Source organism: Ammospiza caudacuta, chromosome 3 (genome assembly GCF_027887145.1).
Source record: "Ammospiza caudacuta isolate bAmmCau1 chromosome 3, bAmmCau1.pri, whole genome shotgun sequence".
Taxonomy (NCBI): Eukaryota; Metazoa; Chordata; class Aves; order Passeriformes; family Passerellidae; genus Ammospiza; species Ammospiza caudacuta.
The window spans coordinates 9,887,530-10,010,416 of NC_080595.1; the positions used below are offsets into that span (position 1 = coordinate 9,887,530).

At 48.0% G+C, this 122,887-nt stretch overlaps 3 protein-coding genes across 3 annotated transcripts; 1 reads left to right on the forward strand and 2 right to left on the reverse strand.

The window, feature by feature from the left end:
* Positions 1-46,290: 46,290 nt before the first annotated feature.
* On the reverse strand, positions 46,291-48,556 carry LOC131555597 (cystatin-like). Its single transcript, XM_058801720.1, has 3 exons — positions 48,263-48,556; positions 47,666-47,779; positions 46,291-46,692 (listed from the first exon to the last, which is right to left on the reverse strand). Exons 1-3 carry the CDS (start codon positions 48,539-48,541, stop codon positions 46,615-46,617), a joined length of 471 nt encoding a protein of 156 aa, XP_058657703.1. The 5' UTR covers positions 48,542-48,556; the 3' UTR covers positions 46,291-46,614.
* A 23,453-nt stretch (positions 48,557-72,009) lies between these two features.
* DSTN (destrin, actin depolymerizing factor) lies at positions 72,010-83,417 on the forward strand. Its single transcript, XM_058800847.1, has 4 exons — positions 72,010-72,266; positions 80,409-80,716; positions 80,957-81,033; positions 82,063-83,417. Exons 1-4 carry the CDS (start codon positions 72,264-72,266, stop codon positions 82,170-82,172), a joined length of 498 nt encoding a protein of 165 aa, XP_058656830.1. The 5' UTR covers positions 72,010-72,263; the 3' UTR covers positions 82,173-83,417.
* A 3,716-nt stretch (positions 83,418-87,133) lies between these two features.
* Positions 87,134-109,558, reverse strand: RRBP1 (ribosome binding protein 1). The gene is made up of 23 exons (XM_058801044.1): positions 109,447-109,558; positions 103,471-104,172; positions 100,585-100,733; positions 100,270-100,392; positions 99,345-99,497; positions 98,755-98,873; positions 97,845-97,998; positions 96,116-96,254; positions 95,614-95,801; positions 95,425-95,462; positions 94,222-94,312; positions 93,537-93,629; positions 93,110-93,202; positions 92,927-93,007; positions 92,740-92,829; positions 92,219-92,311; positions 91,267-91,338; positions 91,027-91,122; positions 90,518-90,601; positions 89,070-89,153; positions 88,518-88,616; positions 87,933-88,076; positions 87,134-87,674 (listed from the first exon to the last, which is right to left on the reverse strand). The coding sequence occupies exons 2-23, from the start codon at positions 104,150-104,152 to the stop codon at positions 87,636-87,638; spliced, it is 2,904 nt and encodes a 967-aa protein (XP_058657027.1). The 5' UTR covers positions 104,153-104,172; positions 109,447-109,558; the 3' UTR covers positions 87,134-87,635.
* Positions 109,559-122,887: the final 13,329 nt, after the last annotated feature.

Genomic DNA, 122,887 nt, shown 5'->3' on the forward strand with positions numbered 1-122,887 from the left:
TCCTGATGCTGTCACAGCAAATGTGGTTGGATGGGACGGGATAGCAGAACTGATGTGGGATGGGATAACACAAATGGGATGGGATGGGATGGGATGGGATGGGATGGGATGGGATGGGATGGGATGGGATGGGATGGGATGGGATGGGATGGCAGAACTGGTGCAGGATGGGATGGCAGAACTGAGACACCCATCTCTCCATCCTGGGCACACTGCTGGTGCACCTCTGCTGCTGAGGGAATCTGAGTGTGAAATACCAGCCCAGCAGGTGGGAAGCTGCAGAGCTGGGCTGAGCTGCAAGCAAAGCACAGTGAGGGAGGGGAGCAGCAGCACTCCAGGTTCTCTCTGTGTCCCTGCTGTGCTTGTCAGTCCTGTCCTGGGTCCCCAGGGGTGCCTAGGGGTGCCCAAGAGCTCTGGTTCTGCAGGCTAAGCATGCTCCAGCCCACAGGCTGGGGAGGGGAATGTCTCAGCATCATTTCCTCTGAGAGATGCTGCAGATGATAGGACTGGGGGCAGACTGAATACAAAAAGCGTTGCAGCCTTGAGCAAAGCCACAGCCACAAGGGCCACACCCTTATGCCATTAGTCAGAGCAGATGCTTGTGATTTCAGTGACCTGAAACTGCTCATCTTGTTGCGCAGGGAGGGCTGCAGCAATGGGGCTGGCAAGTGTGGGACAAATAAACCAGGCTCTTCTCTCCTTCCTGAGCTGCCTGCCACACTCAGATTTCACTTAAGGCAAAGAGAACAGTGCAGCAATGGTGACAGCTGACACAATGGCCTTTGCAGCCAAAGCACTGCTGGGAACAGCTGCTGAAACAAATTCTGGGCAAAGATGGCTTAGTCAAGGGCTTGTAACTGTGATCTCCTTTACTGCTGGAAAGGATGAAAGTTTGACAAGAAAGTCTCACAGATATGTATGCTTGGCAGAGAGATTTTTTAATGTAGAGTCTGATGAAGGAATAGAGATGGAAGCAAGTTTTGATATAGAAAAAAAGAATTGCTGAGCCAGTCTTACTGGATAACTAAAGAAGCAAAGGGTGTGTTAGTTAGAAAAAGGTTTTATGACTTAGAGCAAAGGATAAACCCACCTCAAACAAGAAAATGTTTTTACCAAGCAGAAAGATAGCACAGGCAAACAAGTCAGCAAATGTTGCAAGTAGAAAAAAGGTCTCAGAATTTTCCACTGCAAGAAAACTGAAAAACAACTCCTAGCATAAACTGTAATGTACTAACTTTTAGTGATTAGAGAATGATAACATGAATATGGTAATTGTAGTAGTTATGATAGGCTATAAATAAAAGTTAAGGTACAGATTGGTTCTACTGTATTAAGACGCTCAGCAAAGGAAAATCTATAATGCATTGCAACCTAAACTCAGGGTCTCCAGGCCTGCCTGCAGCTGGAGCTGACAGCTGTAGGCACAGCTCTGTCACCCACCTCCCTGGGCTGCTGTAACCTCCTGGATGGAATAAACTGCATTTTGGAGAGCCCCTGGAGTCCCACATCCCTCATTTCAACTCTTACACTTTGCTTTTTTCCCCTGCCTTTTCCTGAGGTTTCACTCCACCTTTACAGCACCAAGCACCTCAGGGCAGCGATCCCAGGTTGCCACTGGAATGTCCACCCTCACATGCACTCCCACAAGAAGTTAACTCCTCTCCTCCCTGCTCCCCAGCACCCTGACTCATGGGACAAGCATCCCATAGGAGCAATGTTCTTGCCTTTCTCTGCTCCAGGACTGACACATCTGCTGGAGTAGGTGCAAACATCTGGAACAGATGCTGTGAAAATCCATGGAATGGATTTTCTCTCAGCCTCCACACTGAGAGAAAGAGCAGCTGGAGAAGCTTTGCTTTCTCTCCTTGAAGAGGAGGTGGAGAAAGGGGTGTGATCTACAGCTGGGGCAGCCAAGAAGGGTCCACTGTGGAAATTCTCCAACTCCTTCCCCAGGCCATCCATCTTGCCTTGCACAGGACACACCAGAATCTCCTGTTTAATGTAAGTCATGTCCATCTCACAGTCCCACCCTTCACAGTGAGTGTCACTCAGGGCAGAATTGGCAAGGCCTACTAAAGCCTTGTTGAAAAACAAAACATCTGCCACTGGTGTTTTGCTGGCTACAAAAATGTTTGATGAGTGATGGAATTTAAGGATGTGGAAGGCCTCAGACAGCACCAGGCTTTGCTTTCTGCCCTCGAGATGACTGAGAAATGTATTGTGAGCAATGTCTCTTTAGCAGCACACCAGGCTAAATGCCATGGTCAATGTACCAAAGCTGGGCAATAAAAGAAATGGGGATTTAATTTTTATACAGCTTGCCTTTAAAAGTCCCACTTTTGATTTGGAGCATTTCCTTATCTTCAAGAAGCAAAGAAGCAAGTGAACTGTGTGGAAACTTCCAACAGTTCTCAAAGGAAATGACAACACCTGCAGTGTGCCCCTGCCTTTGGAAAGTGTATAGGCAACTAAGAAAAATCATCTTGGATGAAAATTGAATTTTTTTTTTTTTTTTACCATCACCTCCCAGCCTCTCTGGCAGTGTTGCAAGCAGTAACTTACTGGAAGCTCTAAGTAAATTCATGAAACACTTGGCTGCAGCAGTCTGCATCTGAAGAACGCCTTTGCAATTCTCATTTAATCAGCTGGCAGCTGTAATGAGAGAGAGATGGGTCTGCAAAGGCACCTCTGTCTGAGGGGCTCTGACACACAGCTCCCGGCAGGCACAGCTCCCAGACAGGCTGCAGCAGGAGGTGTGGCTGGGAAGGGCTGGAAAGGCTTTGGCAGCACCTGGAGCACAAACCTCAGGCAGGAGAAGTGGCCAGGAGGTGTTCAAGAAGAGAAGGCAAGCTTGGAGCACCCCCTGAAATGCTCCACAGGTCTGTCACAATATTGTGGGAGTCTGAATCCATGACCATTGATCACGGTGCCCCGTTGCCTTCCTGTCTGTAACTTGGCTCCACTTTAAAATCCTCATGCAAACAGGCAAACCTTTCAAAGCTGCTGCTGCAATCATGTCAAACTACACAGTGTCTATCACCAGCTTAATTATTCTTAATTGCTTTACCTGCTACTGGCAGGATCTCATTAACATGGCTAAAAAAAGCAATCAGACCAAAAAGCTCCCTGTGTTTTACTGTGCATCTCAAGAACATAGCACAGAATGCATGAGGACAGGCTTTTGCCCAGTTTTCCCAAGGAAACACTTCTGCGTCTGTCAGCAGCTGCTGTTGTGCCATTTTCCCTCCTTTAACATTGTCCCACTGTTGTGTCCCAAGCTGGTGACACAGTTTGATATGAAAGATACAAAAATGCTGATTTCTGTCAAACACCATGAATATAGGTGGGTGGACAGAGAGGAGAAAATACAACAACATGGCAAACATTATTAGCCATGATTTCATATTTACTTGAAACCATTTAGTGAGAATATAAAAGTGTTTTGAGCATCAGACTGATCCTCTAAGGTCCTATTTTATGGCATCCAACACCACATTCCTCTGAGATGTTCCAATTCAGCTTAGAGTCTACTTGTTTGTCCATCTGGCTCCTTTGTTCTGCTTTACTCAGAGGCCCTGTGAAGGGGAAAACAGCATTTCTATGACAAGACCTATTTTCCATAAAGCCACAGTGGGCTGTTGTTAAACCTTATTTGCATTCTCTCGTTATTTATCCCTTCAATGCTGCATTCCCTTTCTTCTGCATTGCTTTATGCTGGGGGTTCAACATTACTTGGATCACCAACACCATCACTGGGAATTGCTCTGGGTACCCTGAGATGAGTGAAGCTCCTTTCCTGCCAGTTTTTCCATCCTGGGACTCCACAACCTGGCAAGACCAGACAGTGGCAGGAAAGACTCAGGAAAGGTTCACAAACATCCCTCTTCTATTCTGCAAGAAAGCAGATATTCCTTCCCACCTTACAGCCTTGGCAGCAAACAAAATGTGTGTTCTCCCTCTGGTTTCTCTCAGCAAGTGCTGATCCCTCTCTGTTGGAGATCCCACAGCCCTTCACCCACTCTGTTTTATTCCTCTCCTCAAATGACTGGCAGTGCTGCCCAGAGCAGGGCAGATGCAAAACTGCCCACTTGTAAAGAAAGGTGCGAAAAACACCAAAAATATTTGCCTTCCTTTACAAATCACAGGTGAAAATCTCTGTCCTCTTCCCAGAAATGGAGATGTTTCCTGTGGAGAGCAGCTGGATGGTCAGCAGGGGAAATCCTCACCGATTTGTACCTGTCCAGGTGCCAACATCAACTGCATCATGCACACAAATTTCTAGTTTGACATTTTCTACAAACTGCATCTACCTTTAGGAGCTACCTAATAAAAAACCTTTTTCCTCCTCAACCTGAGAGATCCAGCTGGAGCATCTGGGGAGCTCCAAAAAGGTTTTTAGAAACACCAGGGAAGAGGAGGCAAATCCTCAGTGGGTTAAGCATTATGTCCCCATTGGCATCAACAGGCTCTGGCCATCCACAGCAGCTGATGCCAGCTCTGGCACCAGAAATTCTCCAGCTTTACTTTTATGAGATCTTGAGATGTATTTATGGCTCACAGCAGAGCTCTGTGCCAATGTTGTCTTGCAAAAAAAAAAAAAAAAAAAAAAAAAGTCTGTTAGTTTAACATTATTAGTAAATATTTAGCTCTGCTGCAGCAGCACTTTGTGGTTATTTGATACCTCCAGGGACAACTTTCTTGGAATAATAGGTGAAGTGCTGGGATTTGAGAGAGCTGAGTGTAATTCTGTGCTGCTGCAGACTCAGATCTTTGGCAGATCAAAGAGCAGTGCTGTGCTGTGCTGGGGCATCTGGGTACCTCCCAAACCCTTGGGAGAGGGGGTGCAGAGTAAGGCAATTATGGCTGTACAGCTATTTTGTGGGAAAGCATAGAAAGCAGTTCAAATCTGAAGTGGGTGATAAAACCTAAGAGTTTCCAGGAAAGCCCAGTCAACCCCAAAATGCAAAAAAGGGCATTCAGTTGCCTTGTCTCAAATATGAACATAATATTTTTCCAATCAACAAAACCATTTATCCCAGCACTCAAGTGAGGCCTGAGTGGTTGTAAAGAAGGAGTCAAGATTTGGGTTCTAAGGAGAAACGTATTGGGGTCCTGCTCTGCAGCTTTTAAAGGTCTGTGAGCAAATAACCTGTAATTCCCACATGTGTGGAATTATCTGGCTTGTAAATGTATGTACCTTATAAAATGGTGGATTTGTTTGATCTCTTCTGCTATCAAAAATCCCCCAGGGAATATTTGTCCTGCCTTTGCATGGAGACAGTGGGAAGAACAAACTCCTAGTTCTAGAACATCACCATGGGCTGGGCTTCATGCAGACAAAAATGTCAGGTCTAGAAGCAAAACCTGGTGTCCTGATGCAGTATTTGAATCCACTTCCAGCCTTGCAGAGAGGTATCCAAGAAAATTCCTGTCTTCTCTAAGAACCATTTCATCAGAACTGGGAGGAGAGGGTGACATGGTTTGGGTGGCAAGTAACTCTAAACCAGGAATGTCACTTTTCAGCCTGACTTCCCCAGTACTCCCAGCTTTCATGTTTAGCCTGCAAAACAAAGCAAATAAAAATATCACAAAAAATCAAACAGCTACCTTAAGGTAATATGTGAGAGGAGAGGAAACTCTAGGTTAGTGATGAGTGGTCCATGAGAATAAAAACATTCTCACCCCTCCCTGCAGCGCCATGGTTCCTTCAGCTGTGCATGCAGAGCCTCTCTCCTTGGCAGGAAAAGGGATTAATTATTTAGTTAATTAGTTAACATGTGGCAATGTGAGGGTGGGGAAAGGCTGCAAGATAATTGTTACCATTATTATCAAAACCACACAGCAGCTTCTCATAAATGCCTTCTTTATTTCTCATGTGAATGATGTTGTCAGTACCAGAATAATTTTTCATCACAAAAATTTCTATTAAACAACTTTGCACTGGGCTCCAATTTGAAACCTATTCTATCTTGCAGACAATATGAAACAATGCCTAAATTATTTACCACAAAGATTTAAAGCACAAAAACCGTGACAAACCCATTTGAATTTAATGGATGGCTGCAGAACACACTGCATCCAATTTCATAAATACCTTTGTATCCTTTTTTTGCCCTTCCTATAAAATGCTTTTATGATGACAACTTTATTGGTGCTGAAATTGCTCCTTTCCTGATGTTCAGATCACAAGAACTTTGTTTGCCTTTTGTGCATTACCCATGATTAGTTTATCTCCTTACTGTAATGCTATCTATTATTTCCCTTTTTCTATATAGATTATTTTCTCACAGCCATGCCTCCCCTGTCTATTGGAGGGGCATGGCTGGGCTGGTTGTGCAGCAGCAATTTAAGACCAACACACCTTCCAGGACCTTTGTCTCCTATCAGTTGATATAAAAGGTCTGTTTGTGTTGGGGCAGCTCCATGGGTGCCATCAGTGAAGCTGCCTTTTTGTCCAATGTGTTTGTTTTTCCCTTGCTGACCTTTCCTTTGGAACTGTTGTATTGGAAATCGATGGCAAGTTTTATGTCCTGGATTTTTAGCTTTGCTGTCACAGCCCAAAATTGGCAAGAGAGAGAAAACAGACAAAAGCCTTAAGAGGCATTTGGCAGGCAAAAAAATTAATTATCCCACGTGCTGTTTTTTAAAAAATCTCATTCTGTGGCAGAAGCCTGGGCTCACATCACAGCTCTGGGAGTTCACTAAATTGCTCCTGCAAGCAGTGTGCATCCCTCTGCATTTAGGGTGACGTGGCTGAAACCACAGAACAGAAATCCAGCAGAGGTGATGCTCCAGACCTTTGTAAGGAAATGTGTGTGTGTGTGTTGCTAATCCAGCTCAAGCACTCCTAAGACATTGGACATGGCTCATGTTTGGCAAGTAGGGAGAAAATCACTTCCCGAGCCATTGTCTGTCAGGCTGCTGGGCTCACACAAACCCAGTTTCTGGAGCTACATCTGTGGGCAGTTCTGGCATCTCTTTCCTGTCTCCAATGTATCTCGATCACATCTTTAAGAGAGCCAAGGAATGCTTAAAAAGGGAATGTGACTTCATCTCATCTCAAATTTTGGGCATTTTTGTGCTCCAGTCATTTGCATCCCCTTTGGCAGTGAGAGATAAGTCTTTTCCAGCACCTCCTTTTTGAATGTACTAGTTGAAAGGCTGGAAGAGAATTATTCCTATTTAGGGCAATATAGGTGTGTTTAGTGCACATTTTCCAAAGAAATAGCACTGCAAATCAAAATTGGAAAAGACCTGGTTAAAGAATATTTAGAGAAGTTATGACATCCTGAGGAACGGCTGAAGTTTTTCCTCCTGCACTTTGCAGTCAGGTGAGAAGATCCCCACACCTTTAGAGGCTATCTCTGTAAATTCCCTGCACCTGAGGAATCCAGGAAGGCAAGCAGAGGAGTTCATCTTTCATGACAGAATGAAGAACCAAGGAAATTGCAGTAATCTAATACTCAGACAGGCAGAAGATAAAATTATTAAACAATATTTTAGTAGTCATCTAGGGAATAAACTGATAAAAACAGCCAGCATAGATTATTCAAGAACCTACTTTCTCAAACCATTTCTAATTTCATTCCTTGTCAGAGTGACCAGCCAAGTGGATAAAGAGGAGGCAGCAGATGAGATATCTCTTGAATTTATTAAGAGTATGACATTGTCTTGCATGACATTCTCTTAAGCAAAGAGAGAAATATGGCCCAGCAGGTGCACTCATAAAACTTGTGGATGGTTCTGTGCTGAGAACAGGACCAAGAGCTTTGGAGGGCAGGATTAGCAAAGGCTGGATTAGCTGGAAAATTAGCAGAAATCAGTGTAGATGGCTTCAGTAAAGAGAAGAGCAAAGCAATTCAGGCAGCTGTGAGTGATTTCTTCTGGGGTAACTCCCACCGCAACCTGAGAGTTTTTTGCTGTAGTTCTTTAGAAAAATGTTTGCCCTTCATCAAAATGAGTCGTGCACTTTCTTTCCATGAAGGGTCACTGGCAAAGCACAAAGCTATCAGACTTCATTTCTCAAAAAAAAAAAAGCTCAGAAAATTCTCTGTGCAGGTTTGCTCTTCAGTTATTGCCGGCCCAAAGTGACCCCTGACCCATTCTGAGTTTAGATGGTGTATTCAGACACCTAGGGCTGCTATTTTTCAGCTAGACAGACTTTGTGGAAAAGAGCATCACTGATAAAACCCACATTTCCTGTGGCAGAGGAAAAGACGTTCCCTTGGGATGAGTCTTTTGGAGTAATTAAATAATTAACCATGGCTTTCTTCAGTTCTGATTGAAAAGTAGAGGAAAGAGCATTGCTGTGGAGTTAAATGCTCTGGCTTTATATTGCAGTGCATATTACATTTACCCTTTTCATTTTTGGAGGATGCAGCTAAACTGTACTGCTGGGATTAAGGATGTTGAGAAAATAAACAGAGCAGACAATAACAAATTGCTTGGATGGAGTGGCATGTGCCAAAGCATATGCCAAAGACTTTTCATGCCAAGAACACCAAGCTGCTACCAAAGCTGTATAAACCCTTATTGAAACTTGCTACAAGAGTTTAGGATGTCTGAAAAAAACCCAAACCCAATCTGCTAGGTTTGGTTATCAGCAATATTAGGACCTGCTTGCCCTGTTTCAACAGCAGGAGTCACCACAGCACCAAGGGAGCCCAGGGGCAGGAGCAGGGGACAATAACCACAGACACATAATTTTCTTCAATTTATATGTATGTGACATAGCAAACACAGAAATACATCACTGATCTTTACAGAGATAGAAGTCAAAAGAATAGAATTGATCACGGAATTATATTTTTTTAAATAAATTTTTAGGTAGAAAACTCTTTTCTGCTGCATGTTGAGCACAGCAGGAAGAAGGGAAGAGAAGGAGTACTGGAAAAAGCCTACATGAAAATTCTTTGTTTGGTGTTCAGTACACATTCATTCATTGACATTAAAAATTAAAAAAAAAAAAAAAACACAAGTAAGAAAGCCTAATGAAATAAAAAACTATTTCCCACTGAAAAATACCAAGTAATTCTTCAAGGAAGTATCAATGCCTTAACTGAAGGGTTTTCCTGTGAGCTCTGCAGTGTTCATTTCTATGTTATCCAATGCGGGCACACATTTTTGGTCACTGCACTACCACCCGCTCTTAGCTTTTCTTTTGCAGGGAAGGTAAAAGCCCTGAAAATTCATAGTACAGCAGTAGAGACACCCCTTGCAATCCAAGGCAGAGATGTTCTGCACTGACCACTTACAAACAGTCTGAAAAGCATGAAAATCAAGCTGTGTTTCAAGAAAACATGTTTAGATATAAAACCTGGGAGCACATATATGCATTTCCAAGAAATGTATATCCTGGAGCTCAGGTTAAACACACACAGACTTTGCCTGTTATTTCTAGTATAAATTATAAACTTGCTTTTGTCTTTTTCCCTTGAGGGCCTTTGCAAAGTTAATTGTCCATGACTCCTTGCCAGTATTACCTCAGTAAATACAATATATGTGCATTGCCAAATGCCTTGCACTGTGCATGTCAATTGCAATAGATCAATGAATTATTTTCCTGTAATCTCCAATCTAAGATATGTTCTATGGAGTTTGCAGAGAGCATATCACTCTGGGGAAGTGCTGGTGTAGCACCACATCTATAAATGTATTAAAATATTCAGAAAGATATAAAAATACTTTTAGCTGGATAGACTTCTGTACTGGGTATCTCTGGCAAAGTTGGATGAATTCTTTCCTCAGGAATTCTGTCCCAGGCATGGCTAACTGTGCCTGGATGTGGGCTATACAAACGTAGGATGAAAAGCAGAACATCCTAAGCTAAGTGCAGTTGTTTCCTCTGGATCTTGAGATGCCCTGACCCTCCCAGGCAGGAATTCCACTGCACAGCCCAAGCCACACAGCCACTTGTTTCTGGACTTCCAGCTGGGTGCCCATTTCATCACACTCCACACCCTGTCAGGAATGCCCTGGCATCTCCATCCAGTTGCTTTCCCACAGCATGTTAGAGCAGGAACATCCTTCAAGCCTTTCATCTCAGTGCCTGCATCACCACAGGCTCGCTGCAGTGGGAGTCAGGGGACAACTTGATCCATTGCAAAATGATGGCTGAGTTAGATCATCATTTCCCCCTCTCACAGCTGCCTTCATTGCTCCTTCCCGTTTGTCACTTTTGCAATTTCTCTGTCAAAATTCTCCTCTACCCATTTTGAGGTCAAAAGTTTCCCAGTACTGTGGCAGTTTGGGTTTTTTTGGATCCAATTAGAGATGAACTGTTCATCAGAAGATGTCAGAATTATGCAGCACAATTAACCCTTATTGTTTCCAGTGGCAGGACAAGTGTAAGCAGCCCCAGCTGAAATCCCTTTGCTCTATAAATCCCAGCTATGCTCACATTTGCTGTTCCCAATATGTGCAGCCTGACAGATGCATTTTTCTTAGCCTGTGTGCAATCTCCATTTGCATGGTAATGAGGCTTTCCAAAGGCATTCAGCAGGTGAGAGGGAGATGAACTCCTTCCATCAGCACCCGTGTCTCCTGCCATCAGCTCTGGTTTCCAGGAACAGGAAACCCTCTAAGGGAGCCATCTCCTCATCAGCTCTGGTTTCCAGGAGCAGGAAAAGCTCCAAGGGAACCATCTCCTCATCAGCTGTGGTTTTCAGGAACAGGAAAATCTCCAAGGGAACCATGTCTGAGCTTAAAGTTAAGATTTGCCACCACCAGTGATGGGACAAGCTGCTGCCAAATCTGCTTGTGACATAACCAGCCATATTTTAAGATAATTTATATATACCCTTACCATAATATTGGATTAAAAGAGTGGACAGGAGATGAGGAATAATAATTTGACCAAGTTCTGGTGGGCTCTAACCCCAGTTTCCTATTGAGGGTTATTCCTAACACTGCACAGCACCGTTCATCTTCCTCTCCACCTTTTGACGACCAACACTGAAGCTGCTGTCCAATTTAAACCTCATCAGACTCCACTTGAGCTCTGGAAGAGAATTAAATTCCCTGGGTACTGCCCCATCTCCAGCTGTTTTCCCCTGGTGTATCCTTGCCATAGTTCACCCCATGCATTCGTGTGAGCCTCTCTTCTCCAGCCCTCCCTTGACTCCTAAATTTTCTCCATCACTGTATTTCAATGATCAATCCTAATCTGCTCATCCATGGTTTCCTTGTCCAAAAGCTGTGACAGACTCCCACTGTCCCCACTGGAATTTGTTGAAGCATCCCCTAAAGACCCTCCTGAGGTGAGCAGACCCTGTCCTAGGTGTGGCTGACAGTGACCTCCTCCCACAGCCACCACAATGATCTTCTCCAGCCCTTCTCCAATGACTCCAAACACCAGATTTGTTTTCCCAGCACAGGTGGTATTTATCCAGGCACCCACCATCTGTTTTCACAACTTTCCAGGCACAGGTGCTGCTCACTGGAAAAGCTCTTTCCTCCTGCTGGGATGGTGCAGAAAAGCAGGTCCCAGCTGTTTTCCTCCTGGTGGTGCCAGGTAGTTTGTCTGGATTCACTATTCCCATGCATTCCCACTATTCTCTTGCTTTATCTCATGAGTTATGTAAAGGTAATGTTGTACAGAAACCCCTTCCCCCAGACAGTGATTGAATTTTTCTCATGTCATTAAAGGATTTGTTCCTCTCTTGTTTTCTGTAACAGCGAGTGATTCCCATTAAATATTAAGTAATTGATTTGCCATATTAGTCTGGAGGCTTTTTCTTTTTTTTAAGTAATTGATTCATTTAGTTATTGTAATTACAGTAAATCAGCTCACTAAAAATAATGCCAAATAATTAATTTACTTAGTATTTAAATATTACAAATTGCCATAAATGACTGCTAATTGCTTGCACACAGGGTAAATTTTCTTATCAATTGCAGGAAATGGAATGATTAATTTCCAAATGTTATTTATGTGTGCTGTTTTTTGGTGCTCTGTCATTTCATCTAGTGAGAAATGCACGGGAAAATCCAGTTGCTGAGGCTGATCCCAGAGCACTGAGATCCCTGACTTTCCTCTTCTCTGCTAAATGAGGCAGTGTAAAGAGAGATAAAAAAACCCTAATGGCACTTATGTGGGAGTCTGATCACCTTGCTAACAGGTTTAATCCCTCATCTGAGGATTTTCTGTTGTCTAATCAGTCTTAAGTTCACATTTCTGTTGTTTCACCCACATGAAACATGAACATTCTGGCAATGCCTCCCTTGTGTGGCCACCTCTTTGAGGAGGGGGGGGAACCCTGTATGACTTTATAATCTTTGCAATCTCCCAGCTCCTGGTAAAATTGGTGGAAGCTATCAAAAACAGCAAAAAGGCGTGGAGGGAAGAGTAAGGGAGACAGATACTGATTAAAAGAAAAAATTCACAGTCCTCTTGTTTCTGTAGGAAACCATGTGAATAAATAGGTTTCTTGCCTTTCATCATCTGAGGTGCCAAAGTATCTCTGTGCTGCTGGGGATGGGGTTAAGTCAGACCCCCTCCAGTCTCTGCTGCAACAGAGCTTTTTTCCTCTGAAAACTCAGTGCTGAGGATGGTAAAAATTCAGCCTAATTAGATGCAAAAGGACAAAACAGTGGGCTGTCTTGGGAGTCCCACTTGTGTCTTCTCAGCCCTTTATGTGTTTGTTTTGAAGCATTAGTGAAATGTCCCTGTCTTCTTGTCACAGCTCCTGTGGGAGCAAAGCAAGTACAGAGAGGAAGGGGCTTGGGAGAGCCCCAGATCAGATTTTATGAGCCCAGCCCTATAAAGCACTCAGGATTTTGCTCAATTATAAAACATATGATCAAAGAATCATAGAATCCTGGAATTGTTTGGGTTGGAAAGGACTTTAAAGATCCGTGGGCAGGGATTGTGACCGTGTTCAGGGGGGTCCGAGGATGAGAGATGAGGATCTGACTCCATGTTTCAGAAGGCTTGATTTATTGTTTTATCTTATATATTATATTAAAATGATACTAAAAGAATACAAGAAAGAATTTCATCAGAAGGCTAGCTAAGAATAGAATAGCAAAGAATGATAACAAAGGTTTGTGGCTCAGCTCTCTGTCCGAGCCAGCTGGGCTGTGATTGTCCATTAATTACAAACATCCAACATGGGCCAATCACAGATGCACCTGTTGCATTCCACAGCAGCAGATAATCAATGTTTACATTTTGTTCCTGAGGCCTCCCAGCTTCTCAGGAGGAAAAAATCCCAAGGAAAGGATTTTCATGAAAAGATGTCTGCAACAAGGATGGTCAGGTCACTGAGAGCCCCATCCCTCCTGCCTTGAACTCTTCCTGAGCTGATTTGGACCATGCACACAGGGATTACAATCCAAGGCAGGACTCCACATCTGATAAAATCCCCCTGCTGTCCCTCTCACTGAGCTTTGGGTCACATTTGGAGCCTCCAAGAGATGCTTTTCATACAAACCTGGGCAGAAGATGTGCTCCAGGAAATCAGTAACTCATGGTGACAGAGGGGACATCATTCTGTCAAGGACTTGAAGTCCTCAGTGCCAGCTGCTTCACACCACAGGACCTAAATCTTATTTGTATCTCATTTTCTTCTTCTGTTAGGCTGGGTTTTTTCATTCAGTCAGTGGTTAAACTTGAAAAGAGAAGTTTAGAGACATCGGATAATTTCATCCTTGGAAATATTAAAAACCTGAACAGATTCAGCCATGAGCAACCTGCTCCTCCTGGCCTTGCCCTGAGCAGAGGGAGCAGACCAGAGTCCTCCAGAAGTCCTCTCCAGTCTGAATTATTCAGTTTTTCCCTTGCTTGTGTCACATATTAAATACATTCTGTCTGCAAAGGCCCACAGTCAGTGTCTTGGTGACGTCTCTCAAAACTTCCTATCACACACAAGGCAAACCTGCAGAATTTCTTCCTCTTCATCTCACCCTTGGTGTGCTTATGTGGGTATTGAAAATTGCTTCAGAATGTTTAACTAATCCTAATTGAACCATTCTCACTTTCTCACCAGTCTCACTCCATAAATTGGCCATCCCTCACGTTTTGCTTTCAGGCCCAGTCTCAGGTTTGAGAGGAGAGGGATTTCCAGAGCAGGAACAAATAACTAATAATGACATCATGTTTACTCTGGCATTGCTGGCACTTGAAATTCAGAAGCGTATTCAGACCCCTCCTTAGTCAAAATAGTCTTGATATTTCCAACAAATACCAAAATGTTTCCCCAAATTCAGTGGAAACACTGAAGAAATGGGAAAAATATTATTTCTTTTGCCCAATCATTTTTTTCACTTTTTTTTTTTTTTTAAAGGAATGGTGTTTGCAATGAATCTTTCATTTCCAAATACCAATAGGGAAATTCTCTTCTTATCTTGTTTGTTTTGCTTCTGATATGGCAGAAGCAAAAGGAGTTCCTCAAGTATGGCAGCATTGAGGAATTTACTTTTCAGCCTGGAGGAAAAAAGTTTCAGCTGCAAAGCTGTGGCAGAGCTTCAGTCCAAAAAGCCCCCAGTGGCTTCTGTTACCTTTGCTTTGTTCCTGCTTCCCCTGCATCCCTCTACTTCATTTATAATCCACAGGACACTCCTCCAAAAGCTTCCCAGACCATCTTCCATCTGTCTTCCCACCAGGTGATCATAAATCAGCTACTTCTTTATCTTCTCCTCAGCATTCCCTGCTCCAGTGGGTCTCTCCATCACCATGCTTGCCATATTTCTCTGCTCCTCCTTGGCTTGCCTTCAAGTAAATTTCCCTTCATCATAGCCCAATTTTCAGTCCTGTAGGAGACAAGGAAAAAAAAATGCTAAGTGAAAAGAATTCAATGGACTGTACAATCATAAGCATATTTGCCAGGCTAGACCAGGGATGAGTTGTTAATGAAAATGAAGGATAAAATTGTAACAAATGCAGGGGATGCTTTTTTTTTTTTTTTTTTTTTCCAGTTGAAAGTCTTTCTAGCTTGGAGGTAAGAACAACCATTTCATTATTTCTGAAAAGACCTGGCAGGAGTCCAGGCCCAGAATTTGATAGTGTTGAGAACTGAGGTAGGCATAAAAGAGTTATTTCTATCTCAATGAGGTTTGATGTTCCACTTAAAATCAGCAGATCCCCTGCTGGTGTTAATTGGTGTCAGAGAACTGTTTCTTCTGGAGCAGCTCAAAGAGACACCAGCAGAGAAGATGCCTTGCTCCATTTCTGTGTTTCCCTTCCTTCCCTTTGCCTCTCAAGGAAAAAAAAAGCCCATCTGAGGTATGAATTCAGATGAGAAGCCCCCATCCCTTCAGCTGATGAGCCCAGGGAGGGCTCAGCAACAGGAGTCTTAAATGCTGCAGTGAAATTCCCCCTCACTCAGAGATTTCTGGGGGCTGAAGTGTTTCTCACAAGGCAGACAAAAGTCGCGGGGTTTTTTGCAGGGTGGCTCATTACCGTGGCAACCAGCAGAGTGGCATCCCCTTGCCCACAGCACTGATTCCAGAGGGCAGGGAGGCATTTCTGCTGAGTGTGCACATCCCTTCCCACTCAGCTCTGGTGGCTCTGCAGACATCCTAAAAGAGGAGTTGAAAGGAAATTGAATTAATCAACGTGCCCCACAAAGCCAAACATCTGGATGCAGCAGCTGCACCTGGTGTAGGCAGAGGTGCTGAGCAGTACCTAGGGGGTGACAAGGGTCTAGAAAAGGGTTTTTCATCTCTGTATGGTGATGGCCTTTGACACAAGCTGGAGTTCAGTTATGCACAGTGTACAAAAGCAGGGGAAGTTTGCAGCAGCACCTTTTCAGCCTGGGGACGGGCAGAGAAAATGAGAGGCTGAGCTTGGAGAACGTTGTGTTTCCCAGGTTGCACAGGAGTTTAACTTTCCATTCAGGCCAAGATAAGCTTCCAAGAAAAATTACTTTCTTCCATATCTGTAAGAATGCAATTTGATGTGCTTTTAAGAGAGAAAAGGGTTTTCTTCCTCATTTCCAGTAATTGCCTAGCAGTTGCCAGGCAAAACAAACAGAAGGCAAAGTAGTTTCAATCTAGGCAATCACAGCCACAGCAGCATTTAGCTTTTGCAAAGTGTGCTGCAGTCTTAACCTGCTCATCTTCCTACAAGGGCAGCCACCAAGGAACCATTTGCTCACTCTTCATCCTGTTCTTAGAGGGCTGATGTTGGTCCATCAGCACTGGCAGCTTCTGAGCCCAGAGAAAGAGAAAGAGCCTGAATGAGAGACATGGGACTCCAGGGGCCCTCCAAAATGCAGTTTATTCCATCCAAGAGGTTACAGCAGCCCAGGGCAGTGGGTGACAGAGCCTGTGCCTACAGCTGTCAGCTCCAGCTGCAGGCAGGCCTGGAGACCCTGAGTTTAGGTTACAATGCATTATATACTTTCCTTTGCTGAGCATCTTAATACAGTAGAACCAATCTGTACCTTCACTTTTTTTCTATAGCCTATCATAACTACTATAATTACCATATTCATGTTATCATTCTCCAATCACTAAAAGTTAGTACATTACAGTTTAAGCTAGGAGTTGTTTTTCAGTTTTCTTGCAGTGGAAAATTCTGAGACCGTTTTTCTACTTGCAACATTTGCTGACTTGTTTGTCTGTGCTATCTTCCTGCTTGATAAAAACATCTTCTTGTTTGAGGTGGGTTTATCCTTTGCTCTAAGTAAAAAACCCTTCTAACTAACACACCCTTTGCCTTCTTACTTGTCCAGCAAGACTGGCTCAGCAATTGTCAATCTACACATATTATTCTTCTATATCAAAACTTGCTTCCATCTCTATTCCTTCTTCAGATTCTACATTCAAAAATCTTTCTGCCAAGCATACATATCTGTGAGGCTTTCTTGTCAAATTTTCATCCTCCCTAAACAAGAAACAGCCTGACACCTTCTCATTATCCTGTATGTGCAGACAGTCCCTTCCCACAAAACCTGCAAGGTGGGATTACATCCCACAGCTGTTCCTTGTGCCAATCTTGACTTTATTTGTTCCTTGCACCACTTTTCCCAGAGAGATCTCTCTGAGATCACTTATTCCCTGGATACCAAGGGAAGACAAGCTTACAGCAGGGATGGTGCAGTCAGGGAGAGTGGTGGGACAATCACAAGGCTGGCAAGTACAAGTGCTGAAACTCAGAAATTTTAGCTGATATAAAGGATTATTCAATCCAGTCAGACTTTTCTATCACAAGCTGTCAGCACCTTGTCACTCTCCAAGCTCTTGCCACAACCTACAAGAGGCTTTAGCCTTCAGAAAATAAAAGGCAAAAAGAGTTTGCACTGAACTATTAAGTCAGTTCCCAATTTCCAACCTGTTGGAACCCATAACATTCCTCTCTCTGCTCTGGAGGATTTGAGACCCTGGCAAGGGGCTCAGAAACCTTGGCACGCAGTCAAAGACATCTGCGCCTTCGATTTTTGCCCATGGAAAAAATCACCAACTTTGTGTGAAGAGTTACAAGCCACAAGAGTTTGAATAGATTGATAGTGAATTTATCACAGGGTGAAAATGTAGAATTTTGGGGTTTTTAGAATGGGGGTTCAAGAGGCGAGATGGAGGAATCTGACTTCTTCTTCTTCGTCTTCTTCTTCGTCTTCTTCTTCTTCTTTGTCTTCTTCTTCGTCTTCTTCTTTTTCTTCTTCTTCTTCTTCTTCTTCTTCTTCTTCTCCTTCTTCTTCTTCTTCTTCTTCTTCTTCGTCTTCTTCTTTTTCTTCTTCTTCTTCTTCTTCTTCTTCTTCTTCTTCTTCTTCTTCTTCTTCGCCTGAGGAATCTCTGCTTCTTCTTTGGAGGCAGGGTGGGAAAAAAGACTCTTTAATACTTTGGGAGTCATTCCAGAAACAACAAATCCAAAAAAATCCACTGCAGCCAGAGGACAAATTCTGCGCACTCACCCTGCCTCAACCAATCTTGCCAGAAATTGGTAAGGGGGGGACTTTGGCAAGCTTTGCACTGTCCCTTTCTGTCTCGTCCTGTGGCCCACACGTGCCTCCTCCCCTTGCTGCACGCTCTGATGGCTCCGTGCAGAACCCGTCTGCACTGCCTTGGCACTGCCAGGGCACTGGGAATGGCCTTGCAGTTAAAATCCAACAGGAACAGGTGGGAAAACACCACACAGTCCCTGGAAACTCTGCTTTTCCATTGCCAAATCGATTGCAACTGACTCCTCTCAGATGTCCCAGATGAGGACGCTGCTTTTGCTACAGAGAGAGAGCTGCATTCAGATTGGATGTGATGAGATGTGATTTTTGTTGTGCTGCACCACATTCCCATCTGGCATGTGTCAGCATGCCAGAATTGCTGGGACCATGCTAGTATCTATCCATCTGTCCATGTGGGTCATCACACTTGAAATACCACAGAGGAATAAAGCAAAAATCAAAATTCTTCTGCTCAGCACACTCTGGTGATTTCCTGAAAGAAAGGGAGGGGTGGAGAAATCTGTCTTCATGTGGTCACTCAACTTGTTAGTGTGGCTGTCTACAGTGTCACCATCTCCCTCCAGCTTTGGAGCCCATCAGCTCAAGGGCTGGGGACACAAAGGGTGAGCAGTTAAGTTGGCATCTCTCATTTTCCCTGCTCCTGGTGTGTCACAGACATCTTTTATTAAAAATCCTTTCCTTGGGATTTTTCCTCCTGAGAAGCTGAGAAGCCTCACAAACAAAATGTAAACATTGATTATCGGCTCTGTGGAATGCAACAGGTGCATCTGTGATTGGCCCATGTTGGATGTTTGTAATTAATGGCCAATCACAGCCCAGCTGGCTCAGACACAGAGCCGAGCCACAAACCTTTGTTATCATTCCTTCCTATTCTATTCTTAGCTGGCCTTCTGATGAAATCCTTTCTTCCATTCTTTTAGTATAGTTTTAATGTAATATATATGATAAAATAATAAATCAGCCTTCTGAAACATGGAGTCAGATCCTCGTCTCTTCCCTCAACCTGAGAACCCTGTGAACACCATCACACTGGTGTGTCAGATCAAGGCTGCTGCCAGCACAGTGCACACACCTCCAGCAGTGACAGATTTACAGCCCTGTCCCTCTGCACCATTCAGATCAAAGAGGGACCCTCAGCATCCAACACCCCAATGAAAACAGAGAGTTTGGGCTCAGGTCAGTTCAGAGGAGAAGTGAAACCTCTCTGCAGTCTACATCAATCCAGCCAGGGGCCAAGAGGGGCTGGGTGACAGCTGGGAATGTAAGGTGTAGAACCACAGGTGAATGGGCAAGAAAAGGCAGGGAGGAAAGAGGAATGCTTCAGCAGTGAAAAACAAATAGCAATATTTAATTTCAGCCCTGCTCTCTGTACCCAAAATACAGGCTGTCTCACAGAAAACAGTGTTTGATTAACAAACATAAGCTGCAGCCTGGTAAAGTTCTCTCCTGAGAGGCTCCACACCTGGCACTTGCTAAATGCACCAATATTTTGTGCCTCTCTGCCACTCATTGGCCAGAGTCTGGCTGGCACAAATCCCACTGATGGCAAATGAACATGCTATGGGCAGGACTGAGACACTTCCAGGTAATACAGTGGCTACTGTGGTGCTCTGGATCTCTGATAATCTGACTGGTCAGAACAAGACTGACCACTGACCATCGCTACCTTGTGGGCACAATTCAAGTTCTCAACACCAAGAATCACCAGGGGTTTAGGATTACTGTCAAAAAATGTTTAGAGTCACATCTCTATGTGCACCTTTCTTGGAGGTTCTTAAGGGGTTTTTACACAAAAGCACAAACACATCCTGGTTCCACCTACAACAACATCAGCCCAGTGCAGCTGGTGCCCAAACCCAGTCGCAGCCAGAGCTTCCTGAGCCAGAGAGAGATTCTGTCAACACCCATTTCTCTATTGCCTGTTCCAGTCTCTGCTGTCCCTCTTTGACTCAGTGGCTCAGACCTTTCTGCACTCCTGTCCTTCCATGACAGACCTGCAGGCACACACAGGTGAGAGAAGGAGCACGTTACAGGGACTGGCATTTGGAAAAGCCTTCCTTCCCTCCTTCCACTCTGCACTGGACATTGCCATGGGGCATGTTGAGAGTTCTACCAGGGTTCCTGTGGAAGGATTTCATTGTTAGAGGGTGTTTGGTCTCTAACTCATGGTACTCAGAGACGACAGTAAGCATAAATCACATCTGCATATGCCCAAAATCCCTCCTAAGCACCAATTCATTCTACAGCAGTGATCCCTTTTCTGTTCATGCCAGCTGATCTGTGCTGGGGACAGAGCTGGTAATCCTGCATTTTCAGCTTCAGAACCCAGAGGGCAAATAAGAGGAATGCCCATTTATCACCTTCTACAAGGCAATGAGCTTTGTGCCCATCTTACAAGTATGGGGAATTGTCTCCTGCTCTTGAACTCACAAGCTTGACAGTGGTACAGTAAAAGCAAGTAGATTTTAAAAATTCAGTGGTCCAGGCTCTTTCCAGAATCTGTCACTCACTCTTTCCCCAGAGAGACAAGAAGCTGAGATGAATGTCTCTGCTGGAGTTGTGCCACATGGATTAGTGAAGTGGGACTTTTCCCCGGTGTGCAGATTGACTTCAATTCACCCTGGTTCTGTTTCAATGAGCCTTGTCCAAATTCAGCCCCCTGGGAAGGAGGAAGGGTAATTAACTGATGCTTTTGGGAGCAGTCTTGTGATGAAGGTACAAAAAATGAGCCAAGGGCAAGGAGATGTGGTGCTTTCACATATGCATATTTGTGTGTGAGCGTTTTTGCAAGCAAACTTCAAACAGTGCCATCAGGGCTTTGCAGAGGAAGAAAGGCAACAGCAGTAAATCTAGGAAGCAGCTGTTTGACAATCTGCCTTCAGACAAAGTTTCTTCCAGACCTGAGTCCAGCCCTGAGCTTCCCCATACCCTTGCTCCTCATCTGTTCAGCTTTAAGTATGTCAAAAAGACAGTAGGAGCTAGAAAAAAATATGTTTTCATTCAGATCCTATAGCAATGAATTGGCTGTGATTTTTAAAGAGAAAAAAACACAAACCAGGATTCCTTAATTTGCTATCTGGCATCTCCTGCTTTTGCTCTCTGATCACTGCTCCCATGCTCTGTGGGACAGGATGGGAACCAGAGCTGCTCCCCCACCTCCACCTGCTTGAAACTTTCAAACCTGGTCTTCCTTTGAAATCAGAGCTTCCCATTGGAAAGACAGGTGTCTGCTAAGGAAGGCAGGAGCCTCCCCTGAAATGGAAAATGTAAAGCCCCTCCCTCCAAATTGTTATAAATTTGAAATTAAGGGGGGCTCTAAGGCAAAGATATGAGAGCAGGAATAACAGTTCTTTATTAATAACAGTTCTTAATAGGGAAGAGAATTAAAAAAAAATAAAATAAACAGTGGAGTAAATCAAAACAACACTGACAGAGTCAGAACACAACCTGACACCCTGTGGGTCAGGGTGTTGGTGGCAGTCCCATTGGAATTGTGGCTGCAGCCCTCCTGGAGTGTCAGGTGTGGTTCTGCTGGAGCAGGGATCCTATAAAAAGGTGTAGTCTTCCTCTGGAGATCCAGTGGAAAAGGCAGTTGTTCCTCTGGGAATCCAGTAGAAATGCTGTTCTGATGTCCCAAGAGCTCAGATTATATCCAGGGAGGAATGCTTGGCTCCTCCCCCTGGGCAGAGCATCTCCCAATGGGATGCTGTAGTTCTTATCAGTCATGCAGTGACATTCAATAGCCTCTTATCAGCCTCTTATTGGTTGTGGAAGAGATAAGGAAAGCTGCCCACTGAACAGAAGACAACTGCCATGCCTCTAACAGATGGTAAATAGAATACACATTGCCAGGCAATCCAGGACACCATATTTAGTTTTTTCTTTTTCTGGATGGATGTCACACTTGCAGGCAGACGCAGGTGCTTGCCTCTGCACAGCAGGTACCATGATATATCCCTTCAAGCCATGGGTGCAGACAGATTTGGGAAGGGAAGAAATGAGCCTGGTACACCCTGTGGGTCCAAGGGTGCAGCAAAACCCCTGAGGGGCTGCTGAAGCCCTGGCAGGCAGCACTTTCTCCCCCAGAATGACAATTTGTAGCCCTAAGTCTCCCAAGTTTGCTTTTTTGGGGTATTTTTTTTGTTTTGTTTTGTTGGTTTTTTTTCTGAAAACCACATTCTGTCTCCTCTCCCCGTGCTGGCTATTTTTCTTCATAAAAATCAGTGCTGAAAATAAAATAGGGGAATTATTTTAATGGCTTTTAAACACCTAAAAATCACGACACCCCAGAGGAACCCCTGGCAGACTTTAGCTCCCTACATCTGTTCTGACCTCCATTGAACACTTAATTCATGAGTTTCCATGGCATGGAGTGATCAGAAGCCAATGTAATTATTATTCATTGCATTTGCACTTTGTCTGAAGCAATTGCAGGTGAGATGAAAACGCTTATTCAAATGCAGGCTCTGAAACACTGTTCACAAATCCATCTGGGCACCAATTAAATCACAGCACAAATCCAAGATGTAGCAGCTTCATTTATCTGGAGACAACCAGAACAATGCCTGGGTGAAGAATTCTGAAAGCACACAGCTTCTGGTTGTAACTTGAGGCTTTCATTAGGGAAAGATTTCACTTGGCCCTTCTTTAGGGTTTTTTCATCTTTTGCTGGAAGTCCTTGAATCATTCTTTCTCCTGGCTGATACTGACAGCTCTTTTTAAAACATGATTGATGGCCCATTGTCAATTGCCATCATGCTCCTGTCAGAGAAGTGGGAGACATGAAATAATTCAGTTTTCAATAATTCAAGTGATGTTGCTAAATTTGGGAAACAGACACTGGGAGGAATGAGGGCATGACAGAACCTTTTTGGGGGAAAATAATGAAGGACTTGTCACTGAGTTTTAATTTGATCAAGAGTGTAGTGGCATCAATGGACCAATAGATTTGTATTCCAAACATTGCTCTACTTCCAGTTTGAGCAATAATCACCCAGACAAAATAATCACACAGAGAGCACATAACACATTATATGATATCTTTTCCTTGAGAGTTTTAGGTGTATTTAGTCTTTTAGTTCACTTCTGTTGTTCCTGAGTCCACCTCAGACTGTTGTGAATAGAGCAATCAGCCCATGAACACATGCACAAGGTTCAGCCCAGGACTGATTCTCTCCCTGCTCAGAGATGTGCTCCTGTACCCAGGGGGCAATGGAAACAGACTCCATGCTGCAATTCCCTTCCCTGCCCATCAATAACATTTCACTTTCCAGCTGGTACCTGCTGAGTCCTGCGCTGCAGGGCCAAGCCAGCATTTGAACAGACTGCTGATAGATGTTTTAAAACCAGTGAAGGTAGGGAGTAAACTTTAACAGATGGAAAAAGACCCCCAAAAAATCCATTAGCATGTCTTTCTCAGTTGAATTTAATAGTCTCTTAGCAGCTGACCTTGTCCCTGCTGGAGGTAATTACACAAAGTAATCAAGCCACCACATAACCTCCTTGTGCACCATTTATGTGCTCCCACTCACTGATGCCACTGCCTGGCTCTTCCCTGCTCATTCTTTCCAGCATTCTGCTCCAAGGGATGGCAGGACACCATACCTGCTGCAAGCTACAGCTGAGCACCAAAGACTGGAAAGGCAATCCATCCCTGCCTGAAAATCTCCCCTGACTGTGAACACCTAGTAAATCTCTTTCTGCATCTGAGAGATGAGTAATTTTCTGTCACTGGTGGATCACAGAATCACAGAATGGCCTGGATTGGAAGGGACCTCAGAGATCATCACCATGGGCAGGGTCACCTTGCACTAGATCAGGTTGCTCAGAGCTCCATCCATTTTGAACACTTCCAGGGATGGGACAGCCTTAAGTTCTCTGGGCCACCTGCTGCAGTGGCTCACCACTCTCACAGTAAAGAATTTGATTTCTTTTTTTGCTTTTCTTTATCCTAACACCTTGGAACTCCCCACTGTTCTGCCAAACTCTGCTGAAGTGAGGCTCACAGATACAGGTCTGAGGGCACAAACACATCACCCTGAGCTAGCTCTCATTCCAGAGGAAACCAACCTATTCTTCTCACTAAAACCCTAGGGCTGAGTTCTGGCCTTGGCAAACAGAGCCATGCCAGCCTGGTAAGAGTTTCCTTAGGATCACACACATCTAGCTGAGGTTCAGGTCTCCAAATGGACACCTTGGCAAGGAACAGGCCTTCTCCTGCTGTCCTAACTTAGGCAGGGCCGTCTTAGCAGGGAGCAATCCAAACAGCATCCATATAATTGGAAGAAAGGCTGATCTCATCTACCACGGGGAGGCAAAGCAGGCTCCTGACAGCTTCTCTGTTACAGGTCATGCCTATATATGGGATTGGAAAAAAGAAAAAATTAAAAAAAAAAAAAAGGAGAAAGATCAATATAATAAATTTACTCTTCATGGTTCTCTGCTCTCATTCCACTTTGGTGATGGGTGGAAGAATCAGCAGCAAAGTGACTGGAATTTCAAGTGGCAACATGAAAATTTAGCCAGCTGTCTCCTTGTCAGATCCCGCTTTTCTCCCACCATTATGCCTCCTTCTACCCCAGTTTTAGAAGTTCCTTTCCTACAAGGGAAGGGAACCATCCAGGGGCTTGAGAGACTCTGAAAGGTTCTCCAGTCACCCCTCCCTGTACAGGAACCCCCTTGCAAACCAGATTCCCTGTTCCCAAGCCACTCTCCTGGCAGCTCCAGGGAGTCTGGCTCCTGGAGAAGAGCCCCTCTATGTTTAATAGCCCACAATTAACTTTTCCTCTCCCAAATTGCCTGAGAATTTTTGAACCCAAGCACACACATGTTGGCCACCACACCAAACAGCAAGAGTTTAAAAATAAAGGTGATTTTTCAGAAAATTGTGACCGCCCTGTGGTGCCTGGGAGTGACTGGTTAGAACACCATTAGCCCTTCCATTCTCCATAAGAATGAGTAGAGCATGATGCTTGCAGAGCACAACAATCCTCAATCTGCCCCCAAAAAAACCCCAAAAAGCTGCCAATTAGAAGTTAGGAGCACACTGCTTTCAAAAAAGCCCAAATCTGTCAAAATCCTTTTTTTCATTCATTTTTTTTTTGAGTGAAATTCTGAATATCACTTTCATGACACAGAGAGTTCTGAATAAATTTCTTGTCTAAGCAAATTCTTGAATTCTACATAGATGTCAAAATAAAACAGCTCCATAACATGTGGAGGACTGAGCAGGATTAAAATACACCACCATGAAAATGAAGTTCCGTAGATGTCATAATAATGACCCAGAATATGATGTCATAATAATGAAAGCCCAAATCTATAAAAATCCTTTATTTAATTCAAATTTTTTGGAGGGAAATTCTGAATATCACTTTCATTACACAGAGAGTTCTGAATAAATTTCTTGTCTAAGCAAATTCTTGAATTCTCCATAGACATCAAAATAAAACAGCTCCATAACATGTGGAAGATTGAGCAGGATTAAAATACACCACCATGAAAATGAAGTTTCTCCTTCTCAGACCAAAACAAAGGACATTTAAGGCCAGAAAATGTGGCATGCACACACTGCACTGTTTTTAAAAAATGGCAAATCCAAAATAATTTGCCGCAATTTTTTCCCCCTTAAAAATACAAATCAAAGCCGCTGTATTCTCACAAAAGAATTTGCTTTCAAGAAAAACATGGCAAAATCTGCTGTCTGGAAAGTTTCCTATTTAGCTGCAGATGGAATGCACTGTGAGATGCTGCATTCTGGAAGTGCTGACAGAAAATAACCTGGTTTCTGCTCCCTCCCTCCCATACATCCAACCTGCTGAGCTGTGCTTGACCTCTTTCGGGAACCGTGGGATCACTGAGGAGAGAATTGCACAGGTCCCCATGATGATTCTTTTTATTGATTTTGCCAGCTAAGGAGCTCAGCTTTTCCTTCAGGAGCAGTAGAAGGGGTAGGTGATAACGCAGTCAACACCACTGAGCAGTTTTAGCAGGCACAACAACATCTAGGTTGCAGAGTCAGTGTTTTGCAGGAGAGGCTGATGGTGAATGTCCTGGTTTCTTTTTTCCTAGAATGTTCTCTGCTCAGAACTGAGGGGCAGAAGGGCTCCACTCTTCAGAGAACATGTAATTTTCCCTTGTGCTTTAACCCAAAATTTGTACTCCCTACCTCCCAGTTTAATTTTCCTCCAAGGTGCAAACAATACAGGTGTGCGCTGGACCTTAAGGGACAATTATTAGGGAGCATTAGGGATGCAATCTGAAATGCCACACTTGCAGTCTCTGCTGATAAACATTGCCCCTAACTCTTAGTGGTACAAAATATCACTAAAGCAGCAGGATTTGCTGTAAAAATTGCCTTTTTGTGGTCAGGCATCCAAATTTTGTCCTTCCTTGATGGATATTCACCAAATAGGTCTTTTATATTTTGACAGATGGAAAAATGGGAACATTCAGGACAGTTACCTCTGCATAGTGGAGCTATACAGATTTAATCAGCTCCCATCATGTGAGCAGCACAGCTTCTAGCAAGGACCCAAATGGTGCAGACTGCATCATTGTGCTTATTAAAGAGCCTGACTTGGCCTTCATTAGGACTAGTGGGGAGACTATCAATGACACCTAAATAATTTAGCAGTACAGGTCATTAAGGATAAGAAATTTCCTTCTGGCAAACCTGAAGCACTTCTGAAAAAACCCACTGAAGATTATTAAGTCCACTGCCCCAGACAGGGCAGTTCTGCTGAGTCCCATGAAGAAAATCTCTTTTAAAACTGTGCATTCCCAAAGGCTTCTCAGTCATGCTGTTGAATCACTTCTCCCTGACTGCCTGAATGAAGCATTCCTGTTTTTTTTTTTTTAACAAACCATCTGCTTTCCCAACTGTGCATTGCTCCATAAACACGGTGATGTGTACATAAATGCAGGCAATGGCCACAAATGCTGCAATTGGTCAGGAGATGTTTGCTGACTTCAGAACATGCAGCGAGGTTGGAGTGAGAGCCATCCCATAATCAGCCACTGGGAGTCAGGGGATGATGATGGAAACACATTTTTCTGACCATCCAGGGCACAGAGGGAACAACAAGGGCACTTAAGGAGAGATGCCAAATCTCCTCTTTCAGGGCTCCTAATTTAGAGGGAATGAGGCATCGTCCTTTTGCTGTCAGAGTGATGGGGTTTCAGGCAGAGTAGTTGGGAAAAGAAATTTCCTGGCTGTAGGGAGCTGAGTGTCTCATACAGCTGATTTTTCTGTGTTATTGGGAGCTGCTCTGACCCCTGTCCATACAGGGAGAGCTCCAGCAAGGATCAATCAGCTGCTTAGTTGAGCATAAAAGGGAATTAGTCACATTAGCGTGGCCTCGGGGATGCATAGGGAAATTACCCCAGAAAATAAATGTTGCAAAGGAAGCAATTCTGCCTGCTGCTAAAGTAACCCTGGCAGTAGAAAGGAGCCTTGCTTCACTCAGGGACACCTGAATTTCTTCCAGAGTGCCTTGCAGCAGTGGCAGTAGATGGAAGGAGCGATCTGTGCCGAGCAGAATTATTTCCTTCCTGCCCGCTTTGGCAAGGCATAAATCTCTTCCCTATTACCTGAGGTATGTCTCCTCATTGAATCAGGGAGCCTTTCAATCCAACAGCAACATTAATTTACCCTCCATTTCCATGTGCCCAGGAAGCAGCACAGCCAGGAGCTGCAGTGGCAGCCCCATGTCAAGGTGAGCTGTCCCTGCTGGCAGCTCCCACCTCTAGAGCCCTGGGCTGCCAAAGGAGATGCCTGTTCTCTGTACCACCTCCCTGGATTAAAGGAAGGGCTCCTTATCCATCAGGACACAGCACCAAATGGAATCCAGGCTGGAATTTCCACAAAGCACTGTGAGAAGAGGGAAAACTGTAATCACACCCTCCCCATCCCTCACTTCTCTCCCCTTCTCTCTCCTGTTGTCCAGCACTTCCCCCTTCCTCAAGAAATCTTGCATAGCATCTCCAGTGGAAATCATTCCCCTAAGGGAAGATGGGATACACTCCCTGAGGATGTCCAGTGTCTCTGGCAGCAGCAGTTTCTCTCCTCAGCCTGTCCTTGAGAGCCTGGAAGGGTTCTGTGACCATGTTCACAGGGGTTCTTGGATGAGGGAAGAGATGAGGATCTGACTCCATGTTTCAGAAGGCTGATTTATTATTTTATAATATATATTACATTAAAACTATACTAAAAGAATAGAAGAAAGGATTTCATCAGAAGGCTAGCTAAGAATAGAATAGCAAAGAATGATAACAAAAGCTTCTGTCTCGGACAGAGTCCGAGCCAGCTGACTGTGATTGGCCATTAACTAGAAACAGCTCTATGAGGCCAATCACAGATGCACCTGTTGCATTCCACAGCAGCAGATAATCAATGTTTACATTTTGTTCCTGAGGCCTCCAGCTTCTCAGGAGGAAAAACCCTTAGGAAAGGATTTTTCATAAAAGTTGTCTGCGACAAGGTCCCTTGGCTTAGGGACTCTTCATTGTCAGAGTGATTTCTCCCTTTCCATAGCCATGAGTCTGGGGAGGGATCCATGCTCCGGAGATTTGGCTCAGTCCAGCCCAAACAAAGAAACAAAAATATTCCCATGCTGGAGTACTGCTAGGGAACAACTCTGTTGGGATGAAGAAGTTCCCTGTGCAAATTTTGCTGGTGCTGCCCAGGGGAAAGGTAGCAGCAAGAGATCTTGTGAATTCGTGCCAGCCCTGCTCCCTGTGATTTACCTGCTGCGGGTACCCAGGGCCACCAGCATGGCACTGACCTACCTGGTGACAATAGGCACAGGCAGGGGGGAAAGGAGAGGAATGAAAAGCTGGGCTTAAATTGCCAGAGGGTCTTTCTTTGTCCTCCTCTGCAAGAGTGGGCACTGAAGGGTTTGCCAGGAGGAGTCCTGTCAGGTCTGTTCTTAGCAGGTGGGAGTGTGAGCAAGGGAAGGGATAATTTTCCTCTCAGCACCTGGACCTGCTGGTTTTCCAGTGAGTGTTAAATTATATTGCTGCCCAGGAAAGTTTTTTTAACTTACCTGAAAGATTTCAATGGAGTACAAGAGGAGCAAATCCTCCTCTCCCTTCAACCTTTTATATTCTTTAGCATTTCCAAGTTTCTGTGGACTTTTTCCTCATGCAAGTGTATTAGGTGCTTCAGTTACCCCCAGGGTGAAAGATGCTCCTCTTTTTATAAACCTTTTAGATTGTTGAAGCAATTTGTTCCAAAGGCTTAATGCAGTGAGTGAGGTTTTGTTTCTTGTCCTCTTCCCTGGTGGTGCTCTGATCATCCTTTTCATAAACTTATTTCTTGGTTCAAATGAAGTGAAATGACATGGGAAATAAGCTGAGATCTCTATATTGCTCCTAATTGATTTGATACAAATATTTGATAGTTCTGAAGCTCAGTCATTTGAGCAGATTGCAGAGTATTTCTCAATACTCACAGAAAAACTGATATTTTTTTCCTTCTGAGCTGCCCCTCTTGAGAGCCTTCACTCCTAAAGTTTCAGCAAATTGACACAAAACTTTCAGAGCATAACTTAGCAGAATGGGTTTTTTCATCTATTTTTTCATCTAGACTGTCTTTCAAGACTTGAAATTCTCATTAAATTATTTAGGGCTTTTGTCAGGGTCCACTTTTCTAAAGAAATATTATTTGTTTACTCTGTTTTGTTGAAAGGGTTTGTTGTTAGTTGATGAAGGGAGAACTGCATTAATTAGGACTTCAAAATAAATATTTTTTGCCAATGGTTCCCCAATAGAAATGATATGACAAGGGAGTCTGACTCATGAGGGAAATTAGATTCATTCTCTGAAGGATAGCTCCCATGTGACTCTCTGGCAGTTTCACCAAATAATTGCATTTCCATATACTCCTACAAAACATCAAATAAAGATTGTAATTTCACCAACATTCTCCATTTTTGGGCAATTTTCATCGCAGCAGTTTCCAATAGGAAAAAAACAAACAAACAGCACTTTCTGTGGGCAAGGCAAGCAAGACATTTTTGAGCAGCTTTGGAGTAACACAGCTGATGTGGGAGAAATTAATGTGAAAATTTTTGTGACAGGCAGGAATTATTGTCAGCTCCCTGGTCCTCCAGTTAGGTGGTCACCACCTTCCTGCTGTTTAAGTCAAAAGGAGATATTATACCTCTGGGAGAAAGTGGCTCCTGTAGCCACATAAATTTTTTAAACCTACAATGATTTATTAAGTAGAGTAATATTTTGCAATACATATATTTTACAATGTGTGTTGTAAAAGAACAACGTGTGGATATACATATAACAGTCTTGAAATTATCTCTCTTGGTGGAGATTTACTTCAAATGAAGGAAAGCTACAAATTTAGAGGCATGGTGGATGCTGGTGCAGAGTCTGGGGTGGCTGGTGGTTGCTGTGAAGCTACAAGAGACATTTCCTCCTCTGAAAGCTGTGCATGGAAAACCCTGAATATTGTGTGAGGTGTCGTTGCTGTGACATCATTAGAGATGAGAGATGTCAGCAGAGGGAAGTGATGTGACCAGGAGTGCACCAAAATTCTGCGGCACAATAGTGAACCAGGCCCAAAGACAAACAGCACACCCCCAGTACCCACCAGCTGAGCCCCACTTCATCCTGGTCCATAGAAACAACAGGAATTAGCTGAAATTACAGATTCTAGCTGGATTTAAGAAAAAATACTTTATTTTAAGGATATTCAAGCACTGGAATGGGTTGTCCAGAGAGCTGGTAAAATTTCTGTTCGTGGAGAACTTCAAGTCCCAACAGGACAAAGACCAAAGCACCCTGGTTTGAATTCACATTTGATCCATTCTGCTCCAGGGCTTTCCATCAAACTGAATGAGCCTCTGATCTTGTGCAGCATGTTAACCTCGCTGTTCTCCTGGTTTTTCCCTCAGTTTTGGGGTTTTCTGTGTGTCTGTGCTCTTCTCTCTGCCTGTGCTTGGGTTCCTAGACAGTGATCAATACAGGTCAAGAGCTGGGCCGACAGCTCTGTGCAGGAAGAAGAAATATTTCCTTATTTCTGCTGCAGCTGAAACCACATCACAACACAGCTCCCCTTTCACTGATAATTAAGAAGAGGCTGCAGCAGGAACACAAAACTGGTGAGCTGGTGAACAAGCTGCTGTCAAATGGGTTTGTATGACTGGTAGCTATGGTTGAGATGGATGAATTCTGCTGCTAAAATTGAGACAGCTTCTGCCAAGCACATCACAGGCATGGCATCATCTTCTGCATGGCATCATTTTCTGCACTGCTATGACCAGCAGCAAAGGCAAGCTGTACAGCACTGCTCTGAAAAAGGGCCTGACTTGCATGAAGCCAGGAAACCAGAAAAGAAGGAAAATAATGCTCATTCTACTGGAGCAAAACCAGAGAAGAGGAGCTGGAGGAGTTGCCCACACTGTGCACCTCTGCACCACAGCACAGTGGTAAAACACAGCCTCAGAGCTGTGCTCCTGGTGCTCATTACAGGCAGGGAGGGCACAGATGAACCTCCTGAGGCTGGAAAGGTCACAGGGCACCTAATGGCTTTAAAACTGGAGCAGGGTCAATCTGGATTAGAAAGAATTGAGTTTTTTATGATGAGGATGGTGAAACGCTGGAACAGGTAGAGGTTGTCGCTGCCCTGTCTCTGGAAACGTTCTTGGTCAAGCTGGACTGGGCTCTGAGCAAGCTGGTCTCAGTGAAGATGTCCCTGCTTATTGCAGGGGTATTTATTTAGGTGGTCTTTAAAGGCTCCTTCCAACCCAAACTGTTCTATAATTCTGTAATGAAGTCACTTGCCAGAAACTCTTCCCTTGATAAAAATCCTCTCTCTCTCTCAAGAGGATTTATCCCTTGCAAGAGGGAAATAGCACTGGGAAGGCATCACCATCTCAAATTACCTTCAACCACCTTCAGTGATGCATCCTCCTGTGCAGCAGTACCAGTTGTTGGTTTCTCTGGGTCTGGATTGAAGGCACCATCTCAAGATGGTAGTTCATGTTCTGACTCAGGTGTTTAATATTTGTTATCAGAAATAAAACAGATTCACTACTGTGAGCTCGGCAGCTTTTAATTAGAAGGCACAAAATGGCCAACAATTTCTTGTTAAAAGGACTTTTAAGACTAAACTATCCAATTAAGAAAGGACTCCTAGATTATTTTCCCTTTTAACCCAATAACTTATCCCGAGGAGCCCACAATGTGCACTTTTCCATCCAATTATAAAATGCCACCCAAACCCATAAAGAAGAAGGAGGAAGAAGCATGAAGAAGAAACCCAGGACAACACCCTGTGTCCTCCATGTTGACTCCATCCACAACATACTAAAAATCCCAAAATCTAAATTTCTCACCAAGTGATGATACACCTACACTACTCTCTATAATCTATTTCACACTTCTGTGGATTCCAGTTTATCTTGGAGTCTAGGAAACTTTCCCCATGAGTGAGGGTCAAAGTCAGTGCTCCCCTGGGGATCAGGACACCCCAGAGCAGACAGAGAAATGTTCCCAGTGCCCTGGGTTTCCACACTCCTGTATCCAGCTCCTTCAGCACAGCCTGCTGCAAACACCCTCCTCACATGCAGCCCAGAGCCTCCCTCCTGCTCCCTGATCCGTGCCACTTCCCAGGCCAGCAGGCACTGCGAGTGCTGAAATTAAACAGATCACTCACAACTGGCTTTCTGTGCAACATCCCTGCTTAAATTGGCTTTCCTTGAGCGTTCAGCCCAGCCAGTGCTGCTGGCTTTTGCAGGAAATGAGCCGAAACCAGCTCCTGGTACGTTGAAATGAAATCCAGCTTTTGAACGTTTGCAGGAAGAAATCAGGGATGGCTGAGCTGCTCAGGAGCACTCTGGCATGCTTGAATCCAGCCCCTGCAGTCCAGAGCTGCAGGCACCCACAGCTCCCTGGAGGGCATAAAAGATGGGGCAGAGTAGATCTGCAAAACCTCAGCTTTGGCACAGATCAGGAACTCTGACCCCAATCCATGGGGAATATCAACCACACCCCAACGCTTGGCATGTGGAGCTGCTAAGATTCCAACTCCACAGATGGGAAGCAGCACATTGTGCTACAGCTGCTGTTTTGGTGCCACACACACACGTTAGGCAGTGTGAGGATGGGTAATGCCATGTGCACGAAGGCAGGAACAAGTCAGGAGCACGTTGCACAGCCAGCTGTGGGAGGTGAGTTTATGACTCAAAACCCTGGATAGCTTAGGCTGTAAAATACCCAGGATTTGGGGCTTTCTAAACTAAAGTCCATACCTAATACAAAATGGAGAAAAGCCTTTTTTACCTTTGCAGGATATGGCTGCACAGCAAAGAGGCTGCTGCAAGAATGAGTTTGGTGCTGAAAACCAGAGAGATAACCAGCTTTTTATCTGCTCCCACCTTTCCCTTTCTTCTCCTGCCTTGGGTCTTTCCTGATTAGCTCTGCAGGAGGAAAAGCTCGCTTTTGAGCATCATTGTTGCTGCCCTGTGGAGGAGATCAAAATGCACATCCATAGCTTGGATTTTGGACTTTTCCTTATGGCAAACTCCAGAGAAGTCACCTTGTTCTCTGCTTATGGGGTAGGATGCACCACAGGGCATGGGGCAAAAAAGCTGCAGCAGCACCCAGTTGGAAATCCTGCACAGGGACAGAAACCACAGGGCTGGAGGGAATTCCACATCCTTGGAATGATGGGGTGAGACATCAGCAGGAGGGGCAAGGGAAGGTGCAGGAGTGTGGAGCAGGCACTCAGCTGTGGGAGGAAAGCCAGAGGGAGCTCAGGGCTGCATGGAGAGCTGCAGGAACAGAACAGCTCCTGCTTTCCCCACTCACACAAACATCCCTGACCTTCCAGAGTGGAAGGCTGGGTGATCCAATTTGCAGTGAGAATGAAATTCATTAGGAGCAGGAAGGAAAAAGGACGCATCATCAATTTGATGGAAATAACATGGTTTTGAGGGTGCTGACATGAATCACAAATTGCATGAAATTTGCTCAGTAGAATTGGGTAGGTCAGAGTGATTCAGATGTTTCATTTCAGCTTTTCTTTATGCAAGTGCATCTATTCTTCTCTTTGAAAGGAGACTTTTATTTCATATTTTAAAGGAATAATAGAAAGAGCTAAATAACCTGAAAGTTATATGAACTATTTTATCAAGAGAAATCCAAGGGGTCCAAGGTATAATGAGAACTTGAATAACAGCATAAAGCACTTATTTTACCTCAGCAGTGGCCCCAACACACCAAGTTCCCCAGAGCAACATGGGCCACAGCCCTGAAGGACTCTCTCCTGCAGAAAACATTCTGGTTTGTGCCAATAAAATGAGAGCATTAGTGCATGAAGCTTGCAGAGATGGAGCAAAAATCCCTCAAAAGGATGAATGTTTCATGACAGCCAGAGGCAGAACAAAATCTCATTCCCTAGTCATCACTATGGGTCTATTTTCTCTATTTTATATATAAGCTAATGCAGGTTCAGGTAATAATTATAGGAGGTGGGAGGGACAGAAAAGCTTCCTCTTCTTCCCCTTCACAAAGTAAAGTTTATGAATTATGGAATGTTTGTAACAAAAGTGGCACCTTAAGTTTGTGATCATCCCTACACAGTTTTCATTTTGAAATCTAATTAAGCAGCAAACTTTTATCATTGCTAATCATGTATTTGCAATTAATACGTTGAGGATTATTTTCATTTCAGCGTCTCACTTCAGAACAAAAAGCAATTGCAAACCATCTGCCTTCCACTTGAAGCTCTTGGAAAAAACTCCCCTAGGCCTGAGGGGAGCAGTGCTTCCAAATCCATCTCAGCTGACACCCTGACACATTCTGCACTGGGCAAAATTAAGAACACCATCGTCCAAAGGCCAAATGTTTTCATCAGGATGAGAATGAAATAATGTGAAATCAATACCACGCTGTCAAACTTCTGCCTCCAAGAAGATTTCTGCCAGGTCCAACCTAAAGGTGGCCAGGAGTTCACTCCTCAAACACACCTGCACTTAACACCTGCATATGGCATTACTCAGCTTCCTTCCTGAACAACAGGAGAGGAACATCTGCATTTTCCCCAAGGCAGTGGTTCATGATCCCATCTCTCCTGCTGCAGCTGCTCAGGAGTCACATACAGCCAAAAAGGAGCAGAGAGGGAAAAAGCAAGAGGTAGAAAGGTTGTGAATTCCTGTTGGGCTGTGTTCTCCAGCAGTCCTGATTGAAAAGTAATTTCTCTCCATAAATTGGAAGCACAATTGTGCTGAGAAGGATGTGCTCAGAAAGAAAAGCCAGTGTCAGAGAGCTTGAACCACACTCCCATTTTTCAATAACTTCTCCGTCTGATAGCCTCTGGAATCAATCAGAAAAAAAAAAAAATTCAGCTCCAGCTTTTCTCTGCACAAATGTCTCTAAGATTTCTGCCAACTGTCAGCATGTCTGGCTCATCAAGGAGAAGCAGAAAAACTTCTAAGCAAAGAGATCAAATGATCCAATTCCCTGAATGTTTAACTCCTCTGATTAAATACTCAAGGCTGAGGCTCTGAGGGTTTATTTATCCTAGGGTGGAGCAACCAATTAAACATCTGATGCTTCTGCAGCCTGGCAGGGTGGTGTCGCTCCCAGCTGGCCTCCGTCACCAGCATTTGTAGCCAACAAAAGGAATGAAAAATGCTCTCTTTGAAAAGCAAGGCAGAAAGTGATAGGTGGGGAGGAAGAAGGCAGGAAGCAGCAACAACCTGCCCTCTCTATCTATCTGCACAAAATAAAAGGGATGGGGTGACACTGGCTCTGCTGGGAGGGGATTGCCAGCCCCATGAGCAGCAGTGGGAGATGACAGCTCTTGGCTTGCCCCATTTTTTCTCCTGCTTTCATCCCCAGTGTAGCCAGGCCCTTTACTGGGCTGCAACCTGAGCCCCCAGCTGCCAGCCCCTGGCTGAGACTCAGCTGTGCAGCAGAAAACAGATCTGCATCCCTGGCCAAGGTCTTGCACCACCTGAGAGACATCCATCCTGGTGTTACCCTCACGTGGAAGGTTTGCATGGATCCATTTTGCAAAGATCTTCTGTGGGAGCCAGGAGCATGGAGCCCTGGAGCCCTGGAGTGATTTTGAGCAACAGGATGAGAGGCAAAAGGCAGAAACTGGAATGCAGGAAGTTCCACCTGAACATGAGGAAGAACAGGTTGCCCAGAGAGGTCGTGGAGTCTCCCTCACTGAAATAAATATTCAAAAGATATCCAGGAAGTGTCTGGAGGCAATCCTGTGCAATGTGTCAGAGGATGAACCTGCTCCCTGAGCAGGGAGGTTGGACCAGGTGATCACAGTGGTCCCTTCCAGCCTCTCCCATCCTGTGATTCCCTTTCTCTGCCCCTCTAAGGCACATCTGGTGTTGCTTTGTTGTCCCCTCCAACAGCATCTCCTGTCTGGAGAAACCTTCTGAAAACAGTTCTAACATCCAAACCAGATCAAGAGGAAAGTGAATCCTCACTGGCTCTTATTGCTTCCTCACTACTCAAACCTCCTTAGAGCAAGTTTGCAAAAGCACAGAAGAGACAATTAATTGCACATTCTCATGTGCACAGCAGATGCTAGTAATTTGTTCAGTGTAAAACTTTTAAAGAAAACAAAACTGCAATACCAAAAAAAAAAAGGAAAAAAGAAATCTTACATCTGTTTATGGAAAATAAGGGTTCTACCCTGCCTGAAATTATTATTTTTCTGTAAGGGGAATGAATAAAGCCTATCCTAAATAATTTTTCAGCTCACTGGGAAAGCATCTCAGCAAATTATAGTCAGATATTCACTGGAAATTGCTGAGGCATAAGCAGCACTACCTAACAAAAACAATCCTAACATTTCATGAAAGTGTGTAGGTGGAAAGATGCAGATACTGTACAGCGCAATTAATTTCTCCAAGTAGTAAAATCACCCATGTTTCATAAGGGTCAGATTGAGAGAGTTAGGAAATGTTCCTCCCTGAAAATTACATTATGATCAGGCAGTTTATTCTGCAGTTGCCAGAACAAATTAAAAGTTACATATTGACAAAATTGCCCTGACAAATGAGAGCTCAGCTCCTCTCTAACCACAGCAGTGAAGATTTACATCCACTAGCAGGTCCCAAATGAGTCTGGGATTGTTGTTTTGGGTAGGAGAGGAGCACCACATTATCACAGAATGGGGTTTTGGGTTGGAAGGGACTTTGAAGGCCATCTAGTCCAACCCCATGCAATAAGCAGGGACATTTCCCACTAGGTCAGGTTGCTCAGAGCCCTATGCAGCCTGACTTTGAATTATTATCACCATTTTACAAGCTCAGGAAACTGAGGCACAGAAAGATGACGGAACTTGCCCAAAATCACCCAAGGCTAGTAGCAGAGCCAGAAAACAACTTAGAATCCTGGGGTTTGGGACACTCTGTCCCTCTGGGAAGCAGCTTGGCTCCCTGTTGCCTCCACCAAGCTGAGAACACCCACAGGCCAACCTTGCCAAGGTGTAAACCTCAGCACCAACAAAGGACCTCCTCCCAAAACCTGCTGTGGACCACCTGCAGCAGACAGGGATGTGTGGACCTGCATGCTTGCCTTCTGGGTTAATGTGGAGAAGTTGGACGTGGGTGTGACGGTGTTCACAGGGGTTTTCAGGATGAGTGAAGAGACGTAGATCTGACTCCATATTTCAGAAGGCTTGATTTATTATTTTATGATATATATGTTACATTATAACTATAGTAAAAAGAATAGAAGGAAAGGTTTCATCTCAGAAGGGTACCTAAGCTAAGAATAGAATAGAAAAGAATGAAAACAAAGGCAGCTGGCTCAGACAGAGAGCGCCAGCTCTGCCGTGACTGGTCACTAAACCCAAACATCCACACGAGACCAATCACAGATACACCTGATGCATCCCACAGCAGCAGATAATCAATGTTTACATTTTGTTCCTGAGGCTTCTCAGCTTCTCAGGAAGAAAAAATCCTAAGAAAGGATTTTCATAAGAAGATGTCTGCGACACACGGGTGTCCAGAATTCCATCCTGAAGGTCACAAACTCTGAACACCCACTGGGACTCAGGGGAGCAGAGGCAGTGACACAATAGGCTGAAGCCTGCAACAGGAGAACCACAGCATCCACTATCCCATCCTTGGAGGAGTCACAGATTGATGCAGAGCTCCCTGAATTACTGGGAACCTGCTCTTAGGTGCTCCAGGCTGAGCCTCTCGGGGGAATGCCCCAGCCTAACCACGCCTGCATCACTTCAGGAACATGGAGAAGACACAATTCTTCCCCAGCACAAAAGGGGTGAGCCGCAATTTGTCCTGGCCCATGAACACCTCTGTGCATGCAATCCCTTTTCTCCTGAGCCCCCGCCAGCCCACCATGCCAGTCACTATGCAGCAACCAGATTAGTGTGGAGCACGTTTCCCTCCAGGATCAGCAATTCATCTTTCCTTGGCAGCCTCTCAGCTCCTGCAAAAACACTTTGTTCAGGCCTGCAGGGCTGGGAGTTTGAAGAAATGTTACTTCAGCTCTAGCACAGCCCAGTAAATGTGATTTGTGCCATTGCTGGTAAAAGGCCATGAGCTGCCTCGTGGTCCTTTCCACTGCCCTGACAGTGCAAGAGCTCAGGGCATGCTAATACAGGAGGAAATGCACTAATAATGACACCATTTTGGGACATTTGGGTAATTGGTTTTATGAAGGGCGATAAATAAACACAGCTCAGGCAGCAGTTTGTGCATCCTTGCAGGAATGGTGGCAGTCCATCAGGGAGAAAAAGTGGCACTGCCACCCTTGCTCTAAACGCCCCCAAATTTGTGTAAACATCCCCAGAAGCTCCTTTTCCATCCCTCACAGGCTGAGATGTCCCTTCAAACAAGGTGTTGTTTTGATAAACAGATGGCTTCTGCCTTGGGAGCTGCAGGGACCTGTGTTGAGCTCTGCATTGCAAGGGAAAGAGGAGTTTGGGAGAACCAAGTAATCAGCCACCATCCTTAGACATCTGTCATTCTCAAAACTATTAGGCTTTGGTGCAGTCTGAAGGTATTATCGACCTTTTATGGTACTCCATAATAAGAATTGAGCATACCAGCAAAACTGACCTATAAAAATAACCCTAAACTCATTACAAACAAGACATAATGATAAAAGTCAAGTTACTCCTGAGATTAAATAAAATTAGTGAAGTAAGTGTTCTCTCATTAAAAAATGGTAGCTGGTAAACAAATCCAGATAAAAACCTCACACCTGAGTGTGAAAAAATTACTTTTTCTCTGCTCTGGCAGTGGCCTCAGAGCACAGAGTTAGCTTTGACCAAGGATTGAACCATTCTATGTTAAGCACAGAAACCCAAAGGCTTCCTTCAATCTCACTGTTATTTTCTCCTTAAATTGAAGAGTAGGAAATAACAACCATGAGTTTGTCTGTGCTCTTACTGAAGATTTCTTTCCAAACCCAGTAACGGAGGACTGAAATGCAGCTGGTAACAAGATAAGCATCACTACAAACTTTCTGCTGCTCAGTAGCTGCTCAGCAGCTCTCTAGTGCCTGTTTTGCCTCCAGAGAAGAGATTTTGCCTTCCACCCCCCCAAGCAAGCACTGAAGAGAGGGGATCTTGTGCAGGCTCTCTGGAGACTCCAAAAAAGAAAAAGGTTTTCTGAACAGCCTACAGGAGGGTTTAGAGGGGAAATTCTGGCTCCCCCAGACACCACAGCTGGCACTTGGTCATGCTATCAAGATCCCCCATCCTCTACTCAACACTTTGTCTAAATTCACATCCATCTCATTAAACTCTGGCTGTTAGCAGAAAACAAGAAATTCAGCCATGCCTGACCTGGGCACAAGCAGGAGCATCCCCAGCCAAGCACTCCCAATTAATATTTGCACCTTCCCAACCTTTGCCATTTGAGATGAGACAATTTGCAGTTTTCCCAGTCTTGCATCAAAGTGGGGACTTTCACCTTCACATGGAATGAGCTCTTAATTGATGGCACAACATCCCAGGAGGGAGCAAGCAACAAAAAAAACCCATCCTGATTTTCATTTCTTCTGCACAAGGATCCCAATTATGCCATATATCACATCATTTGCATTGCCACAACACAGCCTTTTATATCTGTTTGAGTTGCCAGCTATTTAATCTCAGTCCACCTTTAAAAAAAGACTTGTAGAAAATGAGATGCTTGCTTTATGCTGATGCAGTTAAGGGAGCTAATTTCAATTCCAAAGCAAACAAGATTTATGCAAGTCAATAGACTGAGGGGTCCAGGAGCCAACTAGAACAAGGCTCTTGTTCTGGTTTAATAATTCCTAGGACAGTCACAGGAATTTACATAAACTAAATTCTCCAGATCTCATCTAATTTGGGCAGTAATTTCCTAGGGTTTGGAGGACATTAACCACTGATTTCAGAAGTGCACATACAACTTTTGCTGGATTTGCAGGTGGCCCTGAAACATATTTGGGGCAGCATAAAGACAGTTTTCCACTTGGTGTTGGTAGTATTAAATGCCACTGTGATCAAAAAAAGGGCAGTTTCAGTGTCTGCAGAGTCACTGATTTACCTGCCTATTGCAGGGTGCACCTGTGTTCAGGAGCTCCAATATTTTCATGCAGGGCATGTGTCAGCAGCTGGTTTTGGGGAGGTCATGCAAAGTTCTACAAAAGCACAGTAGGCTGCATTTCAATTAGACTGGAGATGTGAAGGGTCACTAAATTAATCAATCCCTAATCTATTATAACATCCAGATTCTGCTTCTTTTCTCATGGCAGCACACTGAAAAATAGCTGAGTATTTCACCAAAATGAGTTAATATTTTTCTATCTGATCCTGGTTTTCCCAAAGAGCTAAATGTGAGGAGATACCTTCAGTGTAACATTTGCAGCAGAGCTCAGATAAGTTCACAGCCCTTCCCTTCACACATTTATGTTGGTACCTGTATAAAATTTGTAGCATGCACAAATACAATTTGTCAGTCTCTGGGTTAGACTGCTTCTCCAGGCACCGGCCAGGTACAAAGGATTAGTGGTCAAGGACGCTCATATTTCAATATCCCAATTCCCACACTTGCTTACACGGCCTCAGGGTTTCTGTTTGCAGGGACATGACTGACAGAAGCTCTCCAAATGTTTCCATCACATCTGAGCTATTGAGAAAAACACATTTTCTATTACAGAATAGAAATCCCATAGCAACAAAACCAATCTTTATCATGATCTCAGAGAACATTGTAAACACTCCTCCACCTAGGGGCACATACATTTGGGTTTGCTCATCACACTTACAAAACAATTCTCTTCAGAAGCAGGACAAGAGGATGGAGTTAAATTAAACTTCCTTCAGTTTGCATAACACCTGGACACACTGACAGGTGTCTGCTGGCAGTGGAAATACCCAGGCAGAGAGTTGCAAAAACGGGTGCTGCTCCTGCAAGAGAGTATCTTGTGAACATCCAGGATTCTGAGGGGATGATTGATGCCGTCCCTCCCTCAGTCCCCCTGCCTGACCAGGGGACACTGACCTGTCCCCTCTAGTGTCCTTTGCCCAGGTGATCAGAGCAGGCTGGATCAGACCTTCCTGCAGCAGACACTCAGAAGCAGATGGACCTGCTGGGATAAGGATCAGGGCTGTGGCAGATGCTTGGGGCTGCTTTCCTTTTGCTGAGGGTAAGAAACCAGCTCATCCTCCATTCCTGTGCATCTCCTGTAAGATGCTGACCCCCTGTGGAAAGATTTTATGTTACATGTATGAGGCTGCAAGAATTGAGAAAGGAAGGCTTGACTTAGTCCCTGGTGTCTGGGGGATGCAGGGAGCACTTTTCCATGCTGGAAATTCATCCAGTACTTTTGCTTGCCCTGCTCTTCCCTGCTAGCAATACCATGTGCAGCAGCAGTGCCTTTTTCTCTCTTCCAGTCCTGGGAGGCACAAGTGGGATTGTCAGACATCTAGGTTTCAGGAAGGCTTGTGGAACTGTATCTTCCACAAGAAAATACAAATGCCTCAGTTAAATGCAGATACTAATGATTAAACTCAGGGAGGAGCAGCCCAGAGGGACATCTGGTCACATCTGCAGCTTAAGTGCTGGTTTCAGATGCCATCACACAGCATCTTCCCCAATAGTAGGGGCTCCCTCAACATTCTCTATAAAAATAAAAATCTTGTAAAAGTAAAACTAAATACATAAACCTTGCCTGCCTGTGTATTTCAGACCAAGTCCAGTGGAACGTGACCAAAACATGTCAGTCTGGGGCCAATGTTTAATTTCACACTCACTGCTCACTCTCACTGCTTCCCAATCAAACTGGTTCTGTTGATGGATGGAGGATGCTCAGTAGAGCCCCTGAAAACCTGTCAGGCATTTTTCCTCCCACCTCTCCTTCCATTATCAGCCGAGAAACTGCAGTTAGCACTGAGCTGACACTCTCTGTGACCAGGTGAAAAATTTGGTTTCCAGCAGGTCTCCTCTCTGGTGAATCTGATCTTCCAGACCCCCTATCCTCTAATATCTGAATTCCTTGCTTTCCTAGCACAAGCATCTGCAAGAAGCATTTTCTACATTAGGAAGTAGTTTACAAGATCACAGAGCAAGTAAGTTTCTTGTCAGTTCTCCAATTTCCTATCAAACTGAGATTCCAGACAGTTTTGTTCATGCAAGCAGCTGGGCAAAAAGCGTGTCAGAGCTGTAGAAACATCATGTTTCATTACTCTTTCAACATCTCACAGAAGAAATCATTTCCACTGAACCATCTGGGGTGTGCAGCAGACACTGAAAATGTCAGATTAAATAGGAAAAACATTTCCATCTATGTTATCTGGCTAACACAGAAAGCAGTGAAAAGACCTGCTGTTCAGCAAGGAAAAGGAGGTAATTAAAAATCTGTAGTCATCTTAACCAGTCCCATGGGTTTCACCAAGGGAAGGTCAGTGTAATAAGCCAACCTGCCCAGCCCAGCCATGCTCAGAGGCCCAGAACTAATTTCATTTTATAGGTCATGGCTTGTCTTGAGAGAAGCCTGGTCCTGAAAAGGGTTCCCACATACCCCTTCTGCAACCAGCTCTGGGATCCCCAAGTTCACCAAGCTGTGATTCTGCCCAGATGGAGCTTGGTACATCCAATGTCACCCAAGGGAGCTGCAACGTGGTGTCTGAAGAGCATCTGTCCCACTGGCTCTGGAACTGCACAGCTGCATTTGTGAACCAAAGTCACCCTTAAAGCCCAGCCAAGCTTTTCTCCAGCTTCCTCCTGCTTTTAGCCAGTCCTGGCACTTGGGGTTGGTAATTTTCCTCCAGGGATGTCAGGGTTTCCCACCTTGGCCCCACAAGGAGGGAAAAAACCCCACTACTCACCTCTACAGATGGAGACACCACCTAGGATAAAGGAGAGGGGCATGCTTAGTGTAAGCATCACTTTCACTGAAATAACTCTTCTTTTGTCAGCTTTTATACTGAAGATATAAAATCCATTCCATGACCTGGCCTGAGTCCAAATTTCTTCTGCAGCTGGATGCTGAAAAGTGCTGGAGTTAGCAGGGCACAAGTTATGAAGTTTCTCAGCTCATGGGGCAGGGAGGACAGTGCCTCCTGCAAGGCATGGTACAGTGAGGGCCTCATGAGCCACTGGGGGATCTTCTCCAGCTGGAAACAGGGAAAGGGTTTCCCCATCATTAGCCCTGCGCTCACACACACCCACATCTCCCTCCAGAAAGCTTAAAAATAGGGTCCAGCACACGCCCCAGCTTATCACGGGGATGAGCAGCTGAGCTTCTCCTTTTCTTCTTCTCCCTGCTGCAAAATCCCACCAGCAGGAGCCCACCAGCTCAGGGAGGTTGGGCAATGCCCTGAGAGTGAGTGATGATACAGAGGAGAGGTTTCAGCATGTGTCACCTCAAGCCCTGGGTCCTGCCCCAGGCTCTGCTGTCCCAGTGAGCCGTGATTCATGCCAGAGGGTCAGCAGGGAGACACTCAGAGGGGATTTGCACCATGAGCCTGCAGGTTTGCTGCTCTTCTCACTCAAGAAGAGTGCTCCTCCTCTCTCTTCCTTGCCCAGCTGGGATGATGCTGCCCAGAGAGGAGAGAAAGGCACCTGTCCTCCCACCTTCTCACCTGCAGGCCACCACTAAAGCTGAGTGACAAGAGTCATGGAAAGGCTCGGCCTTGCCAGCAGTGATCCAATTTAGGACACTTTCCTAACGTGTCCTAACCCTGCAGAAATGATCTCAGGTGACCATTGCATCCCACAAGGAATGGGACATGAAGTCTCCCCTGTCCTGTGTCAAGAGAAATTCCAAGATTAAAAACTTGATGTGTATTTGATTGGTAAATTTGACCTTCTGAGGGATCCACACTAGGGATTCTAAGGCACTGCATGCTAACAATGAACACAACCAAGCATGTTTAAACACCCCCCGAGAGGTCTCCATGCCTTAGGCTAAGGATACACCATGAGTACATTCACATCAGCAACACCACTGGGTGGCCCAGACTGAGGCTGCAGGGTGATCCAAATCCTCACGTGGTCATTTCCATCCATAATTGCAATAAATTGCCATTTCAGCTGTGTGCACAGGGAAGTGTCCATACCTGGAAGGAGTGCTGATAAAACTTCAAGGTTCAGAAAAACCCTGTAGGGCAACAACCCAGGGAGCAGCATGAGAAGGGAACAATGAGCCAGGAGCTGGGAGCCATAAGTCCATGTGAGCACAGGTCTGCAAGGGCAAGCACTGCTAAGGAGAGCTACACTTCTCATATGGCTGCCCTAAATCTGTCCCTGAGAACCAGAGCCAGGAAAAAGCCTTGAGTTCTTGAGCTGTAGCAGCAGCAAAGCTCTGACCCTACTGAGTTTCAGGAAGAATGTTCCCAGAATTGATGTATGAGATGCAAAGCAAAGTAGCTACATGAAACAAGCACTTCCCTGGTCACCTGCTCATATCTGACAGCAACATTTTTAAAAGTCAGGCAGAGAATACAGCTAAAAAATGAGGGCTCAGTGTTCAGCTGGCCCAGTCACTGCCAGCCAGCCAAGCAAAAAGACCTGAGAAGCAAAATGCTCTTGGCAAGGGAACTTCCACTAATGCTCTTAGGCTGCTGCAAATGCAAAGCAACACAGCCCACAGCGGAAGGTGTTTAAATTAGGTCAGGCTCTTTTTGGCACTTCTCCAGGTGGGATAATCACCAAGGCTGACACTCAGCAGTCTGTGAGCTGGGGTAATCTGTGCCATTCATTCATGCCCTTAGTCACTGGCATTTCAACAGGAAAATGCAGCACCTCCAGATTCAGGAGCTCCTAACACTAAAACTCTCCTCTTCTCTGGCACAGCCACTTTTTTTTCCACGAGCTGTTGAATAATAAATACAACAAAGTGCTGGAAATGCCTCATTTTGTCTATCTGCACCTTCCTTTCTAGCCTAGACTCTCTTTGAAGGAGACCTGTGCAGTTACCAACCCTCAAGCCAAGAGGACAGAAGTTTAACAGAGGCAAATCCACCCAAAGCATGAGGGAATCCCTTCACCACTGCCTTGTGCTTGTGCAGATGGAAGGCAGGGAATAGAATAACCATGTATGAACTGAGGAGACTGAGGACACCTGAGCAGCCTGACCCAGCATTTCCAGGGTCAGCAGAGGGAAAGGTGCAGAGTCACTGACCTGGCTAGCAAAGAAAAACCAGGCCACCTTCATGCAGGGCACTGAGAATGGGGTGACAAGGAAGGAAAACAGGGATTTATTCCTATTGGATCTGAGCACAACCCAGATTTGGTGTCAGGCAACCAGCTCATCCTCCCAACAACATCAACCAAGGTGTTGCCTAATGTTCACTGCAAGCTTGGCAAACCTTAACAAATGATGGGAAGTGGCATTTCCCTCAGGGGGAACAACCCACAAGCTGGACTCACTGTATCCATGGGTAAGAGTCACACCAAGAAGAATTTGGAATGTATTTTTTACTTTGAAATATAGAAAAGCAAAAACACAAGATAGAGCATTTCCTGCTTAATCAGGACTGTGAAAAAACAAGAAGCATCTCCATTGTTCACCTCAGCACCTTCACCCAGTCCCAGGATTCTCTCTTGACCTGGCACTTCCCCTGCTACCTGAAAATGCAATTTTATCAAGGGGAGCCTCCTCCTTCCTCACAGCCTTAGAGCAGTACAGCAGCCAGCACCCAAAACCATTACAGCTCCAGCCAATCTTCCCAAGATCAGGAGTTCTCCAAAGCAGAGTTCCTCCAGTGAAAACAGCTAAGCTTCCATCTTTTACTCAAAACTGGAGGCCAGGCTAAGGTACAAGCAGGAATGGTTTGTCTGCTCTGTGATCAGGACCCAATATTCCTTCTCATCCCATTCTTAGGTGACAACTAAAAGCGAACCCTCCCTCCCAGACAGCAGAAGATCAAAGAAAACCACACATCATGGCAATTATTAATTAAGTTTTTATGTTTACAGTAGTCACTTAACATGGATACCAAGAGGTTTAGTAAGAATTCTGATACTGGAGTGAATTCATTGGGAAAGCTGTAGAAGACCAAAACAGCTGCTCTAAAATAGTCATTCCAAAGAAGAAAAAGTTGAGATCATACTGTGCTTTGAAAGTGAAGTTACATGGTTTAATTTGCATAGCACAAGCATACATCAGTAGCCAGGTCACAGGCTTTGATAAAGCCCATCTCCATCTGTGTTATTGCCTTTTTCTTTTCAATCTGAACTGGCTGCTGGCCTCTGCTGGAATCTAGGTAGGCTTACTGGCACTTGCTCTCCAGCAGCTCCACTTGGTTTCTCCAAGGAACATTCAACACCACAAAGTTGCAGATGGCGTGCTACGGAAAGAAAGAAAAAAGTAGTTAGGAAAATAAGTGCCATTTACAACTGTTCTTCACTCCTGTGGCTCTCTACATTTGCTCTCTCCAGACAAGTATTCTGAGCAGCACTCCTGTGCTCAGAGCGAGTCACATCTCTTAAATAAATCCTCAGAAATAAAGCTGAGCAGTCAGCACTGCTGTCAATCAGGTTATCTCCTGTATCCACTCACACAGGAAAGCTTTCAGCATTGTTAATACTCAAACATAAGCCCACAGGCACAGCTAAGCCACTTGTGACAGATCATTGCAGTTTCCATAATGGCACACACCAGTTTTGTGCAGCTACACCTCTCACACACGCAGGAAACAAAGAGCACATACATACTATTGCTGCCATCAACAGAAGGAACGAGGCACTACAGAAAACCTCAGGCCAGATGAAGGCAGACGTGTTTGGTGCTCCCAAAAAGCTCAAGTACTCATTACAAAATGCCTGTGTAAATGCTTGGTGGGCACAGGGAGATGGGGTGATGAGCTTGTTTTGGGCAGTGTTTTGGCCAAAGCTCTATTCACAGCAATACAAGTCCCACAGGAAAGCATGCCAAGCATGTTTACATCACCACGGGAAAGAAGAGATGAGAATTCTGAGGAGCCTGGACTGAGAGTCAGGAGGCCTGTAGGCCTGACAGTTTCCCCCACATACCCTTCTGATCCAGACCACGACTGCTTCTTAAGAGGACTGAGACACATGCACTGCTCCAGCCCAAGCATCATTAAAAAACAGCCAAAAGGCCCTGCCTTCTCTGACATCAACTGGCAAGACAAGTTCTGCAAGGGCACAGCTTGCTTTGCCTTGTAAGTATAAAGCCATAAGGTCTCTGATGTCGGCTGTGGGAGACGGGAACTGACCACAGCCATCTGTATGAAGCCAGTGGGACAGGGCTGGAAACGGGGAAGGGTGGGGGTCAGCAGGCTGTGCCCTGGAGCCTACCTTGGCCATCTGGGGCTCCTCGTGGAAAGCACAGTGCTGGATATCAGTTGCTGGCTTTGTGCAGGTTGTCCGGGCAATCTCCACTTCCATTATGTACTTGACTCCAGCCACGACCTGCAACAAGACAAGCAGGCGAGGCAGCTTTACTCACAGCACGCGGGGAAGGAACGGCTCTCTGCCGAGAGAAGCCTGGCAGGAGGGCAGGCAGCGATCCTGTTACATGATGGAAAACAGACTGTGAAAGCACACAGGGAATTGGATGTGGCAACCTCCACCAAAGAGGCACTTGGCACCTCCTTAGGAACAGGAAACAAAATCCAAGTAAACAAGTCCCACAAAGCAGCAATAAACAGAGACATGTGTTAACCTATGAGCAGCGCAGCAAAGCCACTGGCTCCTTCCACAGCGCGCAGCACTCAAGGTCACTCAGACTATGAGAAGCCAGGATATAAAAATAGAGCTTTTATCCACCTTTTGTGGGGAAAAAACCGACAGCTTGCCGAGGCCCCCGTGCTAGCGCTCTGCCCTTTCTGCACAGGAATCCGGCCGGCCTCACTCCCAACCCCATAACAGAGAGTGCCGCCGCCGGCGTCTCACCTGTCTCTGGGCGCTGATGATCCGCACCACCCGGCTGGTGTACATGTCGTTGCTGGCCCTGTTGTACGCCGTCATGGCGAACTGCAGAGCCCGCTCCAGCCCCTCATCGTTCTCGGGGTCCTCGATAGGCTGCGGGGCGCCCACCAGCCGCGGGCGGAGCCCGGCGCCCCGCACGACGCCGGCGAAGAAGAGCAGGGCCGCCGCCAGCAGCACAGCCACAGACACTCGATCGGCCGCCATGGCTGCGGTCTGCCAGCTCCCCCTCACGGCCGCCGCCATTTTAAAGCCGCGGGGCGGGGCGGGCCCGGCGGTGTTTTGGGCTGAGCCCCGCCCCGCCCCGCCCCGGCCGGGAGCCCCCGGTACCGCTGGCGTTGGCCGAGGGCTTCCGCAGGGTCGGGGAGCGGGGGGGCAAAGTGGTTGGTGATGCTGCTGCTTTCCCGCACGGCAAGCTGGAGGCTCTTCCCAGACTCTGCCTCCTCGTGGGTTATTCTTGTGCTTATTTCCCTCTGCTGCGAAGGGAAAATAAAAACCACAGAGCATTTTAAGCTACCGGTGTTTTGTTGCCAGCGCACAACACCTTGAGTAATTTCCTACCTCGGCCTTCGCAGCGCTGGTGCTGCCTCACCTACGCTTCGAGGGGCCGGGACGGCTTCCCAGACAGACGGCTCCGCTTCCCGTCTGCTCCCCAAATACCAACATTATCTCCCTCGTCCCATCAGGAACCCTAAGTTTGGAAAGACAGGACTTTATATAGCATGAGGGAGCCAGCTCTAGTGAGATTTAATGCCTCATGGAATTGTTAGGCTAAAAGAGGAGGAGGAGGTTTTGCACCTGAATATCCGCAGCTTGCCTTGTGATGGAAAGGGCTTGTCAGCTGACTGGAATATGCCTGCATGCCAGCTATATCCAGCATGGAAAAATCCCTGCAGTTTGCAACAAGCTGAGCTATCAACACTGACAGGACATTGGGGTAATTCTTGTAGCAAGAGAAATAATCACAGAATGGCTTGGGCTAGAAGGGACCTCAGAGATCATTTCACTCCAACCCCCTGCCATGGACAGGGATACCTTCCATTAGAGCAGGCTGCTGGAAGCCCAGAATGAACACCACCAAAATCACCTGCAGACACCCAAACACAAACAAGCTGTATTTGTTGGCTATTGACAGTCCACACCCCAGGAAATCAGGACTTGAAACAAAGCAATTATGAGGAGAAAAAAAAGATTTGGCAAAAAAAAAAAATGTTCATTCTGATGAATGAAGGGCCACTGGTTCATGAAATAAAGCTGCATTTTGTCCATTTGTTTTTGCAGGGTGCAACAATCTTGCTCTTTCAGAGGTGCTTTTTAAAAAATATAAAACAGAAATTCACTAATAACCAGTTAAACAAAGAAGCCGGTAATTAAAGAACTTACCAAGCAGCAGAAGACTCGTGATAACACTGCAAAAGTTTGTAATACTGTGTGCTATCAGTATAACTAGAAAAATAGTAGTTTAACATCTTCTTTTGTGGTTGATATTTGAGCAATATCCAACACATTTTCATCTGCCTTTTTGTCTATGATTCAATTTCACTCAGGACTGGTGAGCTTTTTATGATACCAGGCTTACTAATTTCTCCAGATAACTGCTACATCCCTTGCCCTTTCTCTTGACGTCCCTCATGTGTCTTTCACCATTCAAAATATACCTGTCAAACATGACAATTTCACTTTTACAACTGTAACCATTACAATATGTGCAGAAAATCCTTCAAATAAATGTTCTGTAGCCTCCAGCCAAAGCTTCTGCATGGGCACAGAGATCCTGTAAAGTGCAGTCAGCCAGGCCACTGTCCTATTGGAGTTATATGGACAATTCTGTGTCTGTGGGACTGAAAGATAAAATGCCCCACTGAATTCATTGGAAAGATTTGTTGGATGGCAACATCAATGGGTAGTGTTACTGTGGGCCATGTGCCCAGGCTAGTTTTCATGGCACAAAAATAAACTTAGGGGCTTATGTTCTTAATGGAAAGAGTATCTTTAAATGTGTCAATTTCTCCACTTTGCAATTCCTAATGTGTACACACTTCCAGAGTTTGGTTGAACTTCCCAGAAAAATCTCCATTGTGGCAGCCCCTCACTCTTTATCTGAGCACCTCCCCTCCAGGCCTGCTATCTGCATTTGTCTAAAGATAACAGCCTTCCTTTGGCTGGGTCCTGCAGAGCTCTAATCTCTGCATGGCTCTCACATGGAGGAACAAGGGCTTTTGTCGTCATCACTCAGTAATGAGATAGCAAACCTCAGAACGAGAAAAATAATCACGCTCCCTACAGGTAGGAGATTACCTTTGAAATATCTCAAACCCAATACATTCTAAATGGCCTTTTAATCTGCTTTTTGGCTCCTTTTTAAAATACATCAATCATAAATTAAGGGTAGATTTCCAAGTTTTCCTCTGTCAAACTGGCTGCCAGAACCAATTGCAGGGTTTGCATTTGATCACATGAGTCCCAGGGGCTCACAAACAAAGGCCTCTTGAGCAAGGCAGTCAGCAGTTTATGAGATGAGTCTGAGAGTGATTCAATACCAAAGGCAAAACTATTTCACTGCAGTAGAAGAGCGTCCTCTGCTTATGGAAACAAACCCATACCACATCAGCTTATTCAGTGGTGGTGGGAGAAAGTCTCTGCCTGCCTCTGAGACTCACGGTCACCACTCCCTGCTGTGGCATGCAGAGGCGTTCTTTTGCAGGAGAGGAATGGAGGCAATGCCATGACTTGTCCATCCAAAGAAAACCAGGTCTGTGTCTTGTTTCTCAACTCCAAAAGAAAATGAATTTGAAAGTGCCCAATGAAATAGGACACAGCCACATCTCGTCTGGATGTACACACATGCCTTCACATACTGGCAAGCTCTTGCCACAAGCCAAAAGCCAGAAGTGGCTTTTCTAGATAGACTGCAAGGTGTTTGCTCAGCTGAAAAACAGTAAATGCCAGGAGAGGCTTCAAGGGCACCAAAGGGCTGCTCTGAACATATTTCTGTGCTGGCAGTACAACTGGATTAGTAAAGACCCCCCTCTCAAGTTCAAAGACTTCTAAATAAGCTTAGCACTTAGTGCTGAGTGCACCTTTTGGAAAATTCAGTGGGAATAGAGCTATTGGGAAACACTGGCTCTCAATCTGGGTGTTGAGCCCTCTTGAAAGCACAACCTTAGATTTCTTGGGAACAGAAAAAACAAGTAACAGAAAAGAAGTGCAGGTAGCACTGAGGGCTGTTCACTCACTGGTGGTCACTTTTAGGAATTGAATGCCAAACATGTCCCAGCACTGATCTCAAGTAGATCAATGATTATCACCCTGCAGACAGGTCAGGACTTACACAGCCCTCTGCTGAGCCCCAGGCTGCTCACATCACTTTGGGGTGACAGCAGCACCTGCTTTGAATCCCTTTCCCTTCTGCTAGTGCAGAAGATAATCTGCCTCTAAGAAATGCGTATTCACTTGCAGACATCTGCTTAGTAATTACTGCAGTTAATCTGCCCTTGTGCCCATGAGGGGAGGCTTGTTGTTTACACACAAGCAGAAAACAAAGTAATTGGCAGCAGGAAAAGCTGCATTTCAAATAACTGCATGCAATCAATTATGGACAGATTGTGCAACTGAAACAGTGAGCCCACAGTACTGAAAGTGGCTGCTGTTTTAAGTGAAGTACTGGTGCACTTGGGATTTTAGCAAAAAAATCCCTCTGCAGCAGAATCCTTTTTTTACTCTGAGAAATATAAATACCAACACAGCAATACCATACAGTCAAAATTATCACCAGAGATTTTCTGCAATCTGGTGCCTTTGATGGCTACATTAGCTTGTATTTACTAACAATAATTCAGCCATTCTCTTTTCCCTGTATTCTTCATCTTATGTATTTGCCTCAGCCTGCAGGAGAAATAGCTTTGCTGTATGAGATTTGTGTTCATTAGTTCTTATTACATGTTTTTTACTTCCTCAGGAATTGTTTCCCAGAGCTGACAAGAAAATGAGTTCTGTCCTTGGTCTCCAGTCCAACCCAAAGCACAGAGTGCATGTTTGAGTTTAGCTTCTGAGGAACACCAGTGACTTCACATGACTAAGAAACCTTAAATGAAGTGTATGTTTGTGTGCTGTGCAGAAACTGCCCCTCCAGCAGCCTGCTGGGATACTGGACTGGGATACAAAGAGAATCCCAGTATGCTCTGAGGCTTTGCAGATCCCTGGAAGCCCAGAGGGGAAATCAGTAGCACCATGTCCATGCAGAATGGTTCACAGAGCTGGTTCACAGTCACACCACTCTTGTTCTCTCCATAAATCAAATAATTTCTCCCCTCCCTCAGCAGCAGCTTGTAGTGTAACTTCACTACTTCCAAGTCCAAGGGTTTCAGGGCATAGCACAAATTTGAGTGTTCACTCAGCATGGTGTCACACTTTACCTACATATTTATGTGAAAGCCCTTTTTCAAGAGCTAGACTACAAATCCCTAATCCTTGCAAGAAAAAACAATTAAAAGGCTATCCAGGAGCTCAAGTTTTCCTTGGTTCAAGTCAGCTCCTCTGCTGTGATGCCAGCAGAGCCAAGCCAGATGCCAGACTGCTTTACAGACATGCAGTTGCTTTGTTTTTTTCATTCTGGAGTTGGGGAAGTTTGATTATTTTGTTTGATTTTGTTTTGTTTTTAGGAGACAACTGTTGTGCTCTCAAATAAAAGATTTCTTATTGGAAGACAAATCAATGGTGCATAGCCTGGACATTTTCACAATCCCCATATACAACCAGAGGTACAACCACTGTTTTAAGCTTTGAAGTGGTTGCAGTTCCTGCCTGCCCAGCATTTCAGAGCAGAAAACTCTGCCTGGTTAAGGCTTTATTGCAGGGAATGGGGAAGCAAGACTTGAATCTGTGAAACATTTGAGTGCTGAGAACAGCCTGTTCTCAAGGGGCTGACTTGCCAGCAGGATTCCTCACTGCTTCTCATTAGGAAGGATTTAAACTCTTTTCTACATTGTGCTTGTTGGATTTGAAGCATGGGAAGGGGCAGGGATACCTACGGTGTTTAACAATTTCAAGAGAAGAATCATCAAAGTAGCTTGCAAACAAAAGCAGTCACCCGAACCAGACAAACTGGGATACTTGGTCCTAAGATTTTTCCCTCAAGAAGGAAGTGAAATTGTGAATAACCTCAAAATTCACCTCACCAGTGGCTCACTTGCTGCTCTATGCATGCACACCCAGCAAAAAGACCAGCCCACTCCAAAACATGAAAGGGCCTTGCAGAAGAGTATGATTGTCACACATAAACAAGATTACTGCATCAATTATCATTATTTAATTAACATACAGTTAACATACAGGCCATGCTGCAGCCCACATTTGTAGTTATCAATCCTTCAGGTTTCAGCAAGCTCAAATGCACAAGTAAAGACTCACTTTCAGAGCGTATTTTTACTCAAAGAAGTGGTTGTGAGTGAGGCAACTGCTTTGTATCCAGTAGCTGCTGTCAGTTCACTCCAGTTCAAAAGTTTCAGTCATCCAAGCAAGGAGACAGAAAGCCACAGCAGATCACTGCACCCAACACCGTGGATGACACAGAGCTGTAAAATGTGACCAGCACAAGCCTTAAGAAGAAATCTTAGGAGGGTGGAGGGAACACAAAGAATGGGTCACACTGCTATGGAGGGCAGCACTTACCAGTGGAGCTGTTCACAAAGACTTGCACAACATTCTCCCACAAATCTTATATATGTTTGTAAAAACCAGACCTTATGCACTAGATTAATCTGAACAGGAATAATTAAAATGTGTAAACATAAGGATAAAAAATAAAATTGTGACTATTGAAAAAATAAAATTCCTTCTCAGATTCCCAGCTGGCTAATAATTCTTTGATGAACATGACAACAGGGCAAGGACAAGGAAGCTTTCATTTCACTGCAGTTTATTGAGGAGTTATGTCCAGCTCCTGTAGGAATAGCTGCATGGATCAGGTGTTTCATTGCTAAGAGCTCAGCCACAGTGCTGTGGTGTTGGTGGACCACAGTTCAGAATCCCAGGATGGGTCAGCTTGGAGGGAACCAGTGGGTCCAGGGGGTCTCTGCTCAAGCAGGGTCATCCAGAGCACATGGCACAGGACTGTGTCCAGACTGTTCTTGAGTATTTCCAGTGAGGGAAACTCCACAGCCTTTGGCACCTGCTCTCCCTTTGGCAATTCCTAACGTGTACACAGGGCAATTCTCTGAACATACTTCCAGAGTTTGGTTGAACTTCCCAGAAAAATCTCCATTGTGGCAGCCCCTCACTCTTTATCTGAGCACCTCCCCTCCAGGCCTGCTATCTGCATTTGTCTAAAGATAACAGCCTTCCTTTGGCTGGGTCCTGCAGGGCTGCAAAGCACAGCCTGCAGAGCTCTAATCTCTGCATGGCTCTCACATGGAGGAACAAGGGCTTTTGTCGTCATCACTCAGTAATGAGATAGCCAACTTCAGAACAAGAAAAATAATCACGCTCCCTACAGGTAGGAGATTACCTTTGAAATATCTCAAACCCAATACATTCTAAATGGCCTTTTAATCTGCTTTTTGGCTCCTTTTTAAAATACATCAATCATAAATTAAGGGTAGATTTCCAAGTTTTCCTCTGCCAGATCATATAAGGTAGTATAATGAATGTCAAAGTTTCCATATGTTCACATGAATCCCAGGGTCTGGAACCTGAAAAAAACCCTGCAATTTATTGTGAGATGTCTGAGGGGAAACCAAATCCTTGAGGCTGTGATGATACATCACTGCTCCAGCCCAGCAGCAACACGTCATATGCAGAGATACTCATTATGCAAAATAGGTTTCTTATTGGACTAAAAGTAAACTAATAAAACCATCCACATACAAACACCTACCAAATAAACAAAATCCTTCCTGGGTGAGAGCAAGAAGAGGAATAAAAATTATTCCTTCTGTATTCCTTCTGTGCTTCTGTATCCTTGAGAGATTTTTTTAAAGCCCAAATGCCACTCAGCTGTTTGAGCATTACTTTCTGATTCTGTAGGCAGTCTGGACAATGCACTGACATTATGCATCCAGCCCTTCTTTTCTTCCAGTGCAGGGACCTCCAAAATCAGAGAGGACAGAATGAAGTTAGGCAGCTGGGTGTGGAATTAAGTAACCACATTGGCACTTGGTATTTTCCCTCCAGTTACTCTGAATCATTTGGTGTCAGGCTGAAGTATTCCATAGGGCACTTGCATGCTGGCTGTTAAGCTTCAGGACTCCAGTTTTTTAAGTCGTAGGAAATCACTCATCAACAAAAAGGCCTGATTACCATGGCTGCACTTCACTGGGAAAATAGAGAGCAGCTGAGCATGCCTTGAGGCAGTCATTACAAGGACATCACAGCCACTTCAGCATCAGGCAGCATTATCCACCTACAAGTCCTGCTGTGCTGAGCAAAGCAAAAGCCTCACTGTGCCCAGTTGGTACAAAGGAAGAAGCCTGGAGGGTTTACAGCCCAGCACTTCAGTTCTGGGCTCCAGAATACACAGGCAGCCACATAATGCCAGTCTCTCAGGTGGGGTAATGCTTTCTTGATGCAAACAGCAGAAGCAGGAGTAACATTTTAGCTCTCCTTATCTTTCAACAATGAGGACGTATCTCCTGACCCCTATGTTGGCTTCCCAGGAAAAAAATTTAATTCTCCCCCAAAATGCTCATCTAAACTACTCACAAAGATACCTCGTCTTTTTCCTTCAAATTCCAGCATAGAACTTTGCTTGGATGTAAAACTAAAGCAGTGGACAGGAAGACAGTGCACTAAATCCATCTCTTTCTGCTGCTTGTCCATCTGCCTGGATCTTGCTATTCCTGCCATACAGTGAGTTGAAATCAGACTAGTTAAAAGCTGCTTCCTCCTCCTGGGCTGGTGCATTTGCAGACACTGACAAGGAGTTCAGTGTTTACATGTTACACCCCAAGAAATCATTTGGAGTTCTCAGGACTGAAGTCAGCTCATGTTGGGTGAGGACTGTCCTTGTAGGATCTTTCTACATTGTTCTTGAAGATCTGATCCTTCCTGCAGAAGTAAACTGTGAATTTGAGGAGCTGTCAATATGGCCATTAATTGAACTTCTAGCACAACTGATGGCTTGTAAAGCCAGTACAAGCAAAGTTCTTGTCCAAGAACACACAAAATAGCTGAGAACATTGAACCAGATTTGACTCAAGGCCCAGAATCCAGAGAAAGAGATTGAAAATATGCCATAATACCTCTCATTTAATCTCATTAGTCTTTCTTTATTTCTTCCCTCAGCATATTTTCTTTCAGCCACAGGAGGAGAGTCCCTCCAGGAGGTCATTGTTAATAAACTGAAAAGTGTATTTCATGTACTTCTGAGTGATCAACATCAAGGACTCATTCCATGCATGCAATAATCCAACCTCACATGTGATTAACAATGTCCACTTTAATAATGGTCAGGAATGCAAGCTGTCTTCCCTACCACTTTGAAGGATTTTGGCTGTAAAAGGGTCCAATATTTCAAGGTCACCTCAACAGTCTAAAGTTTGGAGGTAATTCACTCCTTTGTTGACACAGCACAAGATTGAGGGGTGTTTTAATCCAGGTGAAAACCAGGCTACCCTCTCCTTAGCCCAGATGAAGGCAGCTGCTAGGCTGCAATTTCCAGAATCACAAGAGAAACTAAGAGTCTTACCTTTCCTATTATCAATGCTGGCCTGCAGGCTGCTTTAGAAGAGTAAAAGAAGGTTGCAGACCTCTTACAATCGTAGAGATCATTGCAGAAAAAATGCAGAAAACATCTATATGGTACCTCACCTGCCTGAAACTCAGGGACTCCAACACCTGCATCTACAAGTCCTTAAAGAGACAATTTAGAAACTCCCATCTGCTTCATTGTGAGCAACACTGGGAGCCTTCTAAGGGGATTTCTGTAGCCAAGTGAGCATTAACCAAGGGCAGGAATCATATGGGTGGTCAGTGAATCAGCCTCCTTAAGACACAATGCCTGTGTAACTGGACATTCCCAAGCACAAGATTTGGGGAAGAAAGAGCACAAGGATTCTCACTGTGAGAGAAGCAATACCAGGGAAAGCACAGCCCTTTGCATGAAGCAGAAGTTGAGGTTTGCTGGGAATCCACAGAACAGAGGAGGCTGAGAGAGCAGCCAAAAATCATGAGAGGCCTCTAAGCTGCTCCCGTTTTGCTCCCTTTCTAATTCCAAATCTGGCAGGGTCCAGAGATGCCTCCAGCTCTGACCCCTTGCTCTTCTCCCATCTCTACCTGGGCCCAACCAGCTCAGTCACTGTGTGAACTCAGAGCTGGGGTGAGGTGAAGGCTGTGGCAGAAGGGAAATCCCACTGAAGACAGAGGCCTCTGCAGAACTCTCTGACCCTGACCCCACATGAAAGCCATTTCTCCAAAACCCTCTCACCCATGCTCAAGGGAACAGCCCAACCAGTCCCCCCAACAAGCCATTCTCTGTTGTGAAGCCCACACTCTTGAATTTAGGTAGTGAAATTGTCCTGCACTCCAGGAGTCATGCAGTCACCAAACAGCTGAGATTAGAGATTCTGAAAAGAAGAAAAACCAAAACCAAAAACAAGTAGAAGTAAACCAACAGTTGTTCTCAACTGAGTTCCAGGCCAGAAAGAAAGAAATTAAATGATTTATGGAGGGTTCTCAAGCAATCATTAGCAGGGCTGAGAACTAGGGCCCAAAGGTTCAATCATGCATTTTTTAACTCTTGGGCATACCCTAGTCTTGGTAAACAAGTAATCCCTGTTTCTGCAGCTGCTGCTTTTAGGCTGGAAGCAGTTCGCATCTGTCTCTCCCCGTGTGTGTGTTCCCATTAATACCAATTTTAAAAGAACATTGCTGCTTTTCCATTGCCATCCTTGCTGCCAGCCATATACCATTAAACACAAGAAATAAGAGGCTTTAGTGTAATTGTGGCTTTGCCTTTTTTGTAGAGAAGGCATCCCATGAAGATTGACACAGCCAAATACCTGCCTAAGCCCACCAATTCTCTCAGCAGGGATTTTCAGAGAGAAAAATTAAATTGTAGCTGTGTAATACATTGAGCAGACAATGCCAGTGATTATCCAGCAAAGTGAGATCAAAAAGCACCAGCAGTGCTGACTTCCAAAGGGGCATAAAGTATTCTAAAGAGTTACCCTGCAAAGGATGACAAGGCCCTTCAAGACCACACATATTTTGTCCCTTTTACTCTGGCTTCTCTGCAAGGCCTCTAGGGCCAGACCAGTCCTATAAAATACTGAAGACACCTCACATTTTCTTGCAGGTAGACATACTCCACCTAAGCTGGCAAGTGCCTCCTTTCCCTCCCTGTCCCAAGCCATGAAAACTCTGGCCAACCTCCCAGTTCAGTCCCTGACTGCATGACAAGGGAGCGCTCCTTGGAACTCCACTGCCCAAGTGTCCCACTGAATGGAAGTCTGTCATTCTGCTTTCCCAAAATCCTAGATATTCCTGCTACAATTCACAGCATGGCCAGGAAATTACCTTCTTTCCCTTCTTGGCCTCCCTAGCAGTCAGGCAACCCTTGTGGATGTTGCAAGTGGCCACTTACAGTGGGATAAGAAAGCCCTGTGGCTCAGACAGACTCATTGCCCCCTCTTGGCAGGGTCAGGCTGAGCAAGCCCACCCCACAGGCAGTTCAAGAGAGGCCTTCTATTTATGTGGAGTGAGGATTGTGGTGTCAGCCAAGGCCAGGAGGAAGCAGTGGCTCTGCAGCAATAAACACAAATCAGGAAACATGTCAACCAGCGACATGCTAGCCTAGGGCATGGCTGTGAGGAAGTGCAGAAATGTTCTCCAGTGAGGTGTCTTTGCAACACAACACCCCAATGCCAAGTGCAGAGGAGTCAGGACAAACCAGACATGGAAGGGGAAGTAGTGCAGGGAGATGCCAAATTCTGTAAAGGCATCTGGGGTCACAAGTGAGGTCACATTGCTTGCAAATCTCCACAGCCACGGGTCCTGTCTGCCACTGTGCCAAGGCCAGTGTTTTCCAAACCTCTCCTTGACATATGTTGGAGAACTAGGGGAGTATCTTCTTGACTTTTCTGGATGCTTCTAGGATATACCTCCAAAAATACATGTGCACTGGGGGCTACCAAGAAACATAAAAGCCAGTGAGCCATCTGCTCTTTTCCAAGCTTCCTTCCCACCTGGACAAGAGTTCAGTGCTGTTTTCTGTTCTCACTGGGCTCCTTCCATCTGAGTCATTGGATTCACACACATCTCAGAGTGCATGCAAAGGTAGTCTCCTTTTCTTCCAAACCTCCACATTCTACTTGCTCCAGCAAGAATTCTGAGTCCCACCAGCCCCATTCTATGGTCATGCTTTCTACAAAGTCCTCACTTAGGAATCTGAAGTAGCAGCTCAGCAATTGGTGTTGTGCAAAGGCCTAATGAGTTGGTTTGGAGACCAGCAAGCACTACACATCTCTACAGAGCTGGCCATGCCACCTCTAACTCCCTCCCTCTCTCTCTTTGTGTGCTCAGGTACTTCTAATCTCCATATACCACCCAACAATTTCCTCTGAAATGTGTGTGCTCACCACCTATTAAAGGCTGGCAAACACAGATAAGTGTTTTGAGGCATGACCTGATGTATGGCTCAAAGGAATGTTGGTTTAAAAGGGGAGTGATTCTACCCCTGCCTCTGCCTTCTGGCAGCCTGACATACCTGGTTTGATGCATGGTTTGGCCCTTGACTTGCATCCAGCCCAGACAGGGCCATATGAGGTCAATAATACTGGGAAAAGCCTGAATTAGATGGAATGGAAGTGCTTGACTGCTAATTATCCATATGACCTCAAAGCCTTGGACAGCCAGGAGTCCACTATAGGATAAACTAGGAGATGACAGATACACTTAGGCTCTGAAGACAAAGACTCTGATAAATAAGATCTAGCCAGCTTTTCTATGGTTAAGAGATTTCTATCTCATGTATATGATGCCCAAAGCTGCAGATCTTACCTTAACAAAGTAACAAAAAACAGCTGGGAAAGAAAAAATCTCGCTAGGGATAGCACTTTGTATATCCTAAGCAATGGATGATGCAGGTCTAAGCACAGTGGGGGATAGAGAGAATATTTTTCATCCTCCAGCTACTTTCACACCACTCCACTGTATCACCAGGAGTGCAACCACAAAGTTTGCCACTACACAGCCTCAGGGTCAGTTCTGCTTGGAGAGCTGTAATTCCCTCTCTGTGAATTGTCTGTGCATGTCTTTCACCAAAATTTCAGTCATCTCCTCTGGGAAAACAAAACAAGGCAACAGCTTTCCCAGTCATGAGAAGATGAGCTCAAATGTGACTTTGGGTGCTGCACTGAGCCACTTGGAAACATCCCATGCTCAGCTGGTAAAAGGCAACATCCAGGTGGAACACCACCCACCACCCAAGGTGGAATTGTACAAAACAAAGCTGGAAAGCAAAGAACAGGGTGACAAAGACAAAATGAGGAATGGAACAAAACACCAAATCTGAGGTCAACATCAAAATCTAAGCAAATGGAAATCTCCAGACAGAGACACTGAAGTCCAGAAGGAAAGAAGAATGAACCAAAAAAAGTTTCAGGATAAAATTCTCAACTCAGAACAGAATAAAATTAGTTGGGGAACAAAACAAGAGACAAAAAGGGACTCAAGTAATGCTAAGGAAAGTTTGAAAAAAAAAAAGTGCTCCCACCAGAAAAATATTTTTTTAAAAAAATCTTTTATTTTGCACTTTTTATGAAAGTCAATATTGTCTAACAAAAAAGAGACTAAGCTCTGATTCCAAAATCACGTGTCCTCATGCCTGCAGTCAGGTCCCAAAAGTCAGACATTGATACATTTCCAAACTGCAGAATTTCTAAGCCAATCTAAGGCTGTTTGTTTGCTGTCTGGAGTATAAAACTATGAACCAAGATTTCCATCCTGTTTGGTTTTGATTTCAACATCTTATCTGGAACATCCAGCTCATGTTTTCATGTTTTTCTAAGCAACCATGAGAGTTAGAATTTTGTTTTTAAATTAGAAAATGGAGTTTCTTATGCAATGTCTTTCTTCCAGCAGCTTTTAAGGAAAAAAAAATACAACATCCTGAGACTGCTGAGAAAGTCATAAAGCTTAGTAACCACTGCAATATGCCATAAAAAAATGCTTTTCATTTCCCCTCCACACATAACTCACTAATTTCTGTCATTTAGTCTCTATTCCAAAGGTTTTACTGCAGTATTTGCTGAGCCAGTGTACTACAATGAATATTTTTAACTTCTTTAAAGAATTTCCATTAAAGCATGACGTGGATAGCTCAACAAGCAAATATCATTGATACTATACCTGTCATAGACAAACAAACAAACATCTGTGCTTGGATGGGATCAAGACACTGTTTTATGGAGAAGCAGTGCACCCAAGAACACCACAAAGTCACTTGGAGCCCATGAGTGCCAGATTTTTGGTTCACTTCTCAAAGGAAACTCAAATAAGTGGAAAATCACAGGTAGACACAAAGCCCTCAATGATTTCATCAAGAGTTTAGAAGAGCCCTTTGCTGTGTTTGTTCTGGCTAATACATGAAATATCTAAGCCCTCATGAAAATGCAAGTGTTGAAGCATGTAAATAAATGATGAAGCAAGTTCTCACACTTCAGGAGAACTTTGGCTTTTTTTGCCCATAGATATTCCCACACAGATGCATGCCAGCATATGCTGCTCTTCCAACATATTCCTAAACTCACCCTAACTTGAAACATTTCCCCTTGTCTCCCCTGGACAGCAAAGTCCAGCAGAGTCAGAAGGAAGCCACACTGGACTGAAAAGTGCTACAGCTGGGTCTTTGGTTTCCTGGAGAAAAATTGTTCTCTTGGGAACTGCTTGGATTTTGAAGGCCTTTTTCCTCTTCCCTGGCATGGTGTGACTCAGTTCCCAGCAGACAGTGCACACAACCTTTGTGGATCCATGACAGGAAAGAATCTAGGCCTAAGATGAGGAGACTTGCCAGGCAGGTCTCTAAAGATGTCCTTCCACCCTTCTGTCTGTGTGCTACAGAAACCTTTGCTGAGGATATCCTGTGACAGACTATCTGAGGAAAGGGACAGGAATTACACCATCTTTATGCTGCTTTTTAAGAACCTCCAAGAAAGGACATTCATTTCTTACCCCAGTAATTTAGTCTACTGCTTTGCTATCCTCATCCTTGGAAACACTTTTCTGGTTCCAAACTCTTATGTCCCTTGCTGTGATCTAGCAGGAACACAGAGAACACATTACTCTGCCACAGCTAACCTCACATCATTCACACCAGCCCCCAAAAAGGGAGCACAGTCATTTTTACAAACTCACTGTAGTATTCTGACTACTAATTTTTCATCAATTATTAATTAATTAATCATTATTCAATTATACCAATTGTATTTCAACTATACCAATTATCTTTTCCTCCAAGTGTGAAAAACTTGTCTCCTCAGCAATGTAGGAATGTGGGAGGTTGAAATATGTGTTTGTGAAAGTGCCAGGTAAGAGCAGGAAAGAAACCAGGCATTGGAAGGCAGGAGAGTAGATGGAAAAGGTGAGAGTTCCATCATCTGGGGGAGTAAATGCTTCAACCCTGTAATCAAACAGAAAAAGTCATATCACTGGTGATTAAAAACTCTAATTAGTACCAAAATAAACCTACTGCATGTGTCAACACTCTTTCTAGAAGCACAAGTGCCACATTATTCTCTGTAGGTCAATTAGCAGCAAGGGCATGGCTGCAGGCAGACCCTCTCCAGCTCTGCTATTCCATCAAGACTGTCCAAAACCACCAGAGTGAGGAAAAATGCATTGCAGTCACCACATTTCCACCTGCTCACTGTGTTTTCTGTCATTCAGCCTCAATATTCCCAGCCTCAATGTTCTCCCATTCCTAAGAAACCTGCAATGAAAGAGCAAAACCCATCCAAGCACTAAAATAATATTTTTTTTAAAGCCAGAGCAAGCACCGCAGAGTCCAGTCCTTACACAAGAGCTTGGATCTGGTAGAAACTGAAGGATTTTTTTTTTTTTTTTTTGCCATGTTGGACTCTGTTTTCTGACCATAGGACTGGTGTGAGGAATGGGAGCTCCCTGGTGGCAAAACGTGAATTTGCAAAGATGGACTTGCAGTGGCTCCATGTTTTTCCTTGCTCACATGGAACTCTGGATAACAGGAGCACAGCCCTGTGCTGCCCTCTCCCAGTGCACTGAGAGCAGTCAGACCTGAACACTGAACACGATGGTGTCTAGTGCAGGGGTGCCTGCTTCAGAGCCCGGCACAACTCCCAGCTCCTCCTCACAAGCCTGGCATCCCTTTCTCAAGCCCAGGCATACAAGCTGTGCTGGGACACACATTCACAGGCCAGGAGGTACCTGTGTTTGGTTAATGACAAAATCAACAGCAACCAGATTACTGTCACCCATCCAGGTTTTATAACACCCCAAACCAGAAGAAGACCCAGCCAAAATCCAGTGGAATTTGGGTGAAAAAGAGCTTGCACTGCCATGATTTTCACAAAGAGGCCTCCATTTTTTCCTGTCTGATTTTTAGGCAACAGTCCCAATCTAGTACCCAGCAGCCCTTAAACAGTGAGGGTCTCAGGGGATCTGCAGGAACCAAAACACTCCATCTCAGACAGCTCACATACAGGGTTTGTTCCTTAACACCCACCTTGACACCTGGCTCTGAGCTGGGTGCCACCACTGCTCTGTGCCTGAAGATCAGCAGACCCACAATCTGGACACTCCTGGTGTATCTAGTGCCTCCAAGGGACCTGGAAAAGAGACAACAGTGACATATCACCAATCCTTTCTGGCTGTATGCTCTGCCCTGCAGCCCCAGCACACAGATGAACAACGCTCATACAACCTTGGACAGATCTTTAAACCCCCAGCCCAAGGCAGAGGTGTCCTGTCCTGCCCAGCTGCACCTCCAGAAGGTGTAACAAATGCCAGGAGTCTTCACAGGTTCAGGTGGTGATGATCCAAAACCAGAAAAAGGATGAAATCCACAGAAGGTTATCAAAAGTAGAGGCACAATGCCAAACTCAGGAGATTCCTGCCTGCACATGGGAGGCTGGCAGACCATCTAGATGATCTCCTGCTGCCAACTGACTGCCTTTTGTTGCAGACAACTTTCATGAAAAATCCTTTCCTTAGGATTTTTCCTCCTGAGAAGCTGGGAGGCCTCAGGAACAAAATGTAAACATTGATTATCTGCTGCTGTGGAATGCAACAGGTGCATCTGTGATTGGCTCATGTTTGATGTTTGTAATTAATGGCCAATCACAGCCCAGCTGGCTCGGACAGAGAGCTCAACCACAAACCTTTGTTATCATTCCTTCCTATTCTAGTCTTAGCTAGCCTTCTGATGAAATCCTTTCTTCTATTCTTTTAGTGTAGTTTTAATGTAATATATATCATAAAATAATAAATCAAGCCTTCTGAAACATAGAGTCAGATCTTTGTCTCTTCCCTCATCTTAAGACCCCTGTGAACACCGTCACAGCCTTTCTTCCCAGGTATCTCCTGCCAGGAAGAGGACACCAGGTTAGACAGACTTCTGATCCAATCCAGGACAGCTCTAAAGGGGGAGCAGAGCTGTCACATCTCAGGCTGCAGCAGCCTGCCCTTGGCCAGTGCCCTCTGCAGCTCTCTAACACTTCTTCCCAGACTGAGAAATTGCACCATGCTCCAGGAATGACACAGAGCTGGACAAGTTTGTCTCTGTAAGAAATAGAGCAGCTGGGGATAAACAAGAACATCAGACAGGTGGGCAAAGCCACAGAGGGACCCAAAGCCTCAGAAGAGGGAAGGGAAGAAGAGGGGGAAACTAAAAAGGAGATAAAAAAATAGTTGGAAACTGCCAGTTTGCATCAGGCTGAGAAAGTCAGGACTGCTCTCTGACAGACTTACAGACAAATTCCTTTCATGCCACCAGATGGTGCCGTGCCTTCAGTCACCAGCGGGCAGCAGCTCTGGGACAGCCGCCCTCTGCTCAGCGCCTCTCTGCTGGCAAGGGGTGACACGGCCTCGCTCTGCCCCGGCATCCCCAGCCGGACACCTCCCAGCTGCCCGGCCACTTCCACCTTGATGCTGAATCTGGGCCTGAGACAGGTGGGATGCGGGAGAGGAGGGGAAATGAGCCTGGAAGCCCAAGGAGCTGGAAGGAAGGTCAGGAGTATCTTTGTGAGCACTGCAAGAACAAAGCATCATATGTTGGGAGTAAGACTTCTGTGATGGGCAACCTGGCAGGGGAAACACTGGCCAGGAGTTGTGTTTTGGTTACATTCGAGTGTTTCTGATCCAGCAGAAGTGTCAGAGCCCTAGGGAAGGATGACAGGGGGGTGTGCTCAGGGAAGAAGCTGCTCTGGCTGGCCAGATTCAGCCCATACGCCATCGACTGGCAAGCTGAGCTTCCTAGCTCCCTCCAGAAGTGCTGCTGTAACCACGCTCCATCCCAGCACCCACACGCAGCTTGCTGGGTGACCACCCATGCAGACATGACCACCCATCCTCTCAGGCCATGCAAAGGCTCAGAAGGAGAATGCTGCTTGCTGAAGACTGGGAATACACAGGCTCACCCAGATGGTCCATGCCCCCACAGCAGCCAGCCTTTCTACACTGTGTGCCAGAACAGAGCCAGCACACCAAGCTCAGGCCACCAGTACAGACTGAGGCACACAGAACACATCTAAAGAGGGTGGTGGGAAAGGAATGCTCCACTCACACTACCCTGATTTTCAGTGGAGACTTCCCACAGCCACTTGCCTGGACAAGACCAACCACAGCAGGTATATATAGCTCACCATGACCCAGCTGCCAACCCAGAGCTATAAATACAGCCAGAGCAGAGATACAGCTATCAAGCCACCCTTGACTCCATTCATAATCTGTCCACAACACAGATAGCAGAGAGGTGAAGGAAACTGTCAGAGATTCCCATCCACTCACACTCACAGGAAACACAGCAAGACCTTCTTCCTTCCCAATGTGTCTCTCTGGAATGCCCTCCTACTCCTCCACCTCACCTGGCACAGCCCAAGTGGCAGTAGTGGCAGGAGTGTTATCCACCCATATGTGAGGCTCAAGTTCACCAGGAAAGCAAATCCCTTTTTGCAAGTACCTGATGTATTGGGAGGCAAAACCACTGATATGCTTGCTCTCCCCTGCCCTACCCATATCAGTGGTGGCACAGCCAGCTCCCATAGCACTCAGACCCATCAGACCCAGGCTCTGGGCAGATTTGTCCTGCAGCCCATCCCAGTTGTGCTCCACAGGCACTGCCAGTGCTGTGCCTTCTCTCCAGTGTCACAGCAGCCATGGCTGCTGTTGGGAAATGAGTGCTTACCTCTCCAGACCCACCTCTGCAACTCAGGCCTCCCATAACAACCCTAAATTCCCAGAGCATTCCCCAGAAATCAGTCAATGCTACTTAATTATCTTTTGACAGTTTTGAAGGGCTTTTCACTACCCTCTAGCAAATCCTCCACAGCTATAAGGCTGCTGTCGATGAACATCCATCATGCTGACTAATATGTCTCATTGCTTCCTTTTTCATTACCCCATGCATTTCTTATGGTTAGACAGTAAGCAGATTAGGGGTGGGGATTTTCCAGCCTATGCCTGTACATCACCTTGCCCTATACATGAGGTAGGGCTAATTCACCTCCCATCTTATCTTACCCACAGAAGCCCTCCATAAAATGAACTCCCAATTTTAACAAGAGTAAAGCTCCCCCCATTCCAGAGAGCCAAACCCAGACAGGTTCAGTAAGTGGCCACAGCCTGACAAACACAGACAGGCCTGCAGTTCCCCAGCCAAAACAAGGGGCCATCCTGCATGAGCAACACACCTCCAAGAGGTTTCATTATTCTGATGCAGCTGAGCACAAACCCTGTCATAAGAAAATGAAACTGCTACAACAACCTTCTGTCTGGGTTACAGACTGTGAGGAGCGGGGGCTCACAACTTCAGGAAATAAAATAATTATTAATGGCATTGCAGATAGCAATTACTAATGGCATCAGCAGCAACCACCTCCACACCTGGAACAAAGCCCACATGAGCCACAGATGCTTATTCTCCAAGGAACCCCTGCAGTCGTGCCGCATTCGGTGTAGCAGCACGATCTGATCCCCTTCCATGCGCAGAGCAGAGATGGCCCGAAGGGTCGGGTGTTACCCTGCTAAGGCAGCGAAGAATTCATCACGCTCGCCACAGATTTCCTGCCCGAGGCTGTGGGAGCTCTCTGGGCTCAGCCCTCCCCCTCCAGAGAAGGGACTGCACACACAGCCGTGTCTCACGGCTAAAGCTCGGGAGCACGACCCCAGGGATGCTGCAAAGCGCTCGGGTGATGCAGGCAGAGATGCTGCTTACAGCTTTACCCGCTGGTTCAAGGCGAGCCTCCCTTCTCAGACTGGCAGGGATTTAAGATCCAATCCCCGTGCATGCAAGGGAAACACATCATTGTAAGCTCTGTACATTGCCTGTTTTGAGGATGTGAGCAGTGGCCAGCCCTTAAGCTGATTCTGGAGCAAGATGCATTTCATTCTCACATAAAAAGTATTTTTTTAATGTGGCTTTACTGGCAACAGGCAGACTTTACTGGCAACAAAAACCAAAGGGGAAAAAAAATAAGCCAGGTAGGAGAGTAGCTTGATGACATTCTTGCTTACTTAAATTAACATGAAGCTGTTCCACTGCTGAGCTGCCTTCTTGTGTTATTTCCTCCTTTGTCCTTCTAGTGGAGAAAATGCCCCGGGGGTAATGAAGCACTGAGCTAACTTCCCCATCCCACTCAATCCAGACCAGTTCTGATGAGGCTGATAAAATTCACCCAGTTTTACAGCAGCAAGCAGGGTCAATTTTTATTCTGGTTGCTTATGGCCTGCAGTTCTTACCATGCAAAGTCAGAAGAATTGCAACCTGCAGCAGTTGTGGAGGTTGACAGCAAATTAAAAGGAATACGAGTTCTGGCATTCATCTGTAGCAATTTAGGAACAGCCTTTTCATTACTGTAAAAATAGGAAGTATTGATAAGCAACATCTAGCTCTGATCTGCACTAAATCTCAAATTGTAACACCGAAAAAGCAGGAACAAAGTTAACACTTCAAAAACAGGAAACTAATGCAAAGGGGAAAAGCAGCTTGTCCAGACTCACGCCATGGACTAGGATAGGGCTTAGGACCAAATACCAGGCTCTGGTTCCTGCATCCTGTCTGCTGCACCACCTCCTCAGAAAAGGGATGCAGCAGTTTCTGGAAATCACCCTTAGATTCTCCTGTCTCCAAATTTCCCTTTAAATTTTTACTCCAGCACACCTGCTAAGCAGAATGTTTCAGCAATGCACAGCCATGGGCTCCTCATGGGGTTTTTTTCTGCCAGTGAAATAGCTATGACTGTAAGGTTTACAGAGACTTTCTGTTCCTGTCTAAAATTATCTTTGCTGATCCTTGCGACGCCAAGACCACAGAGCCAATATTCCACAAGCCCTGAGAAAAAGGCAGTGTTGGTACAGCAGCATCCATCAGCCACCACCAAAGCTCCGGGGTCACCCCTGTGCACCAGGGGACACTGCCTGCTCCTTTGCGGCATCAGAGAGCACAGAAAGTCAGGATCTGGGTGCTGTGTGCTTGTTCAGCCAAACAGGAGCCTCCGTGATCCCTGCTCAGGGTAAAAGTGGATGAAAAGACGGCAGGTGGATGCAGGCAGATGGGGGAAGCGGGGCTGAGAGGGAGACAACAGCAATTAGCATAAGCAGCGGCAGCCTCAGCTCACCAGCTGCTTTGCCGATTGTCTGCATCCCCGATTTCCAACAGCAAAGCAGCAATTTGCCGACGAGCACAGTCAGTAGCCAAGGCTGCCCCTCAGGACTGAAACTATCAGGGAAAACAAACGATTTCCATGGTACAAAACCATGGCTTGCAGGGCTTTGATGTAGGAGTTTGCCTAAGTAAGGCATGGAGCATGCAGCTCAAAACAGACACTAAATACTTCAGAGCGAAAGGCTAAAAAAGGAAGGTTTTAGAGGAGGAAATGAGTCAGTAGCTTGGAGGACGGGAGGGGGAGTTCAAATAGCTGAGGCATAGAAAGTAAGCAAGTAGTCACCATCTCAAAAGCTACAAAGTCAGCAAAGTGGATGTATTGATCTCAGGTTTTTGTTGATGTTAGGTCTCTTTCGAAAATGGAGAGCACGGGTGACTTCTTTTATTGCCCATGCTGGATTTTGGAGCCATCCTTCATTGGGCAGACATTTGCCAGCTGCAGTTCACACTGGTGTTTCTGACAGGAACCTAAGTGGTCACCACAGCTACAGGATTGCTGGAATCTCTCAGGGTCCCCCCTGGCTGAGGGATGGATTTTTGGGGGGCAGTGTGTGTGTGTGAGGGGGAAGTTTCAGGCTGATAGCAAATACCATTTGCCTTAAGAGCAGGAGGGGGATTCACCTTTCATGATGGTTCATCCAAATGTACAGCCTGAGCTTCCAGCCTGGCTTATTTATAGCACTAACACTGTGGGGAAAAAAAAGGGCAAAGCTGGTTCACTGTTGAAAAGCAGAAGAGCTAGTAAAAAACCTTCTTCTCTGCAATGTATTCACAACATTCCTATCTGTCATTGCGACTACCTTGGTGGGCTATGCTGCTTTGTCTTCTGGGGAATGAAACATTCCCAAAAGCAGATGTGGTTGTTGGAGAGTGAGCGAGTGCCCTTCCCAGAGCAGGTACATCTTTCTCACCAGGCAGGTTAAAAGTGAGAATTTCCTCTTACCCTCCTGGTAAAGGAGTTCTTGTCCCTGCTGAATTTCCTTTAACTGGTTAGATACTTTCTCAACCTACTGCAACGTTTCCAAAACCACCTCTCAGTGCAGACTGAGCCAAGAGGCCAGTTCCACCTCATTTGCCCTTATAAGTACACAGCATGAGATAGCCCCAGCCCTGTTCTCATGGCCTTGCATCATCTCCTCCCCTCCTCCCCAGGATGTCTCACTTCTGTACCCCTCTGTCAGAGTGAAACCCAGCTAGGAAGAGCAAGCCTGGAGCAGTAACAGACAGATTACCCACATCAATGTTGATTAGAAAGCATGGCTGCCCCAGATTTATGCACCCACCACCAGAGAGCAAGGTCTGCTGTGGCACTGACTGCTACCCACCACTGCCTTGATTTCCTCTGCAAGCCACAATCACAGAGGAGGCAGCATCAGAAGTTGTCCAGAGAAACTTGCTGACAGGATTGAAGCTCTCCCTACCACACAGGCACTTTATCTGAACTTGTTTTAGAACTACATTTTAAAAGGGGGGGAAAAAAATCAAACACGACCCTGTTCATTTCTTGGTAATACTTCCAAAGTCAGTCAAGATTTGGGGACAAATTTAAGCTGTCCTTGATTAAATGTATCAGAAAAGGGTCTGGGGAAGAACTATCCACTCAGGCCAGTTAAAGTCTTAGTTGTGCTGGTCTTTTTGCTAGTTTCATTACAAATCTGATGGAAGAGCTTTTGCAAAAAAGGAACCCCTGGCAGGAATAAGTCACCCAGTTCAAGAGCCTAATGAAAAAGGATGGACTTTTCAATGCACCCATCTTCAGCATGGGTGTCTTTCAGCAACTTCTCTCTTACGTGAACATCTACAAAAAGCATCTACTGGGGTAGCCTCGAAAGAGGGGATAAATCAAATAAAAACTGAACCCTTTTAACTAGAACAGCAATATGGATATAAACTGTAACGTGTGTAAGCATTGCCCACATCTTTAATAGTGAAGCTTCACGATAGTTGCAATGAAGTATTGTTCCCTCATACCCCAGCCCTGAAAACGCCGCCATCGAGTCTTGTTTTTGTTTCCTTCTTACAGGAAGGCACATACACAATAAATAAGCTTTTGATGCGGGGGGGAGGGGTTTGTTCATCGACTGTTCTTCTCCGGGAACATCACTGCAGTCAGAATTCGGTGATAAAAACCTAACTTTCTATATATACATTTTGTACCATCAGCAGACGCCTTAGTACTCTGATTACAAGCAGCCCGAGCTTTGCCGGGCAGGAACATTAAGGAATTAATATTTTCTTTAGTCAGGGCTGCCATGAGCACGGAGCAGCAGCTTCTGGGAGCTGCCCCGGCCTCGGCAGCAGCGTTTCCTCAGGGCCGCCTTTGTTCCGAGGACAAGCCGCCCGTTGTTGCGGCCGCGGGGATGGAGCGGTGCCGGGATCCGGGATGCGCGGGTGCCGGCGGGAAGCGCCGGGCTCTGCCGCAGCCTCAGCCCGAGCCAATCAGCACCGCCCGCCCGCGATCGCACCAAAGTAGGTAGTGAAAAACCCTCGGAGGGAGAAAAAAAAAAAAAAAAAAAAAAAAAAAAAAGAGAAAAACTCCCACACTTCCGCCCGGCTGCCCGCCCCTCGCCGCTGCTGCTGCTGCTGCGGCCATCCCCTCCCGCAGGCTCCCCGCTGCTCTCGCGGCCGCCCGAGTCGGTTCCAGCCGCGCTCCCAGCAGCCCAAATCCCGCTGCTGTCCCTCGCGGCCCCCCGAGCCCCCCAGCTCTGCCCTCACGATCATCCCCGCACCCCACCCGGCACACCTTCGAGCAGGTAACCCCGCCTACCCGGCTGAATGCGCGCGCTATTGGGCGGCTGACACGTCAATCAGCCCCAATCTCCCTGTGATTGGTTAACTCTTCAGGGGCGGGGCCCTGCGTGCCGACGGTGTTGCCGCCCCCCGCCCCGCCCGCGCGTGCGCACGGGGCCGGGGCGTCGCCACGCGGGGCTCCCGCCATAGCAACCGCTTCCTCCTCCTCCGGGCACGGCGGCCGTGACGTCGGCAGCGCTTCCGCCCGGCTCGCGCCCTCGCAGCTTCTCTTCCTGCCGCCGGAGCCCGCGCCGCGCCCAGACAGCCGAGGGAGCCGCCGCCGCCGCACCGCGCTCCGCCGCCCGCCCGCCGCGCCCCGCTGACGCCATGGTAGGCACCGCGCTCCGCCGGACGGGCCTCTGACTTCTCCGTCTCCCGCCTCCGCCTTCATCCCTGGGGGAAAAAAGGGGGGAGGGGGGCGGCGGTACCGCCCGCCGCATCCCGGCCGGCGCTCTGGCTGGCGGCGCCGCTGTGCCTGGCCGTATCGTGCCCCCCCTTTTTCTTCTCCTTCCCTTTCTCCCGGTCCTTCCCGTTCGCCTTTGAACTTGACGCGGCGGATCCGTTCTCCTCCCTTCCCCCCCGCCCCCATCCCGCCATGAGGCGACGGAAGGTTACTCCCACCCCGCCTTGAAGCGATGGAACTGTCCTCCCTCCTTTTTCTTTCCCCCACTGTAAGGTAATGGTTCGCTCCGCGTCGCACACAGGCGCTGGGGGCGGGCGCGTCCATTCGGCCCTGGGAGGGGGGGTTGGCGCGGAGCGAGGGCGCGGCGGGAAAAGGCCGGGTGGGAAGGGGGGGCTGTGCGCGGCGCCGCAGGGCGCGGCCGGGAGCGACCGGGAGGCGGCGGCCCCGCCGCTCCCCACGGGGGGCTGGCTGGCCGCGAGGGGGTCGCAGCCCCGCAGGAAGGCACCGGGCGGTGCCGGTGCGAGGCCGGGGGCTGCGCTGCTCGGGAGGAAGCGCGGCCGCCGCCTCGGTCCCGCGGGAGCCATCTTCGCACGGCCCGGGGCTCGGGCCTGGCCTAGAAAGCGGCGGCGGGGCCAGCACGGGCCCTGTCCCCTGCCAGGGCCGCCCGGCCCGGCCCGAGCCCGCGGCGCTGGCGGCGGACAAAAGGGGGAAGCGGAACCCGCGGAGGGAATCGCTGAGTGTAAAAAACAGGGAGGGAGTCGCAGCGGCCGCTCCAGGAAGCTGAAATTTTGAGGCAGTTGCTGCAACGACTTGGGGGTTTTTTTTTAATTTTTTTTATTTGTTTTGCTTCTCCGGACAGTGCTGAAAGCATTCATCATTCATCCTAGGCATAACGCTGGAAGCAAAGAGACAAAAAAAGTATTAAGGATCCGCAGTGATTTGCTTGTGTTTCCTGGCTTTCAAAAGAAAAAAAAGGGTTAGGGCTCTCCTTGCATAAATGGGGCAGAATAGACCAAACGCGTGTTCAGTCTCATGGTGGCTCCTTCTGTTTGCTTTGCCCGTGCTCAGAGTTTGCATCCTCGTTTGACTCAGGAGATGGAGGTTGGCAAATTTGCCTCAATTATTAGCTCATGCAGCTTTAACCGCTGCCTTGTTTTTCTTGAGTCATCCACAAGCACTTGTCCAGCAACACACACTTACTGGGTTATTTACCCAGTGACAATACACACATAAATACTGAGTTATTTACCTGTATTAGAGGTTTTAAATATTGAGGCCTTCCCTTGGTATTTACCAGTAGTTCACTGAACATGTGGTATATCCAGGAAATAAATTTTTGGTCCGTAGGGTGGCAGACAGGATGTACTGCTCATGTCCCTGCTTTCTCCAACACCCAAGCTGCAGCATGGAGCAGAGCTGATGGGAGCTGCAGATGAAGCTGCTAAAAAGTCTGATGAGACTCACAGCTCCTGTTTAAGAGAGGCTTGTCTCAACAAGCCAGCTTCCACCTCTGCAGTATGCAAACCTAGTTAAGTGTGACTACTCAGCGTGTCAGGCTTCATCTTGCTTTGCAACCAGGGAATTCCCAAGTCAGTCAAAACTACTATTTCTCATAGTGATCTCCTTTTTGCAAAAGGGTTTAGGGAGGCTTTTTTGAGAGGCTGCAAATGAAGTTGGTTTTGGGCAGAGTGGAGGCCTTCTGGCAAAGTGTGGTAGTGCCAGCAGGAGGGCATCCTTTGCTATCAAAGGAGCTTGGATTTCCAGCTTTTGTGCCTTGCCACAATGTTCAGTTTCTTTGCTGCTGGATTAAATGAGTCCAAGGTCTTTGGAGTACCGTGCAAATGATTTTTCTTGGTTGTTAGTCAGTGCTATTCCCAGATCTGTGTAATTACAAGGTACATCTGCCTCATATACAAGATAACAGCCTCCTGACAATTGGTGCTGCTGATGTCTGGCATGTTCCTACTCGCCTTGGCAGGATCACTGTCAAGAGGCTCCTGCTGGGTGCACGGGCTGACCTAAGCAATCCCGTGTGAGAGAGCCTGACTGCAACCAGGGCTTGCTGTGAAGCTGTGCTCGGCCTTTTCCGCACCTGGTTGTTCAGTGTTCACAGCAGTCTCCTCAGGAGAGGAGGATCCCTCACTAAAAAGTGTCAGGGGTGCCCAGAGCTGCCCTTCAAAGCCTCATTTTGAGGGTGGCATTTAAGCTTTAGGTTGCTGTAGGTGCCTGAAAGGCCACAAGAAAATTCCTATAGGCATTTAGGCTCATAACAGCTGATCTGTGTGCTGAATGTGTTTCTGAGAAGCTTTGATTTTCTGCAAGAATCCTTTTACACACCAGCTTCCACCTGCATTACCTTAAAAACTTACATTTCAACACAGGAATGGCTGCTGCTCAAAACTTCTGCCCTGCTGCTGCTGGCCACTGCAGTTCCTGTTTTTCAGTGCTGTTGCTGGGATTGCCTTTTGTGGGTATTGCTTGTTCTGCCTACCTTGATAATTCAGTTGGGAGTGAACTTGGTGGTGGCTCAGAGAAGGAGATAATTTCCTCTTTGGCTAAAAGCTGAAGAAATTACCTTCAGGAATTCAAAGGGTAGTGTTTGTTTTTTTTTTTTTTTTTTTTTTTTAATAATTGTTTTTATACTCATCTCATCTTGTCAATAACCTTTCTTCTTGGGGGTTGGGGCAGGAAATAAAAGGTGAATAGAGTTTCAGTTCTTTCCCTCCCACCTTCCCCCTGCCAAAAGAGACCAAATAATGCAAAATAAAAACTTCAAGACTCAAGATCTTTCTACAAGTGATATGTAGATGACTCTGTACTTCTTGCTGGTTTATGGTGTGCAAATAATGGCCTCTTATACAGCAGTAGTAAAAGGCTGCAAGTTCTGTTTCCTGTCAGGCCTCAGATCTGAGTTGAAACCTTGGCCTTTGAGATGTACAGGCTGTTCCCTGTAAATGGAGGTGTCTCTCTGTCCAGCTGTAGGTAAACAGGGAATGTGGGCTTTTCCAGGCTCCTGAGGTCACTGGTGTTCCCACACTGTTCTGGTCTCTGGGATGAAGTCAAAGTAGCTGCTCCTTGCATTTCCTCCTTCCTGCTCAGAAAAGTGGGGATGTTAACATCAGATGTGTTTTCTTGAGTGCTCAGATAACAGATTGAAAGCCAAGCAGTATTTAATATCTTTATGGTTTTGACTGCCTACATTTTCAACTGGCTTGTTGGCCTTAGGTGGTGACACCTTTCCAGAGGCCTGATTTGGCAAAACTTCCTTTCAGCCAGGCTGTAACTCTCCCTTTCTCCTAAGTGCTCCCACAGCTACCTTGGCTTAGTTTTTCCCTCAGGTTCCATTGTGTGGCAGTGCAGGGGACAGCTCTGTCCCTGAAGGGTGCTGTCCCAGAGCAGTTGGGTGGAAATAGGTTTAATTGGAAAAGTATTTATTGCAGAGATGTACTATGACACATGAGTGAGTCAGAGGGAAGTGCCACATGGCTGCACAGGCAGCTCTGGCAGTGGCAGGGAATTTCAGAGGTAGATAGGGGGGTAAGCCAGGCATGAGGGAAACAGGGTTTACTGAAGAAACTAAGAACCAGATACATGCCAATAATGTGGCCAGCAAACATGGGAGCACAGTGTTCTCACATCTGCCCTTGCAATTAAACAAGGCGTGCTTTAATACATTCTTGGTGTCAGATTCTGGAAAAAATTGATGATGCTTTTCCAAGAAGCAAAAGTTTCCACTTGAGTAGCTGTGGATAGTTCACCCTGTTGTGTACAATGTTTGTGAGTGGTTCTCAGACAAAACAAGTCAAGAGCTGGATCTTGGAATGTCTCTAGAGATAATGCATGCCCAGGCACCACTGGGGAGAGTTCTTGGGCTCTAATCACAGGAGACAAAACCAACAGTCTGAAATTCTCAAGACTTAAATTTAGTCCTTCAAACTTGTCTTGAGGCAAACTAAATCATTAGTTTAAGGTCTTAGCTGTCTTGGAGTTGAGGAAAACAAGGACTCTTCTTAGGTAAAATATTTTAGGTATTCAAGGAAAATACTGATGCCCACAATATTCACTTCCTAACAAAAGAGATGTGGAATTTCATTGTGTCAGAGTTGTGCTTTAGTGCAGGCTTGCTGTGAATCCAGTTTATCAGGTGTCTGACATCTCTCACTCCTGAAATGGCTTTTCTGTATGTGGGGATTTTCTTGAGAAATCTTTGGGTTATTCTTCAGTCTCCCCCAGTTTAGATCAAATTTCAGTTTGGTACTTGGCAATGGCTGGGTCTGGTTCCTGCAGTGGAGGCTGGCTGGGCACAGGGCTCCCTCTCTGGCTGCCTGTGGAGGGAGGGCATTGTGCTCTCTCCCAGTGCTTGTGCAGAGCTCTGCACTTCAGCCTCTGAACAAGAGCTGCTGTGTTCCTGCAGAGCCTGCTGACAGGGCAGTGAGTGCAGTCCCTGCCTCAGGTGACATCCAGTGGGGACACTGCCACCAGTGCCACGGGGTCATGGGTGAGGGGCTGAGCCCCCAGCGTGTGCATGGAGGTGCTGGGGGAGAACTCAGATGTGCTGATTGCCTCAGAGAAACTTGTTCTGCCTCTTCTTTCCTGAATGTGCTGTCCTGGCATGATTTTCCCATCTGGTAATTAGGTGGCTTGCCTGCTTGCTGCTGCCTTGCTGCAATGAAGGGTCTGTCCCCTCAGTGAAATGTCACCAGCTGGCTCATGGTCGTGCATCCCACAAGTGCCTGAACCAACCCCATGTGCCACTCCAGAGCTGGATAACTGCTTCCATCCTGGAACAGGAGCATGGCTGCTGGAGCTCTGCAGCATTCAAGCCACAATGCACAAAATAATAACCAATGTGCTGCATTGAATCCTCTGAGCAGAGCCATATCTGGCCAAAGAGGGAAAATCCAGACTAACAAGTGTTTGCTCTGTCATTACTGGGAGGGTGGAGGCTTCTCACCAGCTCTTCTTCTGGACAAGGCAGCAGACATGAGGTTAAAATGTCACTTGAGGACATGTATTTAGAGTCTGGAATTTCTCCTTGTTCCAGTGCTCTTAGCAGTCATCCTGTTGTTGCTCTACACAGAGTGGTTGGAGCTACCTTAAAACAAAAGCTGCCTGGGGTTTGAGTTTTGTCCTTTTTAAGTATGTTTGTGAGGCCATTGTGGCTGGGTTGAAGAGGGAGCCCTGCAGTCAGGACAGCAGATCTGGTTTCAGAGGGAATTGGTTTGTTGCACTGTCTCATCTCAGCCCATGCTGTAGCACAGCTATAGGGTGTTCTCAGATGGAACAAATCTGCATTGTCCCTGGCAACACAATGGCTGCCAATGTCAGCTTGTGTGATGAATCCAGGGGTTGTACAGCAGCTGTGAAAAGGAGCAGCGCCAGCTACTAACAGCCTTTTGCTTTGGAAAGCTGAAAAATCCAGTTGTCACTGTTGTCCCTTCAGCTTCTGGTCAGTCCCAGTTATCAGCTGAAGGTTTGCAGTGAATTTTGAGTTTCCAGACTAAATACTTTCTACATTTTTGGAATCTGAACTGACTTGCCAGCAGTGTTCAGTTTCTTTTTAAAGAAACAACTTGTCTCCTGACTTGGAGACGTGTTTCTGGCTGTGTAGTAGCACAAGCAAATGCACATGACTGCACAGTTTGCATCAAGCTGCAGCTCTGTTGCTGCTGCTTCTGGGTCTGAGCTGAGCATTAACCCGTGCTTGCAAAGTTAACATGATTTGGTGCAAAGGAATTATTTGTTGTAGTGTTAGAGCAAAGCTCAAGAATTGACAAAGGTAGAGGTAGGTGGCATGTAGTGCTTTTTCATTATAAATAGCCTCATTTCCATGGCAGTGCAGACTTTCTGTGCCTTTTCTAAGAACCTTTGTGACTAAAACCTGTGTCTTGCCACCATTGCCAGCTACTGAGGTGCCCTTAGTTAGAAAATAAACCTTGGGGAGGAGAAGGCTTCTCTTGAATTCACAGTGGATTTGTCCTTAGTGAATGATGAAATAGCTGCAGTTGCTGCTCTGTTTGTTTTATTAGGTTAACTTTATGTTATTTTGAGTCTTCCCAAAGAGGCTCTTGCCCACACCAAACACAGGGACAGGGGGAGACCTTTATTCCTCATTAGCTCTCAGTCACACTGACAAAGTGCAGCATCTCTGTATGGAGGAGGTGACACCAGAATGAGTCACTTTGGGTCCATGTTTGCACTGTAGCTTGAATTTGTCCTGAAATAGGCTTTCTCCATGTGCTTCCCTCACCTTATTGGTGATATGCAGAAGGATGGCTGCCTGCCACACAGCTGAGGCACAGTGACTGAATTGCTGTTCTCGTGTCCCAAAGTGCAAGCTGCGTGGGCTACCACTTACAGACTGAGCATGCATTGTCAATCTAGAGGGAGGTCCCATTGTAGTTAGGTAAACCCTGAGAAAGCACTGCTCTCCACCCTAAAGAAAAGCTGTCTCAGATTGCTGGTGTATGAGATTGTCCTGGCTTTCTGTGGCCAGCACTTGGGAGCTCTAGATACCAAACTCCATGGCAATAGATTCTGCCAGCTGTGCCACCTCTCCTCACTGGGTTAGCTGAGTTACAGGAGGAGGGATGTTGGAAGAAAGAGGAGAATCTGGGCTTATCTGAAGTTCTCTGTGGTAGGCACTGGTCAAGGCTTTAAAAAACCCCCACACATTAAAATAGGTGTCCATTCCATAACCATCTCTCAAGGACAGCCTGAGCACTGCACCTCCGTCCCTCTGGTTTTACAGCTGAACTCTGCTGCTCCTTCAAAATGCAAAAGAAATCCCTTGAGTTCACATTTTGAGGCTGAATGAAGGGCAGCCTCTATCCTTTTTGAGTTGTGTGTCTCACCTGCTGCTGTAGCCGAGTGTTGGTACTGCTGACTGTGCTCGCAGCAGTGACGTGTCGTGGTTTGCACAGAGGGAGGGAGGGAGGGAGGGAGGCAGTTTTCCTTCTGATAGATGGGGATGAGTAATGTCATTTGAATGTGGAAGACACAAAAGCAGTGAGGGAGGAAGCAGGATTCTAAAGGAATCTCATTGTTTATACTGTGTGTAGCATTTTGAACAGATAGAGTTGTTCAGTACTGGACAAGCTTCAATTTGGTTTTTACTGCTCTGGCCATGATGTCCTTCCAGCAGTGCCTGCTGGCTTCCCACATTTGCAGTATTCACTCTTGCACAGCTGCCCTTAAACTATCCAGCTTGGTGCAGTCTGAGAACTCAAATGTAAATGCTTCTACTTCCCACTTTTTTTGTCTCATTCCCAGAACAGCATCAGACTGAAAATGCAGTTCAGCCTTTTGTCATTCTTGCTAGGTCTTGTCCTCTTTATTCTGTGCAGCTGCCTTTAACATCAGATTGATAATGCTGCATGTGCACCTCTTGTTCCAGCTTACACGGGGGAACACGATACCACTCACTACAATTTCCCAGCTGACTCCAAGGTGGGGGGGAAATATTGAGAAGGGTTGAGCTTGCTTTAAAAACTGCTGAAGTAGTTGTGAGAAGAAGAGACTTTTAAGACTTGCAAATTCTCTGTTTGAAATACTGAATTCAGAGCAACTTCCCAAAGTTGGTTTGTTCAGCTGAAAGCTTCCACTGCAATCCCAGTACCCCACTACATTTCCCTTGATCTCTAAACTGAGTCCATGTGACAAGTGTGGAATTTGGCCAGTTTTGCCTCTGTTCCTAAAGCTCCTAGCAAGCATGCTGGAAATGGCTGGGAAACTTTGAACAGAAGATCCTTGTGGGCTTGTCCAGCCAGCATGAAATGGGGAAGAAAATTAAGCTGATGTAATGCCAAAGGATCTGCCACAACTGAATCTCAGAGAACAAGGGGTTGGCATGCCTGTAACAATATTCTGGTGTGAGTGGGATTGTGCGTTCTTTGGAATAGTTTTGGGTTGGCAGGCAGCAGCCAGACTCCAGATTCTTTACTTAGCTTTGGAAAAGAGGGGCTGCAGTGACTATTGCAGGAATCCATTGTCTCCTAGCCTTGGATGTAGGGCAGTGCCATGCTGTGGCTGGGAGCAGGGCCTGAAGGTGTTTGCTGTGGTCTCTGCAGGCCTCCGGAGTACAAGTGGCCGATGAGGTGTGCCGCATCTTCTACGACATGAAAGTGCGGAAGTGCTCCACGCCGGAGGAGATCAAGAAGAGGAAGAAGGCTGTCATCTTCTGCCTCAGTCCAGACAAAAAGTGCATTATTGTGGAGGAAGGCAAAGAGATTCTGGTGGGAGACGTCGGAGTGACGGTCACCGACCCTTTCAAGCACTTTGTGCAGATGCTTCCCGAGAAGGATTGCCGCTATGCCTTGTATGATGCAAGCTTCGAGACCAAGGAATCCAAAAAAGAAGAGCTGATGTTTTTCTTGTGGTAAGCCATCTTCCCAACTCTCTCATTCCTAGCATGCAGTCCAGGCTCTGTGGGTGAGGTCTCTGAGTGTTTGTATTGCCCAAGCTGGGAAAATGGCAGGCTTAAAGTGAGCTGGGCAGCCTGATCCCTGTATTCTGGAGCCATGAGATGTTCCAGTTGGCCATGGTGGGTCGGATCCTGCTTCTGTCTGGGGTAGGTAATCATTGTCACTAATTTCACTCTCTGTGGTGTCTCCCCTAGGGCACCAGAACAAGCACCTCTCAAAAGTAAGATGATCTACGCAAGCTCCAAGGATGCAATCAAAAAGAAGTTTCAAGGTATGTAATACAACTAATGTTCCTAACTCTTCTGTGTCCCTGGAGTACACAGCAAGGCTTAATTGGGAGTTTTTTTGTTGTTGTTTTTTTGACATACTACTGAGAAGTGAAGTGTCATGTGACAGAGCTAAAATGAGCTCTAGCACAAATTTACATTATCTGACAAAATTTCAGAGGCACTAGGACAGTGCTCAGGACAAGAGCAGGTTTTGCAATGTGTGATAGACCACATGGAGTAGCACATTGCACCATACAGGCTAGAAACCATAAGATTGATAACACAACACTGGGTTTTGGGCAGAGCTGCCTCAGTGGCAGAGCACTTTCATCCCTGTGTCTGTTCAAATGCAGACTCATAAACTTACTGTGCTGTAGTAAGGCAGTCTGGCTGATAGCCAGGTAGCACTCTTCAGCTCCTCAGGCTGCACTGGCCAAAACCTTGCAACTGTGCAAGACTGACAGGATCTTTGTGCAGCAGTGCCAGCCTTCCAGGGACGGAACTGCCATGGGAAACTTATGTGTGCTGAGAAAAAGAAATCCCGAGGAAATTCTGTTTTCCACCATACGAGGCAGGCGTGGGTTGGGCTCTGCAGCCCTAAAAAGGAAAAGCAGCACTGTTGGTTGGGCAGCCCAGCTCATTCTGTGCCTCTCAGGTTTGCAGGGTGGTGCTTTCAGCCACCTCTGCAGAGGCAGTGGGAGCTGAGCCAGCCCTGTCCATGTGCTTGCCTGGAGCTCCCTCCCCTGCTGTATCCAGGGCAGCACAAGAAATGAGGGATTTGCTCTGAGAGCCTGAGCACTGAGCTAGTGACAGATTTCTGCCTTCATGTCCCTTCAGTGACATTTGGTGTGCAGCCAGATGTCTCCTGGGATGAGGCAGGGAAAAACCATCAAATTCCCTAAGCTAAGGCAGGACTTGTCTGCTTGAGTGACTGGATTGCTTCTTCTAATATTACTACCAGGTATGTTTCTTTGATTGCTTACCAGCATGTTGAAATACTGCGTTATTGAGTGTTTTGCCTCTTTTTCTAGGCATAAAGCATGAATGCCAAGCAAATGGGCCAGAGGACCTGAACCGAGCTTGCATTGCTGAGAAGCTAGGAGGCTCCCTAGTCGTAGCTTTTGAAGGAAGTCCCGTGTAGATGTCATACAGTGCCACAACTCTACAAGCATTCCATGTTTTAATAGATCAGTTATATAAAGCAAACATTCTAGGCAAGGGTTTCACTAACAGTAGGGAAGCTGTCTTGTAGAATAAAGTAGATTTTGGAGATGTAGCTTGTATGTAAAAATGACCCTAAATAAATCAAATTAAGGATTTATCTTGGTGTATTAATATTTGCATTGGTTGTCCAGCCCAGTACTGTCCCCAATGGATTAACACTAAAGGTCTCTAAAAATTGGAGCAATGTATCATGAAAGGTGGAGAGGTGAGAATGATCTGGTTCCAGTTCTTGCTTTTCCAAATAGTAACAAGTGAAATTCAAAAACTTTCCCTTTAACCTTTTAAGACAAAACTTGAAACCTTTAGTTTAACTTCAGCTGGAGCAACCTGTGAGCACCAAACTGGGTTAAATTCTTAGTGCTTGCAGTTGCAGAGCTGTACTAAAAAAAGCCTAATTATGAAGCTAGACATAAAACAGACACTTTTTCTGGAGAAGTAGTCCTAATCCACTCTCTTGTAAACTCACAGTGCAGTAATAATATTTAAAGGTTCACTGTTCTGTAGGTTCAATTTTCTTGTTATGAAGTGTCTTGAGGTCTCTTTCCTCCTGAGTGATTCTATAGAAATTGCTTTTTCTGTTGACACAGTTTAATTTAGAACTACCTTTCTCTAATATACACTTACTAGTGGATCAGATGCTTCTGAGGCTTTTATAAATGCAGATTCTTATATCAGAGCTCTCCAGTTATGGGTAGTAAAATGAAAAGGAACCACAACTTAAAAAATGGTATTTTCAGCCCCAGTCTTTGGTCACTTGGTCCATTTGTCCATAATTACTATTGATTTAACTTAGTAGAACCAATCAGCCTGACTAATATGGCTTGATCTGGGCTTTTTGTCTGTTAGCTTCTTTAATTCTGTAGAAATGCATGGAAATATCACCTACTAGAAAGTTTGACCTGAAATGCCTTTTGTATGGGGGGTAGAGAACATTCCTGTGCCAGCTACAGAGATCTTAAAAGCTTCCATGTTTCATCAGTGGTTGATTAAAGCTGTTTCCTTTGTGTAATGTGTACATGGGAGTTGCATAGAGTTTTCTTGTATGTCTGTAGAGAAAAAGAAAAAAAAAAACCAAAACCCTTAGCCTCCAGTGCATTACTGTGATATGTTCTGTGCGTGCCAAATTTGAACAGCCTAAATAAATGGGCTTTCCCTCCCCTGGGTCAGTGACTGATTGCTCTCCAGCCTCGGGATCAGCCCTCCTGCAGGGGGCTGGCTCTGCTGGATCTGGGTAAGCACTTTGGGAGCTGCTGTGCCTCCTGCAGGGACTGCCTGCCCTGCTCTGGGAGCAGGAGTGGGGGGAACAGGCTGCAAGGAGGAGCTGGTGAAGCTGGAGGGATCTGGGGGGAAGCAGCTTTGTCTCTGCAGTGTGTTCCCCTCTTTGGCTCTGCTTGCTGCAGGCTCCCAGACCTCTCTCTGCCTTGAGGCTTTGGGCCCAAGGTCCCGTTGGCTGGGCTGTCCTGGGAGCCATTCCCTGTTTGCAGTGTGAGCCCAGCAGCCCAGCTGTGTGTTGGGTGTTGTGCCCTGCCTGCCCCGTGAGGACTGAGGGGGCTTTCTCTGGCCAGGCCATGGAGCCAGGCAGTCACAGGATGGTCCCTCCCCCCTGAGCTGTTCCCAGCTGTGCAGGGACAGAAGCTGTGGTGTCCCCTCAGCTCCTGGCAGGGCTGTGCCAGCTGTGCTGCTGTGCTGGGGGCCAGGGCAGCAATGGGCCATTGCCTAACTCAGGGTTTTACCCTCTCTAGCCAGGCTGGGTGGGTAAAACCCTTCATTAAGGACAGGCATTGACTGACTGCTCTGGCTTGGCACCCACACGGGTCACAGGGCTGGAGCACAAGGTTCTCCACTGGAGTGCAGCTTCCTGATTCTGAGCACTGCAAACTGGCCTGGATTCTGCTGGGGCTTCCAGCCTGTCCAGTCAACTGGGGCCTCACATAAGTGTGTAATGATCCCCATAAACAGCTCCTCCTTGCCCAGGTGTCTGCAGTTCTGATCCCTGTCCAAAGTCCACCTGGAGATAAGGAAAGCACTGTGACACACTGGGAGTGGTGCTGCCTGACAAGCAGGCACCTCCTAGCCAAGATCCAGCTGATAGCTGGTGCCTCCAGGCTGCAGACATCTTTATCTAGCCCAGGTGATGCTGTGGACACTTCTGCATGGGATTTCCTTCCTTGGTCACAAAAAGGAGCAGGAGGCACTGCAAAAGAGGAAGGATGTCAGACCTGTAAGGTAGGAGAGCATTTCCCACAATGTCAAAGTCTTTGGATCAAGGACTTGGGTTCAAAGTACCTTAGTCCCAGAAGTGAGTGATAAGAGGTGACACTTTGGGCCTTGGCTGGGTGTGGTGCTGTTGCTTCAGCCCACTGGAGAGCTTTTAGGGCCCTCACAAGAAGTCCCAAAGTGATCCTTGTGCTCCAGAACTAACAGTAACTCTTAATCCACAGAGCTGCAGTGCTGTGGGCTTGTCCACATTGTGGGGTTTGTGGGCAAACTTCCCCTCTCAGGGTTATTCTGGTTTTTGAGAGGATGAAACTCTTGTGACTGTTTTCAAGATTTCTCCCAAATCACCCAGACCTTCTGAAAAGGCAAGACAAGGGAGAAACAACATAAATGCTTCCTATATCTTGCCTGGTTGCTGGTGGGAGAAATCACTTCCTAACAGGGGCACATGAAGGAGAAGGTGAAGGAGGTGAGCTGAGGGAGGCAGCTCAGTAACACTTGCTGAGGTAATGTGAACATTTTGAAGTACACATGCAGGCAATGGTTTCCCAAAAGCCATTTTTGGTCATTTGGCCTGTGAGAAGATGAGAACAGGAAATGGAGACTGATAATTCAAGCCTAAGTGTAAACAGCAGGCAGTGTAAATGTAATTTACAAGGAGGGTTAAATTGAGTCTCTTCAACTGTGCCTTGATAAGCCCAGGTACCCAGGCTGAAAGAGAATTCCCGGCATGGCTGAATCAGCAGAAGGATCCAGTGTTCTCATTCCAAGTCACTCCAGCTGAGCAGCTTGTTGATCTTTATCAATGAAGGTGCCTGCCTGCAGTGCTGGGGCTGACAAGCACCAAGCCCGGGCGGCTCTCCTGGAGGAAAGGAGGTGACTCTGGGTGGGCACATGGCAAAATCCCAAATCCCACCAGCTATGGGGAAAGAGGAGCTGGCCAGGCCTCAGCTCCGTGTGCTCTTGGGCAAGGTGTGGCTTTCTCTGGCCCTCAGGATGTCCTTCCCCTTCCATCAAGGTGCCAGGGGGATTAAAACATGGCAACAGTACCATTCCAGGTGTAAAAAGGTCCAATGAATGTCTTTCCCCAAAAAAAGTTCTTTTATTTCAGCTTTGCTTCACAGGAGCAGTCGTCCTCTCTGTGTTGCTAAAACAGGCAGCTGGGCGTTGTGTGCCAGCAGGGCATGGTGTGCCCTGGGGCTGGGGACATGGGACAGCCCCCACTGCAGCCAGCCTGCTGCCCTGGCTGTGCTGCCTCTGGCACTGCTGGCTGAGGGAGGCCTGCGTCTCTGCTCTCTGTGCACAGCAGCTCACAAGAAAGGAAAGAGTTGTTGCAAAAGCCAAAAACTGCAAAACCAAAGGAACTGCGTCACTTCCCGGCACCTGCAGCTGCAGGGCCCTTCCTGCCCTGGCTGCTGGGGGTGAGAGCCACCCTGCCCTGCTCCACAGCTCCCTCCTGCCTGGGGCTTGGGTGGGGGTTTGGTGCAATCCTGACACAATCAGCCATTCCCTCGCTTTTGGGAGCTTCCATCCAGCAGGTCAGGCATGCTGGGCTGGGGGAAGTGACAGTGCTGGCAGGCTGAGGTCACCAGTGGCCCTCGATCGTGTGTTCCACATGTGCCACAAAGTCCAGGAAGATAAACCACAGGCCAACCCTGGCTGTGGGGCAAAGGTCTGCTTCCTCTGTCCCTCCAGGATGGGGAGAGCAGCTCCCTCTGCCACCTGTGCTGGGACTGGGAGTGGGGACACACACAGGGGAGGGGGCAGGGGTGACCCTCAGCACCCCATTTCCTTGGCTCTTGTTCTCACCTGCTCCCAGCTGAGTCACACACAGCCCTGCCCCAGCTTTCACCACAGCCCCAAAAGCCACAGTGCTGAGGGAGGGACAGCACGTCCCAGTCCTGTGGAGGGTGTGGTACAGGGGTTGGTCACACACTGGCCTTCCCCAGGAACAAAATGGAAGCAGCTCTGCCCCTCATCCTCCTTCCTGGCCTTGGCTCTCTGCAGGCACTGGAGGGACTGAGGGCCCTTTTTCCTCCCTCTCTCAAAGCCTGCTGATGTCAGCACTGGGCTCAGCAGCTTTATTGTGGGGAGACAGCACCATGCTCTCACGTGGCCTCTGCCATTTCCTAAGAAACCAGCTTGAAAATTAAAAAGAAAAAAAAAAAGAATAATAAAAGAACAATTAAAAAATAAAAAGGAAAAAAAATAACAAGGAAAGCAACAAGGAGGGAGAGCAGAGGACTAGAGCCTGACAGTAACCAAGGGGCACCACCACCACACTGCACACACAGGGACAGATTACAGGGGAGCACTAAGGTTTAAAGCAAGGAGGAATGGTCCTGTCCCCACCATGCCTCTACTGCCATGGCAAAGTGTCAATCCCTCTGCCAATCCCACACAGGGAGGCCAGCCCTGCACCAGCAGTGGAAAAACACAGTGGGAATGAAGTTTCTCCTTGTAGTGAATAAAAACCAGGGGATGCCTTCTGTGACACAGCTCCTGGCCAAAGCAAAGTCCTTCTTCAGTGACTCCAAAGCCCTACCTGGCTTGCAAACTTAAAAAAACCCAACACAAACAAACCCAACACAACAAACTTTAAAAAACCCAACACAAACAAGAAAAATAAAGCAATGACAAGCTCTCTTCACTACATCGTTTTAATTGCATCAACACCCAGAAATCCACATGCCAAGAGCCACCCAGACAAGAGGCATCCTTCCATGGTGGGTCTTACTTTCACACTCCTTTCATTCAAAAAAAAAAAATAAAAGAAAAAAAGAAAAAAAAAAAGGAAAAAAAAAAGGAAAAAAATATATAATTATAATTGCACTGGTTGACATACAAGCACAGTCTCTTCCCTTTTCACACACTGGTAGGTTCTGCTGGAACAGGAGGGTGAAGCCCCAGTGTGGCCACAGCAGCTCCCCAGGAAATGAAGAGTTGTACAAAACAGTATGAAGATTTTCTTACAAACTGCAGTGTTTACTGGTTCGGTTTTTTGGATTTTTTTTTTTTTATGTTTTCTTGTAAGTTTCAAAACTAGGTTTTGGGTCACTAATGGCTTGTCTTTTATCTACAGTAAATTTAGCATAAATTTTTATTTTTAGGAATGTGTAAGGCATTTTGGTAAGTTAACTGTAAGGTCCAGGGTGAAGACTCATCAAACTGAAGTCCCTTCCTTTGAACTGTCCTCTTGCCCCTGGAGAGCAAAAAAAGAAGTGGGTTACTCAGCTGGCCTCACCCTTAATCTCATGGCAGCTCAAGGCCCAAAGCATTTCACAGATGGGCCAGGTCCTTGACCAGCATCTCCTGTGGTCTCAGCCTTTCCCAAAAGCCACCCAAAAATGGTTTCTGGCAGCAAGGACCACCTTGCCTCCACTCTTAAAGCCCTGCCTGCTGCACACTGCCCCAGGGCCTCCACCAGCACCAAGGGGAGGGACATGGCCACCACCAGTACCATTTCCTGAAGCTGTTCTTTCAACTTCTTCACCATTTCTCTCTCTTTGGCCAGTTGGTCCTGGGAAACCTTCAGTAGCTCCTGGAGTTTGGTTGCTGCCTGGCCCAGGTCCTTTGTTAATTTTTTCTCTTTTTCAAGTCTTTCCTACATGGCAGTCAAAAGAAGGCACCTGCCTGAGCCTCCCTTTGCCACCTGGTGACCTTTTCCCCTTCAAAACACCTCAGGCCACCTCAGATCTGCATCAAGCTGTCTCAGTGACCACAGGCCAGAGGAACACCCAGTTCCCACCTCAGCAGGGAGAACAGACAGACAGACAGAGCTCTCTGTGGCTCCCTGGAGATGCTGTGGGCCAGGACTGGACGGTTTCCCAGTGTGTGAGAAGCCCAGCCTGTGAGTGTTTGCACCACACTGATGTCACCTGCAGGGATGAGTGGCCCTGCTGTCCTTCAGCCACCCTGGAGCTCTCAGCCCTCTCCTGCAGGGTGACCATGGGATGGGCCTCACTCCCCAAAGCTCAGAAATGATCAATCATGCCCATAGTCTTGCTCACATGTGACTTCTGCTGTGGTGGCACAGCCAACCCACCTTGAGATGCTGAGCCTCCTCCTTGTCTGAAGCTGCTGCGTGTTCAGCCAGCCTCAGCTTCTCCAGCTCTGCTTGCAAGCTGCGTGCCAAGCTCTGGGCCTGCAAAGGGACACACTCAGTGAGCACAGATGCCAACAGTGGCAGCATCTCCCACACAACCAGCTCCAGCCACCCTGAGTGCCCACTGGGTGTGCCCTGCTGGGTGCTGCAGACACACAAAGCATTGCTTCCAGCAGGGAGATGGCATTTCTCACTTGGAGCAGCAAGAAACCCAGCTCAAGACCCTAACCCTCCAAGGAAAAAGCTGGCACAAGACATGGGGGGGTTGGGAGAGCTGAATTTGAGGGGCCAGTGATGCCACATGGCTTTAACACAGCTGCTGTAAGAAGTCCTTCAGACGTGGGAGGGAACGTCTCACAGGGATGGCTGAGGTGTGGACAGTGATGGGGAAAAGCCTTCAGATTAATTCTTCAAATTAATTCTTGGGCTTCATTAGCAGCCAAGAATGCAGGAAGGCTCTGCACACCCTGGTATCCTCTCACCCACACCCACCTCCTCCAGCTCCCGTGCCAGCTTTTGCCGCAGCGTTTGCTCCTTCTCCGCCAGCGTTTCGTTCTGCTCCAGCTGGGTTTTCAACTGTGTTGAGGAGAGGGGAAAACACCCAGAAACAGCATTTTAAAAAAGATTCAAGAAATGAGCTAGCAGGGACATCACCAAGAGAGCTGGGCTGGACGGAGGAAATAAAAACCTGAAGTTCTCCCCACAGCTCCAAAGGGCAATAGGTAAGAGCATCCCCCCTCTGCAGCAAGATTTGCTGATGGCAAGCCTGGGGCATGGCTTAGCACTGCCCAGTTTTGCTTGCTCCTCAGGCAGCAGCAGCTGGGATGTGGGATGAGAGGCATCCCATAGAGAAAATGTGCCTGGCAGGCCCCCATGCCTGGGAGAGGGCTCCACAGTTAACAGGATTAGAGGAGAAAGACAGAGCCCTGCCACTGGGGAGAGGTGTCAGCCTGGAAGGGAACAGCTGCTGCTGATGCCCTCAGCCCAGCCGCAGCAGGAGTTATGGAGCCTCTGTAACCCTAATCCTCCCTGGCAGGGAAGGGATCCCGGCACAGCTCTGTCAGGGCAGTGTCCCCTTCCTCTGAGGAGACTCTGAACCCCACAGGGCACTGTCACCATCCCCCAAAGCTTGCCAGAGGGCTCCCAAGGGGAACAGCCTGCTGAAAGCCAACTGCTATGGGAAAGGACACATGGTTAATGCATTCTCAGCATCCAGAGGGTCAGAGCCTGCCCAGGAGTGGCCTCAGCACCCTAACCTCGAGGGGTGCAGCCTCACTGGGCTCACATGGTAACCCCACCACTCCTCCCTCCTGTACATGGCTCCTCGCCTCACTCAGCTGCTGCCTGACCTGAGGGATGAGCAGCAAGCCTGGCTCAGTGACACATCCCTGTGCCACAGCCTTCCCACCAGCCTGCAGATAAAGCCTGACAGATTTTTGGCTTTCACACCAGCTGGAATGCTTGGGAAACCACCTCAGTTTCTGCCAGAGCAGGACAGTGGCATCTGAGCTGGGCAGCTGCAGGCTCAACAGCTCCCAGGGGTGCAGAGCAAATGATGATGGATGGATGGATGGATGGATGGATGGATGGATGGATGGATGGATGGATGGATGGATGGATCCCCAAACCCCTGCCCCAGGGTGGTGTTTTGGTGACAAGTGTCCAGTGGTGGGCCAGCTGGGTTTTTCTGCTACACACCAGCTTGAGCAAGCCTTGCTGCTCTCCCTCCCCACCCCATCACAGGAGGAAAGACAAGCAAATAAAAATCTCCTCCTGGCTCCCAGCAATCCCCTCTGAATGCGTGGTGCCCAGCAGCACCAGGTTTGCCAAGGCTGTGCCTCCCTGCCCTCCCACAGCCCACAGCAAGGGTGCTGGCCTCACAGCTGCTTTGCAGGCCAGCCCCAAGGACCCAGCAGGGCATTCCCAGGGTCCCTCCTTACCAGAGCCAGCTCCTTGCTCTGCTTCTGTGTTTCAGTCTTTGCTGCCTCCAGCTGCTCCTGGGACTCTGACAAGAGCAGCCTCAACTGCCAAAGAAAGGAAAAAAAAACCCAACTCCTTTTATGCACTTGGTTTAGGAACTCTTTGGCCCAAGGAAGCTTTTTTATGATGCAACATCTTCCCAAAGAGGTCTTGGTGTCATCACATGCTGATGTGCCTGCTCAAGCAAATACAGCCATGGGACAGGTCTGTCTCACCTGAGCCACAGAAACCACACAGCACCTCCACAGAGATCTGTCCTGTGTCCCTGACCCATCCCCTTGCCCATGATTCTTGGCTTTAGAGTCTACAACCCAAACTGGAGCAACCATCTCCATTTGTTTTCCTCTTTCTCTGCAAAGCTGCAGATCCCTGGGGCACTTCCCAGATGCCCAGGGCATTCCTCAAATCATGCATGGGTGGGGAGTGAGGGTTAGATAAAGCTGAAGAAGGCAGCAGCCTCCACACTTACAGCTTCAACTTCTTTTGTGTAGTTCTGGCGCTCGGAGCTGGCTGTCTCCAAGTGATTTTCCAGTTGTGTTTCCAGAAGAGAGGTGTATTCCTTTAGCTGCATGGAAAGAGAGAGGAAAGCAGGAGGGGGGTGATTCTGTGAGCTCCAACACATCCCAAACATGCTGTGGGCTAAAGGCAAGTCAGGAGATGGGGCCTGACTCAACCCATGCAGAGACCTCCCCTCCACAAAAACCCTCACCTGATCTGTGCTCTGCAGATCTGCTTTCAACTTCTCCACCACACCTTCCAGGGATTTCAGCTGCAGGTGTGACTGAAGCAGAAAGGGTCAGAGAAGGACACTGAGCACCTCTGGCTCAATCAGAAACTGGCTGCTGTTTGATTCCCACCCCTCCCACTTCATCCTGTATCCATCCAAGGGGAGCTCCATGGAAGAGCTTTCCTTCCCAGTCTAACACACACAGGCCATAAATGGTGCAGCTGTTGCCTGCAGCATTTCAGATGGCTGCAGTCATGTTTCAACACCCAAGAACCATCATGAGACCCAGCACAAGCTTCCTGCTGAAAGCACTTTTTGGTCTGGAAGCAGCAATTTTCCAATGAGGTGGCATGGGCTTCGTTATTAAGAGAGGCCAAGCTGCCAGAAAAAGCACTTAAACCCAGGCTGGTTTTTGAAGAGGACTCTGCAGAAGTGCTTGGAAAGGAGGAATTCCCCTCCTCTCCACAGAGAGGCAGGATTGCTCTGGGAGCTGCCCCAGCACCAGCCGTTCTTCCCATCAGGAACAGCAGCAGCAGCCACGTCACCCTGTGCAATCCCAGAGCAGCCTCAGCAGTGCTGGCCCTGCAGGAGCCAGCAGTGGGCTGAGAAACCAAACATCTCTTGCACAACAGCCTCCCCCAGCTCCCTGCAGCCCCAGCTAACTCCAAAACCCCACGTGATGCATGGGGAGCAGCCAGACCATGGAAAACAGCTCAGTCTCAGTTCTGCATTCAGGAGGGAAGATTTGGCATGAGGTGGGCCTTTTCTCAGCTGGCTTGTTGACAGAAGGGGCAAATTTGGGGAGAAAAGAAAGTTCCTGTGTCTCAGTGTTCACAGCTGACAGAACACTGAGGGCCACCAACCAATTTATAGCCCCTTCTCCTGGAACTCCAGCTCCAGGAGCACTAAACCCAGCTGTGTCAGCAGCACACACCTTTTGGAGCTCCTCTTCAGAGGCTGTGAGCTTTGCCTTCCACACCTGCTCCTCTTCCTCCACGCTCTTCTGCAGGTTTCGCAGCATCCCCTCCTGTGGGCAGAGCCTCAGCTGAGCCCAAAGCTCCTGCAGCCCCAGCAGGCTGGGCAGGGTAAGGGATGGAAGCCTCAAAAGCCTCTCCAAGGATTTGGGCCAAACAACAGGGGACAGAATTAGAATCAGGTGAGGCTGCGGGGCTCCTAATCCCTATTCTGGCTCAACCAGCTCATCAGAGCCTTTGCTGTGTCTTATTCCATCACAACCAGCAAGGTTTCCAACAGAATCAGGCTGAAGAAGAACTCTAGAAATTCACCTTTATCCTGTTCCTCTGTCTCACTGACAAATACTGCACCCCATAGCAGCTCCCCCACCACACCAAGGGATGCCCACCCTGAGCTCATGGGCAGCCTGGGCTGACAGGAGACCTCTCCAGAGGGGTTTCCAGTGGGAAGCCAACACAGTGCAAAAGGGCAGGAACTTACAGTCTCTGCGAGGATCGTTCTGTACTGCTCACACTCTGCCTGTAAAGTGCTCTGCGCTTCCTCTGCCTCTTTTAATTTAAGAGCTGAATCCTAAAAGGAGAGGGAAAGGAAGGAGAGAGAGATGAAAAGAAGAAACATGTGACCCTCCAGCACACCCTCAGCCCTCCACTTTCCAGCCATCACTTACTGGAGGCTCTGTTGTGACAATCTGCTGCTTTAGCACACCCACGGTCTTCTCCTTAAACTCCTGTAGCCACATGTCATAGTCCTGAGTTCGGAAAAAAAGAGAACAAGAGAGAAGGAGGATGCTTGGACCTCTCTCCTTGCCATGAGGAGAGGCTCTGGGGAGGGCTGGGGAAGGCTGTCCCACCTGCTGTGAGGACACAGTGACCCCTGGGAGGGCGGAGAGCAGCGTCTGCTTGGTTCGCGTCTGGAGCGCGTCCAGCTGTTGGGCCAGCTCTTCCTGAAACAGGGACAAACTGCAATGGATGGAGCTCCTGGGCACCTGCTGGCCAGGCTGACAACACTGCTCCCGCTCTTCTGTGCCTACAGGGCTGGGAAACCAGCCAGCACAGAAAACTGCTGGTGCTGGGAACTACTAAAGCATCACTTCCAGTTCAACCATATCCTGGTTCCCCCAACCATGACCAGTACCAGGGATGCACAAGAAAAATTTTGGAGAAGCTTGCAGAAGCGTTGGATCAGCACTCTTCCTAAGCAGGCAGGCAACCCACGGCAGGCCTCCCTGGTGGCTTGGGAAGCTGAATGCTTCCAACACCAGGGAATGCCTGGCTCACCTTTGCTTTGGTAGCAGCAAGCAGCTTTTCCTCACACGCCTTCTCCACCGTGGTCAGCGCTTCCATTGCCTTCCAGTTCTTTTCCCGAAGGTCCTGTGGACACACCACACACACAGAGGGCAATGAGCCACACAAAGCTGCTTGCTGGCACTGCAGGGGATTTATTTCAAAGCCACTGCTGAGGGAACTGGGTTTGGTCAGGAGTCTGTCCATAAGCATTCCTTTCCCCCCAGTCTTTCCAGTGGCTCCACACAGCCCCTTGCTCTGGCAGTGCCCTGGGTGGGACAGGAGCTCCAGAAGCAAGCTCAGGATGCCTGCAAGGGACACAGGCCAAGAGCAGGGATGCAAAGTGGCCTCCACACAAGTGACACCCCCTTGCAGTAGAGGGATAAGGAGCAGAGGAGCAGGAAGGTGTGAAGGAACCTGCTCAGAGATTGCCTTGGCCCTACCAGGGTAGGATCTCTCAGGCTTACCAGGTCCTAAACCTTCCAAGAGAACAAGGGACAGACGTGTCACCTCAGGCAGCCCACCAGGGGCATTCCTGCTCTCTGGCAGATGAGGCAATTCCTCCAGGGCTTTGTGGGGCTGGAAGAGCCTCTGGCCACACCCTGGAGCCACCAGTAGGTGACCCGATGGGCTGTCTGTCTGTCACTCACGATGGGCTGTCTGTCTGTCACTCACTCACGTTGTTTTTCACCTTCTGTTGCTCCACTGCCTCCCGCAGCTGTGTGGCTTCCCTTTCCAAGGCTGAGAGCTGGTTTGTCTTCTCCTGGAGTCTGCAAGGGCAGGATGCAGGAGTGAGCCTGAGCAGTCACCCCCCTCACGGGCAGCAAGCTCCCGAGATGGAGACACAGCCCTTCCTATCCTGGTCTGCTCTGGCATCTACACACAGCAGGAGGAAGAGGGAGCAGGACTAAAAACCACAGCCAGGGCAATACTGGACTGGGATCTGGTTTTCTAGCCCCTTACCAGCAATAAAATGCAATCACTTAACATGCTGGCTGTAAACACACAGAAAGAAGAAGCAGCAAAGGCCAGGAATTCTGGCCTGCACCACTGGGGCTGCTCCTATCTATCCATGGCTCATTAGGCTGCGAGAGCCCACAGCTCTGCATTTTGAAACTATCATCCCACAGTCTTGAGAAACCCTAAATCAGGGCTGCCAACCAGACAGCAGAAAGCTGCAGGTTCCCTCCACACCCTCAGATTCTCCATCTGCCCTGAAGGGACCCTCAGTGAGAGCAAACCAAGGTTCAGGTTCTTGAGAAGAACTACACACATCTCCTGGGGTCTCAGGACAACTCAAGAGCTGCCTTTTTAGAGGGATGCTGGATGCTTGCTGGCAATGGGGGCACCTGAGAAATCTTCCCCCCTTGCAGAGACTTCTTGGAGGTGCCCAGCACATGGACAAGGAATAACAGGCAGGACTCAGGACATGGGAAACTCCAGTTAAATGCCAGGAAACCTTTCTGTGCTGGGGGGTGGGGGAAGAGGTTATCCAACACTGGAGCAGGAACCCAGAGTGGTGGTGAATCTCCATCCCTGGAGATACCTGGGAACATCTTTAAAAACCTTCCTCTGGTTGGCCCAGCCTTGAGCAGGGACCTGCACCAGACATCCCACACCCAGCCCCAACACCAGCAGAACCTCCTGCTCTGTAGGAGTGGTCAGGCTCCATGTGCCTGCCAGCAATTCAGTCCTGCTTCAGAATGGACTGGCTGTTACATGGGGCCAGCACCAGAACTAATTAATATTTTAATTGAAAATAAAGCCCCAAGCCTGCCTGGAAGGCAGGAAGCCCTCAGCCACAGGCTCAGTGCTCAAGGAAGCCTGGGACACATGGACAGCAAGTTGGAGGTGCCACTGCAAGATGTGCACCTGGACCCACCTGGACTGCAGCTGCTTCATTTCTGCTTCATTGGCTGCCTGGAAGAGAGAAAGCACTTTGATGACCTGCCCCAGGCATGTGACACAGGTCAGCCCTTTCTGTGGCATCCCAGAGCAAAGACAACTCAGGGATTGTGTAAGCAGTGTCACCCACTCCCCTCCTCCCCCCACAATTAAACAAACACACAACCTGCAGGTCTCTGTCTTTCTCTGCCTCCCGCATCTGGCCTGCCTCCAGCAGAGCTTCAATGGACTTGATCCTCTCCAGAAGCTTTGCATTCTCTGAGCTGGCATCCTGCAGCTTCCCTTTCACACTGTCCAACTCCAGCAGCTTACTTTTAACCTCTGCCTCGGAGCTCAGCAGCTTGGCCTGCAGCTCTGTTGGAGGGAAGGGTGACAAACACAGTAGGGCAGGTGCAAACAAACCTGGACACTCCCCACCCTGCTCTGCCCATGCAGGATCTTAGCCAAAGAAGCCTTCCTTGGCCAAGGATGCTTTGAGGAGGCACAGAAAGGGCAGGTAGGGATGCAGGCCAGCACAGGAGAGGGATAGAGCCACAGACCAGCCCATGTCTCGCTCACACCAACACCAGGCAGCCTAACTCATCCTTGGATCCATTTGTCCTGCCCTAAGTGGTTCCTCCAAGCTCTCAAAGTCTCCAGTCCACCCCACGTGGATCCCAGTTCCTCACCAGCAATGCTCTGCTGCTGCCCTTTGGTCTTTTCTGCATCTGCCAAGAGGCTCTTGTAGCTGCTCTGGGTTTTGCGGAGCTCGTCGCTGACCTCATCCAGCCTCTTCTGCAGCATCACCTCTGCCTCCCGTTGGTAAGCCTGCAGGGCAGGAAGAGAAGGTTTCCTGGAGTGGGACAGACACCCCAGCCAGTTTGAAGCAAAGCTCCATGTGTCACATAATCTTATTTTTAAGCTGTGTTTTGGGGGATTAAAGTCACCCTCCCACCACGCTCCCCCTGCGCACGGAGTGCCCCGCGTCGCGCTCACATTTTATCCCGTGCCAGCCCTCACACTGGGAAGCAGACAATACCCAAATGTGTCAGTCCTGGGCCAATTCCATGGCCAACCTCTCCTCTGGAGAGCTCTGAAAAAGCTCCCAGAGCCCCGGTTCAAACTGCCCCAGCCCAGCAGGGAGAGGTGCTGGCACGGGGCTTTGCAGAGCACAGACACCCAACCGCGCTTCCACAGGAGGAGGAACTGGCTGTGCAATTTCAGCCAGGGAATACTTTTATTTTCCATCATGGAAAGCAGCTAGGAAGAGGCTGGCAAGGGCAGGAGTTTAGAGGGGGAAGGCAAAGGGGGAGAAGGATGAGTTGCAGCTTTACAGGTAAAAGTGGCACTCTTGGAGAGGAAGAAAAATTGCTCTGCATGGAGGAGACAGGAAAAGGTAAACCAGGCCTGTCTGTCCAAGGGATGCTTTCAGCACCACCAGGAAAGCAGAGCTGCTCTGATTTTTGAGGTTTGACTCAATATCCTCAGCTCAGAGCTCCAGGTGTTACTGTGGAACACATTCTCCCCAGCACCTTAAGCACATCCCTGACTTTAGAGTCAGCTAGTGTGATTTATTTAATTAGCATTAAGGTGTGCAGCGAGCTGACAGCTCTGGAGTTCTCCCAAAAGTATGTCTAAGAGCTCCTGCTTTGAGCAGAGAGGCAGCCACTGCCTTCACACCAGCTGTGAGCTCACATCACCCTCCTTGCTCCTCACCTGCCAAAGCAGCAGGAGCCAAATGCAGCCCACCAAAATGAGAGCCACATCCTCAGGAACACAAAAAATTAAGAGCAAGGATACGGAAGGCCCCTAGCTCTAGGAACTTCTGTATAAAACTACTTTGGCATGTGCAGATAAAGGTCTCTTCCACCTCTCTTGCCCCTTCTTGAAGAGGCCAGAGCAATTCAGAGACATCCCTCACCCTGTGCTCCCAGCACACAGCTTAGCAACATCCCAGCAGGAGCACTGTCAGCATCCCAAGAAGATGCTCCTCCCTGTGTGAGTACAGCCTGCCTGCCAGCTACACACCTCTGTGTGCTCAGAGCTGTGCTTGGGAGATGTCCTTTCAACACCCCTAAAACCCCCAAACCCAGCCACTCCCTGCTGACCAAAAAAGCCACAAGCTCCATCTCCTCCACCAGGAAGAAAGAGCAACAAGCTTAAAACCATCTGAGTTTGAGAGAGAGAGCACCTGCAGAAGAATGGGCTCAAGCAGGGCATGCTGTGGTGATGCTACACAAGGGGCACAGGGAATGTGACAAGCTAATGGGGTGGAGAGCAATCAAGAAACCTGCCAGGCAGCTTCCTTCCCAGCCATGGACATTTCTGTCCCTCCTAGCCCTTTCCATGGCCAAGTGCAAGGATCCATTCAGCCACCCAGCCCTGCAAGGGGACAGGGTGTGCCAGTGCCTGCCTGACCTGCAGCTGCTCGATTCGCTTCTCCGAGGCCGTCGCTTTGATCTCCCAGCTCTTCCTCTGCTGCTCCTCTTGCTGCAGCACCTCTGACTTCTCAGACAGCTCTTTCATCAGCTTGCTGCACTCCTGCCTCAACTTGGCCAGCTCAGCATTCTGCCTGCAGCAACAGAAGCAGGGTTATTTCAGCCCACAGGCCAGCCAAGCCTCCCTGGGGTTGGTCAGGGGAAACACCTCCTCCTGTGGGCCTGATACAGGACTTGAAATGGTGAAAACTTTGGTTGCCTGTTTCTAGGACACTCCTGGTCCTTCAGGGAGGGGGTGGAAAGAGCCAACAAATGACTTTTTAAAAGCCCTGTTTCAGTCACAGGAGACATTCCTTTCTTATGAAGTAGAGGACACAGATCTGTGTTCCCAGACACAAGAGGAAGCACTACAGCTGGAGTCCACTCTGTAATTATTTGCCTGCTGTTAATCACCAGTCATTTCAGACTGCCTATAAAAAGGAGTGTGAAATTCTTCTACCTAGCTCCTTTTTGTTCTGTTCTCTGTAGCATCACTCCCATCAATGAGCTGGCAGCATTTCTTCTCAAGTTTGAGTGTATGAGTCCCCTATGGGGGGAAAAACATCACAGTGCCTTCTGATGCCCTCTCCCCCATCCACTACCTGTTGGATCTGGCATCAGCCCAGGTGACCATAAAGGAGAGAGGGATTCCCTGCCCTTTCACTTGGGAAGAACACCTTTGTTTCTCCTGGTGCAGCCCCAAAAGCCATTTGGCAAAGTTCTTCCTCCCTCATTCCCTCCTCCACCTCCAGCTAGTTGGGGTGTCTGCAGAAGCACCTTTGGGAAAGGGGTGGTCAAGCCAAGGTCTGCCAGAGGGCAGCCCCAGGCTCTGCCCCTCCTCCCAGCCTTACTTGCTTTCCATCTGGCTGGTGGCCTGGTTGAGGGCATCCCTGAGGATGGAGTTCTCCTGCTGCAGGCGAGCCAGCTGCGTGTTGGGGCCGTTCTCCAGCTGCTCCTGCAGGGTCCGGATCTAGAGGAGCCCAACAGGGGTTAATGCCACCAGCAGCCCTTCTGCTGCCCCTGCCAAAGCCCAGGAGATGAGCAGGAGGGACTGGCAATGCAGGGGAGTGAGTGCTGATGCTGACAGCCCTCAGGGGTGTGACATCCCATGAAGTTGCTTCAACGTGCCTCTTCACCAAAGAGGTTTGGAGGGGGCTTAAAGGGATTGGGGGGGTATTTAGGGAGTGTGGGGGGTACTAAGTGGCTCTTAGAGGGGTGTGGGGGGATCTGAAGTGGTTTGGGACGGGATCTGGGGGAGTTTAAGGGGTGTGTAGGGGGGCCTTAAAGGGGTTTTGGGGGGAAATTCAGCACAGTGGCCCAGGAGCACCACGGGGTCTCGCCCCCTCGCCCGGCTCAGCCTTCTCCAGAATGTCACCCAGGTGCCACCAGGAGCCACCTGGCAGAGGAAGGAGGCAGGTGCAGGGCTCACTCTGGGGCTCACCTTGCCCTGCAGCTGCTGGGTCTCGCTGACATGGTCCTGGTAGCTGGCCTGCATCCGTGCCTGCACGGCCACGATCTCGCGCTCGCGGTTCAGCAGCTGCTCCTTCAGCCTGCCCTCCACGGCCCCCGCCTTGGCCCGCTCAGCTGCCAGCTCCTTCCAGAAAGGAGGCTCCCAGTTAGTCCTCAGAACACAGGGCTCCCCATTTGAAGAGGATGTGGCCTCCTAGCTCAGCACACTACAAAGTTTAGCCCTCTTGTCGCTGCCCCCATGCCCAGGTACATTTAGCACTTACATTTCCTCCTGCATTTTGTTTTGGACTCTGTGGCCACTGGATGCCACTGTTGTTCCATGTTGGGCCAGCTAAGAGAAAGGAGTAAGACAGCCTGGAATTTTATTTTCCTCCCCCAGGATAAATAACATCACACAACGTTTGGGGCAAAGAAGAAAAATTAAGCAGATGAACTTGACAGCCACAAGCTCAGGGTGGCAGGGATCTGCTCTGCCTTCAACACCCAAAAACAGCTGGGGGCAGGGGGCTGAGTCAGGGAAGGGCACGGTAAATAGGAACAGGTTCCTTACAAAGGCACCATCTCAGCTCAGGGGAGCTGAAATGAGGGAGGATTTGCTTTTTTCCCTGAAGGAGAAGAAAGCTGCAATCTCTCACAGAAAGGGTTTTCCCTGCTTCTCCCATGGCTTCCCATGGGCACTATCCTGCGGTTCTTTGGGCTGGCACCTCCCCAAACTGGAACAGCCCCAACAGAGGAGGGCAGGGGGGGATCTCCTCTGCTTTTTGGGAAGAAAACAGCCAACAGGTGAAGGGTGCAAAGAGCCCCATGAGGGGGCTGAGATGGGAGCAGAGGCACATGGAGAGCCACCATGAGCAGAGGCCACAGCGGGGATGGCAGGAGGGGCACGCAGGCCTTACCTTGCTCAGCTCCCGCAGTTTGTTCCTGGCAGCAGCTGCATCCTCCTGCTCAGCAGAGAGCTGCTTCTCCTTCTCCTCCAGCTGCCGTTTCAGGACAGCCACAGGGTCACCCTTCTGCGTGGCCTGCCAGCATGGGGTGCACATCAGTGGGGACCAACACCTCCAGAGCCATCCCCTCCACCCCACACGCACAGGGCACATCCTGCCCTCTGCTCCAGGGGAAAATTCAGCTCCCTTCCCCAGACACCCTCAGCCTGTCTGAAAATGAGGTGCCATCTCCCCCCTTGCATTTCCTGAGGCTCAGCAGAGCCCTACCGTGTGCCAGGTGTCCTGGATGATCCCTGCTTTCTCCGTCAGGATCTCGATGAGCTGCTGGGCCTCCCCCTCACTGAACACCATGCTGCTGACTGTGGACACCAGAGTCTTGTAGGGCAGGTACAGGGCCCCATCCGAATCTGTGGGTGCTGGGGAGGAGAGAGGAGGGATTGGGACTTCTGGGGACAACAGCAGAAATATTGTATCACCTCAGCAGGCTTCAAGCCCACAGCTGCCATCTCAAACCATCATCCAAACAGATTTCCAGAGTCACATTTGGTACCTCTGAGTGAGAACAGTGAGAAAACGCTGGAGATGACACCACACATGTGCTCCTTGAGTCAGCTGTCACCTCTGCCTGGCTCAACAGCTGGTGCCAGCACCTGCCATCACCCTCTACCAAACTGAGAGACTCTCAACAGGAGCTGGGAGTGCTTTGCCAGTGCCAGGGGGCTCAGACATGTCAGGCATCAGAAGCTGACCACACCAAAATACAATTTTGCTGAAGGATGTCACTCCATGCATCCTTCACACTGGTGCCAGTGACAGCAAGGTCATCTCCCACCTTCCACCAGCCAAGTTTGTTCCAGCTCTTTGCTAAGGGAGCAACATGACTCCAACCCTTCCCCTGCTAACCTGGGAAAGCCAGGGAGCATCAGGGACCATGGTGCTGTTGTAGGACCTCAGTGCACATGGTCACAATACACAGAGGCTGTGGTTTAGGGGGTCCTGCACGTATCTGTGGCCCTGTGGGCTCTTTTTCCTAGAAAACCACAAGAAGGAAAAGCAGTTTGGAGTCCAGTAGCTCCAGAGCCCCTGAAGTCATTAACACCAGAGTCTCCTGAATACAAAGCTTGGGATGCCCCAAGCAGCAAGGTTTAAAGAAGGAGGAGGAGGTGCTGCAGGTGTTGGAGCAGAGATTCTCCTCTAGAGAACAGATCCCATGCTGGACAAGGTTCCTCCCAAAGGACCATGGAAGGCCCCACACTGGAGCAGGGCAAAGGTGTGAGGAGGAAAGAGCTTGCAGAGGGAGGCTGAAATAAACTGACCACAGTCCCCACCCTCCTGCACCACTCAGGGATGGGAGGTAGAGCAGTCAGGAGGGAAGGAGTGAAGTTGAGCCAGGCAATAAGCACAGGAGGTGGGGGGAAAGGCATTGTTTTCACTTCTAAAAAAAAATCTCTGTTTCTCATCCATTTTTATGAGGAATAAATTAGTTTTCCCCAAGTTGAGTCTGTCTGGCCAGTGACAGTAACTGCTGTGTGATCTCTGGTAGATCCATCTGGAACAGCAGTGCCAAGCTCGGGCAGCAGCCGTGTCTGTGTCCCCAGCCACAGCCACTTCCCAGCAGCACCAACCCCTTATGCCACCAGGGCTGAGGCTTGGCTCATATTTTACTCATGCTGGCAAGGGCAGGGCTGCAGGACAGCACATGGCATCCCCTGGCTCAGCCCTGGGGCTTGCAGGGACACACCAAGCGGAATTCCGCCCCTCTCCACGTGGAGTCGCAGGAGAAAAACACCCCAAGCCACTCCTGTCAGGTTTGCCAGCTGTTTCAGGGCTGAGGATGTGTCCTTGAGCACTCTGAACACCCATTTTTATCTGCCACAGAATCATTTGTTCCTTTGCATTTGATGAGGAGAGATCACAGCTGCTGAAAACACCTTGGTCAAACTGTAGTTGGCTTCGTGGCACAAATCCTAGCAAGAGCTTTCCTTGGCAAAATCCCACAGGAGCAGCCAAGACATCACTCTTCACTTTCAGGACATGCAGGACTGGCACTTCATACCCAAGGGAATCTAAATGTGGAGGCACAAAACCCTCCCAAGTTAACAAATGCTAAAAGGTCATCTCCCAGCCACATTCCCTCAGCTGTTACAGCTTGGATTTAGGAATTTAGGGCTTGGATTTGTGTATTTTTCACATGGGTGCACACAACAAACCAGTCACCTCCAGCTCCCCCAAGACCACCACCCCTGCAATACCCTCCAGGAGCAGCTTCTCCAGTCATTCCAAGCCCCATCACCGTGTGGAGATGGTCTTTAGTAAAATCCTTCCCTCAGAAGAGCAGATTCAAGGGGTTTAACCCATCTTTGAAATCCTCTTCCAAAATGTGGGTGTGGAAACTGCCAGGCTGCACAGCAGGTTTGGATGTGCTGCAGAAGGGCAGCAAGAAGGGATGTCTTTTAGTTTGGTGGGTTGTTTGGGTTTTTTTTGGTAAAGAAAGAAAGAAATCTATGCACACCACATGACATCTTTGAGAACACCTGAGAGATTTCTGCCATGTGTCCACATGGGAACCCTTGCACAGGTCTAAAAGCACTCATGTTTTTAGTGCCTGTAATTATCACTTAAGCAAAAATATATCCCAAACTGTTCCCACTGGTACAATGAGAGGCAAGAATCCAGCAACAGAGCTGATCTTCCCCTCCCTACACCTTTTTATACTCTGCAGAACTCAGGACCACCTGATCTTTTCCATCTCTTGAGTCAAGGCACAACTTATGATGGGTACGTTTTCCCTTCCCTGTGACAGACCCAAAGTCTCTTCCCTCTAATTACTCTACAATCAATCCCCTGCAGTCTGAAACTCCATCAATCTTCTCTGCTTGAGGAATCCTTCACCTGCACCAAAAGAGGAGGACATGCTAGCAGTGACCAAGTGTGGCAGAGCTCCTCTGTGCTTTAACAGTCAGGGTTCTATGGGGAAAACACCTCACCCTGGCTTTCCACCCAGATGTGCAGCACCCTGGCAGCTGTCCCTCTCCCAGGACAGGGACATGCCCCTCTCATTCACTCCCACAACACAAATTCCAGAGGAACCTGTAACTCTCCAACACCCCTGTGCTGGACCAGAGGGATACAGGCAGAGGAATTTGGCCTCACCTGGCTCACTCTTCTTCTTGGATGCAGCCTTCTTCTTGGCAGGTGCATCGTGCTTCTGGTCCTCCTGGGCTGGGAGAGCCTCGCTCTTCTTGACAGTGACAGAGCTGATGACAGGAGCACTCTGCTGGGTGCCAACTGGGGGCACTGCCACCACAGGCACCTCCTTGGGGGCCACCTCCCGCACGGGAGAACTTTTGGGGACGCTGACAGGGGGTGGAGCGAGCACCGGGCTAGGAGCAGGCTCCACCTTTGCCACCTTCTTCTCCTTCTTCCTCTTCTCCTTAGGTGATGGGACGGGTTTCTCCTTTTCCTGGGGGACAACTGCCACTGCTGCAATGGGAGTCTCAGCTGTCACAGGCTCAGGCACCACAGCAGGCTCAGGAAGCACCTCCTTGGGAGGGTCTGTCACTTCCTGAGTAAGCTGCTGCTCTGGGATCTTCCCATTCGGTTTCTCTTCCTTTTTCTTCGCTTTTCCCTTTTTCTCAACCAGTTTCTCTTTCTTCTTTTTCTCTAATTTCTGCTGCTGGCTCTTCTCCAGCTCCTTGCGTTGCTTGGCCAAGGCCTCCTCGTAAGATGTCTCCTTCATGGAGAAGGTGGACACCAGGAAGATCCCGATGGCTGAGATCACCATGAAGCCTCCAAAGACCACAACACCCAGCGTCTGAGGGTCGTACACGTCCATCCTGCCTCACTCCTCTGTGCCTGCAAGACACCAGGACAGCAGTTAGGGGCAGCAGGGGAGGGAAGAAATGCAATGGCTTTTCTGAGGAGGATCCTCACACGGGCATCTGTGCCTTCCACTGGGAAGAGGAACACTCCAGGTTCACGTGGCTCAGCCTGACCTGCCTGCACACCCCTGAGTTTGTGCTCCTCTGCTACACTGCCCATGCACAGGGGTCCAGTTGCACCTCAGTGACTAAATTTCATCTCCAGAAGAAGCAGAGAAAAGGAAATAAAAGCAGGGAGACAGCCACAAGCCTCATTCTATGTCTAGTGGTGTGGTTTTGTATGACCCTAAGCCATATCTGCAGCAATAAGAGAGCCCACTCTCAGACTGCTGGGAGCAGGTTGGCCAAAATCTGGGCTTTCCCTAGAGCACCTGCCCCCAGATGCATATCCAGGTGTCATCTCTGGGATAAAATATCCATCCCCCTGGGAGGAGAAAGGTTTGCAGCAGCCCTGCCCTTTCGCTGCTGAGCAGCAGCAGAGCCCACACTGCCTGCTCTGAGCTCTGGCCAGCAGGGTTCAGCCACACCTGGGGAAAGATGCTGCTATCTCCACTCCTCTTAATGGCTACTTGAACCTGTCCTGGTTTCAAATCCAACTTTTGCTGGCCCATCCATGTGTTTCATCCACCAGGGCATCACTTCCACGTGGCTCTGAGGTGGTTCCCAGTCCCCCAGATGCTGCTGTCAGGCAGGTAATGTGGGAAGGGACATTTTCCAGGAATTGCCATGGCTGTGGTTCCTCAACACTGTTACTCAAAACAGAACAAGCAAAATGCAGGAAGTCCTCAGCCACCAGGAGCTCTCATCCCCACGATTAACTGGTGACATTATCAAATTTCCTCTTTAAGGGGGTGTGGGTCAGGGAGGGAGGAAGGGAGGGACGGGCTGGAAGGGGAGGAGGCAAAAATAAGACTAAAACTAAGGAGATGAGCATCTTTTCAAAGCTCAGTGCTTTCAGGGAGACACCTCAGAGTCTTTCCTTTCTAAGTGCTGGAGCAGCAAACTTGAATCTGCAGCTCAAGGTGGGGACAGTGAAGTGACAGCTCCAGCACCCAAGCAGGGGGTGCAGGGCTGGGAGGAGCTGCAATCTCCCACTGGAGACACCCAATCTGCCTGGGAAAAGGATGTTCTAAGCAGCTCTCCCTGCCCACCTCTCTGAGGTAAAGCAGCAGAGAGAGAAGCTGGCAGGCAGGAGGGCTCTCCATGCCAGCTGGAACCAGGCAGCCCTGTCAGGGCCAATTTTCTACCCCAGGGCACTGCTGGAGATCCCAGCTGACACTGCAGGCATCCCTCAGTACTATTTCACATCCACCCTGGCCATTTGGCACTTGAATGGCCTCAGCCCACTCAATCCCAGCACATCTGGTGCCAAGCCATTGCCTCCTGGCTGGGGAGCACTGCTCTGGGATGTCCCAACCAGGACAGACAGGCAATTCCTAACCCACAGTGTGAAAAGCACTGGAATTCCTCTCCCTGTCAGTAAATAAAAAGCAGGGCTGGAGAACACAAACCCCCAATCTTGTGCTGGGTTTAGGGCTATACCAAAGCACCCAGGAGCTGTTTTAGGGCCAGGACAAGGTGACCTACATTCCTCACCCAGCAACCCCAATATATTTGTAAAAATAAGCCCTTCCTGACCTCACAGCACCACAGTTTCAAATCTACATAAAAATCCACTGCTCCATCTTGGGGCAAGGGCACCCCCAAGTGCTGACAAACACATTCCAACCCCACCAGCTGGTACTGCCACCCTCCAAAGCAGCCTGATGGAGCCCACAGGGGATGGGAATGGGGTAAGAAATCCTAATCTCCACTAGGGAGGATGGATGAGAGGACAGGGGTGGTGACGTGGGTGAGATGGCAATGCTGGATGTGACATCATGGCACCAGAGCTGTGTGCCTGCCCATCCTCACCCCACAGGACTGTCCCCCAAGCCCTTCCAGAGCCCCATACCCTCTGTCCCTGGCAGAGAGCCTCACCCAGCTCCATGGCCTGCAGTAAAAGCTGCCTGTACCTTGCCTCCTGCTTTAAAGCCAGGCTGAGATAAGGATGTAAATGAGCACTAAAGTCCTTCCTATCGAAACAAAAGCACCCCAGCAACCCCCTCCAGACCAAAAGCAATACAGAACAAAGCAGCTGAGAGCACCGAGGAGCTGTGGACCTGCACAAGAGCCCTGGCAGCTGCCAGAGCTCCTGAGAGCAGCCGAGATGCTCAGAGAGGCCATCCAAGCTCAAGAAGGGGAACCCCATGCTGCTCCTGAGGACAGATGTGCCAGCAGAAGATCCACAGGAAGGAGAGAGAGGTGCCAGCCAGGAAATGATCCCTGCCAGCAGCAAACCCTGGTGCTGTCCCAGTGCTCATGCCCTGAGGGAGGGGCGAGTTCCACCTGTAGGGTTCCTCCTGTGGCTGGGACTTGGCACGACCAGCTCAGCAATTCATTCAGGGAAGAGCCCATCCCTTGTTCAGGGAAGAGTCCATCTCTCCAAAGGGGCACAGAAAGGCTTAAATCAAGCCAGGCTGGCCTTGGCATCTGGGGGATAAGAAAAAGTCTTCCTGCAGGAACTTCCTGGTGCAGAGATGCCAGAAGCGTTTGTGCCACAGTGACAGCGGCCAGGAGAGAAGCTCTGCTTTGACATTTCCTCACCTTGCCACCTTTGCCCTTCCAAGGGCTGGAAGTTTGCTCCTGGATTTGCAGAGCAAGACACCATCCCCCTCTCAAGCACGTGCTCCCCTCCATGCTTCCCACCTGGACAAAGTCTTAGCCAGGACATGGCAAAATGGGGCACCAAAGGCAGTCTCACATGTTCAGCCTGACAGCCATGCTTTGGAGAGGCTCAAAGACTTCAAGATCCTCCCTCCTGTAGCTTCTGGTGTTCCATGGGGCATCACTCCTATGATGACATTTTTCCAGCTGCCTGGGAGAGAGCTGTGTGCCCAAGAAGTGAGGGGACACCAGCAGTCATCGGAGTCCATGCTCAAAAAATCAAGTTCACGTCCAACACTGAGCACATTTACTTCCATGACGGTTCTGGAGCATCCTCCACTCCTCTCCCACCCAAAACAGCAGAAATCATCTAATATCTCCATACACAAACTCCTTCCCCAAACCAGCTGATCCAGGTAAAGCCTTTCCCCACATCAAAACAGGAATAAGGTGAACAACTTCACCTGGTGTTCACTTGGCCTTCTCATGCAGAGGAGCTGGCTGAAATGCTGTGTTCTGACTCTTCCACTCCTGTGGCTTTTTCCTGTTATCCATTAAGCTTCCCAAAATCCCAGATAACAGCCCAAGGGACCTGACCTCCCTCACGTCCCTGCACATGCAGCCACCTCTGTTTGACCTGAGCCAAAGTCCAAACTCAGCCCTGCTGGTTTTTCAGCACTAAACAATTTCCAGGATGAACCAACCCACAGACATGTGACATGACAGCACCAGGGCCATGCTCAGTGTCTTGTGGTCACATTTGTCACTGACAGCTGTGTCAAAAACCAGGCTGGAACCGTGCCACCTGCTCAGCCTGTCCTCCCCTCTGTGACCATACATGAAATCCATGGGAATTCAGCATCTTTATGGCCCAGCCCCTCCACCCACCCTCATTTAAATCACCCAGGCCACACAACAGGTGGGCAGCAGCAATGGAAGAGTCAGGTTGTGCAGTAACTACAGAGATCTTATTTCTTCCCACAGCCAAAGGAAAACACATGTTATCTCCTCCTGGTGTCGACAGGTGCTGCAGACAGGAAAAGCTGCTCTTGGCAAGCAGGACACTGACCCCTGCACCCCAAGGCTTCCACTTTGCCATGGTGTGAAGGTGGCATCTCAGTTTAGAGCAAGGCAGCAGGGGTGATGAGGGGCCACAGGGAGAACTGGGTGCACACAGACAGGCTCTGCATAACCCACAGCAATGCCTGCCTGTGAAGCTCCTGCAGCATCCCTTCCTCTACATATCCCAGCAGCTAAATAAAAAAGGAGGGAAAGGGCAAGGACGAGGGAACTGGGAGGCCAGATCAGCAACAGCACTGCCAGCAGATAAAAAAACAATCACCAGATACCTCTCCTGGAGCTCTTCCCTCCACCCTGCTGCAATAGAGACAAAAATTAAAAACAAACAAGAAAAGCCTGCACGCCGTGAGCAGATCCTGCCCATGTTGCCTGTTTAAATACATTTTCTGTGTAAGTGACTGCGCACTTCCAGACTCCCAGCAGCATGTGCTACTCCACACAGCAACTCCAGATCAGCCCATCATCAACAGTTATAGCTCGGCTTAATTGAACGTGTCTTAGTGCTCCATTAGCTCTGGCAGCAGCAGCCAGCTGGCTTGTGCTTGCCAGCAGTGCTGCCAGCTCCCTTCCTCAGCCCAGGAGTGAGAAAACAGGCAGAAAATACATGTGCATATAGGAGAAGAGTGTAACAGCACCACAACACAGCTGCAGCTCGACTAAACTCTGCAGCGGCCGTTAGAAATTCTCTCTCCCCTCCCTGGCCCGCAGAGGGATTTCACCGGCGGTCCTCATCATCCCGGGTAGCCTCGGCTCCGGGGCAGGGCTTCGACGGAGGTGCGAGCTGGCTCTGCTGGCGCGGACACTCCTCCGTGGCTCAGCCACGTGTGCAGCACACGCTCTTCCGCTGGAGCGCGGCCCGCCGGGGCGAGGAGAGGAGCGGGGAAGGCTGCCCGTGTCCCGGCTGCAGGGAGCCCTCGGCGGCCGCGGGTCCCCGCCTGGGGGATCGATGCCTCTGTCTAATAAAAGCTCCGCGCTGCCGGGTGCCAGCAGAGTTGCCTCGGGGGGGGCTTAGTTAAGGAAAGAAAAGGGACAAGGGACAGCGGCCCGAGCGCCGGGACCTTCCTTCAGCGAGTTAATCAGATTAGCAATTGTCATCCGGCCGGCGCCGGGGCAGGACGGCGGCGCTGGGGCCGGGGGCAGCGCGGGGCCCGGACCTCGCCCTGCCCGCACACGCCGCCATTCCGCGCTCAGGGCCATTCATCCGCCCGGCCCCGCCGCACGGACCGGACCCCGCGCCGGGACCGCCGCCAACGCTGCCCGCTCCACACGGCTCGGCACCGGGGCCGCCGCCGCTGCCCGCGCTACACGGCTCCGCGCCGGGGCTGCCGCGCCTCGGAGCTCCCGCCCCGCTCCGAGCGCCGGGGCCGGGGTGTCCCGCAGGCAGCGCGGGGGGATCGCGGAAGCGCTGGCCGGGGAAGGGACCGGGGGAAGGAAGGGCTGCCCTGCCGCCGCCCCTACCCACCCGTGCCGGGTCGCGGTCCCTGCTCGCCGCCGCGGCCGTGTGGAGTCGTGGCACTTTCCGCCGCTGTCTCGCCGGGCTCGGCCGCCGCGTCCCGCCCCGCCCCGTGGCGTCCCGCCCGCCGCTCCGCGCCGCGCCGCGGGGCCCACTCAGCGCGGGGCCGGGCCGGGCCGGGCGGGGCGGCCGCGGGGCCCGCCCCTGGGGGAGAGACGCTGCCCCGCAGGCCTTCACGGTGCCTCCGCCGGCCCTCCGCTGGCCCTCACGGTGCCTCCGCGGTCCCGCCGCTCGGTCCGGGCAGCGTTGGGGTCGGGGGAGCCCCGCGGAGCTTTGCCCCGGGCTGAGCCGCCGGGGATCGCTGTGCGCCGGCCGTGGCTGCCCGCCGGCCTTGCCCCGGGTGTCAGCCCCATCCCTGGGGCACGGCGGGGACAGCGTGGTGCGGGATCCTGGCAGCTCCCGGCCGGCGGTAGGGGGGCTGCTCTGTGCTCCTCAAAGGCTGGGTATGAGCACCAGGGAGCAGATGGGACCCGAAAGGTGCCCGGCCCCAGTGGGAGCCTTTTTCAGGGTTTGCAAATGTTGTGCGGTTAAACAGCGCTGGACTGGTCCGTCACCCTGCAGCTTGCAGGTTCAAGGATAGGGAGAAAGCCATGGCCACGATGGCCAGTGCCACGCAGGATGGCGGCTGTCCTCTTGGCACTTGCCTTCTGTGTGTCTCCTGGCCTCCCATGGCAAGATTTATGTGCCTGTTCACACCAGAGGGTGTTTTCTATCTGGAAGTGGGTCAGAAGGGACTCCCTTCACGTCAGAAGCAACTGCCAGGATGAACCATTGGAGAAGAGCCAGAGCATCTTCAGGAGATGCTGCGCCCTGCCAGCCTGTAATAAAAATATGAGAACCGTCTCAGCCCCATCTCCCCAGGAGCATGTGTCCAAAACCAACACCCTGACACCCAACTGAGCAGGAGGGTGAGGGCTGGCAAAAAGGCAGAGGTTTGCTGCCCGCTCTGTAACACACGGGTGACATTGGCTACACTTTTTACCCCGAAACAGACAAAAGGTTTGGTCTTGAGTGTGAATATGTCTCCCATGCCTCTATACCTTCAGCCAAGCTCAGAGTTGTCTCTTTCCCTATCCTGCATTCTCCTTGGCCATGTTTAAACCAAGCTTCTGCACTGGCTGTGGAGTAAGAAAGGAATCTATTAAAAGGTGTCTGTGAGGGAGTGATAATTCACCATCACAGCACGGGCTGTGGGGACCTTCCAGCCTCCTGGCCTGGCACATCCACATCCATTATTGTGTTTCAGTGGCCAGACCTTCTCAGGGAGTGGCCACTGGGGCTGCTCTCAGTGGTGTCCCTGGGATTTACATCAGCTGCCACTGGATTGTCACCCCCTGCACGGAGAACAAGCCGTGCTATTGAGGCCAGGCTGGCGAGGGCAGCAGCTCCTGCCCGCAGCCTGGCACATCTCGACACAAGGGCAAGGGGAGAATAAGTGACTGTTTCATGAGGGCTGATGTGGTGGCAGAACAGGAAAAATATGCTAATGGAGAAACATTTCAGCTAATTATGATAACACAGCTTCTGCAGGGGGACCTGAAATGGACACTCTGCTCTGCCCTCCCTCTGCTCCATCCCCAGCTGTGTTTGGGGTCTGTAGACTGATGTCTGAAACCCTTGCTTGCCCTCAGTTCCCCAGCCCCTGTGTGGCTTCCAGCTGTCTCATTCCAGAGAGTTCTTCCCAGCACCCACAGTCCCCATTGGTCTATTCTTGGGTCTTTCCCCTCACTTTGTAAGACATCAAGTGGATACCTCCCATCACAGTGCTTCCCTCTGCACGTATGCTGTTCATCCAGACCACTGGGATAACATATTATCAGTGTAATTTGATTTCACCTTCGTAATGAAGGCATTCTCCTTAAATACTAAATTCTCCTCAAATTCTCCCAGCTCCTGCCCAGAGGCAGAATCCAGCCTAAATCCAGAGGTCTGTGTACCCTGTTGTTAAAAAAACCAAAGTGTTGACAATTTTCCACAATCGTCTTCACTTTTTTTGGGTTCAGTTTGAAAATCACTTGCTCCAGCCCAAGTTTTTCAGTTTCTAGTTATTTTTGCATCCACAAGCCTTTGGCTGTTGGTGAAGAAGCTGTTGTTTAGCCCTGGAACAGCTCCAAATCTTTCCACTGGGTGTATTAGTTATCCTGAGCTCCTAACCATAGCTGGGGTATTTTTAGCTCTGCACAGCAGTCATCAAACAAACGCTGCCACAAGGTCTACAGCACTCCCCTGAGGTCCCCTGCAGCCCAGCTCCTTCTGAAGCACATCTCTGCTCAGTTGTGCAGAGATGACCATGAAATCCCACCTGGGGAGCCACCCAGGACTGTGACCAAGGGCTTTGTGCCACCCCCGTGAGATACACATCCAGGCTGTGGCCAAGCATATGGACAGGGACAGCTTGTGCTTTCTTCCAGGAGAGCAGGGAGCTCTGCCTGGCCTTGGTGGTGCCCTCATGGAGGTGCAGAGGTGCTTGCTCCCCCTCACTCCCACCTGCTGCAGAAATGCACCAAAAATCCAGTAGGAACAAGAGTAGGGCAGCCCCTTGCTCCAGACTGAGCTGCTGCCTGCTCTGTGGACGTGATGCTGCGTTGTCTCCTGGCCAGGCTGATCCTCCAAGCAGCACCACATCCACACTTGATCTTTTTGAAGGCTCTGGAAGCAGCCTCCCCTTTTTCATAAAAGAAGGAATCAGTCTGTCTGGCCTCCCCCTGGCTCCCTGGCTGTTCCTCCCAGCCTGTGTGCCTTGCCAAGCCCTTCCTGGTCTGGGTTTAATAAGCAGCAGCTCTGCTCCAGGGATGGAAATTAGAGGTGGATGCTGCAGCAGAGCAAAGTGCAGGGACGTGGTGGCAAGAGCTTCTGGATCCCTCCTCACCCCTGTTTCTGCCATGGCACAGCTGAGGCCTGGCTTAGAAAATGCACCATGCCACAGCTGGATTTGCTTCTGTACCTCCTGCATGGCCTCCTTGTTTTTCCACCTAACTCCACATGGGATTGGAAAATACCACTGGAATATGAAATATGAACCAGGACCTGCAGGATGACCCCACGTCAGTGGGCTGGCAGCCAGAGCCCAGTGGGACAGCCCAGTTCCCAGCAGATACTAAATCCCTGTGTCTCTGCAGCAGGGCTTTGCCCTGGGTGTTTGTAAAACAACACTTTTCCAGGAGCACCCCTGGTGTTCATGTCTTAGATCTCTGTCCTGCTGTTCCCCTGCCCTGACAGCTCTGCTCTGTGAGGTGCCCCAAATGCTGGCAGGAGGAGTGCAAATCAGGCACTCACCAGAAGCCAAAAGTTCAATGAGTTCATCTTTGGGTGCACCGAGAGTGGAAGTGTTGTTAGAGAAGTAGATTGGTAAGGAGCTTGGCGTTCAATCAGCTGATGAAGGGTTTAAGAAGGGAACTTCTGTTTTTCCTCCCCACCTACTTCCCATGTTGCCCACTGCCCTCATTGTGGCATCCTTCCTTCTGCCCTCCTGGCCATAACTGAGCTCCCATTCAGGTGGAACCCCCTCTGAAATTGGTGAAATGTTGCTCTGGGCCATCTCAAGGCATGAATAACAAATGTGGTTTGTAATGGGGCAAGGTTAAATATCCATGTGCTTCATCCCTTCCTCCATCCCTCACTGGAGATGTTTTGTGCAGAATTTAAACCTGTTCTCTGGGAGGATTCACTTAAACAGCTTCATCTCCACAGAGGGAGAGTTGTGAAGCTACATCACCCCTGTGGCTCAGCCAGCAATGAAGGAACATTAAAACTATCTGATTTTGGACCCCCAGACGTATCTGCTGTGGATAAGGCTTGACACCGAAGAGATCTCCCAACCAGTAACTTCATACAAGCAGCTCCTGCTCTCTGTGGCGCTCAAGAGCCATTAAATCAGGGCTCTGATTATTTTGATTATTTTCTGTCTGTGTGTATCTGTCTTGTTGGCACATGGAAAATATTTTATATTCTCCTGTTAATTCTTTCACAGAACTTTGCATTGTTTCAGCTGAGAACAATTCCTGGCAGGAGGAAAGCAGGAACAGGTGAGTGACTGGTCAAGGAAGTGCTGGACAGCCTCAGACCCCATTTGGGATGGCTTGAGGCACCAGGGATGTGCACCTCAGCCTGAAATGCACCAGAAATTAACCTTCCCTCTGCCACAATGACAGGGATTGGGATGCACCATGTCCTGTCAGCTGCTGGTCTCCATCCAGCACATACCATGGTGCCCCCAAACCTCACAAAAAATTGTGGGTTGTTTGGGGTTTTCCATGCACTGGTGGCCTGCAGGGCTGTAGGACCAGCTCTCTGCAGCCCCAGCATCAGCCCAGGGTTACTCAGAAAGGGCAGCTGGTGGAATGAGTGTGGCTGGATCTGCCCAGATGTGAGCTGTGATGCTGCAGTGGAAAGCTGTATCCCTGTGCCAGGGCAGGCTTGTAACAGGAAAAGCCAGCCTGAGGGCAAAGCAGAAACACAGGCTAATTTGGGAACACAATGGTTATGCTAATCAAAACACCTTCCAGAGGAGAAGGGAAGGAAATTACCTAATCCTTCACCCTGCAGAGTGGTGTCCCTGTGCCCAGGCTGAAGGACCAGGGCTAGGCACAGCTTGGACCAAGGGCATTTCCATCTGGGCAAGGAAAAACCCCTGGGACCTATTCCCTCCAGACCCTCTGCATCCACATTGGATGGAGGAGAGTTCTCCCCTTCCTGTCCCCAAATTGGCTTTAGGTCCTGAAAATTTCATGCTTCTCTTGAAAGTTTGGCTGGACACAAACTTACGTGACTCAGGAGCTTAGCAAGAAACTTCATCAGAATTTGGCAAATCAGCTGAGAAGGGGTGAAGCAGTTCAGGGAAGTACAGCCTGCCTTGCTCCACTGCCAGCAGACTGGGATGGGGCAATCACTGGCTCTGAAAAGGGAACTCTTCCCACTTCCCATGGATGAGCTTAGCAGGCTTCATGCTCATTGCCTGACTCAACATCTGGAAACTGTAATCCAACTTTAAAAATCCCAGGAAGGCTCTCCTAACAAGCCAGGAGCAAGCACAGCTCCCAGCTTTGAGAAATCCTGGGCCATGGCCCCAGATAAAGAATTTAAGGTATTTTGGGGATGCCAGTGCTGCAGAGCACGAGTAGAGGACAACAGAGCACTTTCAGCATTCAGTAACAAACCACAAAGAAGAAGAAACCTCAGCTGAGGACAGGCTTTCCTGGTTGAGGCTCTCCCACATTCCCAAGGCTCCTCGGCCTACTGCCCCTCACCTCCAGCTAAAACCTGTGCAATGCCTTTTTCTCACCTGCCTGAACCCAGGAGCCAACAGGGAAAAAGTGTGAGCCACGTCCAGAGTCAGAGTTTTGGATGCACTTGGAGGGTCTGCAAAATACAGGCACAGGAGCCATGAGGTAAAAGCCAAAAGCTGAAAGGGTTTTTCTTGTGTGCTCCATGAAAAATTACACTCTCTAAGTGGCACATTTTTCTGGAGAAGAACTCATTCATAGAATATGAATTTTTCTTCTCCCTTCATCACCCCAAATTTTATGCAGGAAAAAAAGAATTAACGTGCCATTTTTTTCCCTTTGTCCTGTTTGAATCTTTCTCCAGCTCACAGACACCAAAGGGAAGGTGGCACTGATCTGTGAGACAACAGTGGAGGGGAGATGGTTCTGATGGGGAGACAGGAACCTTCACTGTCTGAGCTCAACACCCACCTGGGCTAATACAGCTCCCACCCCACCGCTCATCCTCTGCCCCTGTGCAGCAGCAGAAAGCAGCCAAGCCCTCCACCTGCATTTTGTTAAATCTCTTTATTTCCATGTCACTTCAAGCCCCCTCTGCTCCACATGAATCTCAGAGTGAATTTCTCTTGCTGGGTACAGGCATCCAACACACACCCACTGTTGCAAAGAGGACTTAGCAAAGGGCCAACAGTCCCTCTCTCTGCAGGAAAAAAAACTCACTTTGAATCTCCTGGGATTTGCCACATCAGCATTGAAATATGTCAGAAGGTCTCTAAAACAAACATACCTAGGGATGGTTATTTACCCAGAAAAACAGGAGAAAAAGAAGAAAAAAAGAAGATAAGAAAGAAAAGGATAAAATTGTTTTTAATTGTAATTTTTAAAGCAGTTTCTCTTCCAAAAAATGTAGCTGGAAACCTCAGGCTTGGGGTTAAATCTGTGTGTGAGGTGGCACTGAATAATGCCAAGGTAAATCCTAGCTCTGAATTAGTCTCCTCAGAGCAGAGTCGTGTACCTGCACATTGCTGTCCAAGAACATGCTGTGCTCTCTGGCTGCACACAACACTTTGTACTCAGAATCCTGTCTCTGAGCAGAAAAGGGATTTTTATATTAGCAAATAAAATAAATAAATAAATAAATAAATAAATAAATAAAACAACTCCTGTCCAAGTACATATACAATTACACCCAGGTTCCAGGCTGGCATTTTGGCCAGGTGAGGGGCTTGAAGCTGTTGCTGGATGTGGGTCAAAGCAAGCCCCAAATCTTGCTGCAGCAGCACAACGTGAACACAATTTCAAAACATGGTGTTTGGGACTTGGGGAAGGTCTCAGGGTGTGCAGGGGGAAGCTGCAGGTTGTGGGAGGAATTCAAAGTCCAGGTTCAGGTTTGCCAGAGGTGTCTCTGTTGTCCCCCCACATGGCACAGGAGGCTGGTGTGGAATTGACACTCCAGGGTGGCTGCTTGTGCCACCCCTGTGCTTGGCTCACTTGCTGCTCACATTTTCAGCTCCCTGGGTACTCCTGCACCACCTCACACACCAGCCTGGCCTGACACCTCGTTGCTGTCTCCTTGTTTTTCAGCTGTGCTGGAAGCAAACCTGCCCTGGAGGGGAAGGCACATCCCCAGGCACTCACACAGGGCCCTGAGCTCTGCAAAACCTTCAGCTCACATTCAGAGAGGACTTTTGGCCAGCACTCCCCTTGGCAAGGGGCAGTGTTATTTGGTGTTTGACAAGGGCCTTAAATGTAAAACTGGAGCAAAGGAGGTTGAATGGGAAGGCTGGGAACCAGGTCACCATGACTCTGGTCAGTTGGAAGTGCTCTGACACAGCAGAGCAGCGCTGTGGACAATGGCCTTTGGCATGCTCATTCCTCCTGGGAGCTGAGCATGGATCCCTCCCAGGCAGCAGAAGTGCTTCCCTTTTCCATTGCCAGGGGCAGAGGCTCTTGTAAATCTCTTCATCCAGCCTAATTATCCCCTGGGAATGGCTTATAAAGAACAACATGCTGTAAAATCCAAACATTTAGATGTACCATAAGTGCCAAGATTATCTTTAAAAGCCCTTGAAATGAATCCTTTCAAATAACACATTTTGGGGTCTCTCTGACATTGCAGCACATGCTTAAAACTTAACAGAGGGCAGGGAGTTACATTTCTCAGACTTTTTCTCAGCTGTCCTGGTTAGACACACACATGTATATTTATACTGCAAGCTGTACTTTGGCTCTGTGTACTCAAGAGAAACACAATGTAAAGCTTGTCTGCATTGCTGCCTCCACTCCTATTTGTATTTTAAAGACCTGTTTTGACTCCTGGATGAAATGTATTCTCCTAAAAGTGTAATGTTTCCATCAATGCCTAAAAAATCAAGAGCAGGTACTTGCCAGCCTGCCCTAGGTCAAGTGGAAAAGCAAGTCACAGATTTTTTCCAATACCCAAGTCTATAGATATTACTGAGGGCACTCTTGTGACCATCAAAGCCTTGCTCAGCCATCAGCACCTGTGCTGCTGGGTGGAAGGTTGGTGCTTCCAGTGATGGCTCTCCATCCAAGGAGGAGGATCCATGGGCTCCACCAGCCTCTGCCCTCCAAACTGCCCCCTCACTTTAAGTTCCTCTGTTTTTAAATGTCAGGCCACGTTCTTCTGTTCTTCAGAAGGTGCTGAACACCTACAGCCAGGGCTTTAGCTAGAAAATTTCCCTCATTTAATAATAGCCAACCAGAACATTTGATTATTTATTCATTGAGAGTATTGATGAGGCTACATTCAGCCAGTTGAATGTTCTGCCCTCCTCATGTGACCAGACAAATAAAGAGGGAATAAACTCAGAGCAAACATCTATTCCAGAGCCCATGTCTTTGCAAGAAGCTGTCTGAGGCTCAAAAAGAAAGGAAAAATATGAATAACGCCGCCTAATTCTGCTGAACCTTCCCCAGCTGCACCAAATAATTTGCAAGGGGCAAGCCCACAGTGAATCTGGTGAAGTTTCAAGACTGACCTGGGGCCAGCTGGAGAAGGGGACACCCAGGGACGTGCACAGCCCAACTTTGAGGGAGCGCCGCCGCTCCTGCACCGGCAGCTGCCGGGAACAAAACGTTTTTGCAATCGGAGTTAAAGAAGAAAGGCAGCCTGGCAGTAAATATACTTAGCAAATTCAAACACTGAAAGAGTTCCAGGAAAATGAGATAACCCTGCAGGCACAAAGATCCTGATCCAAAGCCCACGGAAGTTGGTGGAAAAGAAAATCCTGTTAACTTTTAGATGCCGCCCAAAGAAAGTGAAATAAGAGGTCTGGTCCCAATGGGTCTGTAATTCTTCCCAATGAAACAGCCACCCAAATCTCACACACCTTCCCTGGCAGCTCCTGTCCTGCAGCTTGGAATTTGTACTCATGTATGTACCTATACATACATTTTTTACTCACAAACTGCTCCTGGGTCCTGCTCCTCTCTGATGTCTGTCTCTGACCTTGTCACAAGACTGAGAAGTTGGTGTTTCTCCTTGAGCTTCCTGTAGTTCCAAGGGTATTTAAAGGTCTCCAAAGGCAAGAAAAAAGTCCCTGAGCAGCCCCAAGAGCAGCACATTTCCATGTGACCCCAGAGTGCTCCAAACCAGGGTGTGGGTCCATGGGTCACTCAGTGGGTACCAGCATCCCACAGCAAGGAGAGGACACAGGACAGGAGCAGCCAGGGAGCTGCCAGGTTGAAGAAGGCACACTTTACACACAAAACCCTGGCTTAAGTAGGATCATTGTTTTGGCTGCTCAGCATCAGTGAACCGGGCTGAGCACTTCTAAAATAAAATGGGGGGGGTTTTACTTTGCTCCTTTTAACTGCAACTGCCTGGAATAAAAATTAGCAGTTACACAGTGCCTGCTCCAGAGACTACTGACATCAACAGCAAATTGTTCCTGCCTTCAGTGGGCTTTGAATCAGATCCTAAAAATGCAGCCCAGCCCATGCACATCTGCAATACCACAGTCAGAAACGAGTTCAAGCATCCTAGCAATCCAGGGGGGTGGGGGGAAAAGAAACCCCCAAGGTGACATCTAGGAAAAGAAACGTGCCACAAGCCAGCAGCTGCCCTGGAGCTCTGAAGGGGGATCAGGAGAATGGGAGGGGATTGCTTGGCATGGCCAAGTCAGAAAGACAATTGCCCTCTTAATACCAACACCTTCCATCTCCAGCCTGGCCACTCAGTTCCTCCATGCTGACAAGTTTTGATATCCCTGGGCTGTCAGGGCAAGGCTAAGCAATGGTTTTCCAACAGAAAGACCCTTGTCAAAGAATAAAGTGTCTTCCTGAGAACAATATGTTATATGAGAAAATACAGACATTTGCTTTTTAAGCGTCCCTTCCTCCTCTGGATTTATAGCATTGAAATTAATCAGAGAAAAGATAAGACTGCTGGGGTTTTAATTACAGTCTTTATCAAAGAACAGCTTTTATGACACTGGAAAGGAAAACAAACTGAGACTTTGGACAACTTTTCCTGGAAACAACTCCCTTTTTTTTTTTAGTGTGATTTCTTAAGGCCATTAAAACCAAAGGTAGAGCTGCATCTGCTCAGCATTTCCCCCCTTTTAACATTTAACATTTCCCCCCCTTTTCCCTCCACTCAAGGCACACATGGATATTAGCAAGGCTGCTCTTTGTCACCCACCTCAGCACTGGCTCAGACCCTGTGCCTGCCAGAGCTTCTCTGAAGGCCAAAACCAAAGGGTCCCATCCCTGAAGGAGATTACTACAATTCCTTGCCAGCAGAGCTGACCATGGCATCTCCTCCAGCTTTCCAGGCTCACATTTTCCGTTGTAACCACCCCCAGAGGCAGCTCACATTTAACAGATGCTCAGCTTTGATGCTGCCTTGGTGGGGTCCTGGGCTCACTCTTGATTTTTGAGCACTTTCCTGCCTGAACACAAAGGCTTCCAGCTGCTTGCAGCCTCTCAGGGAGCCACACCAGAAAGTGCTAAAAATCCTGGGCCAGACCACCTGCAGCTACATCTCTGCCTCTCTGTAAGCTGATGTGCTTCTGCTCATCCACCAGATCACTGAGAAAAGCCTGGTCTGCTTTTTTTTCTCACAATTATTTCCTCTTTCCCATAGGATTTTGAAGCATCAGGAGGTGGGTTTTTTTGTTGCTTTTCCCCCATCCTTGGGCCGCTCAACACCTAAGAGTAATCCCTTTTCAGAAGTCTTGTGGGTTAAATTATGTGGTGTCTGTTCTGATTTTTTAAGGCCATTAAAACCAAAGCTAGAGCTGCATCTGCTCAGCATTTCCCCTCTTTTAACATTTTATCCCCCTGAGCCCTTTCAAACTGATTTTTAAAAGAGTGATAGAGTTTTTCAATATTATTAATAACATTGGATTATTATTGTCCTTAATACGTCCCCATGGAGGTTCCCATTCCCTGGGGCTCTCTGCTGAACTCATATGCTCACAATTTCCTACTGGAAAAATCAGGACAGGGATGTGAAAAAGGCCTGAGAGGAATACTCTTTCCTTCTTGCCAGCTAACCAAGAGGAGCTGGCAATAAAGACCAGTTGTGGCTGCTCCCCAGTGCTCCATTTCATTTGTGTTTCCAGCACATGGAAGGAGGCTTTTGGTGGGCACAGATGTGTTTTGAAAGGCTGAGCATGGAGCCCATCAACCAAGCACTGTGCAGAGTTTAAAAAGAAATATCAGGGGCCACCCAGAGTATACAAAAGGGAGGGACTGACTGAGGTCAGGCTGCAGCACAGAGCTTAAGATGGGGAAGAAGAAGAGGCAAGAAGAAGAAGGAAGAAGGAAGGAGAAGGAGAAGGAGAAGGAGAAGGAGAAGAAACAGAAGCAGAAAAAGCAGCAGAAGAAGAAAAAAGTAGAAGAAACAGAAGCAGAATAAGGAGAAGAAGGAGAAGGAGAAGAAGAAGAAGAAGAAGAAGAAGAAGAAGAAGAAGAAGAAGAAGAAGAAGAAGAAGAAGAAGGAGAGGAAGAAGAAGAAGAAGAAGAAGAAGAAGAAGAAGAAGAAGAAGAAGAAGAAGAAGAAGGAGAGGAAGAAGAAGAGGAAGAAGAAGAAGAGGAAGAAGGAGAAGGAGAAGAAGAAAAAGAGGAAGAGGAAGAAGCAGAAGAAGAAGAAGAGGAAGAAGAAGAATAAGAATTAGTCATCTGTGGACTTCACATTGCTATGTTAAATTACATTATTTAAGCTGTTGTCTGAGACCAATCACATCCAAAGGTGCTGTTGCAGGTTTTCTTCACTCATGTCCAGCCTGAGCCCAGCTGTTCATGCAGATACACCAGGAAACACTGCAGAGCATTGCTGCCCCTTTCTCTGACAAGTTCCCATATTAAAAATAAATCCTGGGGAAAGGATGCTTGTATGAAAGCAGCACCTCAACAGCAGAGCATAAAACCAGCTGAATCCTCCTCAGCACTGCCAAAAGCCTTGACCACCAGAAATGTGTTAGCACTGTTGCTGGTAATTCCCAACTGGCACATAAAAAACAAAGAGCCTTCACAAAATCACACAGCCAGCCCAAATCCTGGCCTCTGTCCGTATCACTGACAGCTCAGTGACAGCAATTTGCCTTTCTGGAAAGAGGAAACAGGAGCTGACACAAGAGCTGCATCACTGCTGGTCGCTGCAGCCATCAGCAGCTGCAGAGCCCATTCCCTTTCTCTGCCTCAAAGGAAAATGCACACCCAGAGTGGCCAAGAAAGCCAGACCAAGTTCAGATAAGCCTGTGAGCAAGCAGGTTACCAAATCAGCAAGGCCACCCTGCAGGAGAGCTGTGGCACCCTGCCCAGGAGCAAGAGCACGTCAGGCTGGGGAAGGGAGCCCTGGGCTAGGAAGAAGAGAGGTCTGGGATAAGGGAAAGCTTCCTCAGAAACACAGAAGAAGATATTATCAGGAAATAGTCCAGTCAGCAGTGCAACATTTAGGCAGTGCAAAGCACAGAAATGGTGCTGCCCAAATAGCCATAAACTGGGAGTGTTGCCATAACTTATAAAAATTGCAGGTTACACTTGATGAACTCCAAAGGAAACAAACACACTCCCACTGAGAAGCTGAGAAAAGCCTGTCCTGTACCTCAGCACAGACTGAGTGCAGAGTGGGGCCACATCCCTGAGGTGTGGAAGCTCAAACTCCCCTTCTGAAAGCACAGAAATCTGCAGGGCAGCCACCTTTGAGGAAAAGGGACCCTCACTGTGACAGCTCCACCCCACTCACCCCAAATCCCCCCTGAGGGACAAGCAAGATGTCTGAAGGGAGCTGAGGTGTTCACATAAAGACATTTGTGCTTTTCTTTCAGGAATGGCAAAGATGGCTTTGGCTACAGTAAGGAGAGTTCAGTCTCTGCTTGCTTGCAGACAGGGGGTGTCCCCCTTTCTGCTCCCCACTAAAACCACTAAAAAACCCAAAACCACTGCTCTCCACTGGTGCTCAGAGTGACAGCCATTCCAGAGGTTTCCCTGGCCCCTCCTTTCCTCAAAACAAATCTTCTGGAAGGAAGGAGTGCTGGTGAAAGCCTTGTCCCCAGGAGAGGGGTGGGCAAGGAGCTCTTCCACCCTGCCCTGCTCTTGGCCCATACTGGAAGTCCAAGTGGCTGCCTGCAAAGCTGCAGCCAAAATCATGCCCATGATGGGAAATTCTGAAGGTCACAGATTTGCAAACAAATATTTGATGAGCTGATAAAATGCAGCCTTGACCAGTGCAAGCCCAGCATCGGGAGGACCCCCCTGAGCCACGGCTGAGTGTGAATGCCCTCCAGCAAACCACCCACACTGAGTTTGAGCTGCCCTGCTGTGTGCACACCTCTTGCTCTGTTAATGTTTAGACTTCCCCCAGAAGGCCTGTCTGGGCTCAGTGAGCAGCAGTCAGCAGCATGAATTCCCAGGAGACAAAGTGTCCCCAAATGCTGCTGTTGTCTCTCTTCCTTAGGTGGAGGAGCCACGTTCCTCCTGGCTTTGTCTAGGTGACCTTTCCCTTCCCCTGGGATCATCTGACCCACGTTTTACCCACTGTGGCCACCTTCTTTCCAGCCCTTCTTCCAAGCCTGACCAGCCACAGCCCAGCTCCTGAAAGAATCTGGAGGGCACTGAGGGGAAAAAGGGATCATCCCCACTGTGATGAATCTGCAGTGCCGGTGCACGTGTGCCTTTGCCCTCAGCATACAAGAGAC

What these genes read in the sequence shown, in the direction of transcription:
- DSTN (XM_058800847.1), top strand. An exon ending in GAGCTGATGTTTTTCTTGTG is followed by an intron (nt 80,717 to 80,956) that starts GTAAGCCATCTT and finishes TGTCTCCCCTAG; the next exon opens with GGCACCAGAACAAGCACCTC. An exon ending in AATCAAAAAGAAGTTTCAAG is followed by an intron (nt 81,034 to 82,062) that starts GTATGTAATACA and finishes CTCTTTTTCTAG; the next exon opens with GCATAAAGCATGAATGCCAA.
- RRBP1 (XM_058801044.1), bottom strand. Translation starts at nt 104,152, where the DNA reads ATGGACGTGTACGACCCTCAGACGCTGGGTGTTGTGGTCTTTGGAGGC. An exon ending in TCCAGGACACCTGGCACACG is followed by an intron (nt 100,393 to 100,584) that starts GTAGGGCTCTGC and finishes CCATGCTGGCAG; the next exon opens with GCCACGCAGAAGGGTGACCC. An exon ending in AACAGAAGGTGAAAAACAAC is followed by an intron (nt 93,630 to 94,221) that starts GTGAGTGAGTGA and finishes GTGTGTCCACAG; the next exon opens with GACCTTCGGGAAAAGAACTG.
- LOC131555597 (XM_058801720.1), bottom strand. Translation starts at nt 48,541, where the DNA reads ATGGCGGCGGCCGTGAGGGGGAGCTGGCAGACCGCAGCCATGGCGGCC. An exon ending in TCATCAGCGCCCAGAGACAG is followed by an intron (nt 47,780 to 48,262) that starts GTGAGACGCCGG and finishes GTCTTGTTGCAG; the next exon opens with GTCGTGGCTGGAGTCAAGTA. An exon ending in AGGAGCCCCAGATGGCCAAG is followed by an intron (nt 46,693 to 47,665) that starts GTAGGCTCCAGG and finishes TTCTTTCCGTAG; the next exon opens with CACGCCATCTGCAACTTTGT.